This window comes from Loxodonta africana, chromosome 1, assembly GCF_030014295.1.
Source record: "Loxodonta africana isolate mLoxAfr1 chromosome 1, mLoxAfr1.hap2, whole genome shotgun sequence".
In the NCBI taxonomy this organism is placed as follows: Eukaryota; Metazoa; Chordata; class Mammalia; order Proboscidea; family Elephantidae; genus Loxodonta; species Loxodonta africana.
The window spans coordinates 82,995,293-83,098,060 of record NC_087342.1 but is presented as its reverse complement, the minus strand read 5'-3'; the positions used below and the strand labels follow the sequence as shown (position 1 = coordinate 83,098,060).

The window sequence follows — 102,768 nt, the reverse complement described above, 5'->3', positions numbered from 1 at the left end:
AGACAAGAACTAAAAGAAAATAAACAGTAGGGAAGAAAAGCGATCCAAGAGGAAACAGATACAATGCAGATTTTTTTTTTAATTATAATTAAATCCTTAAGTTGGTAAGAAAAGATATTGCACCTATGAAACAAAGAGAGAATGGGGAAAGGGAGCTCTCGAAAATAAAAATTATTGTGCCATAATTTTTTTTTAATTCAAAATAAAGTTGTAGAAATCTCCTAGAAAGTGGGAGGTGTTTTGGGGGGTGGACAGAAAGGAGGATAGAAAATAGGAGAAATGAGATAAAATAAAAAGATGTATACTAGAAGGTAGCGCTGTGGTTAAAGCGATTGGCTGCTAACGGAAAGATCTGTGGTTCAGACCTCCAGTGGCTCCGCTTCCGTAGCGGTTTACAGCTTTGGAAACCCTGTGAGGTCGCTATGAGTTGGAATGGAATACATGGCAGCGGGTTTGGCTTTGGTTTTGGTTTATAGTAGAAGGTAGCCTTGGAGCGCAGTGGTGAAGAGCTTGGCTGCTAACCAAAAGGTCGGCAGTTTGAATCCACCAGCCATTTCTTGGAAACTCTAGTTCTTCTACTCGGCCGCATAGAGTCACTATGACTCTGAATCGACTCACAGGCAATGGGTTTGGTTCTTTTTTTTAGTGTAGTAGAAGGTATGCCATCCAGCTACTGGGGCTTCCAAGAAAAGAAAGGAGAAAATGAAGGAAAGGAAATAAAGAAATGATTTAAAATTATTTTTCTGAATTGAAATCTTAAATATCCAGGTTAAAAAGACTCATCAAATGTTCCACATAATGTGTGGCAAAAGCACCACGTCAAAGCACATCTCCAGGAAGTATCAGAACACAAGCGATAAAGTGAAGATCCTAAATCTTGCCAGAGAGAAAGCAAAACTAAGAGACTGCATAGAAAGGATTAAGAATGAGAATGGCATCTTTCTCAACGGCAACGCTGAATGTTGGAAGACAGTGGAGCAATGCCATATAATTTTCCTTTAGAAATAAAGGAAAATGATTTCCACACTACATTTCTGAAACCAGCCAAATTATCAATCAGATGTGAATTAATCAGTCTTGAATGTTTCATAAAAAGAACCCCCATGCACCCTTTCTCAGGAAGTTTCTGGAGAATTGTTCCATCAAACAGGGAATTAAACTAAAAAAAAAAAAAAAAAAAAGGCATAACAGGAAATAGGGGACCCAACATCAGAGAGAAGTAATGACAAGTTCCAGGGTCTCTGCTGAGCTGCAGGCCTAGAGGGCAATTAGTCCTGAGTGGAGCAGAAGAAAGTAGGCTACATGGATTTCTCAGTTTGTATTATGTTCCACTGATCTGTTGGCCTATTCTTACTTTATTGTAGCCTTGTGTTTTTCCTGACTATTCTTTTCTATTTTTCCATACTAAACTTAGGATCCACTCAGTAATGGGCAGATGAGAAGAGATATAGGAAGTAGAAACACCTTAGGCGTCATCAGGTCCCATTCAGTTTGCTACCTCGAAGAAGTATGATTTAAGGAAGGAGGGATCAGCAGCGTACAGTGCCTCAGAGACATCAAGGCGAAGACTGAACAGTGTCCCCCAGATTTGGCCAATACTAGTAGAAATCACTTCTATCCTTAGCGTGGGTAGGGTAAATTGAGTAGAGGTAGTGGGTAGGAATTTATTATTTACTTTAAAACTCTTATTTTTAATAAAAATTTTATTTTATCAGTTATGTTCGGTTTCCACTGCATATGCAGAAAATCCAAATAAGCTCTCATGTAGTCTAATATGTTAGACTTAAACAACAGTGGTTTTATTTTCTCTAATAAACAGTATATTAAGTTCAGATGCAGGCATTCTGACCGTAGAATTCTATATTTTGCTGCATCATCTTAGGGCTGGCTTCCATCTTCGAGGTTGCTTCATGGTCCAAAATGGCTACTTGAGCTCCTACGTCATGTGTCCATTCCAGTCTGAAAGAAGTAGAAAAGAGAAAGTTTACTTCTCAGGTGAGTAGTCTTCCTTTAAGGAGTTTTCTTAGAATCCCCATCCAACAACTTCCATTTACATCTCATGGGCCAGCCACAGACTCAGGACCATGTTGAAGTGTGAACAAAGTACTGGGTGAGTTGAGGATGTTCTTGAGCACATCCATAATGCTTGCAAACCAGACAGGAATTCATATTGTATAATTGCTTTCATGAATTTATCAATTCCATGTTGTGTCAAGAGAAAAGCACATATTAAAATAAAGAGCTTTACAAGTCCAAACCAAAGGCCAGAAGGCCAATTTCATCTTGCAGACATGATTTTAAGTTTCATTAAGTTGCCAATATTTAAAAGTCAGCAAATTTCACATAAAACTTCAGATTTCTGCCTTCTTGTGAAAAATCTAAAAAATTAGCAATATGCTGGGCCCTCATTCCCAGATGACATTATAGGCTAGTGATGAGAAGTAGCCTCTCAGGAGGGACATCTGTCTTCCAACTGGACACTGTCTCTACCTTTCCCTATTGTGTCTCTGGCCTCGTCTGCTCACTTAAGTTACCTTCTTGCCTCCAGTCAGTATTTGTGTTTGCACTACTGTCATTTTGAACTGCCAACCTTTCAGTTAACACCCAAGAGCTTAACCCACTGCACCACGAGGGCTGCTTCTGACATTTTACAGATAAACAAATAATAAGAGTTATAGTTTTTCTGTTTAAAATGGATGCGTGCATTACTCAAGTTGATGAAAAGGAAAATGCTATCTGACTCTTGGCCAGGAGGTATCATAGCATCTACCCCATTGTCCCCTAACCTGAAAGGTGGGAAAATGGCACAACCGTGAACATGTGTGAGGCAGAAGATAATCAGCTACATTTTGGGTGTGTCGATAGCTTGAGATGGCTGGAATGGATAACAGAGATGCAGAGGGCAACCAGATGATAGTACTGAATAAGTGACTCAAGAACAACAGAAAGCAAAACACTTGATAACATTAAGTATGATTCTTCATAAAATGCTGCTGCTGATTAATCTGCCAACTGTATGTATTCAATGAAGGTACAGAGGTTGTGCTAAGGGAATAGAGAAAAAAGATTAGGGACCATCAGAGAAGAGAGATGCCATGGCATTTGAGTTGGGCCTTAAATGATGGAGACCTGGGGTTTGGGACAGACAGGCTGAGGGGTTGGCATGGCAAAGGTGGAGAATTGACTGGGCCAGAGTGTGAAGCAGGGGATGGGGACACAGAAAGGCCAGAAGGCCTTAGTAACTGCAGAGCTAGGATTCCAGGTAAAGAAATTGGGCATCTATTCTGCAATAAAGCCAGACGCCCTCTGCGATTTTCTAAGAAAATGAGGGCAAAATCCAAAAAAAAAGTAAGGGTTATAAAGATGAGAGATATACATAAAACATGACAGTGGAAGCACTAAACTGCTAGTCTAATAGTTCAAATATTTATGGGCTTTTGATATGGTTAGAGGTACGTGTGAGAAATAACAGAGAACATACAAGAAGGTCTGATGAGGAGTCCCTCCCCTCATGGACTTAATTATGTGAGCTTGGTTTCCTTATTTATAAAGTGAGTGTATTAGACTACGTGAAAGCTAAAATCACTTCCTGCTCTAAAAATATGTCCTGATTTAGAGCTTTGACAGAAAAGCAAGAGTTTCATGCAAGGCAAAGTCAAAGAAAGTCATATGATAGAAAATAAGCAAGTGCCTTGTGAGGTTCTGTGTGAACACAGGAGCCTAAGCGGAAAGAAGAGAAATCAATGAGGCCAGCCTTTTTCAGATAAGCTCTAAGGATGGGGTGGGATTCTTGAACAGGCCTTGTAGAGAGGGTTGTGGCAAGACTGGAGGTGTTGTTTGAGGACAGTGAAGGTATCAGCCTGTGTTGGAGGCTGGAGGTACTCAGATGGGACACCATCTTAAAGGATTTGGACAATGTCCTAGAGACAAAAAAGGAAGCATTGAAGATTTCTCAGTAAGAAGTGGCAGAATGAAAGAAGCATGTTAGGGATGTTTAAGGATGATTCTTTCCCTTGAGGTGGTAATCACTAGAGGAAAAAGTAACGGACTAGAGGAAAAAACTAGAAATAGGGACACTAATAGGAAATGGTTGCATTTATCCAGTTATTAATTCATTTCAAAAACATTTGTAAACTGACTATTGTAATAACTTAAGTCAGGGTGTGGTGATTGAAATAAAAATGAATAGAGGCCAAGTTGAGCAATAAAAGCAAAGCAAGAAAAAGAAAAAGAAAATTTTTTTCAAAATTCCAATAAGTCTAGAAGATAAAGGAAAGACAATAAAATCATTCTTTCAGCAAACTTTTATTGACCATTAGCCACATGCCAGGCAGTATTCAAAGTCAGACAGAGTAGAGTTTTGCTCCCAAGGAGCTCTCAGTTCAGTGAGGGGAACACACAAAGGAATGCAGGATGTAGTGGTAAACAGTAAGTGAGCTCTCACAAGAATTCTGTGAGCAGGTAGAAAGGCTTCACTGCATTTGAGAGGAATCTTAAATGTTACCTAGACAGAAAAAGTGTATGTGACAAAGGCTTTATAAGCACATAAACCAGCAAATTCTAAAGTAGAGCATCTGATCCCTCTTATCTCAGGGATACAGACCTGTAATTTGGCTTTGTTTTTCAGAATTGATGGTGTTATCAACTCCTTGTCAACCCCAGAGGTGGGTTATGGATAAAAAAAAAAAAAAAAAGGAAAGGTGGGGTAAAATAGGTAGGTTGAATGGGGATGAATGGGGATGGGTGAGAGAAAGGGGAAAAGGGAAGACTTGCACTTGGTAGTTTCTACCAAAGGAGCCCTGCTGGTGCAGTGGTTAAGCACGCAGCTGCTAAATGAAAGGTTGTGGGTTTGAATCCACCAGCACTCAGCTGGAGAAAAGATGTGACAGTCTGCTTCCATAAAGATTACAGCCTTGGAAACCCTCTAGGGCAGTTCTACTCTGTCCTATATGGTCGCTATGGGTCGGAATTGACTCATATAGTGCACAACAACAGTAATGTCTACCAGCCCATTTCCTTCTTGAATATTCAAAATGCCAGTGACACCTTAAAAATGGCCACTGTGGCCGCCTGCACTGTGAATTTAAACTCTTTTAGGATAGCGGAGATTGGACCATGGGCCGGGCCTTAGGAGGCCCCAGGAGCTTGAGACTCAGGGAGAGGTGTGTGGGTGTGGAAGAAAACACTAAGCTGAGGGAGCTTGATGGTCATACCCATTTCTGAGTTGGAGACATAGAGAGCTCTTACTGTTCCCACCCTGTTCCCTTTCCAGTGTGTCTCAATTGAAGTGGCAATTCAATACTCATTATTTCTGGCTAGAACCCAATCTTTGGGCAAATCTAAGTATTTGAAGAAAGATATAGTCAATGTATCAGTTTTTACCAGGGGAACTACCATTTTCCCAGCTGACAGGCACAAAGCCACTCATCTCCCTACCACAGTTTCTCCTCATTCTAGTTTATCCTTTGTTGCCTTCAGTTATTTTCCTAGAAAACAAATTCTGACCTGTGGAAAAACTGCTGGTTCCTTGTTCCTACAATACCGAGTTCAAACTTTCAGAGAGTGACAGACAAGGCCCTTCATGGTCTAGCACCAACCGCCTTCTCTAGCCTTGTCTCCATTGCTCGCACACACACACACACACACACACACACGCACACACACACACACTACACTTCAGTTACACCAAACTTCTCACATCCCATAAGTGAATATAAGGCTTTTCCAGATGTTTTTTAGAAGTGGGCTGGGGCTATCCGGAACTGAAATTGCATACTGGGATACTCAAAAGAATGTGGTTTGGAAGGGGGATATGGGCTTGAGGCTGGCAAGTCCAGTTAGTCTGGTCGATGTCTTGCCCCATAAGTGAGGAGGACCAGAGTGGAACTTTTAAAGTGAGGAGTAGGAAGCAGAGGCCCCTCTTGCTGGTGTACAAGGATGATACTGAGAAAATATCTAAGGAAACTAGGAAATAGCAAGGTAGGGATGAAGGAGCAACACAAGAGCTTTAAGTCTACTAGATGAGAAAAGGCCTGCTGGTGTAGAGGTTAAGTGCTACGTCTGCTAGTCAAAAGGGTTGGTAGTTCGAATCCGCTTGGTACCCCTTGGGAACTCTATGGGGCAGTTCCACTCTGTCCTTATAGGGTCGCTATGAGGCGGAATCGACTCGATGGTACGTACTGGGCTTGGTTTTGGTTCTTTTGGTGGACGATGAAAAGAGAATGGGCATTGTGGAATTCCAAGGGCTTGGGTCACTGCAGGTTTCTCAACCTTCCTATGCTTTGGGAAGGAACAAGCAATTTTTTAAAAGTTCTACTCAAAACAACCTTTAAAACCCTGTGGAGCAGTTCTACTCTACGCACGTGAGGTCACCACGAATCGGAATTGACTCCATTGCAACCAACAACGACAACATGCAGTAGCTATTTTATTGCTATTTTCATAGTAATTAACCCCATTGCTGTCGAGTCGATTCCGACTCATAGCATTATGGTTAAAAAATAAAGGTATAATAAAGTCTCCTTCCTCACTAGGGGTACAGTTATCATTCCCATTCAATCGGGCGGGGGGGTGGTGCGGGGAGGGGAACTAAAGCCCAAAACCGTAAACCAGCTTGTTTGGGCACAGACGGAAAAGTAGCAGAACTGGGCTTGTCTGACTCCATTTACAACCCACAGAAACGATAATTTGCCTAATAATTAAGCCTTAAAAAAAAAAAATCCAAGAGCCTGTAAATGGAGCTGTTCGATAAAGTGTATCTGTCTCACATATCGGGTGGGGTGCAGTCGGTTCCCCCCGTCCCTCCGCCCCATGGGGCAGGCCAGATGTCTGTGCTTCCCAGATCCAACACAAAGCCAGCTTTCCCTCTCAGGAGCTGAGGCCTCGGCACAAAAGAGGTAACCCAACAAAAGACTAGGGGTCCAAGACCGGGAAGGAGCGCGGAAGCTCGGAGGTGGGCCCGAGCATGAAGGCTGGGGTGACCCTGTCACTGCTGCGCCCGGCGGACACCGCCTGCCCCTGTCACAGGCTCCCGAGGCTCCTGCTCCAGCGCGTTCCGCCCAAATACCGGCGGCCCCGCCACCCAGTCCTTTCTGGGAGGAAACAGTCCAGGCCTGGAGGCCACAAAACCCTGTCGCGCTCGGGAAGCCCGGCCCAAGCCCCGCCCCCCCGAGCCGCCTCTTCCGTTAGCGCCGGGGTGGGGTCTACACGGCCTCGGGGATCCGCTAGAACGAGGCCACGTTGTCCTGCGCGCTTAGCGCGCCTGGCCCCGCGAGTCCGGTCGGCTGCGCCCACTTCCTGGACCACTTGCCTCGGTACGGGTCTCCGTGGGACCGGAGTGTCCCGGCGCCCACGCAACGGGGCGCCGAGAGGGGCCCCGCCACTTCGAGTCTCCAGCGCGCGGGCGCGACCGGGATCTGCGACCAGGATCTGGGCCCGGAAGGCGCCGCCCCGCTCACCTCCCCGCGCGTCCTGAAGTGGAGACCCGTAGGGAGCGCAGTAGAGTGGGGCTCCGCGCAGAGCTCAGCGAAGGGGCCCATGCCCGTGCGCCCCCGCGGGCCAGCGCCATGGCCTCCGGGAGCGTGGCCGAGTGCCTGCAGCAGGAGACCACCTGCCCCGTGTGCCTGCAGTACTTCGCCGAGCCCATGATGCTCGACTGCGGCCACAACATCTGTTGCGCGTGCCTCGCCCGCTGCTGGGGCGCGGCCGAGACCAACGTGTCGTGCCCGCAGTGCCGGGAGACCTTCCCGCAGCGGCACATGCGGCCCAACCGGCACTTGGCCAACGTGACCCAGCTGGTGAAGCAGTTGCGCACCGAGCGGCCGTCGGGGCCAGGCGGCGAAATGGGCGTGTGCGAAAAACACCGCGAGCCCCTGAAGCTGTACTGCGAGGAAGACCAGATGCCCATCTGCGTGGTGTGCGACCGCTCCCGCGAGCACCGTGGCCACAGCGTGCTGCCGCTCGAGGAAGCCGTGGAGGGCTTCAAGGTGAGGGCCCGGCGCGCGGAGCGGGGAGGGGCGGGGAGCCGGAGTCGGACAAAGGGAGGAGAGAGCCAAGGGGGTTTCCTTTTTTCCGCCTAGAAAATGGCTGAGCCGGACGTGTGGTTCACAGCCGTCATTTCCTCTCTGTCCGCTTCAGAGCCTTCGCACTCAGATTTGGGAGAAAAACCTGTAGCTGGTGAGGAAGCCAGAAGTCTCCCCCACCCCCCACTCTGCTTTCCCTGTTATACCCCTGTGTTTACCCGCTCACGGACACGTAGTGTATAAAGACGGCCCCCCGTAGAGACCTCCCCACGCTCCCACCCCCCACCCCCACCTGGACATTTTGAAAGGTGTGAGGAAAGCGACATACACATCAGCCACCTTCAGAGACACAAGTACTCCTGTGGGCTCTGATCTCAGACAGAACACACCCGGAGGTTAACTGGCTGTACATACATCGAATCAAGCCTATAAGCATTTCACCAGCACTTCCCTGTGCTCTGGCCTGTTCTACAAGCTCCTGGAAAAGAACAGAGCACTTTACTGCTTGGGCAAGTCATTTAACCTCTCTGAGACTCAGGAGGGTAACAACACATTATTAGGAAGATTAAGTGAAATATGTGTGGAGCCCTTTGTGAGCTGTTGGATCAACAGACTGACACAGCTAAACACTAACATGGAAACAAAGTATTAAATATAAGTTTTAAGGCAACATTCGGGGAATGCATGATGCTGTGATACCTGTATACTTGAGTGCTGCAGGGATACACAATTATACATGTTTAAATGTGAGTACATTAATACATAATTTGCCACTTAATGTTTAGAGTGCTTTCACTTAATTATTTCACTCACCTTCATGATAAACACTGAGTAGTTTGGAAAGGTGGTGTTCATTCACCCATGTTATAAAAAAAATGTTATACATGGGGAAAATAAGAGAAGTCATTTTCTCAGGATACCTCTGTGGAGGAGTTAGTTTGGCTTTAAGCCTCTTAGTGCAGTCACCTTCCCAACGAAACTACAGTATCCTTCCTGGGGAGAAGGTAATCCACTGTTTAAGATACACACAAACAGACAAAGGAGACCCTTGGTGCCCCCCTGGGTTCTTGGCCTTTTTCTCCGTGGTGGCAATGTGGTCTAAAGACAGGCTCTAACCAGGGTCTTGGCATGAGGTGTGTGGGTTCCATGTGTGACATGCAGAATAACCATGATGATGCTAAAGTTTTCCTAATCCTGAACTGGCAACTGTCATGGTTTCCTCAGGAGCAAATCCAGAACCAGCTGGACCACCTAAAAAGAGTGAAAGACTTAAAGAAGAGACGGCGGGCACAGGGGGAGCAGGCACGAGCTGAACTCTTGGTAAGGGTCATCACAAATGATGGATAATATTACTTCTGCTGGCCAGTCATTCCCTCTTCTGTGGGCTGATGCTACTTCTGTTATCTTTGTTCAGCCAGGTCACCCACAGCTGTTAGGTGCAGTTGGGATCTCATCTGGACACCTAATAGATAACTAAGCTTATTTCCACATTTTGGGGAAAGGATGGAGGAACCAAGGTGGGAATCCCTGGAGATTCTGACCTTCAAAGATTTAACCTGCTAGCTTTGTATAGATCAGCATTGATCCTTGACAGAGCTGAAACAGGTGAAATTTGGGGCATACTTAGCTTCCTTTCATATCATCCTGTAGACAGGAGCTAATAGTGACTTTGAGTAAGCCTTGCTGTTGCTTCTTGCCTGGAATATTCCTATCCTTGACAGTTTATCAACTCTGAACTTTTCATTTTGCTCTCTTCCCCCATCCTTCCAAAGCCTTGCCAAGTAGCTCATGTGCTTATTTGTGATAGGAGTATTTGGGGGTTTTGTTTTTGAAAAAAAATATACATGTATATATCAAAAAGTACAAAAACTTTTGCAACACACACTTATATTTCCACCACCCATGTGTTTATACTTTTTTATGGGCAATAATTAAAATAGTACAAATATTCTTCCAGTAGAGATATTTGCACCTGAAAAGCAAACTCCTAAACTAGTAATGTCTAGTCCTGTCTTGTGAGAATTTTTGTTAACTACTCCTAGCCATGGTTGCACAGTGGTTAAGTACTACGGCTGCTCACCAAAAGGTTGGCAGTTCAAATCCACCAGGCGTTCCTTGGAAACCCTATGAGGCAGCTGTGCTCTGTCCTATAGGGTCGCTATGAGTCGGAATTGACTCGACAGCAATGGGATAGGTTACTCCTGGCCAGGGTATGGTAGGTAAAGCTTTTAGGCAGGAAACTCTTTCCCATGGTACCCTCTGATTCCGGCACTTGCTCTCCCCACACAATCCACTGAAACCTTGGCTCCCCTTGAAAATAGGTGTGATGGATGGGGAGTCTTCTCAGTGAGCCTGGATGGATTCAAATGATTACACATACAACAGTGCTTGCTGTGGGAGGATTGTCGATGGAAAGATACAGCCCTTCCCTGAGAATCAGAGCGCCTGGACATACTTCCTGGCTCTGACACTAATGAGTTGTATAGATGAAGAGAGTCATACCACTTCTGTGGGCCTCAGTTTTCTCATCTATGAAATGGGTAGGTTGTACTAGACTGGTGATTTTCAGCCAAGGCCATTGCTGCCCTTTGATTCCTTCCAAGGGTATATGGGTGTCTTTGGTTGTCACAGCGGGTGGGGAAGGGATGCTGATGCTAACTGTCCTGCAATGCAAGGAGCTAGTCCTGTGCTAGGCAGAATTGTCCCTACCAGGGTGCCAGTAACACCCTTTAGAGAAGCTGTGGATTTGTTGATCTTTAAGGTCTCTTCTGTCTTTAATTTTATGTTTCTAAAATTGTAATATATGATTTATGTCTTTGGAAGACTTACCCAGCTGAGGAAGGTATGAGCTTATGAAAAGAATTTATAAGCAAAGATGTATGTACATTACTAAGTTACATAGTGAATGCCTAAGAGGAGTGGCTAGAGGAATGGTTAATTGAAGGAAGTTTGGGGTCAGGTAACTTTCTGTAAAGTGCCAGTGAGTAAATATTTTGAGCTTTGCTGGCCATAAGACTTTGTCACAACTACTCATCTCTGCTGTTGTAGACAATATATGGGTGTGGCTGTGTCCCAATAAAATTTTACTCATCTCCCAAAGAGCTGAGTTTTCTGACCCCTTGTTTAGAATAAAACTTTAATAGAGGTCCTGAAGTGGGAAGTAGGGATGGAGAAGGAAGGACAGACAAGTTGTGACAAACAAGTCCACTCTGGAAGAGGAACCACGGAACCCCCCAAAACCAGCGAGACAGGACAGTTGGTGGACACCCTTGAAGGCCAGATAGAGGGTCTAAGGAAATTGATCAAGGTTATTGTGCAGGGGTGGGGGGGGGGGTCTAAACCACGTTGAACAGAGGGATGAAAGATTGGAACCAAGATTAGCAGAATTCTTCCTTCCCTTTCAAAGTATTTTCCACAGAGCACATATCTAACCATTCACTTCCCGGTGTGATAGCCTTTCTTGGCTCCTAGTTGCTGGGGGAATGAGTCTTTATTTTTTAGTCTGCCAGGAAAGGTGTAATCTGGTCTCTCCTTACCTTTTCTGGTCTCTTCCCTCAGCACCCATGTGTTCCAGCCGGACAGAATCATTTGCCTTCTCTCCACACTCCTATGCCTGTGTTGTTTCTTCTTACTGGAATGCCTTTCCACTGATTGCCCACTTGGTGAACTCCTACTCATTCTCCAACAGCTTGTGTGAACACTGCCCCTGTTAAGATTTTTCCATATTCTCCCACCCTAGGGTGTCACCCTGTCTTTAATTATAAACCCATGATTATTTATATCACATGAACCTGACTCTCACTTGACTGGGTTCCTTGAGAGCAGGGAGTATGTCTTAATTATCATTGGGTTAACTCAGTCTGGAGGACCCAGGTGGCACCCTTAACGCACTTAACAGCTAACCGAAGGGTTGACAATTTGGGTCCACCTAGAGGTGCCTCAGAAGAAAGGCCTGGCTATCTACTTCTGCAAAATCAACGACTGAAAACCCTATGGTTCAGTTCTACTCTGACACACATGAGGTTGCCATGAGTCAGAATCAGTTCAGTGGCAACTGATTGGTTGTTTATTGAACTCATTCCTCAGCCATTCTAGATATTCAGTAAAGACTAGAACAAATGAGGGAGTGAACAAGGTGCTTGTTTTAGTGTCCTAGGATGAAATGATGAGGTCTTGAGGTAGGTGATCAAGAGAAAATTTGTGTGTGAAAGCCCCTAGAAGGAAGTCTTTGTTCTCTTCACTGCCCTTCCCTGTCACCTGTGCAGAGCCTGACCCAGATGGAGAGGGAGAAGATCGTCTGGGAGTTTGAGCAGCTATATCACTCATTGAAGGAGCATGAGTATCGCCTCCTAGCCCGCCTTGAGGAGCTGGACTTGGCCATCTACAACAGCATCAATGGTGCCATCACCCAGTTCTCCTGTAACATCTCCCACCTCAGTGGTCTGATTGCCCAGCTGGAAGAGAAGCAGCAGCAGCCTACCAGGGAGCTCCTGCAGGTAAGGCTTGGAGTGCTCTGCCGTGATGGTTTCCACTAAAATTTGTCTTCCCTCTCCCTTTGCCAAGCAGTATCCAGAACCCCCTGTCACTTTTTAACTCAGCTGGAGCAGCAGGGACTTGCCAAGCTCTACATTAAGCATGTCAGAGGGAAAACCTGTACACTAGAAATGGGTTAACAAAGCTTGGGTCAGTCATTGTCTCTGAAAGGGCAATTGGAAGACCTGCCTAGGCCTTGAACTCTCTGGACCTCGGTGGCCTCATTTGCTCTGTAGTGAGGGGATTTGGACTGCAGTATGACTTTTAAAGACGCTTCTCATGCCTAACCGCCCTTCTCATGCTGACATCCTGTAGTTTTAACATATATTAACATATGTATGTAAAAACCCATTGAATAATAAATCTAACACTTAACTGTTGTGTGTCAGGCACTGTGCTAAGTGTTCCATGTGTGTTACCACAGGCACGGAATAAGTACTTGAGCACAGGAATTGTCAGCCTGAGCAGTCCTGTGCTTAAGCCTGGTAAAGCAGGTGATGTAACTGCAGTCGACCTGGCCCAGCAAGACCACAGGAAATGGCCAGTGCCTGTCTCCATCATTTATATATTCAACACATATTAATTCAGTGTCTGATCTGGGTCAGACAATATTCTAATGAGCGGGATTAAGTGGTGAATACATTTTGCTGTAACTTATGTTCTAATGTGGAGACAAGACAATTAAGAAGTGAACAAACAGTTATCATAGGTGTTGATTAATGCCATTAAAAAATGGATAATGGGATAGAGCAGTTTAACTATGGCCTGCCTCCTGTTTTTGCATGTTCTACAAGCTGCCCTTTTTGATTGAAAAAAATCAAAAGAATGCTATTTCATGACGTGAACATTATATGAAATTCAAATTTTAACGTCCACAGGTTTTTTGGTTTTGTTTTTTTATCCGTAGATTTTTTTATTGGAACACAGTGGTGTTCATTTATTTACTTATTATCTATCATTGCTTTCCTGCTACAAAAGCAGAGTAGAATAATTGCAGCAGAGGCCGTATGGCTGTCAAAGCTTGAAATATTTACTGTCTGGCCTTTTAACGAAAACTTTACTGACCCCTGTTCTAGAGTAGTAAGAGAAGAGAGCCTAACCTTGAGCCTTAAGGAACACCGATATTTAATTGCCAAGGAGAGAAGGAAGAGCTTGCAAAGGAGACAGTTGATCAGAGAGCCAGAATGTGACCAAGAGAAGAGAAATATCCAGGAAGGAAGGAGAGTGGACAACAGTAATGTTGGCTGAGGTCAAATAATATGAGAGCTGATAACCTTTGGTTTAAAAACATGGTCATTGTTGGCGACCTTATCTAGAGCTGCCACAGTGGAACAATCTGGGCAGGAGCCACATTAGAGAGAGCTGAGTGGTGACTGTGTGGGGTAAATGGGGGCTGTAAGAGTAGATGACTATTTCAGAAAGTATGACTATGAGAGAATGTCATAAGTATTTAAGTAAGAAAATACTTAAGAGATAAGAGGTAGGATTACGGGATGTTATGGGGAAGGGCTACTTAAAAAAACTAATTAGACATTTTACGTGTGGGAAGGAAAGCCTATGGTATAAGGAATCAGGTGAGGAAAGACATTGAAAATATAAAAAATGACAAGTTAATCAGTAATATGCTGTTCCTGAGAAGGCAGGAGGGGACGGGAACTAAAGTTCATGTGCAGGAATCAGCTTTGGAAGGTCCTCTGTTGTATATAAAGCAAGATAGGTGGAAGAGGAGGTAGATGCACATTTGATAGTAGAAGCCTGGTAGCTTTAATTTTCTTTTGAATACAGAAAGCAAGATCATCTACCATTGAGCAGGTTTGGGAAATGGGAGTTTTAAAGAATGTGGTAAAGCTCTGAAATTGTTTCAGTGTCTGGGAAAGCCAGTTGGTCTGGGAGCCTTTGTAGGATTGCTTGGTCAGTGATCATCAGTTTATAGTGGGAACAGTCAGCCTTGTGGTGTGATTTTCTCAACAGCTTTGCTTTCTCAGACCTTGACGTCTCTGGGGCAGGCACAGGGATAACAGATAGTTTGGCTTATTCAGGTTTGGGGGCTTTGCAAGTTGGCCTTGAGGTTTTAAGACATTTTCTTTTAAGGCAGAAGGTATTTGTGTGAATATTTTTGAAAAGATGTACATTGAAATTGAAGCTGGATGATAAGGGAAGTGGAAAAAGAAATAGGCCAATGGACTCCATGGATGTGTGGGGGGTGGGTAGGTCTTGATGATATCAAAGAGTGGTTATGGTGGAAGTCATTGGAAAAGCAGGCCGAATATTACTTAATGGGTAAAACTAAAGGCATTCTCACTGAGGTCAAGAACAAGGCAAGACACCCACTATTACTGCCTCTGTGTAGCATTGAACTGGAAATTTTAACCAATGCAGTTGGATAAGAGAAAGCAATTAGAGGTGCTAGAATTGGAAAAGAAGTTAAAACTATCTTATTTTCAGATGCTGTGATTATATACCTGTAATTAGAGAATCCGTGCTAAAACTAAAGAATTCAGCAAGCTGGCAGGATATAAAATTAGCATACAGAAATCAACTGCCTTCATATGCACAAATAACCATCAGGAGGTATATTAGAAGAGAAAACCCCATTTCTAATGGTTAAAAAAAAAAAAAAAAACCTAGGAATAAAAGTGTAAGAAACAAACTTAGGAGGACAAAATTATAAAAACTCTTGAAAGACACCAAATAGGCTTGAACAAATGAAAAGATATCCCTTGTTCTTGGATATGATATCTCAACATCATCAAATTGGCAGTTATCTGTAAGTTAATTTATGCAATCCATGCAGTCCCCCAAAATACTAGTATGCTTTTTTTTCTAGAGCAAGCCAATTGATAGTAAAGTTCAGGTAGAAAAATAAGCTCATAAAAATAGCTAAGAAACTTGATGAACAAAGAAGAGCTATGATGGGGAACTAGCCTTGCTAAATATTAAACCATACTACAAAGCCTAAGGAATTAAAAGTGAGTAATATCATGGAAACACACACATAGTAACCAGTCAAAAGAATTGTGTCAAATTGAAAGGAAATACTTGCAACAAATATGACAGGTAGAAGTAATAGCCCTACTATGTGGGGTCACTATGAGTCGGAATCGACTTGACGGCACCCAGCAACCATTACTACCACTACCAATTGCTGTTGCGTTGATGCCAACTCATGGTGACCACATGTGTCAGAGTAGAACTGTGCTCCACAGGGTTTGGAATGACTGATTTTTCAGAAGTAGATCACCAGGCCTTTCTTCCACAGTGCCTCTGGGCGGGCTGAAGCCAACAACCTTTTGGTTAGGAGCCGAGCACATTAGCCATTTGCACCATGGAAAGAATCGATAAGAATAAAGAACTTTTAAAAATTGAGGTGAAAGACAAAAATTCTGTAAAAAAAGGGACAAAAGACAAAAACAAGTTGCAGAAGAAATATAAAAATGGTTCTGAACATATGAAAAAATATGCAACTGCACCCATAATAGGAGAAGTACAAATTAAAACCACACTGAGATACCCTTTCTTACCAATTTAAAAAAAAAAAAAAATTTTTTTTTTTTTTTTCCAATTAGGATGGCAAAAAAACTAAGTTTAAATTCTTGGCAAAGACATGGTGGGGGAGAGACACTCTAATCTGATGTGAATGCAAAATAGTACAGCCCGTTTTGGAAATAGATTGCCAAGGTGTTCTTCTACGGTACCTCTGGTTGGATTCGAACCGCTGTATTTTCGGTTAATAGCCAAGCACTTAATCGTTTGTGCCACCCAGGGTCACGTGTGTGTGTGTGTGTGTGTTTGTATAGATGTATATGTATATTTAAGGAGCCTTGGCGGCACAGTGGTTACGCGCTTGGCTGCTAACTGAAAGGTTGGCAGTTCAAACCCACCAGTTGTTCTGTGGGAGAAAGATACGACAACCTGTTTCCATGAAGATTACATCCTTGGAAACCCTGCGGGGCAGTTCTACTCTGTCCTATAGAGTTTGCATTTAAGTTCTTATGCTTTTTCCTTTTTTGGGGATAGTGGTATGAGTATATACCGTAGGAGCCCTGGTGGCACAGTGGTTAGGAGCTCAGCTGCAGACCAGAAGGTCAGCAGTTCGAATCTACCAGCTGCTCCTTGGAAACCCTATGGCGCAGCTCTACTCTGTCCTGTAGGGTCGCTATGAGTTGGAATCTACTTGATGGCAATCGGTTTTTTGAGTATGCAAATAGTACTTCTGAAACTGTTTTTCTAGTGTGTTAAAGGATTGAGCAAATGAGTAAATCTAGTGACATATAAATATGGAATAGGGAAAGGCAAAAAGGATTGGATTAGAATTGGAGATAGCATAAACTCATGAGTTGCTAGCTCTCTGTCCACTGAAAAAGAATAGAACAATGACATCCCATAGGAATGATCACAACTAGAGCCTAGATTGTGTTTTTTAGATACGATTCCCCACCAAAGGGAACCAGGACTCCTTAGATTAGAAAAGTGATGGGAGCATATCAATAGGACATAGAAACCAATTTGAAAGGACTCCCACCAAGTCTCAGACATTTTGAGCACCAAAATAATGGGTTATAATTCATTGAAGCACTTACTGATGCAGATCAAAGACCACAGCCTTCAGTATGGATTACACCTCAACATAAAGAAAACAAAAATCCTCACAACTGGACCAATGAGCAACATCATCATAAACAGAGAAAAGATAGAGGTTGTCAAGGATTTCATTATACTTGGATTCACAGTCAACAACCATGGAAGCAGCAGTCAAGAAATCAAGATGCATTGCATTGGGCAAATCAGCTGCAAAAGACCTCTTTAAAGTGTTTAAAAGCAAAGATGTCACCTTGAGGACTAAGGTATGCCTGACCCAAGCTATGGTGTTTTCAGTCTCTTCCTATGCATGCAAAAGCTGGACAATGAATAAGGAAGACCAAAGAGGAATTGTCGTGTTAGCAGAGAATATTGAACATACCATGGATTGCCAAAAGAACAAACAAATCTGTCTTGGAAGAAGTATGACCAGAATGCTCCTTAGAAGCAAGGATGGCAAGACTACGTCTCACATACTTTAGACATATTGTCAGGAGGGATAAATCCTCGGAGGACATCATGTTTGGTAAAGCAGAAGGTTAGTGAAAAAAAGGAAGACCCTCAATGAGATGGACTGACACAGTGGCGGCAACAGTGGGCTCAAACATAGCAACGATTACGAGGATGGCACAGGACTGGGCAGTGTTTTGTTGTTTTGTGCATAGTGTTGCTATGAGTCAGAACCAATTCAACGGCACCTAACAACAACAACAACATGTATTCTTACTAATAATAAATAAAAAACCAGTTGCTGTCAAGCCATTTCCAACTCACGGTGACCCCATATGTGTCAGAGTAGAACTGTGGTCCGTTGGGCTTTCAGTGGCTGATTTTTCAGTAGATCACCGGGCCTTTAGAGATACCTCTGGGAGGACTCAAACTTCCAACCTTTCAGTTAACAGCAAAGCATGTTAACAGTTTGCATGACCCAGGGAGGGAGAATGGTTCCAGTAGAATGTCAACTAATTAATATAGAAGGAATTTTGAAGTTAGGAAATCGCCATTTGGCAACCATCAGGTAAAAAATTAATTCAGACAAGAATTATCAATGAATGCTAAATTTAAGGTTGGGGGGAGTTTAATTAGGATTGAGGTACTTCTGTAATCTCAAAGTATCACTTAACATGTTGTATGGTTGTTAGGTGCCTTCGAGTTGGTTCCAACTCATAGTGATGCTGTGAACAACAGAACAAAACACTACCCGGTCTTCTGCCATCTTCACAATCGTTATTATGCTTAAGCCCATTGTTGCAGCCACTGTGTCAGTCCATCTCGTTGAGAGTCTTCCTCTTTTTCACCAGCCCTCTATGAAGTGTGATCCCCTTCTCCAGGGACTGGTCCCTCCTGATAACATGTCTATCATTTATATCCTCTTCGCTGGTGTTGAATCGATTCCGACTCACAGCGACCCTATAGGACAGAGTAGAACTGTCCTGTAGGATTTCCAGGGAGTGGCCAGTGGTTCAAACTGCCAACCTTTTGGTTAGCGGCCAAGCACTTTAACCACTGTGCCACCAGAGCCCCATCACTTATATATTACTTATTAATTATAAAAGGAAAAATAGTAATTACACAGTGATCAAAATCAACATCATCATAAGGGGCAAGCAAATATCATGTACCTTTAGAAGGACACAACATAAAAACCAGTCAAAGATGAATTCAGTCATCAGGAAAATATCAGCCAAACCCAAATTTAAGGACATTTTATAAAATAACTGTCCTCTGTTCTTAACATGTCAATGTCTTGAAAGACAAATCAAGGTAGAAGAACTGTTTCAGATTAAAGCTACATGTCATGATAACTAAATGCAATGAGTGATCCTGGATTACCTTGTGGGGAAGGGGGAAGGAAGAATTGTTGTAAAGAACATTATCAAGACAATTGATTAAGTTAGAATATGGATTGTGGATATGATAAACATATCGATGTTAAATTTCCTGAATCTAGTAACTATACTTTTGTTATAAGGAGCCTTGGTGGTATAACAGTTAAGCACTTGGCTGCTAACAGAAAGGTTGGCAGTTTGAACCCACCCAGCATCTGTGAGGGAAGAAAGACTTGTCAAGCTGCTCCCATAAAGGTTACAGCATATAAAATCCTATGGAGCAGTTTCTGCTCTGTCACATGTTGTCACTATGAGTTGAAATCAACTCGATGGCAGCTAACAGCAACAACAACAACAACTGTAGTTATATTAAAAAAAAAAAAAAAATTCTTGTTCCTAGGAAATACTGACATATAAAGGAGTAAGGGGATATGTTGTAAACCATATACTTTCAAATGGTTCTAAAGAAAAATATTGCTTAAAATATATAGAGAGAGGGTGGGGGTGGGGAAGAGAGAACGATAAAGGAAATGTGGTAAGCCATTAAATGCTAGTAAATCTGAGCAAAAGGTACATAGGAGTTTTTTGTACTAGCAGCTTTTCTGTCAGTTTGAAATTATTTCACAATAAAAAGTCAAAGAAAGTAAGCTGGACGGGTAGGCAGTTGTGGTCCAAGGGTAAGATGCTTGAATTAGTAAATTTGAAATGATGAAATTCCTCTACCAATGGGTGATGGTTGCAAAAGGAGGGCATGGTAGATGCTGGTATAGCAATAGTGTGGGGTGTAGTCTTCTGCCTGATTTTTAGCTGCTTGACGCCATGAGTTCTGTTCCATTGTTCCTTGTCTCCCTGACTTCTCCCCAGAGAACTAGCCCATATTTGGGTTTTCAACAAATGTTTGTTAGAGAAAACTAAAATGTTGATTGACTTCTCATGGTTATCTTTTTTCTTTCCCTTGTAGGACATCGGGGACACATTGAGCAGGTACAGTGTCTTCTCTCCCTAGTGTTAAGTCAAACACGGGAAGACTGTCCACCTCATACTTGTTCATCCTGAGAGGAGCCCAGAGCCTGGGATGAACATATTACCAGAGTGACACATATCCTGCCTGTCCCTGAACAGAGTCACTGCTGCACAAAAAATTGAATGAACTATAGCTCTTCTCACTGAAACCGAGGAATTGTTGACAAATTGTGGAGTTGGGGGTTGGGTGGGGGAGCTCGTTCCAGATGGTGCTCATGGTTCAGTGGTGTGTGGACACTTCCAGAATGTGAACCACCTCCACTGAGATTGTGAGGACTTAAGGGGGTTGGACAGAGTACAAGGAAAGCTTATGGTTGTTGCTCCTTAAGCATTTCAGAATCCTATCCCTTTCATGATGTCATTTTTTTTCCTACAGGGGGGAAAATAAGGCCTAAGGAAGGCATTACTGGTTGAGACTTACATATTAGTGATGAGCAACCTGAGTTCTGGCTCTTATTCTGATTATTTCTCTGCACTACCATCAAACAGAAAGTGAGGAGGAGCTTCCTAGGAGTTGGGACATGACTGAGCAGGGAGAATTCAGAGTGAGCAAATGCCAGGGCTGAGTTGATTACAGGGCAAGTGGTGAGGGTAAATGGGATAGGCCTGGGAAGATAATGTTTGGCACAAGAGTACTTAAAGGAGTGGAGACTGGCTTTGAGGGACTGGGCTTTTAAGTTGATTAGAATCGTGAAATGCTGAAGAACTTCCGGAGGAAAATGTTTGACTCTGTGGGGGCATTTGAGGTGATGAGGAGAAAATTATCTCTGTATGGAAATGAGAAGGGCCGTAGAGAATGGGGAAGGTTGGCTGGAAGGACTTAGGGATAAACCCCCAGTGCCATCGAGTCGATTCTTAGGGATAGAATTATGTAAATAAGATAGAGATTCTTAAGGATCCCTGGGATGGAGATGAGTTGGGACTTATATCAGGGTCAGCCAGATGACCCAAGCAAATACTGCTTTTATCTGCCACTTTTTGGTGCCAATGTAGTTCTGACCCAGCATTATGGAGGTAGACCCCTTAGACCCTAGCATCTTGTGATACTAAGGATTAGATTTGGCTATATGAGAGGAAACCCAAAGTTTCATTGGCTTAAGGCTTAGATATAATAAACATTTTTGTCACCATACAAAAAATATTTAGGTAGGAACCCAGGGCTGATATGGTGGCTCCAGTGATTCCTTCTGCCATTCCTAAGGCATGGTCCTTATTCTCATCATCTAAGATGGCCGCTAGAATGTCAGCCAGCAGAAGAGAGAGAAGAGTCACATCACCTTCCTTTTTAATCAAACTTCTCAGATTACCATAAATACAGTCACAAGGTCACACCTAGCTACAAGGGAGACTGGGCATCCATGAGCCTAGTGAAATTTGAAGATGGGAGAAGGGATATTAGGTTGGCAACTAGCAGTCTTTGCCATGCTTGGGCATGGGATAACTAGGTATTCTCCAATGAGTACCTAACTAACTGTAGGTGTCATTCTATCCATATTTGAGAACCAGAGGATTCTGGATAGTTGCCCACCATGAATATCAAGGACTTTGTCATGGAATCCAGTGCTTCCTGTGAATATCAGCCTAATCAATTTAATTTGAAAATCTCTTTTTGAGGACTTGCTATTTGAAAAGCTGTGAGCTACGTTCCTTGAATACCAAAATGAGTCAGATATCATGCCTGTTCTGATCTAGAAAATCACAGTCTAGGAGGAAAGTGTCGGAAAAGGTGTAGTAACTGATTTTAAAGACTGTCCACGTATTTAGCGCAGACTCTGTCCTGGCCCCGTGGAGATGGGGAAGGGATTTGCTCACGTTGTTTTTTAAATTTAGGGCTGAAAGAATCAGGATCCCTGAACCCTGGATCACACCTCCAGATCTACAAGAGAAAATCCATATTTTTGCCCAAAAATGTCTGTTCTTGACGGAGAGTCTGAAGCAGTTCACAGGTAATGTGAGGAGAGGGGTCATGAGGGGAAATGGATTTATTGCCTGAGAGGATATACTTTCTAGCCAGGGAGTGGGATGCAAACTGATTATCATCTCTTTTTCTCCCCTTAGAAAAAATGCAGTCAGATATGGAGAAAATCCAAGGTAAGTGCATCTATTTAATGAGATTTCGATGTTGACGTTTCCTGGGGAGAAGAGCATCGGCATTAAAGGTGTGAAAAAAATGAGAGGACAGATAAATTCCATAGCCAGCCTGCTCAGATTTTCTACATCTTCCTTTTTGTCTTGTTAGCTTTTTGCAGTTAACAGCCTCTTGTTCCAACTTAAAATCTGTTAACTATATTCAGTTAGTTCTGGATTAATCTACATTGATTGAGCAGAGAAATAGACAATCCAAAATTTAATAATTTTTTTTTTTTTTAAATTGGGAAAGAGAATGAAAAACTCTACCCTAGTTATATATTTCCTTTGAGCTGATATTTAAAGTTAATTTACTAAGCTCCTGTTGCCTCTGAGCACAGGTGCTCACAGGAGCGGAAGACTGAGTTGGCAAGGGAAGGAGGTGGTTAGGAGCAGGGATTCCAGGTTCTAGGCCCAGCTCTGCCACTTACTAAGGATTCTGCGCTGTAATTTTCCCATCTGTAAAATGAGGAAAATAATAGTTCTTACCTTATAAAGTTGTAATGATTAAATTAGTTGGAGTTTCTAAAGCCTTTTTTTTTTTTTTTAGAATGGAGCCTGACATATAATAAAACACTGTATTTATGTTTAATAAATAAAGTGTTTAGGCATTTGGGGGAAGCTTTTTCCAGATCTAAAATTTTCTGCTCAAGAACCACATACAGGTAGAAGTTGGCTATATACTGAATGCTGAAATTCCTAGGCAGTGTGGTGGAGTTTGAAATCCTTACATGTAGGTAAACCCTTTACTTATGTATTACAAATTCCCCATAGTCTCTGATAATTTCCCAGGATCTATTAATTGTGTCATATCATGTGGGCTGAAACCGTATTTGCACTGCATCTCCCCAGATGTACACTTTTTTGGCATCTAGCAACATAGATTTAGGTGGCACCCACATGTCCTTCACCAGCAAGACAAATGGGTAAAACCTCCCCTTAATACAATGGGTAATACCAGAAGTGGTTAGTTCAGGCAGGACTTTCCTTGATCTGGCTCTCATTTTCTTCTACTCTTTTGCCACTTGAAAGGCTCAATGAGAACATATCTGTGAAAATGCTTTGTCAACTGTACATTATAAATGAATGGACTTTGTTTGCCCCAGAGTGACCCTGTGGGTGTGACTGGAGCCACCCACCCCCTGACACAGAGGTGGCTTATAAAAACTAAGAGTCTGTATGTCATGGACTCAGAACCAAGTTTCCCCTTGCAGAGCCAGCTGGCCCATTGCGGGTTGGAATCCTTGATCTTGGCTCAGCTTGACACCATATTCTACCATTCTCACACATGTGGTTATCCATGTACCCAAGGTTTCCAGCCCCACTTCCCTTGAAGCTCTTGGCTAGATGATGGAGTCATACTTTGTATGAAAAAATCAGTGCATGACTGACAAGGAGTGTTCTGGGGGTTCCTAATGGAGACAACTGCTTTATGATAACTCTGCACAAAGCTTCCTCAACTTCTGTGTTTCTGGGAAATTCTCATATGACTTCTGTAAACTTCTTTTCTCTTTTCTTTCAGAATTGAGAGAAGCTCAATTATACTCAGGTAGGTGATGGCAGACAAAACCACATCAGAGAAAAGAAATAAAATCCTTGTGAACATTACCATTGTAAATAATTTTGGAAATTTCTAAATTTGGATTCTTTAGGTTACATAGGAGTCTGAGTGGTACAGTGGTTAAGTGTTTGGCCGCTAACTGTAAGGTGGCGATTCGAACTCATCAGCTGCTCCTCGGGAGAAGGATGTGGCAGTCTCCTTCTGTAAAGGTTTACGCCTTGGAAACCCTGTAGGAACAGTTCTACTCTGTCCTGTGGGGTCGCTATGAGTCAGAATTGACTCAACGGTTTTAGGTTACATGTGTAAAAATGATAAAGATCAACAAAACCACTGGTTATTTCTGTATGTTTACAATATCTTTGCCTCATGAAATGCCTCAGAGCTGAAACCCACAGATCTTTTAAAATCAGGGGATATCAAGCTCAGTTGCTATGAAGGATTACAGAATGGAAACTAGTTCCCAAAAAGTAGAGGGTGCTGGTACACTGGTGTGCCTGCCCAGCCTGAGAGGTAACTTGTAGTTTGGGAAAAACAGTCATCCTTTCAAAAGGAAGGATTGAGCTCAGCTCTCATTCTGAGTGCTACAGAGTCTAGGAATCTTGTGTTTCCCACCTTCACTATACTTGGGGCAAGAATTGATATTCCTCCACCCCTGCCACCACCTTCACCCTGAGGTTCAGAGAAACTAGGCAACATGCATGATCCCAGAGGTACTCAAACCAGAGGTGTGTGGTTTCATAGTCACACAGCCACCTTCTGCTGCATAGAATCCTCTTCATGACTAGAGGGACTCTCTATACAATAGGTCTTCATTCACTGGTATCCACCAACTGCGATCTATACATAATTCTTTCAGCAAATATAAATCATGTTGACACTGTGCCAGGTACCACAGGGGGGACATAAGACACTGTCCTGCCTTTGGAGTTGTGAAGTATAGCCACAACAGAGGAAGGACCATTGTGGACAGATTACTGACACCCAGAAGTGAGCATCTGGGGTTCTTGGTCACCTCCACCAGTTGCCTCTCATGAAACTTTTGTTGGGGAGTCATTGAGCCTACCTGAGCTTTGGTTCTGAGAGTTAATGTGTGAGAGTCTCTCCTGAAAAAGGCTGTTGTGAGGAGCAAACGAGAGAGTATATCAGTGTTTTTAAAGCAAGAAAGCACCACATGACTGTGAAATGCTGTAATCTTAAATACCAGAACAGATGACACAGATGATAACACAGTTTTGAATTTGAGAAAAAGGAAAGTGATAGAGTTTGGGCTGATTAAGAAAAGCTTTGTGGAAGATGTGGGTCTTGTACTGGACATTAGAAGATGAACAGGATCTAGATGTGCAGATAAAGATCCCACAGCATGGGGGACATAAAAGAGGAACTTGAGAGGTGGGCAGATTACTACAGATTCTCAGTCCCTTATCCGCAATTTCAAAATTCTAAAACTCTGGAAGCCAAAAGCTTTTCCATGGTAGCAAGAAATGTCGCACGGTAGCAGGTTTTTATGGTATCAAAACTTGAACTTTGTGGGACAGTTTAGAATCTCTATCCTGTATAATGTGAACACTCATATAGTTTACAGTAGATCTTTTAATATTTGATTATAGAGTACTCCACCACACTCTGCTGGTGTAAAGATCACATTGGCTTTCTGAACTTTGTAATATTCTGAGTTCTGTAAAACTTCTGACTCTGACGCTTTCATATTAAGAGATTGTGGACATGCGTGTAAGAAAACCTCAAATTAAGCTTATCATGGCTATGGGATTTAAGATGTGAAAGAAAGTGAATAAAATTTCTATGCTTTCAAAATATCCTGATTGAAAAAGGTGACCAACTAAACCAAACAGTAACCTTTGAAATGTCAACTTCAGGATGTATTTCCTCCTAAGACAAATGTAGCTTATGGTGGGGAGCTCTTATTCTCTTCTCAGGGAGGTAGGAGAAAGGCTGGAAGTTCCAGAATGGGCTTTTCTGTTCCTCAAGACTGACCTTCCCCTCTGTGTCTCTGCAGTGGACGTGACTCTGGACCCAGACACGGCCTACCCCAGCCTGATCCTCTCCGATAATCTGCGGCAAGTGCGGTACAGTTACCTCCAGCAGGACCTGCCTGACAATCCTGAGCGATTCAATCTCTTCCCCTGTGTCTTGGGCTCTCCGTGCTTCATCGCCGGGAGACATTATTGGGAGGTAGAGGTGGGAGATAAGGCCAAGTGGACCATAGGTGTCTGTGAAGACTCTGTATGCAGAAAAGGTGGAGTGACCTCGGCCCCCCAGAATGGATTCTGGGCAGTGTCATTGTGGTATGGGAAAGAATACTGGGCTCTTACTTCCCCAATGACTGCCCTCCCCCTACGGACCCCTCTCCAGCGGGTGGGGATTTTTTTGGACTATGATGCTGGCGAGGTCTCCTTCTACAACGTGACAGAGAGGTGTCACACCTTTACTTTCTCTCATGCTACCTTCTGTGGGCCTGTCCGGCCCTACTTCAGTCTGAGTTACTCGGGAGGGAAGAGCGCAGCCCCTCTGATCATCTGCCCCATGAGCGGGATTGATGGGTTTTCTGGCCATGTTGGGAATCATGGTCATTCCATGGAGACCTCCCCTTGAGAGATGAACTCAGGCCAAAACAACTATTGGCCATACTCTTACCCTAGGCACATGGCATCTCATTGCCTTGCCACTTCCTGTCCATCACAGCTGGATATCCTTACAACTTTCCATGCCTTTGCAGTGGAAGACGGGATGTCCATGTTCTTGACCATCCTTTCCCTTTCCAGGCAAATTGTAATGAGAAGTATCAAGGTTGCCCAGAAATAAAAACCAGATGTTCACCTCCAGTGTTTCATACTTCTTGGTTTTACGAATTACTGGAGGGAATAAAGAATATGGATAATCACTGGATTTGGAGGGCTATTCCAGGTAGTTACTGCTTGGCTTAGCCTGGCTTCCTCTGGTTCCGTCCCACAGTGATCATGGGTATTTGCTGTCATTTTTGGACTAGGGCTCTATACCTAATTCCCCATCTGCCGTAGTTTTATTAACTCCATTAAAGAGGTGTGTATGTGTTTTGGTTAGTTACAGTTATTTCACAATAATGGTGGGAAAAGGCCCTACCTCTGTTGTAGAGATAATATTCTAATTAACATGATATTTGCCTCTGTATCTTTTCTGAGGACTTCGTCTGCTCCATCCTAATGAAAAATGCGTTCTGCTGCAGGGTACATGTCATCCAAGATGATTTTCTGCCCAGCATCATTCATTGTTTCTAGATCCCCTCCTTGTCACATTTGTGGACTGGTGGCCAGTCATACACCATGCCTGGAAGAATTCTGGTAGTATTCCAGGTATTCATCAACTTCCTGCCTCCTTTTTTCCATCTCCTTTAGGAGATGGGGGAGTTGGTCCGTCTGATGTACGTACCATCAACGATCAACTCCATGCGCATGGACATTGGGTCACAAAGTGTTCTAGGGTCAGAAGGCTAAGACAGATCACTTTGAGCAAGCCCCCATGATGTTTCTTAGCTCTGCTTCTCTGTGGGTACGTGCTCTGTTTGAAAATAAAGTGAGTGTGCTGGTTGTTTACATTGTTGTTTCCCCGGTCTTGATAAGATTGGATTTATAGATGTTGGACTGAGTTGAAAGAGGGTCCAAACCCATAAATACCAAACCCATTGCCATCGAGTGGATTCCAACTCATAGTGACCTTATGGGACAGAGTAGAACTGCCCCATAGGGCTTCCAAGGAGTGCCTGGCGGATTCGAACTGCCGACCTTTTGGTTAGCAGCCGTAGCACTTAACCACTACACCACCAGCGTTTCCGAAAGAGGGTCTTGGGAGAGGAAATGGCTAGTGGTGATAATTTCCCTTATGGATCCAGAATCCCCTTCTGACCCACATTTTACCTCCAAATGGGCAGTAAACACTGTTTTCTCAGTACCACCTCACTACTGAGAAAGTAGTGTTGGACATCTGCTGCCTATAGCTCTATATTGGTATATCCAGTAACTTCACTGGGAAACTATTGTCTCAGGTTGTTTTTTGTAGTTGGCAGTGGGGTAATACAGCTTGGCATAGATCAGAAAGTCCAAAATTGTGCCTCCCAACCCAGAACCACCAGCCCAAGCCCCTGGGGGTCCTGACTTGACCATGTGTTCAGAAGGAAAGGTTAGGCTGAGAGAACAGCTCTAAACCCACGAGTTTGGATCTTTTCCTCTTTTGGACATAGCCTCAGAAGACAAAATTCTATACGCTATACTTGATCCTGTACCAGGCGTCAAAGTTTCATGCCTGCAGGTCATGAGTTGGTGGTACGTTCTGTTTGGTTCATTTATTCATCAGGTTTTAAGGGAGATAATATAACCAGGGTGTTATAGAGAGGAGCTTCCATAAGACTAGATTATCTTTTGCTGAAAGCCATTGCTTTCCAGTCAATTCTGACTCATAGTGACCCTATAGGACAGAGTAGAACTGCGCTATAGGGTTTCCAAAAAGCGGCTGGTGGATTCGAACTGCCAGCCTCTTGGTTAGCAGCTGAGCTCTTAACCATTGCTCCACCAGGGCTCTAGCTTTTGCTGAATACTCTGATATGTGTATGTGTGTGTCTATATACGTATATATGTACACATACATATATATACATATTTATACATACATGTATGTATACTTATATAAACGTGTTTAAATGTAAGACACTGTTATCACACACAGAGCAGTCCTTGGCACAGAGTACAAAGTGTTCTATGCACAAGAATTTATTTAATCCTTTTATCAACCCTATGAAGGAGATACTATTACCCTTATTTTGCAGATGAAGAAACTGAAACACAGAGAGGGTAAATGGCTTGTCCAAGGCATACAGCTAAGAAGGAGCAGAGCCAGGATTCAAACTGAGGCAGAACAGACAAATCAACAACCAGATACATCAAATCCTGTCCCACAGTATATATAGATTATGCTTTTCTTCATGAGGAGGGCAGAGCAGAGACCGGAAGCCTTGGAATGCCAGTCCATTGACTTGGAATGCATGTCTTATAGCAGTGACTGTGTCTACCCTAGACTGTAGGATCTGTAACTGGAAAAATTACATTCTCCTTTTTCCTAATTAAGACCACTGCGGCAGGGAGGAAGAGTAAGGGCCTACAATAAAGGACACCTTGTACCAGTCCAAGTAAAGGAGCCCTGGGCTCCAGGTCCTTGCTGCCTGAGTGATGGAGCTGTCTCAAGGCTAACTTAAAGGATCACACGGTGGGTCTGCTTTATTCTTAGTAGACCTAGTGCTTTAGGAGCAACAGTATTACACATTTTTATTACAAGCAGCAGCTGGAGCAGTGATAATCAACCTTGTTGGAGTCAACAAAAATATTTCTGATTTGAATGGGGATGTATCTATAAGAGCGAATCTTACTAACACTATGCTGAGTGGAAAAAGTAAGTCTCAGAAAACTATATACCATGTGATACCCTTTTTATATAAACAAAAGGATTGTGGTTACCTACAAGGCAAGGAGTCCCTGGGTAGCACAGACAGTTAAGTGCTGGATTACTAGCTGAAAGGTTGGTGGTTTGAACCCACCCAGAGGCATCTCAGAAGACAGGCCTGGGGATCTGCTGCTGCCCTGAAAACACTATGGAGCAGTTCTACTCTGCACACATGGAGTCTCTGTGAGTTGGAATTGACTCAGCTGGCTACTAAGGACAACAATGGGGCAAGGTGGGAGGATGAGATAGAGAAGAAAGGCATAGGTTGATGTGAGTTTTTATCTTCTGGTTTTTGTGGTGAATGGTAGACTCTTGGGTATTTATTACATTTAAATTTTTAATTAAAAAATAAACCTGCTATTTTGAATGTAGCTAAATGCAACTTATAAATGATTCCAAATTTATCTGAAAAAAGGTAAGCAACCTTTTTGAATTAATTCAATTAGAATTTAGGCTCCTAAAGTCAGATATGGGGTCCATTAGGATTCTTGTGACTTCTCTCTGGTTCTTCCTTCATAACATATGATGTTAATTCTACATCAAGGCTTCAATGTCCACTTTTTCCTTAATTCCTTTGCTACCTAAATAGAATACTGTGTGTGTGTCTTAAGTCGCTCTTGTTTTTTTCTGAGATGGCCCCCAGCACGCAGAGAAGAACATGCTCACTAAGAGGTTCGGAAAATAAAGGGAAACTGACATGACTTCTGCCCTCCATGGTGTACAATTTAGGAAATGAGACAATACACATGAGAGTTAACTAACACTTAAAGGCACTATGAAATTAAGAGCAAGTGGCTGTCAGATGGTGAGACGAAACCATAAATCATCCAGCAAAATAAAAAACAAAACTCAAAAGTTCTTAGTGTACCAATGGTGAGTGAGCTGCCTTTTCACAAACAAAAGACAATAATTCTTTGATTCAAAGAAATAGTTAACCAGTGTTGGGTGACCCAACTGAACTTGATTCCTGAGGAGAATACAAGAGAACATGGCTCTGTCCTTGATAAAGTTAACAAAGTCAATTAGAGGGAAAAAATAACATGAACGAGAAGCGGAGAACAGAAAAAGACTTGTGGGTAAGTGAAACATTATGTACTGCAGGAGACCTCAGCGGTCTGAGAGGAAGCTGAAATCCTAGGTCTGCATTTCTTTAGCAGCTCAAAAGTACCCTGTTTTTCTAGAGGCTGGGAGGCCTGTGCCCACTGACTTGGTCCTGCAACATATTTTTACTCAATTATATAATTAAATCCCTTTACCTAGTTTAACCCAGGATTCCTCCTTTTCTGAGGTCTCTTTGAAGACTGATGAGAAAGCCCAACCAAGCTACTGTTGGTAGAATTATTGTAGGGGAATTAGCTTTGCTACATCATAAAGGAAGGTATCTTAGATACCTCAGAATGTGTAAATAGCAGGTGCATTTGACATTATTTCCTTAGTTACGCTTCTTTTTCCCCTACTGGTTAGGAAATGTAACTTTCTTAGGCCTGACTTTATTGGCTTAATTTTGTATTTGAAGTTTGAAATGTGCGCAGGGCATCCACAGGTAACTTTCAGGTTATCCTCTGATGCAACTTAAAAGTATTCACTTTGGTTATTTTTAGCCTACAGGACACAGGTAGGCTCATGCCTCTTTCCCACATTCCTCATTCAGAGCAAATGCACAGTTTGTCTGGATAATAGTGTGTAATGTTAATCAAACCTACTTTGGCGTTTGTGATTAACAAGAAGAATGTAACTAGGGAAAAAGAGAAAATATAAACATGTTTATTATTTATACTTTATATATACTTAGGAGGCCTGGGTGGCACAAATGGTTAAGCTCTCTACTGTTAACCAAAAGATTGTCGGTTTGACCTCAGAGGCACCTTGGAAGACAGACCTGGCTATTTGCCTCTGAAAATTCATAGTCTTGAAAACCCTATGGAGCAGTTCTCTGCACACATGGAGTCACCATAAGTTAGAATCAATTTGACAGCAACTAACAAAAACAAATATATACTTAAGTATATATGTGATATATTTTTATTTAATACATATTTTCAGTATAGTACATAATACGTCTTTTAGTGTAGAGAGATAGCATCTTTTTCAACCTATACACTACAAGAAAAGGAAAACTGGAAAAAATGCAACCAAGTATTAACATAGATGCTGTTGATGAGATTATGGATGATTTTTTTTTCCCCAGTGTTTTTTTTCTTTTTTTTACCATTCATCATGAAAACTTTTTAAGCACACACAAGAATGAAGAGAATATTCTGTGAATTCCTCCATACCATCTTCTGTTTTTAACAATCATCAATTTATGGTCCTTCCCATTTCGAACATATTTTACTTTCTACTACTATGTAAATTCCAGACACAATATCAAAGGATCAGACATTTTTATGAGCCTCACAACAAGAACAGGTAAGACATTCTTCTGCAATGTTGAGAATTAAATCCTTTTTGTAAAGTTGACATAGACTACTACTGTCAGCTTGTGTCTTGTTTTTCTTTTAATCCTGCCTACTCCCCCCCACCCCCCTTCAAGAAATTGTCAGGCCTTTCAAAAGTCCTCTGGGAACTCCAAATTCCTATTGAATAATAATATCTTTAGTAGAAGTATTCACATTTAATTATACCTCAGCTATTTCAGAAAGGATTTCAAGCCATTTATAACAATATCTAAGACAGTCAAGGTTGTTATTTGCCATGGAGTTGATTTCAACTCCATAGGATTTTCAAGGCTATGAAGATGATTGCCAGGCCTGTCCCATAGAGCCTCTGGGGTGGGTTCAAACTGCCAACCTTTCAGCTAGGGCATAATTGTTTGCACCACCTAGGGATTCCCTAGTCAAGGTAGAAGAAGTTTAACATGCCTTGGGAATTAAACAAGAATGAGACAAAATTACAAAAAAAGTAAATGGTAACACAAAGACACAAAATGGGCCACAGTTTGGTTTTAAACTTTTACATGAGAAACCTTGTTAATTTTGTAGCTTATAGTTTCCATAAAATGGAAATAGATCCTATGTTTAAGAGAGTCAAGGGATTCTTGTTAGTAAAAAGATAGGCATTTCTGTCCGTATTCTTGGTAAATACAAAACCACATCACAGAGCTTATCTTTCACACAAAGGGTGTCTTAGAAATCAATAAAGAAAAATGACCATCTCAGTTCAGAAATACAAAATTCCTTTATACATGAATGTTGAACCTTAGCAATAATCAAAGCTGTATGACAGTGCCTTACCATTTTTCAACCATTAAAGTGTTTACTTGGTTGTTGTTTGTTTTTTAATGATAGTATTCTGTCTTGGGCAGGTTTATATCTAAATTGCTTCAATTTTTTTGGAAGGCAGTTTGGCACTATCAAAAGCCTTTACAACTAGATAGTCTTTGTTCTAATGATTCTATTTCTAAGAATTTATTTTAAGGAAGTAATTTTGGAAGTTTGAAAATACACTAGGATTTTGTTCATAGCATTGTTCATAAAAACAAAAAATTAAAAACAGTCTAATGTTCATCAATACAGGTTTGATATGGAATATCTGCAGTGATCAAAATTCTTACAAAAGGATATTTAACTTTGTGGAAAGATGTTCATAATAATTTTAAGAGCAAGTTAACTACTACATACTATTACTTGTAAAAATGTATTTCACATGACATACACAAAAAAGGGCCAGAAGAAGATTTATCAGAATGTTAATAGTGGTTACCTCTGAATAGTGAGATTATGTATAATTCTCTATTTGCATTTTCTACAATCTGTGTGTACTTCATAATTACAAAAAACAACAATTACCAATACTGAAGAGGTTACTGTGCCATGTTGGGAATCCCTTCCTGGACAATTTCCTTCCAGTGGAGCTATATAGCTCATGAAAGAAAACTTAAAAGTCTCTTGAGATTAGAGACTACTGTTTCCTGTACTTCTCACTCACCGTTTTCTCTTTAATTATAAAAAACAGGATATGAAACCAAGGAAGTCGATGGGAATCTAAGATTAGGCCTACTGAAACGCAAATCACCTCTCTTCATGCAGAAAAGACACAAACTTTGGTTTACAGAGCAAAATAAATCTTCAGTGCATTAATAAATAAAGTAACCTATCAGGACAAAACCTAATTAAAATCCCCAAACCTATGTTTCTACTCTGAGAACTTCAAAGCCCAAAATACAGCACTTAGAAAACTACCCCATCACATCGACTCCACGCTATATAGGCCAGGCCCTGTACAGGCATATGGCTTAAAAAAAAACAGAAGTTCATTTAGTACAGTGCTCCTGACCCCTAATGGTTCTCAGTCTAGTTGGAGGAATAACTTCTTATTGCTTATTCTCAGGGCTCCATCAAAATATGTGACCTCTGGCCTTCCAGGTCCAAAACTCAAGTAATTTGTCGCAAAGCTAATTCTGGATAGAGGGAGGCTGGGTAACAGCTAGGAAAGGCGATGTAGCTCATTCCTCTTTTCTCACCCGCCAACCCCCTTAAAAATCTCAGTGAGGCTCCCCGACCCGACACTGGACGCCTTGGAGACGCAATTCGGAGCACCTGGGAGCGACCAGGAAGGTAGCGGCGAGCCTGTCCCTTCTGGAGTTTCTCGGGATCTGGGACTGGCTGGTCCCTCCGGGCGGAGACCAGACTTGCTTCTCGGCCCCTGCGCCGGCAGGATTCGCCGCACCCTACGCGGACTTTTCCCAGCTATTCTCCGACTGTCACCGCCGGAGCCCAAGAGAAAAACGAGTGGCAAGGCAATTCTGGGGACAAAGGAAGTCGAAACACAGGGGCTGAAAATGCTTTTGTTAAGGTTTTGGTTTTTTGTTCCTCACCATCTTCAGAAGGAAGAAACCCTTAGGTCGAGGCTACCCACACTCAAGATTTCAATGAGGATTAGAGGTTGGAAAGCCGACCAACTAGCTTCCTTGTTTCCTTTACCTGGGTGGGCTGTGCAGAGGATATATATTTGCGCGCCCTTCTCAAGATGGGGATAACAGCTGAAAGCCCCATGACTGTCCAGTTTTTTCTCTTCTCGCAGTCTTTTTGTTTTTCAATCCACAGGTGACCTTCTCCGGCAGTTACCAAGCAACCCTGACGTCACCACTTCCTTGGCTAAACGTCAGTCTCACCGCTCGCTTATTGCCTATTTTAGAGAAAAATCTGCCGTTTTTCTTGAGTGTCAGGATGGCCGAGTGGTCTAAGGCGCCAGACTCAAGCTTGACTTCCTCTGCATGGAGGGTTCTGGTCTCCGAATGGAGGCGTGGGTTCGAATCCCACTTCTGACACAGAGGGTTTTTTTTCATGCCATTTTCAAACAAATACGATGGTCTAAACAGTATATATACAAACAACTGAAAATCCCGACAAATAACTGACAATCTATAATTTAAAAAATGTTTTCACTGGGGTTAACCTGATTTTGAAAGCGGGAGCATCGCGATACTTTGTTGAAGCCGCGAGATTTGGGGGGTAAGGTCGCATAATAAAGAGCGGTTAGGCTCTGTTGCATCGCGAGATGATCCGGAAGCCGCGATACTTGGGGCTTGGGAGGCTCGCCGCTGTAAGGTACGAGAGGAGAAAAGGGTCGACCGCCTAGGATACCATCATCTGTATGTACTCCTGGCTCGCCTGGGGTCTCGTCTGGATACTTCCTATAGCCCTTTCCGTCCAATCCCATTCACCCCTCTGGCTCACTACAATGCTGTCTCTTTCTGAAGAACTCCTACACAGATCCTTTCCATTCTCAGAATCATGGAACTAGCTCACAAACATTTCCTTTGTTAAGTTATGCGCATTCACACGTTGGCCGCTGATAATTATTGTTTTGTCTCAGTCAAAACTAAGTACAATTTAAACTCCCATCGCACACAAATGTATAGAATAAAATACATGAAAATTCTGTATCTCCCCTCAATGTAAGCACTGTCAAAAGTTTCTTTACAGTTTTTTCATTGCATTCATTATATATATATATATACACACACATGCAAACACACACACATACGTATACACACACAATATTTTGTTTATTTTTTACAGAAATGCAGTCTATGCGCATCGTTCTCTGACATGTTTTTTACTTTATATTTCGGGATCTTGCCTTGTGCACACTGATTCTTCTTCCTTACAAAGGAGATATTGCAGATTATTCCACCGTATGGATACATCTACTTTATAACCACTTTTTTGCTAAACATGTAGGGTCTTTCCAGTAATTGCTCATTCAACAAAAATTTAATGAGTGCTCTTTATGTACCAGGAATGCATTCCCCAGAGATATAGCAGTAAAAAAAAAAAAAAAAAGTTTGCTCTTGTATAGTTCATATCCTAGTTAAGTGACTGGCTGTCTCAGGAACACCACATTCCAAGATTTCGTTATGTTTTAGGAGAAGATAAATCTTCCATCTTCAGACTAAATGTCTAATCCCAGTTATTGAAGATTCATATCTGCAGGATGTAAGGGTAAATACAAATTAAAAATAAGAGATTCCACCCCCTCCTTTTCTTTGATCAATCACTTTAGAAAACTCGTGAAGTCTTTCTCTGTTTCTTAGGAGTATGTAAATCAAGGATGTTTCCTCAAGGGTCTGGAAGTTATCTCTTTGGAAATATAATCATCAAGGAAGAGCTCCCTACCGCCTCCCAGCTTCCTGGGAGGAGATTACCACAACTTCAGGTATTCCACCAGAAAGATGCTAGAAAATTAGCAATTTTATCTTGAAAATGTCAATATAATAAATTGTACCTACTTAACTATACATATAAAGAGTAAAATTTCTTTCTGTTTTTGTAACCTCATTATCAGGTTACCTGTGATGCATTCATGTTCTGGTTTAATGTTTGTTCAATAATAAAACTTTCTTTTCTGATTTTGTGGTGAGGTTTTCTGGGTTGGGAGTAGATTTTGTTTTCAGTTACATTTCCCCAATGGAAAGTAATACAACTACCCGCACTTTACAGACGGAAAAAAGTTGAGCTCCAGAGAAGTTAATTGTTCAAGGTCATTTGGTCAAAGAAATATTTGTCTAAATAATTAGCTGTCTACCTTGGCTGTACGTTAAAATCACCTGAAGAACTTTTTAAAAGCACAGATGTCTGTGCCCCACTTTAATTAGTCCGAAATAGGGTCCAGCATAGGCATGAGCAAGTTTTAAAAACTCTTCTGTGTTTTCCAGTGTGCATCTATTATATGCAGATATATAAGTGAATAGATGAGCTAAAAGTAAGCTAAATGTATGTATTTATGTTTATAACTGTAAGAAAAGTTGTAAGAAAAAAAGAAGAAAAATTGGAAACTAGTATGTTCTACACGCCACGTAAATTGCTTTGCTCCCTGGCCAAGTGATCTAAAACTGTGCTGAATTAATCTCTAGTCTGTCAGTTCTAGTGATCTGAATCTTGGCTGCATGTTAAAGAAAAAAACCTGGGGGCTCTAGAAAACATGTTGACCCTTGGGCATCACTCCAAACCCACAGATCAGAATCTATGGGACTTCAGGTACGGCACTGGTGTTTTTTACAGGATCCAGGAACACCTCGGGTTCAAAATTTAAGGGGACATAAAATAAACTCAGTAATCAAGAAAAATAATATTTAAAATAACCAAAATTAATTTTAAAAATCCATGATGAACAAATATCAAAATTTTAAATACAGACAGCACCTGACCTTGCTCTTGCACAACTCAGCTTACCCCAATCTCAGCCCTGATTCCAATAAAACTTTCTTTTACTAACAAATTTGATTTTATTATCCAAGGAATAGAGATTACACATTCTTTTCAAAAATGCTTGTAACAGTTACTGAAATTAACCATGCATTTGGTCCAGAAAGAACAGTAGATTCCCAAAACTAGAAATCTTATTTTTTCATAGCAGAGCAAGAAGATTCAAAATTAACAACAAAAGGGAACACGAATATCTATTCAGTTAGAAAGTAAAACTTTTATATAAAGTATCTTAAAGGGGAAATCAATACAGAAATTACAAACTATAGAAAAATTAATGACAGTATGTCAAACTACTTCCTAATAATCTGTCAGGTATACCTTAATTGCTATTCAGAAGAAACTGTAGAGGCTTAAAGGTACTTATTAGAAAATAGGAAAGATCAAAATTAATTAACTAAATATTCAGCTTAAGAACCCAGAAAATGAACAACTATATAAACTCCTAGTAAGCAGATAGAAGTAGCAAAGGTAGAAGCAGAAATTGATCATATCCAACACTGATTAGGGTAAAAATGTTGGTAAGGGTTTGAAAATATGAGGACTCTCACCCTGTACTTTCAGTGGTATTGTAAATTTTTGAAGCCTTTGGGGATGCCAATTCAGAAGAATCTAATAAAATTTTCAATATGTATCTACTTAATTTCTTTGGAATCTATCTTATAATAATATTTACCCTTGTCCCCAAATATATGATGGAAGGCTGCTCATTCCAGCCTTTCTTTTATTGTGCTTTAAGTGAAAGATTACAAATCAAGCCAGTCTCTCATACAGAAATTTATATACACCTTGCTATACACTCCTTGGAAGCCCTGGTGGTAGTGGTTAAGAGCTACGGCTGTTAATCAAAACATCAGCAGTTCAAATCAGTTCTACTCTGTCCTATAGGGTCGCTATGAGTCGAAATCAACTCAACTGCAGTGGGTTTATGGGTATATACTCCTAGATGCTCACCCCCTAATGAGACAGCACACTCATTCCCTCCACTCTCTCTTTTCCTGTCTATTTGGCCTGATTCCAATAAAACTTTATTTACAAAAACAGGCAGCTGGCCTCTGGGCCCCACTTGATTTTTTAAAACATTGCCTTAAAATGTTATCTTCATTACCAAGGTTTTTGTTTTTTTGCCACTCTCTGAAACTTTTCTCTAGTGGCTCTGGTTTTGTAAAAGCTCCACAGGTGATTATTCTACTGTGCAGCTGCAGCTTGATAACCACCGCTTTAGGGGCATGAACGGATTTTATTTCCTCTACTGACACCGTTTTCCTTAATCGGTTTAGCTCTGCAGCTAGAGCTTTACTTCCCTAACCACAAACTTCCACTGTTCACATCCCATAAGATAAAAGTGATTCTTTGGTATTTTCAGTACTGAAGTAAAATAACCCCTATTCTTCCAGGTTGATTTCTTTTATTCACTCATTGAGAAATACTTCTTGAGTACTTAATATGTGCCAGGTACTGTGCTTGCCCTAGGGGTTGTAATACGGGACAAACTGTGCCCTCCAGGACACACAGTTGGGGCAGAAGACAGACAAGAAGAAACAGGCAATTGTAATACAGTATGACAAGTGCTAAAAGAGGTAGCAGAGAAAATTTTGGTGAGGAAGTGCTATCTAAGCTAAACCTCAGTATAAGGGAGAGAAAGCCAGAAATGGAGTGTGGGTAGGAGAAAGACTAAATAAGAAGGAACAGCATGTGCAAAGTCCTAGTGGGAACCTAAAGTAGTTCAAAATGATATTTGTGAAGACTTTGCAAAGAGAATGTAGTGGGAAAGGAAGCTAGGGAAGATTCCAAACCAAATCCGTTGCCAATTGCCCCATAGGGTTTTCAAAGCCGCAATCTTTACAGAAGCAGACTGCCACATCTTTCTCCCATGGAGGGGCTGGTGGGTTCCAATTGCCAACTTTGTGGTTAGCAGCTAAATTCTTAACCATTGAGCCACCAGGGCTCGTTCTAGAGGAGATTCCAAACCAAATCGAACCCACTGCCATGGAGCAGGTTCCAACTCATAGCTAATGAAACACTGCCCGGTCCTGCACTATACTCACAATCGTTCATATGTCTGAGCCTATTGTTGCAGCCACAGTGTCAATCATCTTGTTGAGGGTCTTCCTCTTTTTTACTGACCCTCTACTTTATCAAGCATGAAGTCCGTCTCCAGGGACTGGTCCCTCCTGATAATATGTCCAAAGTATGTGAGATGACCTCTTGCCATCCTCACTTCTAAGGTGCATTTTGGCTGTACTTCTTCCAAGACAGATTTGTTGGTTCTTCAGGAAGTCCATGGTATATTCAATATTCTATAGCAACACCATAATTGAAAGACATCAATTCTGCTTCAGTCTTCCTTATTTATTGTCCAACTTTCAAATTCACAGGAGGCAATAGAAAACGCTATGGCTTGAGTCAGGCACACCTTAGTCCTCAAGGTAACATCTTTGCTTTTTAACATTTTAAAGGGTCTTTTGCAGCAGCTTTGGCCAATGCACTATATTGTTTGATTTCTTGACTGCTGCTTCCATGGCTGTTGATTGTGGATTCAAGTAAAATGAAATCCTTGACAACTTCAGTCTTTTCTCATTTATCATGATGTTGCTTATTGGACCAGTTGAGAGGATTTTTGTTTTCTTTATGTTGAGGTGTAATCCATACTGAAGGCTGTATGTAGTCTTTGATCTTCATTGGTAAGTGCTTCAAGTCCTCTTCACTTGCAGCAAGCAAGGTTGTGTCATCTGCATAACGCAGGTTGTTAATGAGTCTTCCACCAATCCCTATGCTGGCGTTCTTCTTCATGTAGTCCGGTTTCTCAGATTATTTGCTCAGCCTACAGATTGAACAAGTATGGTGAAAGGATACAACCCTGACACCCACCTTTCCTGATTTTAAACCACACAATATCACCTTGTTCTGTTTCAACAAGTGCCTCTTGGTCTATGTACAGGTTCCTCATGAGCACAGTTGTTTGGGAATTCCCATTGTTTTCAATGTTCTCCATAATTTGTTATGATCCACACCGTCAAATATCATTGCATAGTCAGTAAAACACTCCAGTATTCTCTGCTTTCAGCCAAGATTCATCTGACATCAGCAATGATATCCCTTGTTCCTCATCCTCTTCTAAATCTGGCTTGAATTTCTGGCAGTTCCCTGTCAATGTACTGCTGCAACCGTTTTTGAATTAACTTCAGCAAAATTTTGCTTGCGTGTGATATTAATGATATTGTTCGATAATTTCCGCATTCTGTTAGTTCACTTTTCTTTGGAATGGGCACAAATATGGATCTCTTCCGTCAGTTGGCCAGGTAGCTGTCTTCCAATCTTCTAGGCACAGAGGAGTGAGCGATTCCAGGATTGCATCCATTTGTTAAAACATCTCAATTGATATTCTGTCAATTCCTGGAGTCCTGTTTTTCGCCAATGCCTTCAGTGCAGCTTGGACTTTTTCCTTCAGTACTACCTCTTCTTGATCATATGCTACTTCCTGAAATAATTGGACATTGACCTATTCTTTTGGTACCCTGACTGTGTATTCCATCTGCTTTTGATGCTTTCTGCGACCTTCAATATTTTGTCCACAGAATCTATACCTATATACCATACCATTTGAAAGAATCCAAGATTTGGATTAGTGATAATTCTTGACCCGAAGAAACTCCTTGGAGAGCGGAGTTTGATCTTGACAACGTGAGAAGCAAACAGCCGGTTAACTCCGGAGGTGAGTTTGAGAGTTTTCCGCGATTTTGCTACTCTCTTGATGCAGGAAACAAAGGCTAGTGAACCACTGAGAAGGCGAGACCTCCCAGCGTCCTAGAGAGGATCCGGAAGTAACCTAGGTTTTTGTAGGCTGTGCTGGCTGGGCGACCGGCTTCTTTACGGTCAGTTAGAAGTTAATTTTTACTTCCCCCTCACCCACTTGGAGTTCCTGGTGAGGAGATCGGATTCGCTGGTTGGAGTGGCGGTGTCGGAGACCTAGCCAGTCAGGGGGTAGGTGGTTCCTGGGCTCCGCGGAGGGAGCGGCTAAGAGGGCTGATTGTGGCCAGAGTTGGCGTCCACTTTTGCCGGCTGGCACCCCCGGACGTTTCAAACCGTGGACTCCGAGGTGGTCCTCGGCGCGAGCCAGACCCTGGTCCATGGGGACCACCCGCTTTCTCATCTGGCCTGCGTTCTTTCCGCAGGGCCTCGGACGGTCTGTCACAGCCCCTGAGCCAACCCAGCTTCCAAAAACCAAGGTTACTTCGGCTCCTCTCTAGGTTTAAACAAGATTTTCCTGTTGTTTTTTAGTGCCCCAGAGTTATTTGGGATGATGGATTGTTTGGCTCTTTTTAGCTCTTATCCTGCTGTTTTATTGTGACATAAAGAAAATAATGTTTGTGAAAGCACTTGGTGAACTGCACTTATAAAGCACTATATGAAGGTGAGATTTTAATATAAAAAGGGGGAAAACACCTCCTGTTGTGGAGATAGACATAAAAGCCAATAATTCCAGCATCACCTGCTAAGTACCGTGAAGGAAATGAACAAATGGTATGGAATTGGAAAAGGAGGGGGCAACTTTGGGAGGTAGGAAAAGCAAAAATCTTTATGGGAATTCATTTGGATTTGTGATCTATTGTATCTTACAGCTTTACTGATAGAGATTCCTTATGCCGTTTCCTAAGTCACAATGTATCTGCCATCTAGGCTGTCCTGCTCATCATAGAAGAGTTGCCTATTTCCTTTCCACCTGAAAAGAACCTTAAAGGGGATATCTCAACCAAGAATGTTTAATACCTTTTTTTGAGGCGGTTGTTTCAACCCGGCAGACCATGAAGCCAAGAGAAGCTGCAGAGTTGTCCCTCCAAGTTACACAGGAGCCTGTAGGGCTTCAGATCGTGAAGGTGGAGGAAGATGAACATATCTGGAGACAAGAATCCAGCTTTCAAAGGAAAGAAAGCCATACCAGGGAGATCTTTCGCCAGCGGTTCAGGCAGTTTTGCTATCAAGAGACACCTGGGCCCCGAGAGGCGCTGAGCCAGCTCCGGGAGCTCTGCCGACAATGGCTGCAGCCTGAGATGCACAGCAAGGAGCAGATCCTGGAGCTGCTGGTGCTGGAGCAGTTCCTGACCATCCTGCCTGGAGAGCTGCAGAGCTGGGTGCGGGAGCAGCATCCAGAGAGCGGGGAGGAGGCAGTGACAGTGCTGGAGGATTTAGAGAGAGAGCTGGATGAGCCAGGAGAGCAGGTGGGAGAGAGAATGTGGGGTATACTGAGGGAAAGGGATTTTGATCTCTGTTCTGGGGGGGAGGCATCTGTCCAGCAGTTGGAGAGTGGGCAAATTGCAGTTTTCTCTACTCAAGTCTAGAGCTACTTACTTCTGATTTTGTCTTTATGTTTGGATGTGGATAAGTATTTTTGGGTATTTTCATGGATTTTTTTTAGCTCTAGTTCCCATATTAATGCCCTCATGAACCCATTTTTTACTAGGTTCCTATTAGCTCACAGGAAATGCCTTTGAAGGAGACAGAACCTATGGAAACAGCACAGGAGTCACCATGTTTAAAGTTGCCCTTGGCAAACCAGTTAAAAAATGAATCTTCGCTATCCAACCACCCCTTGCAAGACAATGGTAAGATTCAATCTAGTATACAGTGGGAGGAGAATAGAGGTATTCCTTTAGCTGATCTTGGGAACCACAGCGATATTTACAATTGTGGTTTATGTGATTTTACAAAGGGTAAAGAAAGTGTGGATTCGTGACTCTTGCTCTGGTGTTTCACAAAAGTATATGAATCTATCCTCCTTTCCACTCATAAGACAGTAGGAGGTTTTCACTTTAACTGGAAGGTGTTCAGTTACATGATTCTAATCTCCCTGTAGGAGTCCCTGGGTTTCAAAAATGGTTAAGCGCTTGACTACTAGAAGCAAAGTTCTCAGTTTGAACTCACCCAGAGGCACCTCAGAAGACATGCCTGGCAATCTACTTCTGAAAAGTCACAGCCTTGAAAACCCTATGGAGCACTTACTCTGCACACATGAGGTCTCCATTAGTCGAAGCCTACCCCATGGCAACTAATAACAACAAGCCCCCAGTAGGAAATCAGGCAGAAAAAAAAAATTTTTTTAAATAGTTTAATTATTTTTTGTTGTTGAGAATATACACAGCGAAACATGTACCATTTCAAGCGTTTCAACACACGCAATTCAGTGACAGTGGTTACATTCTTTAAGTTCTGCAGCCATTCTCAGCCTCCTTTTCTGAGCTGTTCCTTCCCCGTTAATATAAACTCACTGCCCCCTAAGTTTCCTATCTAACTTGATCCATATAGGTAGATCTTGAAAGAGCACATGCTCAAGACAGACATTCCTTACTAATTAAGCTAAACTATTGTTTGGTTTTAAGAAGACTTCAGGGGATATTTTTGGTTTTCGATTTGAAGATTATCCAGCTTCCATGGTTCCAGAAAGTCTGGCGTCCATGAGAATTTGAAATTCTGTTCTGTATTTTTCCACTTTTGATCAGGAGTCTATAGAATCTTTGATCAAAATGTTTAGTAATGGTGTCCGGACACCATCCACTTCTTCTGGTCTCATGGCGAAGGAGGCAGTTGTTCATGGAGGCAGTTAGCCACACATTCTATTTCCTCTTCTTATTCCTGACTCTCCTTCTTTCTCTGTTGCTCCAGGGAATAGAGACCAATTGTCATGCCTTGGCTAGCTGCTTGCAAGCTTTTAAAACCCCAGGCACTGCACTACAAATTAGTAGGTAGAACAGAAGCACTATTCATAATTCTTGTGACAAAATGTACCCACAAATGTTTTCAGGTTCTCAGGTTTTTTGGGAAACTGCTTTTGTAATTTCAGTGTGTGCTGCCACCAGTTGGGGGACCTGTTTAACTGTGTGAAACTAAAGAAATGGGTATTGGCACTGCATTACTATGTTGAAAGGGTATTTATTGTTTTAGGTGTTGCATCCTGGAGGAATGCTTTTGCAAAAATTTTGTCTATTTTTTTTTTTTTTTTTGCTGGGAAATAAGCCTTATAAGTACATTTACTGGTTCCTGTGTGCTTGGGAGAATGTACTTCTTACAAGAATAGGTTATTTTTAGGCCCCATTCATTCTCAGGTGCCGTGGCATCCCTGATCAGCTGTCAGTTGTTGTCTTGCAATCTTCCAGGACTGCTCTTCTTGTTTCTGAGCTGTAAGTACTATTTTAGCAGTAAGAAAGAATTCATTATAGTGGTGATTTTCCACAGACACAAATTCCTATACATTATTCTTAGGCGCTATTCATTCTCAGGCGCCATTGATTGCACGTACGTGTTGCGGCATCCCTGGTCAGCTGTCAATTGTTGCCTTGCAATCTTCCAGGACTGCTCTTCTTGTTTCTGAGCTGTAAGTACTATTTTAGCAGTAAGAAAGGATGCACTGTAGTGATGATTTTCCACAGGCACAAATTCCTATGGTTTTATCTACTTGTGCAGATTGATCGAATTAGGCAATTTGCTCCCCTTGTGTATTCTCATGTTTGTTTGGAGGTATGCTATAGGTATTCTCCTAGTTTTGCAGAACCAACAATTATGTTTTTATGAAACATCCCTCTGTTTTAGAAATGGCGAAGAGATTTAGAACCACCGAAGAAATTCTTGAGTATTTCTTTTCTCTACCCGACAATGAGGAGGACTCGGAGGAGGAGAGTGATGAAGATGCCTCAGAGGAGGAGAGTGATGAGGATGCCTCAGAGGAGGACAGTGATGAGGATGCCTTGGAGGACCTTACCAGTCTTGAGCAATCTGCAGCACATTCTGAAGGTAGGGGCAACAACACTGACATGGTAGTTGAGAATGAGGAGGAAGCCGATGTAGCAGAGGAAAGGGATGAAGCAGATGATGATGCCCGTGATGAAAGGGAAGGAAGTGAAGGGGAATGGTGCGAGGATGTCTCATACTTTGAAAATCTAACTGCCTCCCTTCAGCAACATGCTCAAGTTTACCCGGACTTGGCCCATACAGACACAGAAGTAGATTATTTTTTGTCTGTATTTACGGAAGAGATGTTGGAAACTATAAAGGACCAAACGAATCTTTATGCGACCCAAGAGCGCACCACACGATCTAGAGGGCAGGAGATTAGAAGGCCCACCCAAAACTGGCAGCCTACAACCGTAGAGGAAATAAAGGCGTACATTGCTGTGCACATAGTGATGGGTATACATGTCTTGCCGGAGCTCAGGTATTATTGGTCCAGTGACCCCAGCCTGGGTGTTGCTTCGGTTCCAGAACTTATGACTAAAGCCAGATTCAAGAAACTGACCGAGAACATACACTGCAATGACAGTTCAAAAGCTGTGCCCAAAGGAGAACCTGGCTATGACTGGCTTCACAAATTGCGCCCAATTATCAATGCTCTCAATACCCGCCTAAAGGAGGTGTATGTGCCATCAAGTGTCATGGCAGTGGATGAAAGCATGGTACCATTCAAAGGCCATTCATCAGTAAAACAATACATGCCCATAAAGCCTGTCAAGCGGGGATACAAAGTTTGGTGCTTGGCTGACTCACAAACTGGCTTTGTGACTCAGTTTGATATCTATTGTGGAAAAAAAGGTGTAGACCACGACTCATCTCTCTCCCTTGGTGAGAGTGTTGTACTGGGACTATGTCATTCATGGTACCATTCTCATAGGCTCATTTCCTTCAACAATTTTTTTACGTCCTATCACTTGATGAAAAGCATGTATGAAAGGGGACTCTATGCTGTTGGCACAGTGCGAGCAACTCAAAAGGGGCTACCAGACATGCTCAGGAGGAAAGATAGTTTACAGCGTGGAGAATTTAAGTTTCGTACAAAAGGATGTGTGTCGGCAGTAAAGTGGCAGGACAATAAACCTGTGACAGTTTTGTCAACGTTCCACAATCCAAAGGATATCACTGTTGTCAAAAGAAAGAACAAAGACGGTTCCTCCTCACAAATCCCTTGCCCAAGAGCAGTTGCAGAATACAACGCTATTATGGGAGGAGTGGACCGCTTTGACCAGAGGTGTGAAAGGTATGCAATTGGAAGACGCTCTCGAAAATGGTGGCATCGGTTGCTGCATTTTCTTATTGACCTTGCCATTGTGAACAGTTTTATAATGTGGAACTGCAACCATGGGGGTAGATGTAACCAGCTATCCTTTAGGCTTGCTCTCAGTAGGCAGCTTACTGTGGGCCAGAAAAGAAAGAGAAGAGGAAGACCCTCATTTATGGCCTGGGTCAAGCGAGGAGTAACTGGAGTGCCAGACGAGGTACGGCTGCAACAGGTTGGAAAGCATTTTCCTGTCAAGGGATCTAGAAGGCGATGCAGAGAATGCAGCACCAGGAAAAAGGAGACTAGAACAAGAGTTATGTGCAAGCAGTGCCACGTGCCTTTGTGTATTGGCCCATGTTTTGAGAAGTTTCACGAAAAAAAATAAAATTGCTAAGATAAAACGATTTCATGCTTGCCTCATATCGCCAATATTTCCTACTTCCAGTATTCTCTGGGACATATGTGCCCCACAAAATATGTATCAAAATGTGTATTTCACAACATAGGAAAGACTCCTTGTTTCAGCATGTCTTCCGTTACTGAAAACACATTGTATCAAAAACATTTTTAAAGGAAAAATTAATTGGGTCTTGAAAGGGTTCTAAGGCCAGTTAACTGGGATGACCCATGAAAACATGACCCTAAACTTCCAAACCAAGGAATCAAATCCTATGAGGTGTTTGGTTGTACATAAGCAACCTCAGCAGCTACCTTTTTTTTTTTGTTGTCATTGTTTGTAATAGGCAGAAAGAATTTGATACTGGGTTCTAGTTAATGCTGGTAATTCCTGTTCTTCCATTTCTCTCCCTGAAATATTTCTTCTCAAAATTTCTGTCTTGTTTTGTCCGTTGACCGTCTTTTATTCTTCACTCCGTATAAGTAAACAACATTAATCCTCTCTCACTGTATCAGTGCTTACCTTTTTGAGTTCTCAGTTATATAAACTTGGCTCCACATGGCAGCAAACTTTTTATAGAGTTTACTTGGAGGCATGTGAGTTGTCCTATTCATGCTCTGAGTTTTCGAATCACAACACAGTGTTTTAACTTTAAGATTCACCCTTAATTTGTGATTTTGTCCAAAAGAGCCTCTCTGAAAGGAATTGTACATGTTATTACCAATGATAGACAGATGGAATGTGGCTCAACTTGAAATAATAAAAGTGAGCATAACAGTAGTTAAAATAATGATAGCTAGCTAGCACTTCCTATGTGTCAGGCATTTTCCTAAGAGTGTGTATCATCTCATATAATTGTCACTGTAAGCTGATGAAGGTGGGTACTATTATTATATTCGTTTTACAAATGAGGAAATTAAAGCACTGAGAGTTTACACTAAGTTGGTGTCAAAGCCTCTTATAAAGAATATTTTGCTGCCCCTTTTATAATCACACTTGAAATAGTGGTTTCCAGACTCTGGATCTCAAGGACATAGAAAATATTTTTAAAAGAAATTTTAGATGACAGTTATAGGGTTGACAACTTTATTTTCTAAGAAAGAACATGATGACAACCACCATCTACTACCACCATCATTTAATAAAAGAAAGGATATTTTCAGTACCAAATATGTATGAAGGATATAAACACAGAATAAAGTACTTAGTTCAACATATTTAGCATCATGAAATAGTAGACTCAGGATCCAGCCTCTCGCCTTCTAGAGGAACTGCCCTGAACTGCTACTCTCTAAGTGCTGCTAGCGTGGCGAGCTTGTGTGTGTGTGTGTCGAAGACCAGTGATAAAATGTGTTCCTGCTTACTCTTTTGGCTGAACACTAATTGCTAGGTAGTTCTTTTTTTTTTTTTTTTTAATTTAACTTTTTTTTGGAGTCCCTGGTGGGGTGCAGACAGTTAACACACTTGGCTGCTAATTGAAAGTTGATGGTTCGAGTCCACTCAGAGGAGCCTCAAAAGAATAGCCTGGTGATCTAATTTAGAAAACTCGGCCATTGAAAGCCCTGTGGAGCACAGTTCTACTCTGACATGCGTGGGATTGTCATGAGTTGGAGTTGACAGTAGCTGGCTTCCAGTTAACTATTTATTATGGAAATTTTAAACATATACCAAGTAAACACAACAGTTTAATGAACTTCTCGTGTAGCCATCACCCAGCCTCAACAATTACCAGCGTTCTGCCATTCTTGTACTATCTATGCTTACCCACTCCCCAACCCCAACTCGATTGTTATATTTTTACAGTTTTGGGAGGTAAAATTTGCATACAATAAATGTGCAAATCTTAGCTGTCTCATTTTGACAAATGGATACACCACGAACTCATACCTTGTCATCCTAGAGAATGTGCATATCTCCCTAGAAAGTCTTTCATGTTCCTTCCTAGTCAATCCCTGTCTTTCCCCCATGGTTCTGATTTTTTTTTTTTTTTTCTTTAAAACCTGAGAGTAGCTTTGTTCTACGTTATGAACTCTCTTGAATCCAGCAGCTTTCGCTCAGCATGGTGATGCTGAGATTCATCCATGTTGTTCAGTGTGGCAGTAGTCATTTCCTCCTATTAATAAATAGTATTTGGCACAATGGTTGAGTGCTTGGCTGCTAACCAAAAGGTTGGCAGTTTGAACCCACCCAACGGCTCCAAGAGAGAAAGACGTGGTGATCTGCTTCTGTAAAGATTACAGCCTAGAAAACCCTACAGGGCAATTCTACTCGTCACATGGGGTCACCATGAGTTGGAATCAACTCAAAGGCACCTAACAAAAACAACAGCTTTCCATTGTATGAATACACCACAATTTCTTATGCATTTTCCTAATGATGATCATTTTGGTTAGTAACCTTTTTGGCTATTGTGAATAAAGCTGCCATGAATATGCTTCTAGAAGTTTTTTTTGAGGATATATGTTTTTATTTCTCTTGGGTAAATATATAGCAGGAGACATGGGTGGTGTAAATGGTTAAGCACTTGACTAGCTGAAAGGTTGGTCATTCCAAACCATCCAGAGGTGCCTTGGAAGACAGGCCTGGCAATCTGTTTCTGAAAGGTCACAGCCAAGAAAAGCCTGTGGAGGTCAGCTTTACTCTGCACACATGTGGTTGCCATGAGGTGAGATCACCATGTGTTGGAATCAACACGGGCAACTAACAACAACAGATATCTAGGAGAAGAATCCTGGGTTAAAGGCAACTCCATTGTTATGGATTGAATTGTGACCCCCCAAAATGTGTGTCAACTTGGCAAGGCTATGATTCCCAGTACTGAGTGGTGGTTATCCATTCTGTGATGTGATTATCCTATGTGTCCTAAATCCTGAACTCTGTGATGTTAATGAGGCAGGATTTAGAGGCTGTTATGTTAATGAGATAGGACACAATATACAGGATTAGGTTGTATCTTGAGTCAATCTCTTTTGAGTTATAAAAGAGAGAAGCAATCAGAGAGGACAGGGACCTCATTACCACCAAGCAAGAAGAGCCAGTGGCAGAGCGTGTCCTTTTGACCTGAGGTGCTTCCGCTGAGAAGCTCCTAGCCAGGGGAAGATTGATGACAATGACCTTCCCTCAGAGCCAACAGAGAGAAAGCATTTCCCTGGAGCTGGTGTCCTGAATTCAGACTTGTAGCCTTCTAGACTGTGAGAGAATGAACTTCTGTTTGTTAAAGCCATCCACTTGTGGTATTTCTGTTATAGCAGCACTGGGGAACTAAGACATTCATGTACAGCGTAACAAAATGTTGTCCAGTTCTGTGCCATCTTCATGATTGCTGGTATGCTCAAGTCCATTGTTGCAGCCACTGTGTATTTTGAGTGCCTTTCAACCTAGGAGCTTCATCTTCCAGCACCATATTGGATAATATTCTGTTGTGATAAAGGATCTTCACCGGCTAATTTTCAGAAGTAGTTTGCCAGGCCTTTTTTCCTAGTCTGTCTTAATCTGGAAGCTCTGCTGAAACCTGTCTACCATAGGCGACCCTGCTGGTATTTACAATACCAGTGGTATAGCTTCCAGCATCAGAGCAACACACAAGCCATCACAGTACTGCAAACTGACAGATGGGTGGTGGAGGTTAAAGGGTAGGTCTAACTTTCTAGAAAACTGCCAAACCTTCTTCCAACTTTTACATTCCCACCAGCAATGTGTCAGTTACGGTTGTGCCACATGCCTACCAACATGGTGTTGCCAGGCGTTTTGATTTGAGCCATTCTCGTGAGTGTTTAAGGAGCCCTGGTGGTGCAGTGGTTAAGCAGTCAGCTGCTAACTGAAAGGTTGGCAGTTTGAACCCACCAGCCGCTCCGTGGGAGAAAGATGTGGCAGTCTGCTTCTGTAAAGATTACAGCCTTGGAAAACCTATGGGGCAGTTCTCTGTCCTACAGGGTTGCTGTGAGTCAGAATCGACTCAATGACAGTGAGTTGTTGTTAGGTGCCACCAAGTCGATTCCAGCTCGTAGCGACCCCATATACAACAGAATGACATACTACCCTCTCCTGTGCCATTGTCACAATCGTTATGCTTGAGCATATTGTTGCAGCCACTATGTCAGTCCATCTCGTTGAGAGTCTTCCTCTTTCTCGCTGACCCTCGACCAAGCATGATTTCCTTCCCCTGATAACATGTCCAAAGTATGTGAGACAAAGTATGTCCAAAGTATGTGAGACAAAGTCTCACCATCCTTGCTTCTAAGGAGCTTTCTGGTTGTACTTCTTCCAAGACAGATTTATTTGTTCTTTTGGCAATCCATGGTATATTCAACATTTTTCTCCAACACCATAATTCAAAGGCGTCAATTTTTCTTCTGTCTTCCTGTTTCATTGTCCAGCTTTCGCATGCGTATGAGGTGATTGAAAATACCGTGGCTTAGGTCAGGCATGCCTTAGACTTCAAGATGACATCTTTGCTTTTTAACACTTGAAAGAGGTCTTCTGCAGCAGATGGCCCAATGCAGTGTGTCGTTTGATTTCTTGACTGCTGCTTTCATGCGTATAGATCGTGGATCCAAGCAAAATGAAATCCTTGACAAGGAGTCCTCGTGGCACCATGGTTAAGCACTTGGCTGCTATGGTTTGAACCCACCAGCGTCTCCATGGGAGAAAAGACCTGGCAATCTGCTCCTGTAAAGATTACAGCTTAGAGGTGGAGGAGCGTAGACTTGGGACATCTATACCAGTTGGCACAACATAGTTCATAACGACAAAGAAAGATGAGAACGCAGGAAGGGGTAGAAAATCAGGGTGAAAGGAAATGGGGAACCTAGGGCGGAAATGGGGAGAGTGCTGACACGTGGGGAATGAAACCAGTGTCATGGAACACTATGTACAAACTAGTGAATGAGAAATTAATTTGCTCTGTAAAATTTCACCTAAGGCACACACACAAAAAGATTACAGCCTAGGAAACCTTAGGGGGCAGTTATACTCTGTCACATGGGGTCACCATGAGTTGGAATTGACTAGACGGCACACAACAGTGAGAGAGTTTAGGTGTGGCTCACTGTGGTTTTAATTTTCATCTCTCTCATGATTAATGTTATTGAGCACTTGCCATGTGCGTTTTTGGGCATCTGTATATCTTCCTCTGTGAAATGCCTGTGAAGTTTTTTTTTTCATTTTCACTGTTAGGTTGTTCGTCTTTTTATTATTGAGTTGTAGGAGCTCTTTATATAATCTGGATAAAAGTCCTTCATCAGATATATTTTTTGCAGATTCTTCCAATCTGTGACTTGCCTATTCATTTTCTTAATGAAGTCTTTTGGTAAGCAACAGTTTTTAATTTTGATGAAATCTAATTTATAAGTTTTTCTTTTATGTTTATTGCTTTCTGCACTTTGTCAAACCTTTGCCTGCCCCGCTATGTTTTCTTTTAGACGTTTTATACCTTTAGGTTTTATGTGTAGGTTTATGACCTAACTTGAAGTAATTTTTGTGTATGATATGAGCTAGGGGTCAACGTTCATTTTTTCTGTATGGACCTCCTGTTGACCCAGCACCATTTGTTGAGAAGACTTTCCTTTGTGGCACCATTGTAAAAAATCAATTGACAATGTAAGTGTGTGTTATATTGGTTATATATTGCTGGATTTGATTTATTAATATTTTATTAATTTATTAGTATTTTGTAGAGGATATTTGAATGTGTGCTCATAAAGAGTATTGAACTAATACTTTTTTTAGTAATATCTTTATCAAGTTTTGATATTAGGGTTTTGCTGACCTCATAAAATCAGTGAAGTGTACCTTCTCCTCTGTTTTCTAATGGGATTTGTGTAATAGTGATATTAATTCCTTTTTCAGTGGTTAATAGAATTGACCAGTGCAACTCTCTATGCCTAGAGTTTTCTCCATAGGGAAGTTTTTGAAAACATGTTCAATTTCTTCCTTAGATATATGGCAGTTCACATTTTCTATTTGATCTTGTGTGAGTTTTAGTATTTTGTGTTTTTCAGAAAAGCGATCATTTGATCTAAGTTGCTGAATTTATTGGCTAAAGTTGTTCATAATGGTTCCTTATTATCCTTTTGATGTCTGTGATCTATAGTGGTATCTCATTTCATTTGTGATATTGGCAATTTGTGTTTTCTCTTTTCTGTTTGTCAGTCTTTCTAGGGAGTTGTCAATCTTTTTAAAGAATGAACTTTTGGCATTTTCTCTATTTTTTATTTCATTCATTTTGTTCTTTATTATTTCTTTCCTTCTATTTCATTTGGAGCCCTGGTGCTGCAATGCTTAAGAGCTTGGCTGCCTACTAAAAGGTTGACAGCTTAAATCCACCAGCCACTCCTTGGAAACTCTATGGGGCAGTTCTACTCTGTCCAGTAGGGTCGCTATGAGTCCTAACAACTCGACTGCACATAACAATGTAAAAACAACTTAAGTTTAATTAGCTTGTCTTTTTATAGCCTCTTAAGGTGGAAAATTTAGATGACTAATTTTTACACCTTTCTTTGTAATACAAAACTATAAAGCTATACTTTTCTCTCTAAGTACTGCTTTAGTTACATCCCACAAATTTTGATATATGGTATCTTCATTACCAGTTTGAGATATCTTCTGATTTCCTTTGTTGTTTATTCTTTGACCTATGGGTTATTTTTAGAAGTATATTTTTAAATTTCTAAATATTTGGGCTTTTTCTAGATATGTTATTGATCCCCATTTTTATTTCACTCTGATCAAAGAACATACAAGCTCTGTAAAAGCTCAGTTTTTGAAATGTATTGAGACTTGTTTTGTGGCCCAGAATATGGCCCATTTTAGTGAATAGTCCATGTGCATTTGAAAAAATATGCAAATTTTGGGTTGCTGGAATGCTCAAGTTCACCAGCTACTTATTTAAAAGTGAAGACAATTTGATCTTCACTATTATCATAGAATGAATTTGTATGTCTGCCACTTTGTGCTGATGCTAATTGAGTCTTTTTGTATAGAATTTTTTTAAACTACCTGCTTGAAAGATTTATGTATCTGACAGCAAGGAAATATATTTTGCTGTTTTCTTATAGGCGATGATTTCTACGAAGAGACACATTTCATATTTCCTTTTAAAACTCCTGAGGACATCTATGGAGCCAGGGATAAGATGTGTAGTGTCCGCATGGCAGATCTTTTCCCCCTAGGGCCGTGGTTTTTATCCGGGACCAAGTCTGCCCCTCAGGAGACATTTGACAGTATTCAAAGACATTTTTGATTGTCACAACTGGGGGTCAGGATGCTACTGGCATCGAGTGGGCAGAGACCATGGATGCTGCTCAACACCCTACAGTGCACAGGATGCCCCCAACCCAAAGAAGGATCCATCCTCAAATGTCATTAGTGCTGAGTGGGAAAAACCCTGTGCTAAGAGAATGCACTTATAATTTGGGGTAGCACAGCTCACCAAACTGCAGGCATCCTTCAAGAGTTTTCAGTTTGCTGAACAAGTAAACGATCAAGCAAGCCCTTCGGAATGGTTTAACCCGGTCAGACTGGAAAAGGGGAAGGCTGGTGTTCCCGGCCTCTTGAGGAAGGACAACATTTGTGCGATAACAATCACTGCCTGAGCCTTTTTTATTGTTGTTTTGTATTTGGAAGCCCATTCTCTGTCTCCTCTCCCCTCTCTTTTTTCTGTGGAACTATTGTGCAACCTTTTCACCCCTTCTGACTTACTCAGTATCACCAGGGTTTCTGCATGTAAACTTTAGAAAGAATATTGATAATTTGTGCTTGCCTGGGTGATGCAAATGGTTAAGCTCTCAGCTGCTAACTGAAAGGTTGGATGTTCAAACCCACCCAGAGGTGCCACGGAAGAAAGGCCTGGTGACCTACTTCCAAAAAAATAGCCACTGAAAATGGAGCATAGTTCTACTCTGACATACATGGGGTCACCATAAGTCGGAATCTAACCAATGGCAACTAGTTTAGCACTTGCCTATCTTTGTACTTGTTTGAATTTTCCTCTTTGGGCTTCATGATTTCAACCCTGCCCCACTCAATCTCTCTCTGCCTTTCTTTAGAGCTGAGCATACAGAATTCAGAAAGTGGATCCGAGTCACCAGCTTCTGTGGCCTTGAATCCGTCAGTGGCAGCCCCGACACCCGTGGCCCAGCCGGTGCCCGCTTCATCACAGGTAACAGAGCAGCCCAGCCCTGCTACCCAGGTGCTTCCAGGGGAAATCCAGTCTGCCCACAGTGCCGACTGACTCATTCCAGTGTTAAAAAATACTGGAATCGGAGAAGACAGGACTCTACATTTTTCTGAATTGACTTATCAGCCCCAGACAGCTGCTATTGAAATAGCCATACCTTTATTATTTTGTTTTCTCATTATTTGTTAAATAAGTCCCACCCAGGAAAAGATGATATGAGCTGGAAAAGAAACTGCTCTCCTGAATCCAACTTAGTTTATGCTGGTCTTCTGTGTGCATTTGTGTGTGTGCCTGTGATAAAAACATATATAACAAAACATTTGCCATTCCAGTACTTTTTACATGTACAGTTCAGTGACATTAATTATGTTCATTATGTGCAACCATTGCCACTATTTGCCTCCAGATTTTTCCATCTGTTCTTATCTTTTTATGGAAGTTTTCTCGTACCTTGAAAATTGGCCTGTAATCCAGAAATACATTATGGATAAGACAAGAAATAAGTTAGAATTCTTATTGTTTGTGCGAAATTGAATCTAGCATTAGAATAAATATGTTCTTTAAAATTTGCAGATAGACAGTCTTCACATTCAGGCCATCTCTACTTCTGGGTTTCTACTGTAAATTACAATAAAACATAAAGTAGACAGACAGAAGCAGAAAATAGGTGACTTAAGACCACCTGAGACGGAATCCTGCAGAACAGACTAGAAGCTCGTAGAAGTCCCTAGGAATTCACTGTGACCGTGTGATCACCCTCAACTCACAAGCAGCGGTCTAAAAATTAGTAGCACAGTGGAAAGAAATGATGAAGGGAAAAAAACATAGTTCAGCAAAAGCAAAAAGGCATACGTAGAAACCAGTTTAGGTCTCTGGGTATCGCAAAAAGGTTTGCATGTGACTGCTAACCTAAAGAAGGAGCCCTGGTTCACAGAGATTAGAGCACTTGGCTGCTAACTGAGAGGTTGGCAGTTCTAACCCACCAGTGGCTGCTTGGGAGAAAAGACCCAGCATCTGCTCTCATAAGCATTGCAGCCTAGGAAGCCCTCTGGGGCAGCTCCACTCTGTCCTGTATAGTCACTAGGAGTTGGAATGGACTGGAGGGCAGACAACACCACCACCTAACCTCAAGGTTGGTGGGTCAAACCCACCCAGCGGCACTGTGGAAGAAAGGCATGGTGATCTGCTTCTGTAAAGATTACAGCCAAGAAAACCCTGTGGAGCAGTTTTACTCTGTAACACATAAGGTCACCATAAGTCAGAATTGACTTGATGGCAATGGGATACAATTTATTCAATTTAGAATGTGCAGTCTTACAGCTTTAGCTTTTATTTCTTTCACATATGGGGGCAGGTGTCTTGGAGGTCTGTTTGAGGGCACCAAGAGTGAATGATCAGACTCAGTCTTCCTGCCAGCAAGTCCTGGCCTTATTGAACTTGGCCATGCCAGCCTTCCCACCTGCTGCTCCCTGGGTTCTTCTCCCGAACGTCTCTCTTGGGCACCTCCTGGGCCCAAGTGAGCTCCGTGTCCCTCTCCAGCAGCCACAGCAAGACTGGTCCCAACGTCTCTGCTAAGGCCATCACACCCACCAAAGGTCCCACTAGGCAGCCCCTCAGGAGTCCCTTACGGGCTCCCATACCTGCTACAGATGCTTCCAGCTCCCACCCTTGCTGAAACCCTCCCTGCCAGCCCTTCCTCTCTCTCCTCCTTCTCCTCCCGCAGTCAGGCAATCTCTGCTCCCCTCTCTGAGCCTCCTTCCCACCAGTCCTCACCCAACTGCCTGGGAACTGGCCCTTCCCCGCCAGCTCCAGCCCTCTCGCCCACAGGCCCACGAAACTCTCTGCACAGGGAGTGCTCTGTCTGGCTGACCAGTTGCTTCCCAGAAAGAAACGGTCTTGTTCACTCAGTTCCCATGGTGGGCAAGCACTCAGCCCCGCTTCGCCCGTAGAACATTCCACGGCAGCGGTGGAAATGATCTGTGTCTGCTCTGGGCCGCGTGAAAGCCCCAGCTACCCAGGACTCTGAAAAGCTTGAAATGTGGCCAGTGTGCGTGAGGAACTGAATTTTAAAATTTATTGAATTTAGTTAAATTTAAATAGCCAATGGCTACACACCTAGTGGGTACAGTATTGGATACATATACAAATATTATAACCAGATACCTCATAAGGTACCATATACTAATGTAAATCCTTAATATTCCCATTTATCTATGTAGGTATATGTTATTTCTTTTCAAAGTAAAATTCATATGTCATAAAATTCACCCTTTTAAAGTACACAGTTCAGTGGCATTCAGTACATTCACAAAGTTGTGCAGCCATCGCCACTGTCTAGTTCCAGAACATTTTCATCACCCCAAAAGGAAACCCTCATGTCCTTTAAGTAATAACTCCCCATTCTCCTCTCCCCCCAGTCCCTGGCAACCACCGAACTGCTTTCTGCCTCCATGGATTTGCCTAGTCTAGTATTTAATGTAAGTGGGATCATACGATATTTGTCCTTTTGTATCTGGTTTCTTTCAGCGTAATGTTTTCAAGGTTCATCCATGTCATAACATGTATCAGGACTTCATTCCTTTTTATGACTAAGTAATATTCTATTGTATGGATAGGCTGAGTATTGTTAATCCAGTCTTCCTATTTATTTTAGTGTCATTTGTATCGTTTTTCTGTTGTTGTTGGTTGTGGCTTACAGGGGGCAGGATCCCTGTTAGATTCTCTTAGTGCCCAGTGCCCAGTGCCCAGTCAGCTGGTATGTAGATGGCCGTTTGTTGGTGGTGTTAATACTGCCTTTATGTTTTAATTACAGTCCTTGAATGCTAGAGGGCAGTGTGGGCATGTGGTGAGAGTGAGGGTTTGTGAACTTAGTTGTTTAGAAAACGGAACATTGCAGCGTCACCACTATTGTTGTTAGGTGCGGTGGAGTCGATTCTGACACATAATGACCTTATGTGATAGAGTAGACCTGCCCCATAAGGTTTTCTAGGGTGTAATCTTTACAGGAACAGATCGACAGGTCTTTTCTCCCACAGAGCCACTGGGTGGGTTTGAACAGGCTGGCAGCTGAGCTCTTAACCACTGTACCACCAGGGCTCCTTAGAGCCACCACTACCAGGGAAATTTAGGGTCCACGTCGGAAAATCACAGGACCATAGTCAGTGGCTTCCAAAGCCCTGGCTTTCAGTAAACTAACAGCCCTTCTGCTCTTGACTTTGGGATACATTTCGATCCTTCACATTTTCATAGCTTTGTGTGGGCAATCAGTATCCCAAGAAAACTAACCGAGCCACCCTGTGAGGACCTGACTTGTGAGACTAGAGAGCAGGGTGGGACCAAAGAACAGGGGACTTGGAGGCAGAAAACGTGGATCGATCCCAAGTTCTGGAAGCTGGTATTCTGAGTCTATAAGGTGTTACTTAACCACTCTGGGTGTCATTTTCTCTAGTGTATAAAATGGGGACATGTCCAATATGGACTGGAAAACCTAGGGGTGCCACAGAGCACTATTCCAGGGGGAAGTGGTACGGACAATTTTCCAGATGGTTCTCCTCGTGCAGCTTTCCCCTTGTGCCAGGGATACCTCACAGGCTAGACTATCAAGGAAAAGCTGCCTGGGGCCAGGTGGGGTCCCATGTGCTCCTGTGTGTGTGAGAGTCTGTGTGTGTGAGAGTCTGTGTGTGTGTCTCTGTGTGTATCTCTTCGAGAGTCTGTGTTCATGTAAGCGTGAGTCTGAGTGTTAGTCTGTGTGTGCACGGTGCATGAAGCGAGTATATGTGTGTACATGCATGTATGTTGCCTATGTGTGTGGTGAGTCTTTGAGTGTGCGCGTGCCTGTTTGTCAGCCCTTTGACAGAGCAACAGTGTGGTAGGTGAGCAGTACCTCTGGTTATAACCTCTGTGTTTACAGAATAAGCTGTGACATGTGTAAGTGTCCTTTTTCTCCCTTCCCTTCCAGTGGACACTGGTCCAGGCAGAGGGCTCAGCTACCAAAGGGGCCCGGATGGAGCTGATTTCCCTCCCCAGAGTGCAGCAGGTACCGAAGCCGGTAAGGACAGCACGGCTGACTCAGAGCTCAGTTGTTGTTAGGTGCTGTGGAGTTGATTCTGGCTCAGAGCCACCCCATGTGACAGAGTGGAACTGCCCCATAGGGTTTTTTAATATTTTATTTATCTTTTCTTGTTGAGAATATACACAGCAGAACATACACCAATTCAACAATTTCTGCATGTATAATTCAGTGACATGGATTGCATTCTTCAAGTTGTACAGCCATTCTCACCCTCCTTTTCCAAATTCTTCCACCCCCATTGACATAAACTCATTAAATTTTCTTATCAACTCTTCCCCATAGGGTTTTAGTAGCTGTAATACCAGAGCAGATTGCCAGGTCTTTCTCCTGTAGAGCTGCTGGGTGGGTTTGAACCACCAGCCTTTCAGTTAGCAGTTGAGCATTTAACCATTGTGCCAGCTAGGCTTCTTATTGGAACGCAGCTAGCATTTAGTAATCCAGAATAATCTCTTAGGGACAATCCTTCTTTGTCACTGCTGTTCCTTTCTGTTTGATACCTTCAGTTCCTTGCCCAGAAGTTTCTTCTGGCAGCTATGCAAAAAAAACAAAAAACAGCTTTTACTGCAGGTAGCTTTGCAGTAAGCCAGGAAAGCTGAAGATCTTCCATTTATGCATAAATTCTGCAAGCATTTAATGAGCAAGCTTTTTTTTTTTTAAACACCTAGTGGCACCAGGCAGAAGCACAGACAGATAGCAGGGGTTTCTTGATTGGAGGAACAGGAGCCTCCTGGGGAGACAAACCCACATGCAAGCAAGTATTGCACCCTCAGATGAATGTCTCCTCTGAAATTAAATTACTGAAGAATAAAGCTTGAAAGCTTGAGCTAACTTGCCAAATAATAACACTGATCATCAATTTAAATATAGTCAGCGTGATCCCTAACAGTGGTCCACAAACCTTTTCTGTGAAGGGCCAGAAAGTAAATAGTTTGGCCTTTGGGGCCAGATGGTCTCTGTGACAACCACACAACTCTGAAAGCAACTGTGAAAGCAGCTACAGATGATGTAACGAATGGATGTGGCTGTGTGCCGATAAAATTTTATTTACAAATTGGCCTGTGGGCCAGAGTTGGAGGACTTGCTATGTAAGTAAGATGTTGTATTAAAATTAATCCAGGCTTCTGCCCAAAAGGAACCAAAAATGTCATACAGACAGGTCTAAGACCAGAAAATGGGTCTCTCTCTTCAAGGGGCTCCTGCCTAGGTTGGTAGGGTGTTTAGAGGCACTTCCCTGGTGACTGCATCGATAAGAACTGGTAAGATGTATGGGGTTATAGAAAGCAAAGGCTTGGGCAGGTCCAGCAGGGAACCGGGCCTTCAGGCCAGGGCCCAAGTCTTACTTCTTCACTCATCTATTCAAGTGACATCATTGAGAGAGGGGAGACACAGGCCAATATGTGACTCTAGAAGCTTCCCCATGCCTTGGGGGCTGAGCCTGCTCCAGCACTCTGTCTCTGTTTAGGTGTCCCGGACCTGCTGGGTGACTCCACATGTCACTTGGCCCCCTGGGCTTTGATTTCCTCACTGGGAAACACCACCCAACATTTCTAGAACTTTCTCCTGGCATGCGTATTGATCCAAAGAATTGTCATTTTGCAAATGTTAACCATGACTGGGTATCCTAGCAGGTGGGCATCAGCCCCATCCTGCAGCCCCAAGTAATGGCCTTCCGGAATGGCCATGGTGAGACCTGAGCATAGTCAACACTTAGATTTTCTCACTCTAAAATTAGGCTGAATTGGGTATCCATTAAGATTGCCTCTGCTTGGAAGGAGAGTCAGGAATTGGAGGAGGAAATGGAATGTGTAGCTAATTGTTTCCATGAACAACTGGCTCCTTTGCCATAAGACCAGAAGAACTACGTGGTGCCCAGCTACTATTACTGAACATTTTGATCAAAGATTTTATAGAAGAATCCTGATCAAGAGCGGAAAAATGCAGAGCAGAATTTCAAATTCTCGTGGACTCCAGACGTCCTGGAGCCATGGAAGTTGGATGAACCCCTGAAATTACTGTCCTGACATAATCTTTAAACCTTACACCAAAAATATCCCCTTACATCTTCTTAAAACCAATGAGTAGTTTAGCTTAACTTGTAGAAAGTGTCTGCCTTGAGCATTATGCTCTTTTAAGAGCTACCTATATGGTATCAAAGCGACAACAGCAGCTCGAAAGATTAGTCAGGAAGCTTAGAGAGCAGTGAGTTTATGTTAAAGGGGAAGGAACAATTTGGAAAAGGAGAGCAAGAATGGTTGCATGACTTGAAGAATGTGATCAATGTCACTGAATTGTACATGTAGGAAATGTTGAATTGGTGTGTGTTTTGCTGTGTATACTCTCAACAATGAAAATAAATAATTTAAAAAGTTTTTTTTCTTCGCTATGAGATTTTGAGGCTCTGCACACAGAATGCAGGACTTCCACCACTAGGTCTAGCATTCCTGGAGTCATTTGCTGGGATGTAGAACAGACTTTCCAACGGTGTCAAGTGGAGGGTATGGGATTCTTTTCCTTGCCGTCCCTCCTTTTTCCATCTCCCCGCTCCAGGCACTGGGCTGCCTTACACCTCTCTCAGACCTTCATACCCCAAATATGACTCTGAGGATCCTTGCCTCTGCCAGGGAGGGGGCACCAGGACCCCCCAAAAGAAGCATGGTGGTGGGCCACATACAGGAAAATAGTTTGACCCTCTTGCCCTGGCAGGGTTGGTTCGCACTCCGAGGGTCTCTTTCTGTCCTCAACCTGGGCTTCCTGTCTAGTAGGGCTGGCCCTTCTGCCCCAGAGGCTACAGGCCCTTTGCCCTGTGGGATGTGACCATCGGGAGTCCATGCAGAACAGGCAGGCCACGGAGGCTTGCGAGCTTCACTGCTCTGAGCTGTCAGCTGACTCTTCCCCTGTGGCTCTCTGGACCACTAGGCCCACTTAGGACAGGAGCCATCATTCTAGTTCCTGCCCCCAGTGTGCAAATGAGGGGTCTGACCTCACTTCCCCCATCCACTGCAGCAGAAATGAACCTTTGCTCACGGAAATGGTACATGGATGGCAACAGGAACAACAACACCTTGGCTCATTCACTGTTCTGTGTGGAATGTGTAGTCTTTACTGTGTTGGCTGCTAATCGAAAAGTCAGCAGTTCAAGCCCATCCAGTGGCTCCACAGGAGAAAGACCTGGTGATCTGCTCCCGTAAAGATTACAGCCTAGAAAACCTTATGGAGCAGTTCTACTTTGTCATACAGGGTTGCTGTGAGTCAGAATCGACTCACTAACAGATAGCAAGAGCGTCTCCTAGTTTCTTTCTAGAAGTACTGACTGTGGGTGGAAAAACTATGAGTTAGTATTTACTAAATGTACATAAAGGGCAGCATAAGATATTTTCAGCTTGCATAGTCTAGGAAGATGTCAGGAAACTCGTGTCTGTAATACAGAATGTGTGATGTTGTTGCAGGTACAGTCTGTGCAGCGTGTCTACTCGGCCCAGGTGCAGTACATGGAGGGGGAAGACACCGTCTACACGGATGGAGCCATGTGCGTGTTCTTTCTCCCTCTCCTGTTCTTTTATGACTCTTTCACCTCGTTCTGTTTGGGGCTATGTTTAATAAATTCTTCTCCTTTATCGTTTTGATGGGCATCCTGGTGGTGCAAATGGTTAATGTACTCAGCTGCTCACCAAAAGGTTGAAGGTTCAAGTCCACTCAGAGGTGCCTCAGAAGAAAGGCCTGGTGGTCTACTTCCAAAAAATCAGCCGTTGGAAACCCTGTGGAGCACAGTTCTACTCTGACACACAGAAGGTCACCATGAGTTGGAGTCAACTTGATAGCCACTGGTACTGGTTTAGTTCTCTGAAGTTTTATCCCAGGTATAGAGTTGTGTAACCAGTACCATGATCAAGATACAGGAGTGCCCATGTCCACAAAGGAACTCCCACATGTAACCCTTTTATTCACTATTAGAATTTTGAGGGAGTTAGTTTTCGATTAGTCAGCATATGATCCTGAATACTTCCAGAGAAGATAGTTTGGAACGTTGTGTTGCATGGAAATTTCATATGCCATTATCCTACGTCGCGTATGTCATTCATGGGGCTCCGGTTTTCCCATGAAATTTGGCTGGATTCCTTCAAAACTAAGCAAAGGAATTTAAACCAGCTAGGGTTCCATGGTGACCTCTCTTTCTGACAGACGGACGGCCTATACCTACAACCCTGAGGCCAAGAGGTACACCCCCAGCAGTGCTACATCGTACTTCGAGGCCCCAGGCAACCCCCAGCTGACTGTTGCAGCCTCGTCCCCACCAGCAGTCCCCTCCCACAGCATGGTGGGCATCGCCATGGATGTCACAGGGACCCCCATCGTCTCCAGCACCGGCGCCTATCTCATCCATGGAGGGATAGACAGCACGAGGCACTCCCTGGCCCACACGTCTCGGTGGTCACCAGCCACGGTATGTAGGAGGCCCCATAAAGGAGCCAGAGGGGTAGACCGTGACTGACTTGCAGCAGCAGCCAGGACAGTAAGTAAGAGGCAGGTAGAGGAAAGGGCTGTGTGCTGTGGGTCCAGGGAACTTAAAGCTATAGTCCCACTGGCCTCAGATGGGTCGTGTGACCTGCAACATGTCTCTCAACCTCTTTGAACCTCAATTTTTCTCTTGGTAAAAAGAGAAGGATAAGTTGTACATCACAGGCTATTGTAAATTTTGAATACGAGTAAAGCACCCCCATCAGTGGAAAAGATGCTGCTGCTGCTCTTGTGTTACCAGTGTGATTGTCAACCTCTTAGAGACTCAGATCAATCCATCTATATATAAAAAGTTGGGCTGAATTAAGCAAGAGGAAATTCCCCTTAAGAACTATAACCAATTCTTCTCACCATGCTGCTGTCCAAAATAATGACTTCCCTGCTTTGAAAACTGTGTTTTCCACGTTTACTTTTATTTTTTTTTAAATAACAGAGTAAAATGAACTCTTCAGATGGCATGGGTTTTATAGATTTCTGTGATCACCACCACAATCAAGAATGAGAATTTCATCACCCAAAAACTTCCACGTGGTATTTCTTTGTAGTCGCAACCCCCCCATCCTCCCCACCATGATCCCTGGCAACCACCCATCTGTTCTCCATCACGATAGTTTTGTCTTGTCAAGAACATCGTATAAGTGGAATCATACAGAATGTAACCTTTTGATATTGGCGTCTTTCACTCAGTATAGTGCCATTGAGATTCATCTGACTTGTTGCATGAATCAGTAGTTTATTCATTTTTGTTGCTGAGTAGTATCCTGTTGTACTACAATTTGTTGATTCAGTCACAAGTTGAGGGACTTTCAGGTCGTTTCAGTTTTGGGCAGTTATGAATCAAACTGCTGTAAGCATTCATGTATAAGTTTTTGTATGGATGTATGTTTTTCCTTCTTGGGTAAATATCTACAAGTCAGATTGCTGGTTCATACAGTAAATGTATGTTTAATTTCATAAGAAGTCACCAGTTTTCCCAAGTGGCTATACCATCTTGTGTTCTCTCCAGCAGTCTAAGAGAGTTCCAGTTGCTCCAATTCGTCATTGTTTTTTATTTTAGCGATTCTAATAGGTGCGTAGAGATTCCTCATAGTGGTTTAAATTTCCATTTTCTTTGTAGCTAATGATGCCAGGCAGCTTTTTGTTTGCTTATTTGCCATTCGTATACATTCTTTGGTGAAGTTCAAGTCATTTGCCTGTTTTTTAACCGGGTTTTTTGTTTCTTACTGTTGAGTTTTGAGAATTCTTTATGTATTCTAGATACAAGTCCCCTGTCAGATATGTGATTTGCAAATATTTCTTCCAAGTCTTTAGTATGGCTTTTTATTCTCTTAAGAGTGCCTTTTGCAGAGAGAAAAATTTTTTTTTTTAATTTTGATTGAGTCCAGTTTATCAAATTTCTTCTTTGGATCATGCTTCTGGTGTCATGTTAAGAACTCTGCCTTTCCCTAGGTTATGAAGATTTTAGCCTATGTTTTAAATGTTTCATATTTTTACATTTAGATCTGTCTTATTTTGAGTTAATTTTTGTATAAGGTGTGAGGTTTAGGTTAAGGTGTATTTTTTTGCACTTAAATCAACCAGTTGCTCCAGCATCATTTGTTAAAAAGACTGTCCTTTCTCCATTGGATTGCTTTTGCACTATTGTCAAAAATCAATTGCCCATGTGTATCGGTCTATCTGAGGACTTTCTCTGTTCTTTAATCTATGTGTCTATCCTTTTGCCAGCACCACACTGTCTTAACTACTATAACTTTATGTTGATGTTTTTGTTATTAGTTGCCATTGAGTAGGCTCTGACTCATGGTGAGCTTAAGTATAACAGAACAAAACATTGGCCTGGTACTGTGCCATCTTCATGATCATTGGTAAGTTTGAGTCCATTGTTGCAGCCTTTGTGTCAATCCCTCTTACTGAGAGTTTCCCTCATTTTCACTGACGCTCTACTGTACCAAACATGATGTCCTTTTCTAGCAATTGGCCTTTCCTGATGACGTGTTCAAAGTAAATGAGCCAGAGTCTCACCATCATTGCTTTTAAGGAGCATGCTGGTTGTATTTCTTCTAAGACTGATTTGTTCATTCTTTTGGCAGTCCACATTATATTCAATATTCTTTGCCAACAGCACAGTTCAAATGCATCAATTTTTTTGTCTTCCTTTTTCATTTCATTTCATACATGCATGTGAAAGCTGGATAATGAAAAAGGAAAAAAAAAAACAACCAAAAATTAGAACCTGGAAAACTAGTATCTGCCACCAAGAGTTTTACCAGCTTCCCAATAGTTAATGACTTTTCTGGTGAAGTTGGTGGTGATACTAACAGATATGATTTTTCAATGCTGTTTCATGAAATACTACCAGCATTTGAAAGATCTGCAGACTCAGTCAACCAATATTTTTCGAGCAACCAAAGTATGATGTTACAGAATCATCCACATGGGTAAAAGATCCAACTAATGGATTTTTAAGTTTGTTTTATATTTTTTATATAACAAATTTTTTATAAGGAGCCCTTATGGCTCAATGGTTAAGCACTCGACTGTTAACCAAAAGGTCGACAGTTTGAACCTACCAGTGCTCCATGGGAGAAAGACCTGGTAATCTGTGCCTAGAAAACCCTATGGGGCAGCTCCACTCTGCCAACAGGATTGCTGAGTCAAAATCTACTCAATGGCACATAACAACAAAAACAAAAAAATTCACATAACATAAAATTCACTGTTTTTACCATTTTTAAAATTTTTTATTGTACTTTAGACGAAGGTTTATAGAACAAACTAGTTTCTCATTAAACAGCTAGTACACATATTGTTTTATGACATTGGTTAACAACCCCTCGACACGTCAACACTTTCCCTTCTCAACCTTAGTTTCCCTATTACCAGCTTTCCTGTTCCCTCCTGCCTTCTAGTCCTTGCCCCAGGGTGGGTATGCCTCTTGAGTCTCGTTTTGCTTTATGGGCCTGCCCAATCTTTGGCTGAGGGGGAACCTCAGGAATGACTTCATTACTGAGCTAAAAAGGTGTCTGGGGGCCATACTCTGTTTCTCCAATCTCTGTCGGGTCAGCAAGTCTGGTCTTTCTTTTTGAGTTAGAATTTTGTTCTACATTTTTTCTCCAGCTCTGTCCAGGACTCTCTATTGTGATCCCTGTCAGAGTAGTCAGTAGTGGTAGCCAGGCACCATCTAGTTGTACTGTACTCAGTCTGGTGGAGGCTATAGTAGATGTAGTCCATTAGTCCTTTGGACTAATCTTTCCTTGTATCTTTAGTTTTCCTCATTCTTCCTTGCTCCCAAAGATGTGAGACCAGTGGAGTACCCTAGATGGCCGCTCACAGGCTTTTAAGACCCCAGATGCTACTCACCACAGTAGAATGTAGAACATTTTCTTTATAAACTCTGTTATGCTAGTTGAGCTAGATGTTCCCCAACACCACAGTTCCTACAGCCTTCAGTGCTGTAATTCGGTCTCTCGGGGAGTTTGGCTGTATCTATGAAGCTTCCATGACCCTTGCCTTGTACAAGTTGTGCTGTCTCTCCTAGTATTGTGTACTGTCTTACTTTCACCAAAGTTATCACTTATCTATTGTCTATTAAGTGTTTTTCCATCCCCACCCCTCCCCACCATCATAAAACCATTAAATATTGTTTCTTTTTCTAACATGTAAAAAACCTTTACATGAGTTTTACAGTAGTGGTCTCATACAATATTTGTCCTTTTGTGATTGTCTTATTTCACTCAGCATAATGCCCCCTAGATTCATCCATTTTTACCATTTTAAAGTGTATAATTCAGCGGCTTCCAGAATATTTCCATCATCCCCAAAAGAACCCTATACCCACTAGCAGTCACCCTCCATTTCCCACTAGGCAACCACCAGTCTGCTTTCTGTTTCTGTGAATTTGCCAATTCTGGACATTTCGTATAAATAGAATCATACAATATGTCGTCTTTTTGTAACTGGCTTTTTTCACTTAACATAATGTTTTCAAGGTCCATCCTTGTTGTAACATGTATCAATCAGTACTTTGTTCTTGTTTATGGCCAAGTAATTTTCCATTGCATAGATGTACCAAAATTTGTTTATCTAATTCATCAGTTGATAAGACACTTGCCATCTTAACAGTATTAAATCTTCAAATCCATGAATATGGGATGTCTTTCCATTCATCTAGGTCTTTAAAATTTCTTTCAACAATGTTTTGTAGTTTCAGTGTACACATCTTACACGTTCTTGATTAAATTTATTCTTATGTATTTTATTCTTTTGGATGCTATTGCAAATGGAATTGTTTTCTTAGTTTCATTTTCAGATTGTTCATTGCTAGTGCACATAAATTCAACTGATTTTTGTATGTTGATCCTGTATCCTGTAACTGTTGAATTCATTTATTAGCTCTACTAGTCTTTTCTGGATTTTTTAGGATTTTCTGTATGTAGGAACATATCATCTGTGAATAGAAATAACTTTACTTCTTCCTCTCCAAGTCAGATACCTATTATTTCTTTTTCATGACTAACTACCCTGGCTAGAACCTCCAGTACAATTTTCAAATAGAAGTGGCGAGAACAGAGGTTCTTGTCTTATTCCTGACCTTAAGTAGAAAGTTTTTGGTCTGTCACCACTGGGTATGATATTAGCTGTGGGTTTTTCATAAATGCCCATTATAAGATTTAGTTAAAATAAAAAACCCATTGCCATCGAGTTGATTCAGACTCATAGCTATAGGATAGCATAGAACTGCCGCATAGGGTTTCCAAAGAGCAGCTAGTAGATTTGAACTACCACCCTTTTGGTTCGCAGCCAAGCTCTTAATTATAGGTTCCCTTATATTCCTAGTTTCTTGAGGGTTTTTTTTTTTTATTAACTTTTATTAAGCTTCAAGTGAACATTTACAAATCCAATCAGTCTGTCACATATAAGTTTACATACATCTTACTCCGTACTCCCACTTGCTCTCCCCCTATTGAGTCAGCCCTTTCAGTCTCTCCTTTCGTGACAATTTTGCCAGCTTCCCTCTCTCTCTATCCTCCCATCCCCCCTCCAGACAAGAGTTGCCAACACAATCTCAAGGGTCCACCTGATATAATTAACTCACTCTTCATCAGCATCTCTCTCCTACCCGCTTACCAGTCCCTTTCGTGTCTGATGAGTTGTCTTCGGGGATGGTTCCTGTCCTGTGCCGACAGAAGGTCTGGGGAGCATGGCCGCCGGGATTCCTCTAGTCTCAGTCAGACCATTAAGTATGGTCTTTTTATGAGAATTTGGGGTCTGCATCCCACTGATCTCCTGTTCCCTCAGGAGTTCTCTGTTGTGCTCCCTGTCAGGGCAGTCATCGATTGTGGCCAGGCACCAACTAGTTCTTCTGGTCTCAGGATGATGTAGGTCTCTGGTTCATGTGGCCCTTTCCGTCTCTTGGGCTCCTAGTTGTCGTGTGACCTTGGTGTTCTTCATTTTCCTTTGCTCCAGGTGGGTTGAGACCAATTGATGCATCTTAGATGGCCGCTTGTTAGCCTTTAAGACCCCAGACGCCACATTTCAAAGTGGGATGCAGAATGTTTTCATAATAGAATTATTTTGCCAATGGACATAGAAGTCCCCTCAAACCATTTTCCCCAGACCCCCGCCCCTGCTTTGCTGACCTTTGAAGCATTCATTTTATCCCGGAAACTTCTTTGCTTTTAGTCCAGTCCAATTGAGCTGACCTTCCATGTATTGAGTGTTGTCTTTCCCTTCACCTAAAGCAGTTCTTATCTACTGATTAATCAATAAAAAACCCTCTCCCTCCCTCCCTCCCCGCTTCGTAACCACAAAAGTATGTGTTCTTCTCAGTTTTTACTATTTCTCAAGATCTTATAATAGTGGTCTTACACAATATTTGTCCTTTTGCCTCTGACTAATTTCGCTCAGCATAATGCCTTCCAGGTTCCTCCATGTTATGAAATGTTTCACAGATTCGTCACTGTTTGAGGGTTTTTTTTAATTATGAAAGGGTGTGGGATTTTGTCAGTTGCTTTTTCTACATCCACTGAAAAGACTATCTGAGTTTTTTTCCTTAATTCTGTTAACATGGTGTATTTTTTGGAAGCGTTAAGAATTGGTGTTAATTCTTCTTTAAACATTTGATAGAATTTACCAGTGAAGCCATGTGGTCCTGTGCTTTTCTTGGTGGGAAATTTTTGGATTACTGATTCAATCTCTTTATTTGTTATAGATGTATTCAGTTTTTCTATACTTGTTGAGTTTGCGTATACTATCAAAGAATATCCCAGATTATCTGAGAAGGCTATTAAAATACTGCTCCTTTTCCAACTACATATCTGTGTAAGACCAGATTTTTCTTCAAGTACTTCAACTAAAACATATTGCAAGAGATTGAAATGCAGAAGCAGATGTGAGGAGCCAGCTGTCTTCCATAAACCAAATATTAAAGAGATTTGTAAAAAAGGTGAAACCATTCCTTGCTTCTAAATTTTCTTTTCTTTTGGAAAATATAGCTATTCTTCATTTAAAAATTGTTATTTATGTCAACCAGTAATGAGTTTATTATTATTATATTTTAAAATGAATTAATACACAAATGCTTTTACTTTTTCTGTTTTAATTTCTGATCTGAAGTGTTGGTAGATTTAACTCTCAAAAACAAATATTTTTTGGGTGGTTCCAAAATAATTTTTAATAGTGTGAAGGCATCATTAGACCAAAAAGGTTGAGGCCCACTGTGCTGGAGAAGAAGGTGATTTCATCTCTTCCCAGTCTGCTGTGCATTAGACAAGACCACCTTTGGAGCCCTAGGATGGTGCAAATGGTTAAGTGTTCAACTACTAGCCAAAAGGTTGGAGGTTCAAACCCACCCAGAGGCACTCCGGAAGAAAGGCCTGGCAACCTACTTCTGAAAGGTCACAGCCTTTAAAACCCTATGGAGTGGTTCTACTCTGTACACGTGAGGTCAGCATGAGCTGGCCCTAACTCAACAGCAGCTAACAGGAACAATGACAACCCAGGGGTTGGGTAGATTCCAGCATAGTTGGGCGGTGGTGTTCCAGGTGGAAAGTGCTGCAGGGCATTCCTAATTAGTCTGCCTAGGCTCTTCCCTACTTGGTGGGGGGTGGCAGGAGCAATATACCTGTGGGTGTTCACACGGAATTGATTGCCGAGCTTCAGATCAAAAGCCTATGAGAGGGGAAGGGATATGTGCATTTCTTCTCTTTAGTATAGAGGTGTTGACTGCCCTCCCCTCACTGGCCTGTGCCCTAGGCTGACAGGTTAGGAAAGCTTCCTGACCCCTTGACCCTCCCTGGTACCTTCTTTACTTTCCCCACTTAAAGGGACAATGAGGCTCATTTCTCAGGTTCTCCTCAGTGTGTCTCAGGCTGGCCCCAGCTTCTGAAATACAAATACCACAAGTGGGTAGCTTTAAAGAATAAAAATTTATTTCCTCTCAGTTCTGCAGGCAGGAAGTCCAAATTCAGGGTCTGGCTATAGGGGAAGGTCCTTCCTTGGTCTATTTCAGCTTCTAGTAGCTGTGGCAACTCTTGGCATTTCTGGGTTTATAAATTCACTTACCTCCCTCATCATCAGATAGTATCTATCTTGCCCCTGTGTATGTCTCTGTGTCTATGCTGATCTTCATAAAAAACTCAGAAGTGATTAGGTTTAGGATCTACCCTACACTGGGTGGGGCAAATGGTTAAGCACTCAACTACTATCAGAAAGCTTGGCAGTTTGAAGCCACCCAGAGGTACCTCAGAAGATAGGCTTGGCAACCTGCTTCCTAAAGGTTACAGCCTTGAAAACCCAGTGGAGCAGTTCTACTCTGTACACATGGGGATATCATGAGTTGGAATTGACTTGACAGCAACTGACAACAATAACTACATTGGTGTGATCTCAACTGATTGATTACATTTACATTAGATTGCATTATGGAAGGTGATTACATTACATTATATACACAGGCACAGGGATTAGATCTCCAACACATATTCGGGGGGGGGGGGGGACACAGTTCAGTCCCTAATACCAGCCTTCCAGATCTTCTTAAAGGTGACACTTCCATCCCCTTTAGCTTTTAGCAGGTTTAGTGAATAAGAAAAAAGTAGAACAATGGTGGTACAAGAGGGATAGGAGAAACAGTAACTCTCATACTTGACCTCAGCTCCAGGGAACCAGTTCAGCTTCCTTCCCGGAAATATACATTCAGCCCACTTTTCAGTCGTTGCCTTCCCTCAGTGTTTCCAGAAAGAAAGTGTGTACTTGATATTCGTTTCTTTCCCCCGTAGTTCTTTACTTGTTGTGATGGAGGTGCAGCAGATTGGAAGTTTCCATTCTTGATGAACAAGCCTAGGTCAAATTTGAGATATACACATGTGGTGTAGAGAGATTTATTTTAAGGAACTGGCTCACGTGATTGTGGGGGCTGGCAAGCCTGTAGGCCAGGGCTTTGTGGATGGGATGGGCTGGCCAAGAAGTAAATGTCAGCCCATTATTTTGGGGGGAATCCCTGGTGGCGCAAATGGTTGAGTGCTTGGCTACTAACCACAAGGTTGGTGGTTCAAATCCCAACAGTGGCGCCTTGATCTACTTCCAAAAACCTATGGAGCACAGTTCTACTTTAACACGCTTGAGGTTGCCATGAGTTGGAATTGACTGGACAGCAATAGTTTTGGTTATTAGTTTGGACTGTCCCTTGTTTTGGCCCTCTGATTCTCTCTAACAACAGATAACCAGGTCTGGGGGTATGTCTTAGTGTCCTAGGGCAGCCCTAACAAAATACTACAAAGTGGGTGGCTTTAAAGAACAGAAATTTGTGTCTGAAGGCTAGAAGCCCAAATTCAGGGCATTGGCAGGGCCATGCTCCCTCTTTGTCAGCTCTAGGGTAAGACCCTTCCTTGACTCTCAGCTTCTGTAGCCCCAGGAGTTTCTTGGCGTCCTTTGGCTTGTAGATGGACCTGTCTCCTCACGTGTAGCTTCCCTGTGTATGTGACTCTGTTTATATGTCTGTCTCATCTTTTGTAAGACCCCAGTCAGAAGGGCTTAGGACTTCAACATATCTTTTAGGGGAAAAAATTCAACCCATAACAGGGGAGTAGCAGGTGATTATTTTTACTCCCACTGGCCCCCTCCAGTCCATCTGCATGTGCCCTCTGACTTGACCTTGAAGATTTGTCCAGAATCAGATCCCTTCTTTCTACCTCTGCAGTCCAGCACCATTGCCTCCAGTGGGTTACCGTGGTCACCTACCGCCCTCTGCCACCACGTGGGCCAACTATCAGCCCCTTCTCAGGGCAACTGCCACAGGGCATCCTGTGACAAGTCAGGTCATGGCACTCTTTACTGAAATTCCTCCAGGATCCCCACTCACTCCAAGTAGAAGCCAGGGTCATCAAAACAGCCCACAGAGCTCTGCACGCCTTGCCTTGTCCCCTCCTACCCTTCCCTCCTCTCTCTCCCCTTTGCTCACCCCGCTCCAGCCACACAGACCTCCTTGCTGGTCTTCCAACTCACCAGGTATGGCCATGCCCCAGGGCCTTTACGCTGGCTGTTCCCCCCCTCCACCCGCAAAATGCTGTTCCTCAGATATTCCTCACATGGCTCCCTGCCCTCCCATCCTCTCTCCCTCTCACTCCTTTGCAGCCACACGGACCTCCTCGCTGTTCCTCCAACATGCCAGGTACAGACCTGCCCCAGGGGCTTTGCACGGGCTGTGCCCTCTGCCTAGATTGCTGTTGCCCCAGATACTCACACACCCTTTACCTTCCTTCACTTCTTCAGGTCTTTCCCCACTCAGTACTTTCTCAGTGAAGCTTCTGTGACCCCCTAATTTAAAATCACGGTTCTCCCTCCAGCCCCCTCCACGTTGTAGTCCCAGGCCCCTTTTCCAGCTTAATTTTTCTCAGAGCACTTAATACCATCTCACATTCTGTACATTTTCCTTATTTATGGTGGACCTCTCCCCGAAGAGAACGGAAGCTTCACGAGAGCAAGAATTCTGATTTGTCTTCCTTACTGTTGTGTCCCTGGCACCTAGAACAAGGCCCAGTATAAAGTCAGCTCTCGATAAATGTGTGATGAATGAACGGAAAGCTGGGTGCTTAAAGTATGATTATATTGACGCAACGCAAATATTGAAACTCTGCAGAGCTGCGAAGTTGCTGTAATATGGCATAGCAAGAATCTAGCTCGCCACCAGCCAGTCAGGAACCAAGATCAGGTATATTCTCCCTATGGGGCTAGGCAGGGTGGGACACAAGCCTGGGCTTTAAGACCCCACCTGGTGATCTGCTTCTGAAAACTCAGTCATTAAAAACCCTGTGAAGCACATAGGAAAACCACATGTGAAAACCTTCTGGTACATGGGGGTGCCACAAGTCGGAGTTGACTGGACGGCAACTGGTTTGGAGTGGTGCAAATGGTTAACATGCTCAGCTGCTCACTGAAAGTTTGGAGGTTTGAGTCCACCCAGAGGTCCCTCAGAACAAAGTCCTGGCTATCTACTAAAAAATCAGCCATTGAAAACCGTACGGAACACAGCTCTGTTCTGATACACATGGGGTTGCCATGAGTCGGAGTTGACTCCATGGCAGCTGGTGGTGGTGGTGGTGATGTGGTGTCGGTTTTCTGTGTAGTTACTTTCAACTTAGCGGGAAGAACTTCTTACCGAGATAATCATGGATCCTTTTGATGTCAATATAGTTACCCAGAGAATTTGACTTTTAATTTAAATAATACAGGAAGGTGATGCAAAGATCGTCTTTTCCAAACCTTTCTTTTACCTTACGAGCCAGCTTATTCTGTGCCCAAGACCCCTAGTAAGTGGGCGGAAGAACAAGACTCCTAATCCAGTGCTCCTTGCAGCCCACCACCCATAAAATCAGGACTCAGGTTCTGTCTTTGTTCCTTAGGGCTGCTGGAACAAAAATACCACATGTGGGTGGCTTGAAAGAACAGAAATTTATTTATTTTGTTATTGTACTTTAGATGAAGGTTTGCAGAACAAACTAGCTTCTCATTTAACAATTAGTACACATACTGTTTTGTGACATTGGCTACCAACCCCATGACATGTCAGCTTTGTCAACCTTGGGTTCCCTATTACCAGCTTTCCTGTCTCCTCCTGCCTTTTAGTCCTTGCTTCTGGGCTGGTGTGCCCCTTTCATCTCATTTTGTTTTATGGGCCTGTCCAGTCTTTGGCTGAAGGGTGAACCTCAGGAGTGACTTCATTACTCGGCTAAAAGGGTGTTCGGGGCCCATACTCTCGGGGTTTCTCCGGTCTCTAAGAACAGAAATTTGTTGTCACACAGTTTGGGAGGCTAGAAGTCCAAATCAGGTCATCGGCTCTAGAAGAGGGGCCCTTCTTGTCGGTAGCCCTGGGTGTTCCTTTGTGTTCTTTGGCTTGTGGATCGTTCCTCACATGGTCTCTTCCCTCTGTGTGTGTCTCTCCATGTCTATTTTCCCTTTTTATAAGATACCACTCAGAAGAAATTAGATTTAGGACCCACCCTACTCCATTATGACCTCATTAACCCATGTTCTCCTCCCAGACTTCCTAGCTACACGAGTCCCTCAGCCTCCCAGTCGAGGGGAGGGAAGGGACCGAGTCCAGGTGTGTTCAGAGTGACTAGGTGGAGGGCAGGAGGAAAAATATGCTCCTAAGGTCCAAGGGGTAAGAGGGCAGAGCCACCAAAAACTGAATTATTTACCAACTTCGAAATTAAGGATTTGGTTCATGGTACATACGGTTAACAGTCTCAGCTACTAACCAAAAGGTCGGAGGTTCAAGTCTGCCCAGAAGTACCTTGGAAGAAACCCCTGGAGATCTACTTCTGAAAAATCAGCATTGAAAATCCTATGGAGCACAGTTCTACTCTGAAATACATGGGGTCGCCACGAGTTGGAGTCGGCTTGACGGCAGCTGGCTTTGTTTAATGCAGAGAGTGGTGCTGATGGATCCTGTTAGTTTTCTTTAATACTCTTTCTCTTGGCCTAAGAATTTATTTCCATTCCTCCAGGTTTAGGTAGGTCCTTGGGTGGCACAGATGGTTAAGTGTTTGACTACTAGCTGAAAGGTTGGCAGTTCGAACCCACCCAGAGGTACTTTGGAGTACAGGCCTGGCAATCTGCTTCCAAAAGTTCACAGCCTTGAAAACTCTTTGGAGCACAGTTCTCTGCACATGTGGGGTCATCATGAGTTGAAATCCACTCCACAGCAACTAACAACCACAATGGCAAGGTTTAGGAGATACTTGGTATTATATTTGGTATTTAAACTGCATGGTGTGCAGGTGTGTTTAAATGATTATGAAAGCAGAACCTAATATGTCATGATCACATGCAGATTTTTATAAAATAAGCCAAAAAACCTGAAAAAACAGGCTGAAAAATGAAGGAATAAATGAATGAGTTAAAGTGGTCTATTAACTAAAGAATCTTTTAAACACAAATCCATGGTAGTAAAAATGAATTTCCTAATCCTGTTTGTTAGTGGAGGGAAAACCTATAGTTCCGTTAAAGGGTCCATGTTACCCGTTCTAGCATTTTTCGGGGTTTTGACAAATGCAAATCTGTCTCTCTCCATCCAGCTCCAATGGCTGTTAGATAATTACGAAACTGCCGAAGGTGTGAGTCTCCCCAAAAGTTCTCTCTACAACCACTACCTTCAGCACTGCCAGGAGCACAAGCTAGACCCTGTGAATGCTGCCTCCTTTGGGAAACTGATTCGTTCTGTGTTTGCGGGCCTGAGGACGCGACGCCTGGGAACCAGGTGGGTGGTGGGTAAGACTGCAGGTCTGATATTCCTGACTCTTCCCTTCCTTTAAGCAGAAATTGAGCTTGTCCACTTTTGGGGAAATGTGGGACTTCTTCCTCCTGGGTGAGCCTGGAGACACCATGAGTTAACCATGCCCTGGGTGCAAATGCTTTGAGCTCAACTACTAGCCAAAATGTTGATGGTTCAAACCCACCCAGAGATGCCTTGGAAGAAAAGCCTGGCAATCTACTTCCAAAGGGTCACAGCCTTGAAAACCCTATGGAACACAGTTCTACTCTGCACGCATGGGGCTGCCAGGAGTTGGGCCGACTTGATGGCAACTAACAGCAACTAACCTAAATGTTGGCAATTTGAACCCACCCAGTGGTGTCACAGAAGAAAGGCCTGTTGATCTGTTTCTGTAAAGATGACAGCCAAGAAAACCTTATGGAGCACAGTTCTACTCTGTAACACATGGGGATGCTATGAGTCAGAATCGACTCAGTGGAAATGGACTTGAGTTTTTTGGCTTTTGGCTGTGGTGGTAGCCACGGTCTATTCTCTTCTTTAGAAGCTGATGATGGGACATGGAGGTGTAATTCAGTTCTCTCTCTTCATTTGAAATTTTTCTTAATAGCTAGTTTTTATAAAAGTACTTTTTTGATTATTTGAGCTCTGAGGTGGTGCACACTCAGCTGCTAACTGAAAGGTTGGAGGTTCAAGTCTACCCAGAGGTGCCTTGGAAATAAGTCCTGGTGATCTGCTTCCAAAAAAACAGCCATTGAAATCTCTGTGGTGCACAGTTCTGCTTTGACAAACATGGGGTTGCCATGAGTTGGAATCGGCTCAATGGCAACTGGGTTTTTTGAGGTCAAACAAAATCGAATAGGTTTCCTCACTGCAGGATTTCTCAGAGCCTTTATCATACTGAAATGCAAGAGGGAACTCTCCAAGTGGGGCATGTTGGGTATAGAATTTCCTCAAACTTGTTTGGCTGAGGAACAGCTGATGAACATTTCACTGAGAGCCCCAGATGAAAGGCCAAGTGAGCACCCTAGCTTGTTGTGAAGGGCATCCGCAGAGCTGACCCTTGGTCATTGATTTCTAGGGGCAACTCCAAGTGTCATTACCACGGGATCCGCCTGAAGCCAGACTCCCTGCTGAACCAGCTGCAGGAGGACACGCAGTACATGGCCATGCAGCAGCAGCCCGTGCAGCAGAAGCCCAGGTGGGTGCACGGGGTTCTCAGACACTAAATCCATGTGGAAGAGGGATCACCCACCTTCTTATGGGAAAAACACTCACATCCATACCCAGCCTCCAATGTCCAGGGGGAGCCAAGACACCCATGCCCATGTAGCAGGACGTGAGGAGAGCAAGAGACAAGGGAGGCTGTGCGTCCTAGCTGGGTTCTCTAGAGAGACAGAACTAGTGAGAGAGAGAGTGTGTGTGTGTGTGTGTGTGTGCATATATATGTATATATATAATATGTATGTGTGTGTGTATTTTTGTTGTTGTGTGCTGTTGATTCCAACTCATAGCAACCCCACGTGACAGAGTGGAACATTCCTACAGGATTTTCTAGGCTGTGATAGATTGTGTGTGTGTGTGTGTGTGTGTGTGTGTGTGTGTACCCATATACATACATACATAATATACATATATAGATCCCTGAGTGGTACAAATGGGTAAGTGCTCACCTGGTAACCAAAAGGTTGACAGTTGAAGTCCACCCAGGGGTGCCTCAAAAGAAAGGTCTGGCGATCTACTTCCTCAAAATCAGCCATTTAAAACCCTATGGAGCACAGTTCCACTCTGACACACGTGAAGTCACCATGAGTCAGGGTCGACTTGACAGCAGCTGGTTTGGCATATATATATAAAACCCATTGCCATCAAGTCGATTCTAACTCATGGCAACCCTATAGGACAGAGTAGAACTGCCCCACAGAGTTTCCAAGGAGCGGCTGGTAGATTTGAAATGCCAACCTTTTGGTTAGCAGCTGAACACTTAACTGCTGTACCACCAGGGCTCCTTATAAATATATATATATGTCAAGAGGGGCAGGGTTTATGTCAAGAAATTGGCTTACATGGTTAGGGTGGGGGGAGGGGCAAGTCCCAAATCTGTAGGTCAGGTGACAGGCTGGAGACTCTGGTAGGCTTATGTCCCAAAATCCATAGGTCAGGTAACAGGAAGAGTAAGACTGTTCTGGCAAAATGTCTGTTTGTAGTCTGGAGGCTGAACGCACCGCAGGGAAACTCTGTTTTTGATCGTAAGACCTTCAACTGATTGGATGAGACCTACCCACATTTTGGAGGCTAACCTGCTTTATTTGAGGCCGACTGATTTAATCAAATGCAACTGCTTCATAACAGCAGTTAGATTAATGTTTGCCCAAAGCTAATCACCAGAGCTGAGCCATGTTGACATGTAAAATTCACCACCACACAGTGGATACAGCCTCATCCAGAGAGAGAACAATGAAAATAAGCCAAGTGTAATAACCCCAGAAAATTACTCAAAATAACCCCAGCCAGCGGAAGAAAAAACAAGCCAAACCCATTGCCATCGAGTCAATTCCAATTCATAGCAACTATATAGGATTTTTTTTTTTTTTTTTTTATATAGGATAGACTAGAACTGCCCCATAGGGTTTCCAAGGAGGTGCTGGTGGGTTTGAACTGCAGATCTTTTGGTTAGCAGCCAAGCTCTTAACCACTGTGCTCCTTTATATATTTAAGTCACTGCTGCTTCCTGACATTTTGATTCAATGGCCGAGAAGGCCTGGTCATTTTCTGGACTGTTCTTCTCCATCCATCACAAAGCTACTCATCTTTTTAGGCAGGGGTTGGCTAACTTTTCCTATAAAGTGCCAGATAGTCAATATTTTCAGCTTTTAGGACCAGACAGTCTCTTTTGCAACTACTCAACTCTGCAGTGGTAGCACAAAAGCAGCCGCAGACAATATATAAATGAATGGGTGTGGCTGTGTGCCAATAAAATTTTATTTACAAACACAGGTGGCGGGCCAGATTTTTCCTGCAGGCTGGAGTTTGCTGACCCCTGGTTTAAGGCCCTACTCAAATGTCAGCTCCCTGGAAGGCTTCCAGGGTATCCCTTTCCCCACCTACCCCCTCTCCCCCTGACTCCCTCTCTAGAGTCTAGACTGCTCTGGTTGTATTCTAGAATACCCCTCTCCCTACCCGAGCCCCTCTCCCACTAACTCCCTCTCTAGAGTTTAATCTGCTCTGGTTGTAAGCACTTTGAGGGCAGAGACCATATCACATTCACCTCCATGTGAATCCTTCATGCCTAGTGCCTGGCCTGCTGCACAGAGAGGCCACTCGACTAGTCTGTGTGACTGTAAAACCCAGTGTCACTGCTATAAAGTATCCCAGTGACTCCTAACGATACGGTTAATCATGGGAGTTGGAGCTCACAGAAAGGTCTCCAGAATGGTCTCGAGAAGCCAACAGATAAGAATGGAAGCAATAGTCCATTTTGTACCTTGGTTTCCACAGACATGGACAACATAGCTGCTGCTTCTTGTTGTTGCTGTTAAATTTGGTCCTTGCAAACAATTCTAGAAGCCAGGCAGGGTAGTGTTTTAGGAGAAGCTCCTTCAGTTTAGAATTCTCGCCTTCCACGTGGGAGACCAGGGTTTGAATCTCAGCCAGTGCACTCATGTGTAGCCATCACCTGTCTGTCAGTGGAGGCTTGCCTGTTGCTATGATATCGAACAGGTTTCAGCAGAGCTTCCAGACTAAGACGGACTAAGAAATGCCTGGTGATGGGCTATCTACTTTGAAAATCAGCCAAAAAAAACCCTATGGAGCACAATGGTCCGATCCGCAACCTATCATGGAGATGGCACAGGACCGGACAGTGTTTTGTTTGTTGTGCATGGGGTTGCCATGAGTCAGGGGTAACTCCACAGCAGCCAGCAACAACACATGTTCTTGGGACAGGCTTATGTCATTTACATTTGAAAAGCCACTGCCTGAGGCGGTCTTGGTTGGACGCTCTTGTCTCTGCTGCTGAGCCGGCAGTTATCCATCTGACCTGGCCTTTCTCCCACCCTCAGTGCCCCCTGGCCCCACTGGCCTTGCCCTGCCCCTCACACAGCCCCCTGAAATCTCCCAGGGTATACCCGGGCTCCAGGGACACGCCAGCTGTGGAAGCCCTCCTTCAGCTGAGATTTCCTTAGTTTCTATCTGTGCAGGCTGTGCACTGCTGTCTGGCTCAGGGCAAGATGGAATTCTGAGAATTTCCTTCGAGATCACACAATGGAAAGATGTTTGTGACTCTACATAAAGAATTTCACTGGTCTTCTAGGAGAGAAATTTTTTTTAAATCCCCAGTGTTTATAGCAGCACTATTCACAGTAGCCACAAGGCAGAGACAACCTAAATGTCCATCGACAGGCGAATGGGTAAACAAGATGTGGTATATACACACAATGGACTATTACTGAACCATAAAGAGAAATGAAGTTCTGGTACATGCTACAACATGTGTGAACCTTGAAAACATGCTGAGTGAAAGAAGCCAGACACAAGGGGACAAATATTGTCATCTTATATGAAATATCTAGAATAGGCAAATGCATAGAGACAGAAAGTAGATTAGTGGTTACCAGGGGAGGGGGAGATGGGGAAATGGGGAGTTATTGGTTAAGGGGTACAGAGTTTTTCTTTGGGGTGATGAATAACATTTGGATGTAGATAGTGGTGATGGTTGCACAACATGGGGAACAAAACATCACTGAGTTGTACACATAAAAATGGTTAAAATGGCAAATGTTTGTTATATAGGCAGTCCCCGACTTACAACATATGTGAGTTATGACGAACCACACTTAATGACTGTCCATTTTTTTGTACATATTATTGTTAGTTATATGTGCTACAATGTTGCAGCACATAATTTGCTGATGTTTTCATTCTCATGCCAACCCCCCAAAACAAATGAAGATCAGATATATAGAGATACTGAAAATAAAAGACAATAATAATTAAAACTAAAAAAAAAAAAAAAGTATTCAACTTACATCAGAACTGACTTATGGCAGAGTCATCAGAATGGACCCTTTTGTAAGTTGGGACTTCCAGTGTATATTTTTACCATACACACACACACACCGCAAAAGGAATCCTGCTCAGGTCCCTGGTCCCTGGGCCCATCCCACACCATGCTGCTGGAGCTCACGGTGACATCTGCCCAGGTACCAACCAGCCCAGAAGATGGACAGCCTCGGGGACAGCGGCTTCAACAGCAGCCTGCAGAGCATGCCCGAGTAGGCCATGGCCACCCAGAGCCAGCACCACCAGCAGTACATAGGTGAGAGTGCCCAGTGTCACCCCACCCTAGCATCACCCCAACCATCCCAAGGGGCAGGGCAGGGACTGATTTCCCTATAAGCAGGTATACACGGGCTTACTTGTGCTTACTTACTAATCTGTAGTACACAATTTCACATGGGTTTCACCGCAGACATGGTGAAAAACAGGTGAAATTGTGCACTACAGATGAGTAAGTAAACACATTTAAGCCCATGCATACCTTGTTTACTGTAAGCCCATGCATACCTTGCTTACTGGTTAATCAACCCCTGGGGCAGAGCCCGCTGTCCAACCTTGAGATCCAGTTGACTTTTCTGGAGGCTCCTGTGTTTCAGCATCAGCAGCATCTGAAGAAATGTGACTTAAACAGTTTTCTTGTATAAGACTGTCTTAGTTTCCTAGTGCTGCTATAACAGAAATACCACGGTTGAGTGGCTTTAACAAATGGAAATTTATTTTCTCACAGTTCAGGAGGCTAGAAAGAAGTGCTTGGCTGGTAATGAAAGACTGGCGGTTCGAACCCACCCGGTGGCTCCACAGGAGAAAGACATGGCTGCCTGCTTCTGCAAAGATTACAGACTAGGAAACCCTATGGGATTGTCCTACTTTGTCAAATGGGGTTGCTATGAGTCGGAATTGGCTTGATGGCACCTAACAACAACAGCAGCAGGAAGAATGGAACCCAGAGGCATTGATGAGGAAGAGGCCACAACTGGTCCCAGAATTAGCACAAGCTTTGGAATAATGTGTGCTTCCCTGTCATTCCAATACTGGACTAAATAAATTGTTGTAGAACACAAAAAAGGACAAAAATGTCCCAATACATTTTAGGGAGGTAACTTAACCTTGACTATGAAATCTGCAAAGATTGCATAAAGATGTGGCAATTATTAACGAAACTCAATATCACCATGAACAAATAAGGGGGAAATGTAAAAGTGTAAAATGATTCTCTACGCAGATTCAAACGTCTTGAAGTTCTAACTCCATTTGAATAAATGGAAACTGGAATCTGTATAAGAAGCATTCTAAGTGTGTTTAATGCAACAGAAAACTCCAGTCAGTGGGAATCCCCTCTCCCTTTTTCAAAAGATTGGTGAATGTTTCCAGTTAAAATATTTGAAGTAATATTATTTTTGGATCCCCATTTTTGCTCTTTTAAACTCTCTTACCCCTTCTGGTACTTATAGATACCACTTATATTTTCCACCTCTAAGGTTTTTGAGGTTTCTGGGGAGGCTTTTTTTACCACTTACAGCACATGCCGGTGTGGGCCGGGGACTTTCTGTAACTGCGTAAAACAGAAGAAAGTTCGTGGGCGCATATTGCTGGGTTGAGAGGTTATTGTGTGAGGTGCTGCATCCTGGAGGAGTGACTGCATAAAACTTTACTCTCTTTGGGCTTCCATACATCGAAATAAGGATTATAAGTATATTTCCTGCTTCCTTGTGTATGGTTGGGAAGGTGCGGTTTTCAGGGTTAGGTAATATTCAAGTGAATAAGTTATTTTGAGGTTCGGTACAGCATAAGCACGTGTCCTTGATGTACTGTATGACCAATGGTACATATAAATACCACTTACATTTTTTGCTTCTTGGGCTTCTGAACAGCAAGATAAGCCTTGTAAGTATACTTACGGTTTCCTGTGTGTTATTGGGAAGGTGCGGTTTTGGGGATTAGATAGATAATTTCAAGTGAATAATTTATTTTCAGGTGCAGTACAGTGTAAGCATGCACTGTAGCGTCTCTGACGTACTGCATGCCTGTTTCATGCGATTGTCAAGGACCTATCTTCTGGATTATGAGCTGTAAGGAGTTGTTTTGCAATACAGAGTAATTTGTTGCAGTAGCAATGCTCCCACAACAGCGGCTTACTGTGGACTGGGAAATCAAAACAGGAGGAAAACCATCTTTTCTTGTCAGGAACAAGCCAGGAGTTAGCAGGGTGTCAAATGATGTATGGCTCGAACAGGTTGGAAAGCATTTACCTGTCAAGGAAACCAGAAGGCGATGCAGAGAATGCAGCACTGAAGAAGCAGACTCGAACAACAATTACGTGCAGCCACCGCAGGGTGCCATTATGTGTTACCCCATGTTTTAAAAGTTTCACTCAATAAAATGTAATTGCTAAGATAAAATGATTCCTTCCCAGCCTCATTCCACTTATCCTGCCTATGGAGCCCATGGATACATATGTATACCACTTAATAAAAATCCATCTTACAAACAAAAAATTACCAACACTCAGTGATTCAGCATCAGTGAATGGAATTTGACATTCCATTAGTGAAAAACATTACCTCAAAAAATTACAGACATAAAATAATTCAATTATGAATGAGTTTAAAACAAAACAAAAACTGATCCTAGTCAGGTGGGAGAATAAGGCTTTATTATATCCTTAAACTAAAAAGGAAAGTTACCTTAGTAGAATTGAGATCGTTTATGTAAATTCAAAGCCAACAGTATACTTGAGGAATGAATATGCAGTCAGTCTGGCCTAATCAAGTATGAGAACAATGAAAGGGAGGCAAAAAGTACAAAAATCGAGTTAGGAGAAACGAGTTTTTATTTGCAAATGGTGTAAAAGTCTTCCATGGAAATTCAAGGGGATCCACTAAAGAGCTTAAACTTCAAAGGTTTAATGCTATCTTCTCTGGAATATAACCACCTGTTTCCAAGGCTTGCTTTTTAATCATCATTTAAAACTCATTCCAGCTAGGATCCATAAGCCCAGTTTCAAGTTTCTAAATTTGTTTGCCAGAGGATATTGATTCTTTCTGTCTGTATACTCATTCTTTGGCCAAAGGATTATTATTTTTATTTTGGTGAACATATACACAGCAGAACATACACCGTCAGTTTCTACATGTACAATTCAATAACATTGGTTACATTCTGCGTGTTATGTCACCACTCTCGCTATTTCTGCCCATGTTGTTTCACCACCATTGACTTAGATTCACTACCCCCTAAACTTCTTATCTGTGCTTTAGAGTTACTGGTGACAATATGATCTCATATAGATAATTCTTTAAAAGAGTGCAATGTTCATGGCAAACATTCCTTACTAATTTTGCTAAACAATAGTTTAAAGATGACTTCAAGGGCTAATTTTGGTTCTTGGTTTGAAGTTTTTCTCAGAGCATTAGATGCAGGGATTCCTCCAGTCTCAGTATGTCCCGTAAGTCTATATTCTGTAAGAATTTGAATAAACATGACAAACTCTTGGTAAGCATACAAGTAAATTTGTGGGAATGGGAATTGGGGTGTGAAGGCGCAGCGTGGCTATTTCAGATGCTGTAGTATGTTTTACAGAGGGTAGGAAGAGGGTGGTGTTACCCAGCCAGTCAGTTAAATGTGGGTCATTCCAGATTCTACTAGTATATAAATAAAAAATCTGGATTGGATTTTGAATTTTTCCAAATATCTTTTGACATCTACTGAGATCATTTAGTTTTCTCCTCTAAACTATGGATACACTTTTATAATAGATTTTTTTTTATATAATGAATCTTGTGTTCCTGGAAAAATCCTGTTTGCATAACATGCCAACATTATATTAATAGTTTTAGCAACGATATACATGCGTGAGATTGGTTTTTGGTACCCTTTTTATTCAGCTTTGAAAAATTTTGGAGTTAAGGTTATACTAAACCCATTGCTGTAAACTCGATTCATAGTGACCCTATAGGACAGAGTAGAACTGCCCCATAAAGTTGCCAAGGCTGTAGATCTTTACCGTGAGCACATCTTTACTGGACTGCCACATCCTTCTCCCATGGAGCGTCTGGTGTATTCAAACCGCTAACATAACTGTACTGCCAGGGCTCCTCAAGGTTATACTAGCACCTCATACTGGATAAAAACCAAAATTGAACTGCCGGCCTCTTGGTTAGCAGCCAAACACTTAACCACTGCACTGCCAGGGCTTCTGATAAAAATAGGGACACTTCAATCTTTTTCTATGCTGCACAACAGTTTAAATGGTATTGGAATAACCTAAGAAGTGTACTAGTATCATTCCAAATCCTGCCCCCATTTTAGGTCAGTATGCTGCTTTGCTTCACCAGCTGCTCAGAGATTTCTGGTAATTGTTCTTATACCCAGAATGTGTGATGAGGCACTCCAAAAATGTCGACTGGATGAGTTGGTGATAATTGGGAGCAGCCCAAGTTCTCTGAAAACAAGTCATTTCAGACATTTTTTTCTCCCTGGATTGCAGTTAAGGAATTGTCGAAGAGAATCAATCACTTCAAGTTTGGTGTACATGAGCTTTGGGGGTTTTCTTCTTTAGCAAGAAAGTCAAAATTGGGAAGAGTGAGGTCACAATGTCTGAATTCAAATTGGCTGTTATGTCTTGTCTTTTTTAAGGGGATTAGTTTAAGGAAGTCACGAATTGATCGGTATCTGTTGGGAGTTTCCTCTGCAGTTACATCAAACAATTAGTGGCAGCTGACTAATAATGATCCCTAACAATAGTCTAAGCCAGAAAACTAAGCCGCTGTGAGTAGGATTCGAACCTACGCAGGAAAACCCCATTGGATTTCAAGTCCAACGCCTTAACCACTCGGCCATCACAGCACTTGACTCTACATACTTGTATTGTATATACACCATATCAGTCATGATGTTTTGATTCAAGATCACAATGCTTTGGGTTTTGCAAAAAGTTTTAAATTAATAGGCTACGGGATCTGAAAAACAAAATGTCCTGGGGTGGAGGACTATCAGGTAAAGGAAAACCACAGAACTCTTCTCCTGCTTCCTCAAGTTTTTCTTTGCCAAATTCTAAAAGATTGAAAATCGGATGTTCAGCACTAGATTTGTGCTGACCTGGCAGGAGCCTTCTCCAAGAGGCTTCACCTGGAACTCATTTTCTTGCCCGTTTATTCCCAAAAGAGGCTACTTGGTTATGCCTGTCTCTGATTCATGGGGAAAGTTATTCTGAGCCGAGACAGCAAACGGCCTGTTTAGTAAGCTCTTTTTTCCGCCTAGAGCCCTAAATCTGAGTGTGAGTGGGAAAGCACTGCCTCTAGAGAAGACAGTGAAAGAATAAAAGGGATGCGACCCTGGAAGCTGAAGGAGTGAAACTTGAGTGGGCTTCACGCATTTTTAAAGACAGTGAAGACTCTATATAGTTTCCTTCACATGTTTTAAATTCTCAATCTCAAAAAATGTTAGTCAGTAACCGTATGCTGAAGCATACAATCTAAAACATAAACTATTTCTTGTGTTTTTTCCTAACCCTAGAGAAAACACTTTAAAGGGATACCCGGGAGGAAAGAAAGAGTTCAGGTGGTGAAGGAAAGGCTGTTTCCTGTGTGGGAAAGTGGGTGTTGGGGTCTAAGTGAAAATCTACTTGTTTTTCAGTAATTCATCAAACTGAAGGATTTTAACCATAGGGTATACCACCAAGAAACAGGTGTTTTGGGTTTTTTTTTTAATTTAATGGCAGGGGCAGATCCAGGTTTTATGGGGCCTAAAGCTTTTTTTTTTTTTTTTAAAGCTTATTCATGTGGAGTCCCTGGGTGTCAAAAATGGTTAAGCTCTTTACCACTAACCAGAAGGTTGGCAGCTTGAACCCACCCAGAGGCCCTCCAAAGACAGGCCTGGTGATATGCTGCCAAAAGGTCACAGCCTTGAAAACTCTATGGAGCCGTTCCACTATGTACACTGGGGATCACCATGACTCGGAATTGACAGCAGCTAAAAACAGCAAAACTTATGCAATAAAACCTGCGAAAGCCAGAATGTGTGTAAGGTGGAAACCTGCCAGGGAAGGAAATATTCTCCACTAATCGAGAGCGATAGAAAAGTGGTAAAACTGCACATTGTCAAAGGCGGAAAACTTGCGAGACCAGGAAAAGCAAGGCAGCCTCGACCAGTTTCGGCTCTCACAGGTTTCACTGTACAATATTTGGGTCATCTTTAAAGCAAAAATACAAAAGTATGACTACAAAATTAGATATAAAGTGATTATTTAGAATGGAAAGCAAAACAAATGACAAATCTTAAACAGCTGACTAATATTACAAACACCACAAGCATAATTTAAAAATTAAATTACTCATAAAAACCAAAAAACCATTGCTGTCAAATCGATTCCGACTCTTAGCAACCCTATAGGACAGAGTAGAACTGCCCCATAGGGTTTCCATGGAGTGGCTGGTGGATTAGAACTCTTAACCACTGCGCCACCAGAGCTCCAAAATGAATATAGAACGCTTCACTAATTTGTGTCATACCGATACACCTCTATAATACTTCTCTCCTACATTATTTGGCTGTATTTTGGAGGGAGGGCTTTAAACAATATAAGTTTATTGTCTCAGTTCTGGAGGCTAGTAGTCCGATCTCAGAATGTTGACAAAGCCATGTTCTTTCTGCAGGCTCTAGAGGAAGATCCTTTCCCGTCTCAGCTCTGGGAGCCCCAGGTGTTCCTTGACTTGCAGCTGCAGTGAAGCTCTGTTATCACATGGCTGTCTTTCCTGTGTCTCCGCTGCACTGGCTTTGATCAGCTTTCATGTGAAAACAATTGTGTAATATTTTCTATAGAGCAAAATCCCCCCCCCCCCAAAAAAAATCTGTTGCCCGTGAATTGATTCCGACAACGCCACAGAGAGAAGTAGATGATTCAGGCTTTCTTCTAAAATGATTTTTTTTTAATAGTTTAGAAATTTCTTTCAGCCTCATAACTCAATGTTGGTAATGCTGAACGTATTTTTCGAATGGTTGCTAAATTTGGTACAACATTGAAGTTTCTTCATATATGAGTTGTAAGATTCCAGGTTCCATGCGTTTCAAACATGATTTCACCATTCTGCTCACCTGCATGGAAGGTAAGTCAACATAGTATGAGGTGGGAGTTAATTAGAGGCCATGTTAAAATGAGTAAAATTATCAAAGAAATGATTTTTTAATTTCCTAGAATTGAGGGCTATGAATTTACAGATTAAAAGGTTAATTAAGGTAGTGCTAATTGCTATTAAAAAAAAAAAAAAGAACAAATCTCAGATACATAATGACTTAAGTACAAAAGAAATTTATCTTTTATTCACATAAAGCACGGATTGGGCCGTTATGTGATCATATGTGGTCAGTGGGTGCATTCCTTCAAGCAATGGTTCAGCGACCCAGCATCTCTTAACATGTGGCTTACCATTTTCCATGTATGGTTTCGAAGTTTGCCTTCTTATCTGTGTTAAGACAGTAGGTGGAGAAAGAACTTGGAGGGCTGGCCAAAAAAAAGTTTTACAATTTAGCCCTCAAAGAGATGCAAATCCCTTCTGCTCACGTTCCGTTGAGCGCTTAGTCACATGTTGTTGTTATTAGGTGCTGTCAAGTCAGTTCCGACTCATAGTGACCCTATGCACAACAAAACGAAACACTGCTCGGTCCTGCACCATCCTTACAGTCGTTGTTATGCTTGAGCTTATTGTTGCAGCCATTGTGTCAATCCACCTCGTTGAGGATCTTCCTCTTTTCCACTGACCCTGTACTTTGCTGAGCATGGTGTCCTTCTCCAGGGACTGATCCCTCCTGACAGCATGTCCAAAGTATGTAAGACGCAGTCCCGCCATCCTCGCTTCTAAGGAGTATTCTGGTTGCACTTCTTCCAAGATAGATTTGTTTGCTCTCTTGGCAATCCAGGGTATATTCAATATTCTTCGCCAACACCACAGTTCAAAGGCGTCAATTCTTCTTCAGTCTTCCTTATTCATTGTCCAGCTTTCACATGCACATGATGCAATTGAAAATACCATGGCTTAGGTCAGGTATGCCTTAGTCTTCAAGATGATGTCTTTGCTTTTTAACACTTCAAAGAGGTCCTTTGCAGCAGATTTACGGAATGCAATGCATCTTTTGATTTCTTGACTGCTGCTTTCATGGCTGTTGGTTGTGGATCCAAGTAAAATGAAACCCTTGACAACTTCAAGCTTTTCACCATTTATCATGATGTTGCTTATTCGTCCAGTTGTGAGGATTTTTGTATTCTTTATGTTGAGGTGCAATCCGTACTGAAGGCTGTGGTCTCTGATCTTCATAAGTAAGCGCTTCAAGTCCTCTTCCCTTTCAGCAAGCAAGGTTGTGTCATCTGCGTAATGCAGGTTGTTAATGAGTCTTCCTCCAATCCTGATGCCCCATTCTTCTTCATATAGTCCAGCTTCTCGGATTATTTGCTCAGCATACAGATTGAATAGGTATGATGAAAGGATACAACCTTGACGCATACCTTTCCTGACTTTAAACCAATCAGTATCCCCTTGTTCTGTCTGAACAACTGCCTATTGATCTATGTAAAGTTTCCTCATGAGCACAATTCAGTGTTCTGGAATTCCCATTCTCCACAATTTGTTATGATCCACACAGTCGAATGCCTTTGCATAGTCAATAAAACACAGGTAAACGTCCTCTGGTATTCTCTGCTTTCAGCCAGGATCCATCTGACATCAGCAGTGATATCCCTGGTTCCACATCCTCTTCTGAAACCAGCCTGGATTTCTGGCAGTGAAAACCTTGTGAATAGCAGTGGGACATTGTCTGATATAGTGCTGGAAGATGAGCCCCCCAGGTTGGAAGGCACTCAAAAGATGACTGGGGAAGAGCAGTCTCCTCAAAGTAGAGTGGACTTTAATGATGTGGATGGAGTAAAGCTTTTGGGACCTTCATTTGCTGATGTGGCACGACTCAAAATGTGAACAGCTGCAAACATCCATTAATAATTGGAACCTGGAATGTATGAAATATGAATCTTAGTCACATGGTCACATCCAACTCCAAGGGAGTCTGGGAAATGTAGTAGTCTACTTGGTACCTGGGAAGAAGGTGAACCAGTTTGTTGAATAGCTAGCCAGTCTCTGCACAAGAGTGTCCAAAAACTGCCAAGCAAAATGAATTAAAAAACACCCATACCAGGACACATTATTACAAAATTTCAGTGCACTGGGAAGATTTTTTTTTTTTCAATCGAACTTTAGATGAAGGTTTGCAGAACAAACTAGTTTCTCATCAAGTGGTTAGTACACACATTGTTGTCTGACATTGGTTAACAACCCCACGACATGTCAACACTCTCCCTTTCAACCCTGGGTTCCCCGTTACCAGCTTCCCTGTTCCCTCCTACTTTCCAGTCACCACCCCAGGGCCGGTACCCCCAATTAGTCTTGTTTTTTTCCATGGGTCTGTTCAATCTTTGGCTGAAGGGTGAACCTCAGGAGTGGACTCATTACTGAGCTGAAAGGGTGTCTAGGGTCCATACTCTCAGGGTTTCTCCAGTCTGTGTCAGGCCAGGAAGTTTGGTCCTTGTTTTTGAGTTAGAATTTTGTTCTACATTTTTCTCTAGCTCTGTCTGGGACCCTCTATTGTGTGTGATCCCTGTCAGAGCAGTCAGTGGCGGTAGCTGGGCACCATCTTGTTGTACTGGACTCAGTCTGGTGTGGCTGTGGTTGATGTGGTCCATTAGTCCTTTGGACTAATCTTTCCCTTGTGTCTTTAGTTTTCTTCATTCTTCCTTGCTCCCAAAGGGGTGAGACCAGTGGAGTGTCCTAGATGGCCGCTCATAGGCTTTTAAGACCCCAAATGCTACTCACCACAGTAGAATGTAGAACATTTTCTTTATAAACTCTGTTATGCCAATTGAGCTAGATGTCTCCTGAGACCATGGTCCCCACAGCTCTTAGCCCAGCAATTCGGTCCCTTAGGGACTTTAGGTATGCCTGTGGAACTACCATGGCCCTGTCTTGTACAGGCTATGCTACCTTCCACACTGGGGAGATTTTTGCACAATATTTTTACAGATGGGACTGCTTGGCCACCCATACCTAGGGACTCTGCATTTGCAAAAGGAGAAAAAATGGAGTATCTGTGCCATCCTATAGCTCAATAGAGATGTTTAGACTTAGGGCCTCTTTGCATAGGAAAAATGTAGGACATTCTTCCCTTAACTATAGGACAGCCCTATGGGCTGCTTGTTTCGACTGGAAAGGGATGAAGCTTTACTGTCACACTACTCAGGACTCACAGATAATTCAGACTCTGGGAAGTGGGGCAGGGAAGAAAGAAGAAAGGTGACCTACCCAAGGTGACCGGTATTTTGGGGGGACACAATTCGATATACTACAGTGACTTTTCTCACTGACTTCTCACTGGGAAAAATGACAGAGACTGACATAATTCGTATAACTAAGAAGTTATACAAGATTTGTTGAGTCCCTATTTTGAATTTTGCATCATTGCCATCTAACACAAGGCCTGACATAGGAATGATCCACTAATTAAGGTATACATGTGTATATAGAAGCCCTGGTGGCGTAATGGTTAAGTGCTATGGCTGCTAACCAAAGGGCTGGCAGTTGGAATCCGCCAGGAGCTCCTTGGAGACTCTGTGGGACGGTTCTACTCTGTCCTATAGGGTTGCTATGAGTCAGAATTGACTCGAGACGGCACTGGGTGGGTTTTATGTGTATGTATGTATTTTATGTATATTATATGTGTGTGCATGTGTGTCTGTGTGTGTGTGTGTAGTGTGTAAAGAGAAGATACTGAAGATTGCTTTTAGATAATTCAGGCTTATACCTCATCTCCACTCCATTGTTAGTTTTTGTGACACATAGCAATTTGATGGATATCATTGTACCTGTCACATTATACCTGTAAACTGAGGCCAGCCATGCTTTTGTATAATGTTTTTTGTAAAGATCAAAGAAGCTTATCCATGAAAATGCCTTTGCAATCTTAAGAACATGATATTAATCAATTTACCTTTAAATCACATTCCCAACACACTGCTTTGGATCTTCTTCTAAAAGGCAAACAAAAAACCAAACCCCTTGCTGTTGAGTTGATTTTGACTCATAGTAATCCTATAAGACAGAGTAGAACTGCCCTATAGGGTTTCCAAGGAACAGCTGGTGGATTTGAACTGCTGACCTTTTGGTTAGCAGCTGAGCTTTTAACCACTGTGCCACCAACATCCAGTTGGCTTTCATCTTCCCTGACGACTCAGATGAGTAAAATTATGCCCTTCATATATTTTGGAGTTATAGATTGAACTGTGTCTCCCCAAAATATGTGTTGTGTAAACCCTAACCCCTGTACCTATGAAGGAAACCCTGGTGGTGTATTGGTTAAGAGTTTGGCTGCTAATCAAAAGGTTGGCAGTTTGACTCCACCAGGCATTCCTTGGAAACCCTATGGGGCAGTTCTACTCTGTTCTGTTGGGTTGCTATGAGTCATAATCTACTCAATGGCAACTAGTTTGATTTGGTTTATACCTATGAATGTAATTCCATTTGGGAATAGGGTTTTCTTTGTTATGTTAATGAGGTCATACCAGTGTAGGTTGTGTTTTAAACCAATCACTTTTGAGATGTAAAAAGAGCAGACTGGGTACAGAAGAAACCAAGTAGGAATGCCGGAAAGATAGATGCCACACGGAAACCTCCAAGGAACACTGAGAAGAATACTAGAGAAGCGAAGACAAGGATTTTCCCCTAGAGCAGACAGAGAGCCTTCCCCTAGAGCCGAAGCAAAAAACCGAAGCAAAAAACCAAACCCAGTGCCGTTGAGTCGATTCCAACTCATATGAGTCCCCTAGAGCAGGCGTCCTGAATTCATACTTATAGCCTCATAAACTGTGAGACAATAGATTTCTGTTTGTTAAAGCCACCCACTTATGGTATTTCTGTTATAGCAGCACTAAGAAACTAAGATATTGGGCATGTATGTTTTCTGTCTCCCAAGTTAAATGTTTAAATCTTCAGGAGTATCTTATCACTTAAGTGTTCATTATACAACCTCACCGCCTCTTCATATACCTTTTGTTGTAACACCTGTTTAGTGCTTTTCCTTGGTGATACCTGTCACTTTTCTGTTCCCCAGTAATTAGCCTACTAGTCTGAGGATCCTTTTTCTGGGCTTGCTTCTGAGTCTGGGAAGTCGTTCCTGACCAATGGAGGTCTTCTGAGGTTCAGAAAGGACTCCATGGGATTACTATTTACATGGAAAACAGTCCTGTAAGGGCAGAGGGAAACTGGAAAATAACATTTATTAGGAATCTGTTAGGAGGAAATGGGTCTTCTAAGGAAGTTTTATGGCCACAGTGGTAATCAATGGTAACCAGAATACACAGAAACCAGGGTACAAGATGAGCCTACAGCAAGTTCACTCCTTCGTTTTTCTCAAATTTCACTAATGAGTTCCCATCCCCGAATTCCAAGGTCACTTTTCAGTCTTCACTTTATCCGTTCATTGGGTGCTCTCTCTTCCATAGGCACATACAAAGTCAAAATCTCTAGATCTGAGTTATTTGCAAGGTTCCAGATCCATGAATCTGAATGTTTGTCAGACATTTTCACAAGGCTGTTCCATAAGCATCTTAAATTCTTGTCCAAAACAAGTTATTTTCATCCCCTTCTAGATCCTCCTCCGCTTCTCACAAATAAAAACAAACAAACAAGCAGAAATCTTGCTTCTCCTCCTCTACTGACTAGCTTGATGAAAGCATCACCATCCACACCAGACAATGTATGTGGCACAGAGCTGATTACCCAATAAGCAAGGTATACACAGGCCCAATTGTGCCTTCCCACCAATTGCAGTGCACAATTTCACCTGCCCACCCCCCACACTGCGTCAAAGATGTGGTGAAACCCATGTAAAATTGCTCACCACAGATTAGCAAGTAAATACAATTAACCCCCTATGTACCTTGCTCGGTGCAAGCTGGTGCATATGGTACTTACTGGTTAATTCACCCCTGTATCTGTGCATTTCTGAGTGCACCGTCCATCTTTTTCACTCTTCAAAACCACCTGTATGTGGATACCCTCCCTCTTTAGTCTCAAATAAGTCTTTTCCTCTCCATCCTAAGACTTCTGCTAGTTTAGGTCTCAAGCACTGTAACCCTGGAGATTTCGGGAGCCACGCAACATGCCTTTACCCCTGGAGTAGGACAGAGGTAAGGGTCAATGATTAATGAAATGTTGAATGAAGGGATTTCAGATTGTATGGCAACCCTGGCTTTCCCACTCACAGTCAGCTCTTCAGACTCCCTTTGGGCCAATAGCAGTATGTGAATAGCAGAAAAGTCAGCTGCAAGTGTTGGGACAAGTGTCTTCAGGAGTAAGCAGAGTTGATAGCTATCTTCCTGGTGGTAGAAATAACTTGTGCGAGGAGATAGGAATTTGAACCTCAGACCCTCGGAGTAAAAGCCCTCTTATTTACCAAAACTCAGTTTTTTTGTTTTGTTTTTACATCTTGTAAAACATACACATTGATCTACAGTTTGTCCTTTCTCATCCTTTGCCTTGGATTTTCAGCTAGACATGCTAAGAACAAATAGTCTATGGTTCCCACTGCTGCAGAAGCTACCCAGGCCTGACAGAAATAATATAAAAATGGCATGGGGGTGGTGTCCAACCTCCTCTAACTTCACAAGGGGGGAAGAAGAATCAAGATCAAGAGCCCAAGGATGAAGCAAGTCAGACATGCCTGCTCTCTCTGCCATCTTCACCAGTTCTAATGCCAACCATCCCTCCCATGGTGCTCTCTACTTCTCTGCTGGGTTCCGTAATTCATTGCAATGGCCACACAGAACTCACAGAAAATACTCAAGATTATGGAGTTTATTAGGGAAGTAATAGGTTATAATTCAGGCTCAGGATACAGCTCTTCCATCAGGACCGCGTCTTCCCAGCTGTGCTGGCAGGCATGCCTCCCTGGCCCTCAGCCTCTGCCCTCCTGGGTCAAGTGTTAGAAAGCTCTTTTAGCCCTATCAATACGTGCCCAGCCAGCAAGCCTCCTACTCAAAGGCACTCACCTTTCTAGCTCCGTGGGCTGGGATGCCCACCACACCATCTCGTGCTGTCATTTCTCTGCACTGCTATTCGAGCTCCGTGTCTACTGGTTTCAGGAGCTTCTTAGCACAGGGATTCAGGTCCAAACGACTTGCTTTCTGCTCCTGGTGGTGGTGGTGGCGGTGTTGGTGGCGGTGTTGGTGGTGGTGGCGGTGGTCGTGGTAGTGGCGGTGGTGGTGGCGGTGGTCGTGGCGGTGGCGGTGGCAGCGGCATCCTCTCCTCTGGAATTCGCTCTCTTTTTAAGCCTAACGGGATGGCAAAATTGACTAATCCCCTTGGTGGGTCACAATTACCTATTTGCACAGTTCCTAATTTTTTTTCTCCCATCACTTGGGTGGGAGTTACAAAGACCACGGGGAGAAAGCCACGCAAAAGCAATCCATCCCACAGCAGGTATTCATCCTGCTTTGACACCCAACACTGCTACCCAACAACCACACAGGCTGGGCCTTCTGTCTTCTGTCCTGCCTAGAGGGAGCACAGAAGAGATGGGGATTTGGGACACACCCTACTTCTCTGTGCATCTAAAAGCCTAAGCCTCTTTAAGGACCCACTCCTCTGCCTTTTTTCTCCCACCTCTTCTTCTGCTTCCTGCCCCTGGGTTTCCCCCACCCTGCGCCCCCCCTTCTCCTCTTCTCCCCCTTTTTTAACTTTCCCCAGGACCCTAGTTCATTTCAGTTCTGTCGCTAGATTCTCAGGCCCAGTTGTTCCCAAGCCGACCTGTTTTATCAGATTCAACTGGGGGAAAATTTTAAAAACACAAGATTCCAGAGATTCCAAAAGCACTCGGCTTTCTGAGAACGGGACCCTAGAATTTTTACTGAGCGTGCCAGGTGATTCTCCCTTTAATCTCTGGGTTGGGGGTCACCTGTGGCCTATGCATTGAATACACCATTTCCCATGTCTCACACCCAAATGCTGCAGACCAGCAGGGCCTCGGCCAGGCGTGACCAGCCGGAGGGAATCAAGCACGAAGCTGGGGAAGAACCAGCGGGGAAATGGTATTTTTAGGTTTGCAAGAAGACTCAGGCTCGGTAGGGATGAGAGAGAATAGGAAAAAAAAAAAAAAAAAAACTTAGACGGAAGAGGATTTAGGATTTTCCCCAAATACTAATTTCTGGTTGACTGTCTTATTTACGTTCGGAAAACAGCCGGAAGCGCCTGCCATTTGCTCCTCAGAGTCGAAGGGGTCTAAGGACGGTCTTGGTGCATGGAGTTAATTGGTTTCGCTGGTAAAGCCCAAACCAAACGCACCAAAACTGCGGTCGAGTCGATTCCGATTTAGGGCCACTAAGAGTTCGCAGGCCAACTACCCAAAACGCCTTCCTCCTGCATACTTTTGCGTTCCGGGGAGGATTCTTCCCGGAAGGGGGCGCTATTGTCGCTGGTGCGTCCCAGCTCCTCTCTCCCTCTGTGGTTCTCTTTGAGACCTGGGTACTGCCCGGCTTTCCCGCCCGGTTGCTGGGCGCTGGGGTCCACAAAAGCGGTGGCTGCGACCACCACGAATAGATCTGCAATTCTTTTCTTGTCTTCTTTCTTACCTGCACCTGAATACCACCGCGCATTTAGGATTCTGTTCTTCAGCCCCTGGGAATCCTGGTAGCGTAGTGCGTAAGAGCTACCGCTACTGACAATTAAACTTTGTTTTAGTTTGAATTCACCGGGCGCTCCTTGGAAACCTTATGGGGCAGTTCTACTCTGTCCAAAGGGTCGCTATGAGTCAGGCTCGACGGTAGCAGGTTTTTTTTTTTTTTTTTTTCCTACCTTTGGTTTTCTTTATCCTCTTGCCTTATACTCGCGGCTTTCTGGCAACATTTTTATGCAGAAAAGAGAGATACTCTAATGAGAGAAAAAAACAATGTTTTAACCTGGGCCTCTTCTTGGAGGCGGCCAGACAGGACTGCCTCCCCTCCCTCAGGCAGATGGCGTCCAACAGGCCGTCCGAGAGGATGACTCCGAGTGGGAGAGCCCAGGACCAGAGCGGATACTTTCAGTCTAACATGCAGTTTTCCTTTCCCTGGAGTAACCGCGGAACAGGATTCAGTATAAGGGTACAAAAATGGAACTTGACAGACTAGAAATCCTCGGGTTCCCATCAAAAAAAAAGGTTGTTACAGGTCATAGACATATTTTTGAGTTCCTGTTTGCGCCAGGGGGTGTAGCTCAGTGGTAGAGCGCGTGCTTAGCATGCACGAGGCCCCGGGTTCAATCCCCGGCACCTCCACTTTTGCTTCATTTGCAAAAACAGGTTTGCTGCTCGACTACTTTCAGTCCTGAACTTACACAGAAAACAATTCAGCTGTTTTGCTTTTCATATTTACTGCTTTCTACTCCAGGTCTTTGACAGCACACTGAGTAGCTGCGTCAACAAGCGAAAGACAAATTGAAAGGGGGCGGCTAAGCAACAACTAGCTCAGGATTCTAGAACCCTAACAAACAAGCGAGGCACCAAATTAACAAACTCGATCTTATTTGGTTACATTTCGCAGTATTACTGAAGAGCAAGAAACACAGAAAGAAGGAAAACATGAGAAGTCCGCAGGAAATTCTCTTTAGATCCTTCCGTTTTCCTGGGTCAAGAAACAGACCAGAGGAGAGAAAAACTTTTTCCATGGATTTTCCTACCACTCTCTTACTGTCGCAACCTCCCTCTCTTTCTCTGGCCCTCGCTCTCCTATTTTTTTAAATGCATTTCTTTGATTGATTGTTATTGTTCCTGTTGTTAATTAGAGCAACTCTTAGGTTAAATATGATGTAAGCATTGGATTCAGATAGAAGTTCTTTTTTTGTTTTTTTCCTTTTTTTTTTTTGGTTTATACTCCTGTCTAATCTGTGTCTGAAGAGTGGGCTTCGGGAAAGATTTCAGTTCTGGGTTATCAGAGCGTCCTGGGGCCATAGTTTCAGGGGTTCCTTCAGTCTCTGTCAGACTATTAAGTGTGGTCTTTCTACCTGAATTTGAGTTCTGCTTCACACTTCTCTGGTGCAGGCTCTGGAAGGAGGTTCAGGGCTGTTTGGGCAGGGAATTCTGGGGACCCAGATATCTAGAATATGAACTCCACTCTTAGTTTTCTAGTGTTGTTATTACAGAACTCCCACAAGTGGATGGCTTTTACAAACAGAAGTTTATTCTGTCACATCTAGTAGGGTAAAAAAAAAAAAAAAAAAAAGTCGGCATTCAGGGTGCCAGCTCCAGGGGAAGATTTCCTCTCTCTGTTGGCTTTGGAGGAAGGTCCTTGTCATCAGTCTTCCCCTGGTCTAGGAGATTCTCAATGCAGAGACCCTGGGTCCAAAGGACCGCACTCTGATCCTGGCACTGTTTTCTTCCTCCCCGTGCCTCTCTCATTGCTTCTGTCTTTTATATCTCAAAAGCGGTTGACTCAAGACACAACCTAATCTTGTAGATTGAGTCCTGCCTCATTAACATAACTGCTTTTAATCCTACTTTACATTATAGAGGTAGGCTTTACACCTAAGAAAATCACATCAGATCACAAAATGGTGGACAATCACAGAATACTGGAAATCGTGGCCTAGCCAAGTTGACACACATTTTTGGGGGACACAATTCAATCCCTAATGTGCTCGTAGCAAGATACATGGCCAGGAGGGGCCCAGGTCATCAACACCTCTTGCCCAGGATTAAGCATGGTACTGGACGTGTGCCCTCAGAGTTTAAGGGCCTGTTTGTGTTTACTAATACCTGAAATGGTCCCTTCCAAGGTAGTTCTAAGGCTAAGCTTCTATGTTGTCTTTTCCAAAATACTCAGTTTCCTGACTCGTATGTGTGAGTCTGGTAGTCTCTTTTGGAAATGCAACTTGTACCTGCTGGACATAGGACTATATACCTCACGTTAGATTTCAAAAATACCTGAAAAACAAGAATGTAACAAGGTAGAGTTGGCCAGAGGAAGAGCCAATCAAAACTTTATAAGTTTCTCTGTACAGTTATATAGTAATGGTTTATGAGGCTGTCATGGCACTGATCATATTATCATTGGGACTAATGGTAGAGAGAACATTAGGCTAAAGAAAGCTCTTCTGAAAATTTGAAAATCTTCACTTAAAAAACAAACCTAAGTTTGTACTACCTTCCCAGAATTTGGGGAATGATAAGGACAATGAAGTGTATGTTTTAACTGGAGAAACTTAAGAATGTCACCTCTAAAGTAGATTTCTCTATCTATAAAGAGTACTAAAGATATTTCCCAAGTGGAAAACATAATCTGTATGCTTTTTAAAAATATTAATTATTATTTAGTAACAGTTGGAAATGTCTTGCTAGTCTCATTTCAAGTGCTCAATAGCCACAAGTGCTAACAGATACAGTTTGGACAGTACAGATGTAGAACATTTCTGTCATTACAAAAACTTCTACTGGGTTAAGTATTAGTTTTTTTTGTTATTGTTGTTGTTGTTTTTTAAGAGAAAGTTTAAATCCAACAAAAATTTACAATTTTACTTAAAAAGTATTATTGAAACATATTCATTTTTTTTTTTAATTGGGCAACTAGAAGAACTCATTTATAAATGTCCCAATGGTCCTTGAGGTGGATTCAAGCCTTACCATAGCTTTAGTTTTTTGAGAAAGTTATGACAAATATAGATTAGAAAAGATTAATCCACCCATAGAACTTTCTGAGTAAAATTTCTCTAACGTTAATTTTGAAAAATGTGGATCAATTTTTCTTTGTCATTATGGGAGCTTTCATGTAACAGAAGCATCAAAGCTCTGGAGAATGACTTAGGCGCCACCAAATGGCCATCCTGGGAACACCAAAGTCATTTGCTGTGTTTGAGGGTTTTGAGGTGGCCAACATCTCTGTAACTGGAGATTGATGTTTATGCATAGGTTTTTTCTGGGTTTTTGAAATCATATTGAGAGTCTGTTTTTGTACTACCGCTAGTAGTTTTCTAGGGAATTTTTTTTAGCTTCAAAAGCTCTAACTTTAGTATTGGCTCCAATATGTATAATGGAGTAATTTTTCAGATATTGATTTTCCTTTAATAAAACTTCAATACTTTTCCATTTTTGATTGAGGTGCCCAAGGAAGTTTTAAAAAACCCTCTGTTTATATAGCATAGCATTCAAAAATCTGAAGTCATATGTACTCTCAATATAAATATTAACTTTTAAACTTCTTGTCCAGTTGTCAGATTCAAATGAGCACTGTTGGTCCAGTCATCTGAGTAGAAGTTGATAAAGGGGTTGTTTCAATTTCAGAGCATTAAGAAGTTACCACATATTTAGCAAAAAGTATACCTTGAATTTTTAAAAATATGAACCATCAACAAATGAGGGTTGTCTAAAGGAATATCAGTCAGTACATGGCAGTCAGAATATCTTCATTTTATCTGCTCATATATTTGATAAAGAGCTTAAAGGGGCTCATTCTCATACCATTTAGGATCAGTAGATAATTCTGATCATCTTGGTTATCTCCATCAGCTTCTAAATACACTCATCCCTGAGCTTTTGCCTCTGAAAAGCTTGGCAGCCAACACAACTAACGAGCTTCTCTAGCCTGGATCCTAATAGGGTTCTGTTTTAGATTTTCCACTTTTACATATTCTTGCTCATACGTCATCCATTCTTAAAAGCTTACAAAAAGTAATGAATCAAAGGAAGCTTTTTTCCTCTGTCTCAGTATTTTCTTTATCCTCTCCTCTGGACTGTGGGATTGCACTAAATTCATAAATCGTTTTAGGGAGAACTGAAAATTTATATGAAATTGGGTCTTCCTCTAGAAGAATATGGTATGTTTTTTCAAATTTTAAGTATATTTTTGTGACTTTAAAGAATGTATTGTAGTTTTGGAAATTTCTTGGTATATAAAAGTTTATACCCAGGAGTTTTTGTTCTCTCTTTTTTAATTTTCCTTCTCTTCTTTATTCTTTCTTTCCCTTCCCTCCAATCCTCTCCATCAATTCCTATTTTATTGAATGCCTTTTACCATATTAAATAGATTTTCACTTTCGTCAAATGCTTTTCCTGCATCTATGCAGATAATTATGTATAGTATTTTCTCCTTAGGTCTAGCAATAAAAAAAAAAAAAAACAGCAAGGCAATGGGTTATATCAATGGCTTTTCTAAGAGTGAATGATCTTTACATTCCTGGAATAAGCTCCACTTAGACATCATGTATTATTATTTTTATATGTTTGTCATGGATTGACTTGTGTTCCCCCAAAATATGTGTCAATTTGGCTAGGCCATGATTCCCAGTATTTTGTGATTGTCCACCATTTTGTCATCTGATGGAATATTCCTGTATGTTGTAAATCCTGCTTCTGTGATGTTAATGAGGCAGCATTAGAAGCAGTTATGTTAATGAGGTAAGACTCAATCTACAAGATTAGGCTGTGTTTTAAATCAACCTCTTTAGAGATACAAAAGAGAGAAGCAAGCAAAGAGATAGGGGACCTCCTACCACTAAGAAACAGGAGCCAGGACAATAGTGCTTCCTTTAGACCCAGAGTCCCTGTGCTGAGAAGCTGCTTGGCTGGGGAGGATTGATGACAAAGACCTTCCTCTAGAGCCAACAGAGAGAGAAAGCCTTCCCCTGGAGCTGGCACCCTGAATTTGGACTTCCAGCATCCTAGACTGTGAGAGAATAAATTTCTCTTTGTTAAAGCCTCCACTTGTGGTATTTTTGTTATAGCAGCAATAGATAACTAAGACAGTGCTATTGGATTCTGTTTGCTATTAATTTTATTTACAATTTGGGCATTGAAGTTCATGCATGAAATTGGCTTGTAGTTTTCTTTTTTTATAGCTCTACTTTTTTCTAACTTGTTTTCTGAGCTTATCTTTGTTAACCCTTCCTTCTGCATCCATTTATTTTGTCGTATTTGCTTTTGTTTTGAACTGAGCGTTTAATCCATTTATTTTATTTTTATAGTTATTGATGTAGATATTTAATGGTATAATATTTCTTCTGATAAATACTTCAGCTTTATTACACAGATTCTGATATATCAGGTTTGCGTTTCTGTCGTTCTTAAGAAATTATGAAATTAAAATTTGTATTTCCCCCTGTGATCCAAGAGTTATTTTATAGTATGTTTTAAAATTTCCAGGTGGGAGGAACTTTTATTTTTTATTTGCTGTTAATTTCTAGTTTTATTGCCTGATGGTCAGTGAATGCTGTTGTTATTGTTCCTGTACTTTGGAATTTATTGAGACTTTCTTTGTGGCCTAAAATGTGGTCAGTTTTCATTAATGGTTCATATGTACTACAAAAGAATGTGTGTGTGTGGAGGGGGGAAGATTGCTGGGCCCAAACACCCTCACCACTCTTTCTCCCCTCCTTGATCATTCAGCACTGTTGAAGTCAAGGGATTCATATTTTTGTGAAAATCCCAGTTCATTCCTCGTGTATGAGGACCTCTTCAAACTGGTTTAAATGATTTATTCAAGCATATATGTTCATTTTTATTGACATGTTTTTCATCTTTTTTTTATATATGGGCATTTTTATTGACATGTTTTTCATCTCTTATTGGAGAAAGATTATCTACTATATCGCCTTAATATGTCTTTCTTCCTATATAAGCGACTTTTCCAAAGTGAGCTGAGGCTCTGTCGGTTTGTTGGGCTGGGAGAGAGAGGCCCAGAGCTTCCGAGAATGACAGGACTGTTGAGCCAGTGTAGCCTTGCGGTTTTGCAAAGCGTTGATTCGTATGGCAGGTGGATCCCCAGCCGGTAAATCACCTTCCTGGCCTCCTCCTTGCCCGAAAATAGCATTTTGC

General features: G+C 42.4%; 2 protein-coding genes and 3 non-coding genes across 21 annotated transcripts; 4 read left to right on the top strand and 1 right to left on the bottom strand.

The window, feature by feature from the left end:
• Window positions 1–7,450: 7,450 nt before the first annotated feature.
• TRIM27 (tripartite motif containing 27) lies at window positions 7,451–26,512 on the top strand. 2 transcript variants are annotated; one of them, XM_010601500.3, is made up of 8 exons: window positions 7,451–7,985; window positions 9,246–9,341; window positions 12,287–12,517; window positions 19,923–19,945; window positions 21,815–21,930; window positions 22,043–22,075; window positions 23,634–23,660; window positions 25,687–26,512. In XM_010601500.3, exons 1-8 carry the CDS (start codon window positions 7,566–7,568, stop codon window positions 26,280–26,282), a joined length of 1,542 nt encoding a protein of 513 aa, XP_010599802.1. In that variant the 5' UTR covers window positions 7,451–7,565; the 3' UTR covers window positions 26,283–26,512. The 2 variants fall into 2 exon arrangements, with proteins under 2 accessions (XP_010599802.1, XP_064138551.1); XM_064282481.1 differs by lacking the exon at window positions 9,246–9,341 and having other exon boundaries at window positions 7,453–7,985.
• A 909-nt stretch (window positions 26,513–27,421) lies between these two features.
• Window positions 27,422–83,732, top strand: LOC100661020 (DNA-binding protein RFX2-like). 16 transcript variants are annotated; one of them, XM_064282456.1, is made up of 14 exons: window positions 34,297–35,816; window positions 40,444–40,580; window positions 41,488–42,084; window positions 42,327–42,468; window positions 44,450–44,650; window positions 54,351–54,463; window positions 56,899–56,958; window positions 58,440–58,529; window positions 62,000–62,079; window positions 62,733–62,994; window positions 75,647–75,828; window positions 76,922–77,041; window positions 81,042–81,157; window positions 81,631–83,730. In XM_064282456.1, exons 3-13 carry the CDS (start codon window positions 41,671–41,673, stop codon window positions 81,115–81,117), a joined length of 1,740 nt encoding a protein of 579 aa, XP_064138526.1. In that variant the 5' UTR covers window positions 34,297–35,816; window positions 40,444–40,580; window positions 41,488–41,670; the 3' UTR covers window positions 81,118–81,157; window positions 81,631–83,730. The 16 variants fall into 16 exon arrangements, with proteins under 16 accessions (XP_064138547.1, XP_064138538.1, XP_064138526.1 ...); XM_064282454.1 differs by having other exon boundaries at window positions 34,298–35,816; window positions 81,626–83,729; XM_064282477.1 differs by lacking the exon at window positions 44,450–44,650 and having other exon boundaries at window positions 27,422–35,816; window positions 81,626–83,732.
• On the top strand, window positions 34,319–34,425 carry TRNAL-CAA (transfer RNA leucine (anticodon CAA)). Its single transcript has 2 exons — window positions 34,319–34,356; window positions 34,380–34,425. It is a non-coding gene; the product is annotated as a tRNA-Leu (tRNA).
• A 1,929-nt stretch (window positions 83,733–85,661) lies between the features above and the next one.
• TRNAS-UGA (transfer RNA serine (anticodon UGA)) lies at window positions 85,662–85,743 on the bottom strand. Its single transcript has one exon. It is a non-coding gene; the product is annotated as a tRNA-Ser (tRNA).
• An 11,427-nt stretch (window positions 85,744–97,170) lies between these two features.
• On the top strand, window positions 97,171–97,242 carry TRNAA-AGC (transfer RNA alanine (anticodon AGC)). The gene has a single exon. It is a non-coding gene; the product is annotated as a tRNA-Ala (tRNA).
• The last annotated feature ends 5,526 nt before the right edge of the window (window positions 97,243–102,768 follow it).

What these genes read in the sequence shown, in the direction of transcription:
- LOC100661020 (XM_023541306.2), top strand. Translation starts at nt 41,671, where the DNA reads ATGAAGCCAAGAGAAGCTGCAGAGTTGTCCCTCCAAGTTACACAGGAG. An exon ending in TGGATGAGCCAGGAGAGCAG is followed by an intron (nt 42,085 to 42,326) that starts GTGGGAGAGAGA and finishes ATTTTTTACTAG; the next exon opens with GTTCCTATTAGCTCACAGGA. An exon ending in CCACCCCTTGCAAGACAATG is followed by an intron (nt 42,469 to 44,449) that starts GTAAGATTCAAT and finishes CCTCTGTTTTAG; the next exon opens with AAATGGCGAAGAGATTTAGA.
- TRIM27 (XM_010601500.3), top strand. Translation starts at nt 7,566, where the DNA reads ATGGCCTCCGGGAGCGTGGCCGAGTGCCTGCAGCAGGAGACCACCTGC. An exon ending in AAGCCGTGGAGGGCTTCAAG is followed by an intron (nt 7,986 to 9,245) that starts GTGAGGGCCCGG and finishes TGGTTTCCTCAG; the next exon opens with GAGCAAATCCAGAACCAGCT. An exon ending in GAGTCTGAAGCAGTTCACAG is followed by an intron (nt 21,931 to 22,042) that starts GTAATGTGAGGA and finishes TTCTCCCCTTAG; the next exon opens with AAAAAATGCAGTCAGATATG.